Genomic DNA, 144,179 nt, shown 5'->3' with positions numbered 1-144,179 from the left:
GAGCCAGTGAGGAATACAAATAGGGGAAAAGCAGGTTAACTAGTGGTAACGGGAGCCGAAGACTATCATGTTTCAGGTGAAAGCAAATTAGAAGTTGCTCAGCATGCTTGCTTCCAAGAAATGCTGGGAATGGTGGGGTCTGACGTGGGTGAAGTAATGGCACACAAATTCTCTACATCCTGCCTCAGGGCAAAGGCAAGGCAAGATGAAAGGATCTTTTCATCTTACCTTAAAGTGCACAAGACTTGAGGTGGTTTGTTTTGTTTTGATGATGAGTATGATGAGACACATAATGGTATTATAGCAAAGCTCAACACTCCTTCATGACAATTACCTAATAGCACACTACCCTGAGAGCCATCCTGGGGAAACTGCTGCAGACTTACCTGGACTGGTGCAGGGTATGACGCTGCATTAAATGGAAAACTGCAGGTTTTGAGTTGAACGAGAGTTGCCAGGAGAACCAGTGGCCAGCTGGGAGAAGGCAATGGGCTGGGTTGGAGGGGGAGCTGGGATATTTTCCCAATTGCTACTAATTGCTAGGTGTCTATCCTAAAAATGTCTAGAGATCTACCCAGGATAAATCTCCCTGTGTTACTGGTATACCCAGAAAAGAGAGGTGCTTTGCCTTGCAGGTGGGGAGAAGTGAGATAACACTGAGGAAGGTAAGACCTATGCTCACAGGGGAATCCCACATTTCAGCCCTTAAGTCTCAGTAGCCTCTCATTCACTGGGTTTTGCTCTTGGATCCTAGCAGAGGTTGTCAGAATTTGCACTCAAGTATATTTTACTTCTGTCTTTCTTCCCTTCTCACCTCCCATAGAAGTAATTTTAAAAGATTAGACATATTTAATCTGAGAGCCATAGGTTTTAAGGGCATTGGGCTTCAAGGATCCTTTATACAAGAAAATTTTTACTATTGTTTCACATTTGATTCCTACTCTGGAGAACAAATAGCTGTCAGAACAGGGTGCACACCACAGAGGCCATCATCAGCCCATAAGAACTTTAAGTGTGGTGTTTTATAACATGTTGGCAAACGTGATAAGAAAAGCTTTTTTCCTTTCCAGAAATGGGGAAAGCAATCCCAGCATTTCACCCACCAGACTAATAGGACAGCAGAGCAGCCGATCCTGCTGTGTCTGAAAGTTCCTGCCTGGTGTCTTGGCCGCTTGGCATTATCCAGCTCAGCAAGATCCTAAGGCTGGCAGAAACAGTTCTACTTTTCCATAATAGGCAGCATATACAATATATGATTTGTCTCCGCTCTGTTTTGTTCTTTTTCTTTCTTTTTAAATCTAAATGATTAGTCCCCCCGCCCCTGCCTCGCGACAAAGATGATAATTTTCTAGGCGTTAATTAATTCCTGATGCATTTTAAAGAAGACAAAGTTATCTTTAATGGAGAAAATACTCTGAGATTATATAATGGTTCTCAGTTTTTCTTACCTGAAAACACACTTATCCTCTCTGTAGAGAATAGAATTATACAAAGAATAATGATGTTTCTGTGGTAAGAAAAGACTGAAGTGCCAGTTCAACTGATCACTAATGAAACCAAGCCGGTCAAAGGGAAAATTGCCTGTGATGCTGATGGGAGCTGGGGCAGCCAACTACTTGTTTTCTTCAGAGAATGGTGAGAGGCTTACAGAGATCCTTTCTGAGCAATATTATAATAGTCTTAATGTCTGATTTGTGAAATGGCCGAATTTTATAAATCAGCGGATTCAGGCCAGGCCACTGGTTGGTGTTAAAATGTGTTGAAATGGTACAAAAAAATAATTGAAAAGGTTTATTTTAAGTGAAATAAAACATGCACATGCCAATGCATTGCAGTAAGTGGAAATAAAAGCAGGAGAAAAGGAAGGCACCTTTTGGTTTTGCTGGAAATGAAAGTCCTTGTAGCAATCCTGTCTATGTGCTTAGGTTTTGTTGTTTTTTTTTCGTTTGTTTTTTAATTCCTAAAGAGTGAAGGAGCCTTTTAATTAAAAAAAAAAAAAAAAAAAAAAAAGAGAGAGAGAGAGAGAGAGAGAAACACCAGTATGAGTATCCAATAAGAGAAGACTGATTTGGGTTACACAGTTTTGTGGGATAGTGCGCTAGTCTTTGTAGTGCACGCAGAGGAATGAGGCAGAGCACATTTGTGTTCTGGCTCTTCTAAGTCACTGCCTTCTTGCTGTATAGATTTGCTGCAGATCAGCTGTGATTTCTACAACAGCAAAGCTATCAACAACTCAGCTGCAGAAAACACTCTGTCCAGACTTCTGCCATTTAGCATCCAAATGTTAATGGTCAGTTAAAGAAATGAAACAAAAAACAACCCCTCACACTTAGAAGACATTCCTCTCATTGTACCTGCAAGCCTACATCACATCTCCAATATTTTGAATAAACAACTTCCTCTTCCGTGGGTTTGCTAACACACAGTGTAAAACAGCTGCAAGAAATAATAAATATATCCTATTATTTCAGAAATATGAATGCTGAAAAGATAATTCTGTCTTTCGGAGTTTTCACCTTCTGAAAATTATTGGAGAAGTGCAAAGTTATTTTTTTCCTTCCATTAATAATATGGGAGGGAAAAATATCTCTGTTTAGCCAGAAGTGCAATAGCTATCACAAGTGACTGTGTAGACCAGAGTGGTAATACGGATTATAAGAACTCAGTAATACTATTGTATGGCCAAACTATTCCATAATTTACACAGGTTCAAATAAGAGTAGGTAGAACTACTATACCTTCAGCTTGTGGAGGCATTAGCATTGATATCTTGGCCAACTTGAGCCTTGACTGTACCCTTATTTAATTATACGTACCAACGTTTTCTTCTAAAGCGATGTGCTATCATGCATGCATAAATATTTAAGATGACATGTGAAATCTGCCATTCTTTCTGGAAGGCCTATTGTTGTTATAGAAATATTCCTTTTTTTAGAGAGTAGAGACAGCAATTTTCAGTGCCACAGCTTGTTTCTACAAAGCACCTGGCAAGTAAATCCAGAACATTCTTCTCACTGACTACTGAGAACCATACGTTTGCACATACATAGGCTTTTGCTTAACCATACTGTTCACATTTCTGCAAGCTTATTCTGGTTGCAAACCAAATATCACATGTATTATTTGTTTGTTCTTACTAGTAGGTGAAGAGAAGCACTGATGGGTTCAGTTACGCATAGTTACAGGGCAAGTTTGTGAAAAGGTGGGATCAAATTGGGAGACTTTTTCCCTCTCCTACTATGTTTACTTACAAGAAGCTACAGCACGGATATAAAGCTTAAAATCCTCCAGCACGCATACAAATAAGGATTCACATAGGTGATTTTCTGCCTAGACTTAGTCTCAGCTTCTGGCTGTTGTCCTCTGCTGGGCAGCAAGAAAACCCCTCAGCTTGGGTTTAGAGGTGAGAGGGCAGGAAACTGTGCAGGGTCTCAAGCTGGTCATGGAGGTCTTCAATAAGGCAAGGGAGGAATGGGGGGAGAGTGCAGTTCTCTCAGCAACAGCAAAGATGGTTAATTCCTGATCACCCTAAGGCAGAACAGGAGAGAGGCAGAGTCATGGAGACCCTGGGGAGCTGTGGGTCATTCTGATGAGCATCTGGGCATAGGGCAGTGGGACCTAGGTGGGGAGATCTCCCACTTTGTCTCAATCAGTTCTGAGCTCTGCTAAATGCCTTTATCCCACACCAGCTATGCCATGTTTCTGCTTTAACCGCATTATGGTAAGAGCCCTTTCACACCTCCCATCAAAAGATGGGAAGATGCCCAGGAAGATAGTGTTGACCTGATTGAGGGTAGGGAGACTCTTCAAAGGGATCTGAACAGGCAGGACTGCTGGCTGAGACCAGTAGTATGAAGTTTAACAAGGCCAAATGCCGGGTCCTGCACTTGGGCCACAACAACCCTATGCAGTGCTACAGACTGAGGGAAGAGTGGCTAAAAAGCTGCACGGAGGAGAAGGACCTGGGAGTGCTGAGTGATAGCCAACAGAACACAAGCCAGCAGTGTGCCCAGGTGGCCAAGAAGGCCAATGGCATCTTGGCTTGTATCAGAAACGGTGTGGCCAGCAGGTCCAGGGAGGTTATTCTGCCCCTATACTTGGCACTGGTGAGACTGCACCTTGAATGCTGTGTTCAGTTCTGGGCCCCTCGCTACAAGAAGGATGTTGAGGCTCTGGAATGTGTCCAGAGAAGAGCAATGAAGCTGATGAAGGGGCTGGAGAACAAGTCTTACGAGGAGCAGCGGAGAGAGCTGGGGTTGTTTAGCCTTGAGAAGAGGAGGCTGAGGGGAGACCTTATTGCTCTCTACAACTGCCTGAAAGGAGGTTGTGGAGAGGAGGGAGCTGGGCTCTTCTCCCAAGTGTCAGAGGACAGGACAAGGAGGAATGGCCTCAAGCTCCACCAGGGGAGGTTCAGACTGGATATCAGAAAAAAAAATTTCACAGGAAGGGTCATTGGGCACTGGCAGAGGCTGCCGAGCGAGGTGATTGAGTCACCATCCCTGGAGGTGTTTAAAAGACAGGTGGATGAGGTGCTCAGGGACATGGTTTAGTGGTTGATAGGAATGGTTAGACTCGATGGTCCTGGAGGTCTTTTCCAACCTAGTGATTCTATGATTCTACGACTTTATGATTCTATGATAATAGTTGTTTTATACTGACCCTGAATCTCAGCTTCCTGAAGAATAGGGAAGAGCCACTGAATCTAGGATTACTCTGTACCTATTAAGTGAAGAAAAATGACTGATAACTCAAGAAATGTGGTTTGTGTCTTGTATCACGGTATATTGGAGATTAAGTATTAGGAAGATCTTGGTGACAACAGTTGGTACTGCACATAAGATGGTACCCTGCAGAAAGTGCCTATTTTGAAAGGCAATTAAAGGAAGGCTTCAGAGGGATTTGACAGGTCACAGCCTAATGCTTCGGTCATCTTGATGGAAATCTGGCCTTTTGCAGCTGTCACCAGATGAAGGCAGATATGAAAAATGCTTCACAGAAAAGGATCATTTACCTCACGGCTGTGACAGCTCCCAAACACAGTGGTCTACAGTTGAGATTAGGGAGAAGAATTCCAGAAAAGCAGTAGAAGGAAGAGAAGACCTGGGAGATGAAAGTGATGGACTTGGAAAGCTGACAAACTTTAAACCCTTTCTACTTTTAAACTCTTTTCACCTCTTCAGATGCTCCAAACATATACATTACATTGTAAGTGCTAATATAAATTTCAGCTCGCAAGTGTAATCATTTAGGAAAGCATAAAACTGCTAGTGGAGGGACTACCTGGTGCGTAGGTCAGGTCCAAGCGTTCTTAACTTTTTTGTTTGTCCCTACGCTTTCAGGTGTAGGAAACCACTGCAGCAGAGCTCAACATGAGGTCTTAGGGAAATGTAAGGGATTTTTTTACTAAACAAAACTGATTTCACTCGCACCCATTCTTGGCCAGATTTCACCCTCCACACTCATACCCTATTACAATCATGCACAGTGAGATTGATGCATGCGCTCAAGCAGGCTGGCCAAGGACCACTTGAGAGAACAAGAAACAGAGGCTAGCAGCTCCTCTTCAGTGGTGATGGCATACTGGGTTTTGAGAAGCCTTTTTTGCTTGTTAGAAGCCAACAGTTATGGTATCACCCTTTTGCCTCAGAATTTTGCTTACTTGATCCTTCACAAACATTATCAAAATCTGCTGTGTTTTGTCTGTGGTTACATGGTTGGGGTACCTTAAAGGTGCACAAAGAGGAATGGCCCGTACAACATCCTGTAATTTGTTGCCTTCCTCTTGTGGAATCTGCTGTTGATGAACCACCCCAGCTGTGGTTTTATCTGAGCATAGGCTTTCTGGTCTTATAAACACCTTCATTAATGTATCGTTGCTGTCAGTTTGTCCTTGAGTGCTGGCAGAGGCTGCGCTTTTAACCCTTGTTTTGTTGTTTTTGTCTGTGGTTTTCATACACACAATTCCATTAATGCTTTATAGAATCATAGAATGCTTTGGGATGGATAGGAACTTTACAGGTCATTTAGTCCAACACCCCTGCAGGAGCAGGGACATCTTTAACTTCATCAGGTTGCTCAGAGCCCTATCCAACCTGACCTTCAGTGTTTCCAGGGACGGGGTCTCCACTGCCTCCCTGGGCAACCTGTGCCACTGTTTCACCACCCTCATCATATAAAAACTCTTCCTTATATCCAGTCTAAATCTGCCCTCCCTTAGTTTAAAACCGTTACTTGTCATGTCACAACAGGCCTTGCTAAAAAGTCTGTCTCCATCTTTCCTATAAGCCCCCTTTAATTACTGGAAGGCTACTATTTCTTTCAGACTAAACTTATTTCTGTTATAAACACCCTTAAGAGGTAAATTTTGCATGGTTCTGAACATGCTGCACGCATTTGTTTTCTTTACTACTTCCCAATAGATTTTTTAAGAACTCCCTAGGCTTTTTGTAGGTTTTTTGTTAGTTCATTGATTGATTTTTTTTTTCACCTGGTTGAGGATAATCACCTCTGTTTTAAGCAGTGATTGCAGCTGATCTGCAAGTCAAGCATTCAGGCCCGAGTGTGTCCACAAGCCTTTTTTGCAGACTGATGTGAGGTGAGTTTGCTTATGTCCTCAGCTGCAGTGATGAGCCCGAGCTCAAGCTCAGTCTGTCAGTCGGGCTTATTAACTTGGGCACAGCACAACACTGACAAATACTCTGCAGCATTTTGTTGCTTACTCTCTTGCATCTGTGCACACAGCCCTGGGTTGAAATAGCCTTTGAAAACAGCCTTTGTAATAGCCTCAGAATGCAGCTGCTTTTCTTCTAGTAGCAGAGTGTCACAGTCCACTCATAAGCGGATGCGTGATGGTTCTTTTCAGCTATGATCTCGGAGTGCAAAAAGAAAGCAAAGCAATAATTCAACAAGTCAAGGGAGTTAAATTTCAATCCAAACAGGAACTTTATTAATTGTGCCAGTAAAGCGGCTAGCGATAGAAAGAGAGAGAGAATAAGAAAAATGATGGGGAGAAAAGGGAAGGAAAAAGGGGTTTATAGCTACCACCATGGGTCCACAGACGTCTCTGGGAGTCTCGGTCCAGAAGGCACTCCTCTGCCTCTGTCTTCGATCGATGTGATCTCATGGTGGGGAAGATCTTCAAAATTCAGCTGCTCCAGAGCTGTCTTTTATGCTAGTCAATACACCTGGTTCCTCCTTGTGACCTGCCTCTGCTCCACCTCAATCCTGTGGAGATACGCCAATCTCCACCTGCCAGGGCACACATGCAGAGAGAGAAGTGTCTGAGGCATGGTCAGCTTTGCAGGCAGGTCTCCTCCCCTTGTGCATGCGCTCCTCCTGGCAGCGGTGGTCGACTTGGGGTCCCCGATGAAGGCTAGTAGTCATCATCACCTTGAACTTTGGATGAACTTGTCCTGGTGCATGCTCTGTTGGGGTATGGGTCTGTGGTAAGTCCCATAGTTAATTTTCCTGTCTCGCTTCACAATAGCAGTCTTGCTTCATGGATCTTTCACAATAGTAGGGGCTTAGAGACAGGTACAAAGCATTCGTCCTGTACCAGCTTTGGCAGGTACAAAGCATACCAGCTTTGGCCGTTATCGTAAGGCCTATACCTGTGGCTTAGCACCTGATGGGAAATGTTGAGACAGAAATCGATCCTTTGACCGACCCTTACACAGGGTAGTACAAGGTTTGCATTAGGACACCTAAGGTGCTGAATTTTCATGTATTTTCAGCCACCGAGATGTGGTGTTGTTCTTTCTTTGCCTTTGTAACTTCGCTACTGGTGCATGTGAAGGGGGCAGATGAGCTCTACCAGCTGCTTCTGCCCAGGGCTGCTTTGTCCCCTGCCTCTTGCACTTAAGGGACTTGTAGGAGTACAGGGATGCTTGCAGCTCAGAAAAACCTTCGTTATCCTTTCTTATTTGGAGCAAATGACCAATGCCAGTCTTAGGCTGGCTTTTACCTCACTTGAATTCTAAGGACTGGGCCTCTATATTCAGAGTATATTTGACAAAGGACTCCTTAGCAGTGGTGCTGGCTTAAGCAAATACTGCCACATCCTCTGTTGCTCCTGGACCATTTCTGCCTACTCCTTTTTGCCTTTTCTTTTCTCTGCAGTCAGATCAGCTTCCATGTTCAGTCCGTCCCAGTTCTGTGTGGACATATAAGTCAGCCCGCCTTGAGGGGCATTTACAAGAGAGGGATGAGGGATGAGAGCAGGATGCGCCTCCCAACTGACCACTCCAGAGATCAAACAAAAGCAGTGCTGCTAGTGACTGTGCAACCACAGCCTCAGAGGTATGTGGGGTTCAATATGGACACAGAAGCTTTAAAGAAGGCTTAAAAGAAACCAAGAGACATTGGCTAGACAATGTCACACAGCCCTGCGTCTTGGCATCACCCAGTTGCACGACCCCACCTACAAAACCTCTTGTGCTTTCTAGACAGGTCTTCTAAAGCTCATGAGAGCACACTGTCTGTCATTTCCCTGCTCAAAACTGACCAGTTGCATCCAAATTTGAGACATAACTTGAAGACACAGAGATACTGAAGTTCCCAAGTGTGCCCCTCTTTGGGAAAGACTGCGGTCTCCGCTGGCAGTCACTGCTTTTGTTTGATCTGTGGAGTGGTCAGTTGGCAGATGCATCCTACTCAAGCAATCACCACATCTGCGGCTTGGGACCGGCCACAATAGAAACTGCCTTTGACTTAGTACGTGGACACACAGGAAGTGGTTGGAGGTAAGATGTGTACATCCATGGGATGCAGTGATTAGGGGATGTGAGGGGGCCAGGAGAAATAAAAGGCAAAGGGTGAATCACAGGTGACATAAGGGAGGAAGCAGGGGATATTGTGTGATGAGCAGAGAGTAGGGTTGTAGGATACAAGCCATAGAAAACTAAGCTTCCTCAGCTCTGCTTCTCACAAAGCATTGTTTATTTTCCTTAACATCAACTCAGGGAGCTGCAGCTACACAGCCTGTACCTCGTTAAGGCTTATGACTCAGAGGCCCAGCAAAATTGAGATACTTGGTCTTGAAAGTTGCCGAGTTTTGTCTGTGTGCACAAGCACCATTCTAGCTCTTGCAGAATAAAGCTTGTCTTTCTTGCAGTGAGATAGCGGGTCTGGAGCTAAAAAGAAGTTACTGCATTTTCATCTTCCTTAGGAGACTTGCTACGTTAGGACAAAGAGACTGACTTACACGGAAGTGTGGCTACAGATCTACCACTAATACCTATCACAAAGGAAAGGAGTCACGAGATTCCGGCTTTTCTTTGAAGAACACCAATCATGTCAATTTTTTTTCTCATGTTCTTTCCACAGTTTTCCTAGCTATTCAGTTCACATTGCCCTTTTCAACTGATGATTGGGCAAAGCCTATATACTGTGATTTTTTTTTCCTTTGGCTCCTCAGAGATGTGACTAGACACATTCTAAGCCTTGGTGCTTGTATACAAAGGCAATATCCCTTCTCTGTGTTGCTCTTCTTGCTAGGACAGAGAGCAGCAGAGTTGTCTCCTCTGTGCTTAGGGCACTTCTATCTTCAGCAGGGGCTGCTGGATTGGTGTTGCCAAAATTCCTGTTTGCAAGCCCCTCCATGATTTATGCTACGTGCTCTGAGGAGGAACACTCCTCCCGCTCAGTGGCTGTAGGGAAAGCCAGGATAACTGGGGTGCTGATTCCTCTGTCCCCTTTGTTTGTATATCCAGTGATAGCCAGACAAAGGTTGGTTTCCCTTGTCACACCTCTGCTGTGATAGAATATGGTGAAGGTGATATGACCACCTTTATACTGAGAGCAGAAGGGGGGGGGGCGGAGGCAGGGGCGAGGTAGGGCAGAGCAGGAGGATTTGTCACTCCATAGACAGCTATTGTTGCTATCTGGGATGGTCAGCAGTGCTGATGGCCTCTTCTTCATGGTGTCTGCTGGGCTTTGAGAGTAGGGCTGGACTTAGAGGGCTGTCACCATCTCCTACCCCTTTCCTTCTACAGACAACAAAATCGCCCTCAGAGCTGGTGGGAGATGCATTCCTCCTACATAAAAGCCATCAGCCTCTGTCAAGCCTTGTCCAGTTAACTAGTGTACAGTAGTTTCTGAGGGGTGCCTGGGAGTTTTCCTTTGAGGCTGCTTGCTCAGCTGCCAGTTGGGGTGATTTTCCCAATGTGCTGCTGCTCAACCTGTTGCCCAACTGTGTCTGCACTTGAACCACTGGCCTTTCCCCTGCCTTGCTGTGGCCCTGCCTCATACCCCTAGCCTCCCCCTGACACGGTCTCCTTCGTAGCCCTGTGGCTTTGGCTCCTGACTTCTGGCTCACACTGACTCCACTTCTATCCACCAATCACGTGGCATGCACAGACTCTTGGGCTTACTCTGCCTGATTTCTGGTTTGCTTTGTGTCTCATCAAGCTCCTGAACATCCTCCTCACTGTTGACTGCAAAGTTCTGGTCTAGTTATCCTCTTCCTGGTTGGGAAGACCAGTCCAAAGATAATTTTCTAGCCCTAGTTAATTGTTCAATCCATCAAAGGTGAGTATACCTTGAGGGGGAGTGACAGCTAGAGCATGAAATGCAAGAGGAAAGGTTTGTGTACCTTTGGTGCTCGTGTGTAAGCACACAGACGTGAGTCAGACCAAGTGTCTGCCTACTCTGTCTCTAGTTCTGAGCAACAGCAGATAATTAGGGAAAAATATAAGAAATGAGGCATTCACAGATTTTTAACATAGCAAAGAGGGAGGTTCTTTGCAAAGACTGTAAGCATCGTTGTGGGTTGTTACACGGCCTTCACTCAAACATTTCTACTGTTAAAACTTGTTTTCTACTATGAGTTATTTATTCACTATTAGCAGCATAAATTAATGCTGCAGTTTTGAGGAGCAGCGGCCTGCTGAGAGTCAGAGTCAAGTTTTCTGTAGTCTTAAGTTTTCTGCAGGCAATGGGTTGCAAAGAGAGAAATATTACAAGCATATATAACATGATACAGTGCCTGTATCATATCGATAAATACTTACATTTCTTATCGCCTCTGTTGTGTTTTTACAACATCCCGCTCAGTCTTTACAGCCTTTCAGTAATCACTGTCACAGCTTATGAGTCGAGGCTAATAAAGGACAATTTGTGATAGCCTGCACCACCCATAACTCACCACAAAATTAAACTAGACATTTACAGAGTAATCCATTCAATGTTGTAAATAAGTAGAATGTACACATACAATTTATTAAGCTTATTGAACTAACTCATTATAAAAAGAAAAAAGGTAATTAACCTGCCACTGAAATTACTTTAATGAAAAATGACTTTAATGCAAAACAAGCAAAGTGGGGAAATAGGATCTTATTGATTACTGCTGCCGTCCTTGCAGTTTGGCATGAATTCCTAGTTTGTTACTCGAATTTGGGACTGTAACTTATGATAGGTACAACAGAAAGTCATCATAATAGGTAAGCAAAAGGTCAATGCACACAATCTTGACATCCATCAGTTTAACAGCATGTTAGTTTTGGTGCCCTTTGGACTCTTCTGATTTCCACAGCCCTTCAGTTTCTCTCAGCATGAGGATGACCTATGCTACCTTCTTGGGATTTATTTTTATAGACGCAGTGCAAAGACTTTTTTTTTTTTTCCCATTAGCAGTCATGTATGGTTTTCACTCTCAATATCTTTCAACATCTCCTTCTTCACATCACAGTATGGCAGGGGGAGGGGGGTGGTGGTGTTCATTGCCTGGACATCAGAGATAAAACACTAGATGAGCTTGTAGAAAGAGTCCACTGTTTTTAGAAGTCGGTCCATGTGCAGATTAAACAAAACTCAGACTTGCGACCTTTAAGTGTAAGATTAAAAGTCAAGCTAAAGTTTGCTTAGATTTTTGATCAATGTGGATTATGTTGAAATAGTATCTCTGGAAAAATGGACACAGCAACAGTATCATGCCATTGGATTTCTTTACCTTTCCTTCAGCCCCACAAAGTCAGCAGAGAGTTATTAATGACTGCTGTGAAGTCAGGGTTTCGCCTGGGAAATCTATCCAAATCATAAGCTCTCCGCGGTATCCCGTAATACTTAATAAAAATAATGCATCTTAAAACTACTTTACAAAAGAGGAAAAATGTGCAACTGCAGCAAAATGAAAGTAAAAATACTCCCACAAGTGATGACAGTGAAACTTTTCAGATATATTTTTCTTTTTCTCTTGTGTCCATATTTAAAAAGCAAAGCAGGGAAATTCTCTGACGAGCCTCAGATAATAGCTAATTTTAATGCAGAATCCTCCATGTAGATCTGCTGGGTTGTCGACAGTTAAACTCTTATTACCCTCAGAAGAAATATCACAGTAACCCCTATCTAGGCCATCCAAATAAACCCTCACAAGACCATGCATAAGCAACCTTAGGCCAGCAGTGTTGAACAGTAATACGTGACACTGCAATCTAACAACACACTTACATTAATATTATGAAATTATTGTTTGCATTGCAGTAATTCCCAGATACTTCAGTTGAGAGCAGAGCCCCTATAGTGCTGCTCAATTGTAGATTAAAGTTCAGTTGAGGCCCTGGGGAGCGTGCTTTCTAAAGCAAAAAATAGAGTCCCTGCTGGTGTACAGAGGGAAGTTTAATTGATTTCTGCCTGGGTGTGCTGCATAAGCCCAGCTGAGGGCACAGCCCAAAGGAGCTGAGACAGAAGGGGAGTAAACACCAAGGGTTGGGCTGGTCATATGCAGAAGCCATGTGCATTTTTCCCTCCCTCTTTATATGTCACAGTTATGCCATCCCACCTCATCCACTCGTTCCTCTGCGTCTGCTTTGAAGGTCCCTTCTCTAGTTATCCCACACGTGTTTATCAATTAACCTTTCTTTGTCTTCATAAATACACTTAGCTCCCAAAGGCATGCTGTCCTACTGAGGTGTCCTCCAAACGAGACTGTCCCTTACCCACAGTGGGAACCCTCTCCAGTTGTCCCCTTTCCCACCAGAGCTCCTTCCAGCAGGGACTTTATGGCAGCCAGGGCAGGGGTTCCCATATCCATAGGGAAGTATTGCTCTGATCCTAACACCTGTATTACTTCAAGGGCTCAGGACCCATGCTCTGCTCCAAGAGAGCATGGGTTTGGGCCATGAGCAGGGAGGAGCTCTCCCTCATCACCGTGGATTGCTGCAAATTATCTATTAATTGTGATGAATGAAAAGCAAACACCAAGATAGTATTGCTTAGCAAGATCTCACCCTGCGAATCACAGCCTTTCTAATTGAGACAGAATAAGGGAAGCAAAAAGGGAGTTTGACTTCACAGTTTTGTTTTCCTGAATTACAGAGAGCTCAGACACAACGGCTTACACGAGCAGTAACCCCGCTGTTTAAATGACAAGTTAAAGCTCCAGGGTTCAGCAGCCATAGCTGCCTCAAAGTACCACAGTGCTCGATTTTGATTAACAAGAGTTTCACAAATGGAGCTGGTAGAAATGTCTTATTCTCTGTTTTTTCTTTAGCTGCTGATATATAAATGTTGCAAGCTGATTGGTTTCTTACATTCCTAGGAGAGGAGGAAAGACTGGTAAGAAAATGTCCCAAAATATATCAGACTATTCCAGGGCAGAAAATGTTCTTTGGTTTGATACAATGGGTGGAAATGTTCCTTTTCAAAATCTGACTGCTATCACATTTCCGTCTGAATTTGTAACAACTGCATGGTTTTTATCTTCCTAGGTGACACAACATCAACTTCACAACCATCTGAGCAACCTAGCAAAATCCCAGCTACCTTTTTAGCACTGCTGCTTACCTGCTGTGACTCACACGAGAGCTGTTCCACTAGTATTCTTCACAATTATAGCTAAAAATAATTCTCTCTAAAGACACAAAGACATTGTCAGATAGGAAGAGTTTTTTATTAAGGAATGGGAGTTTGTTTTGATTTGTTTCATTTTGGTTGTTTTTTTTTTTTAATTTTAGGAGACTCAGAGAAACGGCTTTTGGTTTTAAACTCAGGGAGGGCAGATTTAGACTGGATATAAGGAAGAATTTTTTTATAATGGAGGTGGTGAAACAGCGGCACAGGTTGCACAGAGAGGTAGTGGTAGTCCCATCCGTGGAAATATTTAAGGTCAGGTTGTGTGGGTCTCTGAGCAACCTGATTTGTTAGAGATGTCCCTGCTCTTGCGGGAGGATTGGACTAGGCGATCCGTAAAGTTCCCTTCCATCCCAAAGCATTCTATGATTCTTTTGTACATTATTTTTCTATCAAGTACAAATCAATGCATTTAATTTGATTTTGAACTTTGCTGCACAATCAATAATGCCTCAAATCTGGAAGCAAATCTCATGGAAAGTGACTTCAATCTGGCATTTCAGATCAGTATTTCTAACACTCAGATGTGAAATCCATTTCCCAAAAAAACAAGAGCAGTTTGCTTTCGACCAAATCCATATTAAGAAGAGGGCTATAAATGCTGTTCGTAAAAGAAAAGGCCGAAGTTTGTTACTGTTCTGAAAAGCTGCAAAATAAGGTGTAGAAATAACTCACGGAGTGCAAAACACGTCTTGGTACTCCAGCAGGATAGTATATTCTTATACGAGATCATATGCTTCATACACCAGTGATGATCACGGGTGTTTGCCCAAACCCTTGGGCTCTAGGCTCTGTGGCAATGTCTTTCTATGTACCTTGGATAGGGAGGGAGAAGAGGGGCAGAAAACTTCTCCTTTTTATAGGATCTCTGTAAATATTTTACAAATTAAGGCAGATCCCAGACACGTTCATACTTTGCATGACCAAGCAAGGCTATTAATGCATCTTATCATGTGACTGCATTATTCACATTATTCACCGCAGGAGGATAGAGATGTACTCACTTATGCTGGGACTGGATTAAGCGACTGCTGTGTCTCTGCTGAAATTTTTCTTCTTTCTCCAAAACATCAATTATCAAGCCTTTAGCCTTCCCTTCACCCTTTGTCTAGCTTCATCTGTTCTCCCATTACTCACACTGTGGTCTATTTAGCCCAGCCTATCTATTTGTGACCAGTGGGAATTTGTGAGCTGTTCTTGGTTAGTGTGAACTACCAGATTTACGTCTATAGATTCGATGATGTGACAGTTTATTTCAACTGCAGAGCTTCCCTTTGTCTTCTGAACGATTTATATTTCTTTTGGTTTAGATATATTTGAGAAAAATATCTGCAGAACGTTGTAATTTCACTGGTGACAATCTGCATAGTCCTGTGTCTTTCTCACACACATTTGTGATATCACAGGGGGCTATATTTAATAAGGATTCCTTAGTAAAGACCTGCCAATATTTTGACAATAATTTCCAACAAAAATTTACTCCTTTAACCTGTAATAGACCCTACTAAGCACTTTGAACTGATGAGTTTGCACAACGAAGGCATTTGCAGATTATGAATCACATGGAGTTTTGATTAGGGTAAGCATCTCTACAACACAATCTGCCTTCCACAAAATCTTGTTAGATCCATGTTTTTTGGGGGAAAATGCACCTAGACCCTCTCCAAACACAGATTTTGTTTTTTCAATTTTAAGCTTGTCGGAAGTAGGAAAGCCACAATAACAATTGCTTTCTAATGAATTGCCAGAAACGGGAAATCCAACATTAGTACAGCTTGGTAATGGTTATCTATCCTCACATTTCAGTTTTTCATGTCACTTTTAGTTTGCATTTACAACTTCAGCTAGTCAATTGAACTTTTTTGTTTGGCAGGTGGAAAAGCCCTCTCTTATTAGATTTCTGTTCCCATGTAGATAGATATTTACAGCCTATGATATAATTATCACTCTCTCCTTATTAAGCTAACCAGGCTGAGCTACTTGAGAAATCCCAAATCTTGTTTATTACCCAGTCATCAAGAGCTGATGTATAGGGAAAGAAAGACATTCTTCTTGTCATATCTTTGGTGTCTTGATTAAATCTGTCCTCAGGCATGATTTTGCGCTAAACCAATGCTTATTTTGTTCTTCTTCTTCCCAGTTAGTTGTTACCATGTTGCCTTCCTAAATGATTGAGTCAGGTTTATTTCCTTTGAGGGCAGGTCCTCCTGCTGCTGCAATAAGGCCACTCTTCCTCCAGTTTCTGTCTAGATACAAGTCTAGTCTACATCAAAACTAAATCCCTCAGTCCACATCACACTTGCTAAATGTGCATTGCTTCCAGAGTCATTGGCTGTCCGTGCTCCTGTCCCTAATTCAGAAATTATTTTCATTCAGTAGCCTCCAAATTCTCCAAAAGTCCTAACATTTCTGAAGGGTCACATGAGGCTGAGATGCTAATGCTGGTGTGCGCTGTTACAACTGGGCGGCCTCTTTAGTTTGTAAGGCTCTCTGATCTGAGTTACACCATGAGGTTCAGTCTCAGTAAAGGAAAAGCACTACTGTGGTGTCTGCGTTTGCCTGGGGCAGGCTGCTGGTTTCCTTTTTCTAGAGCGAACTTCCCACCAAGTATTGCGTATCTTTCTTGAGCAGTTGGATCACTGTTTTGAAAGCAGACTTCACAATTTCATGGTTTCTGTTGAGCAATTGGTGACAATTTTTGATCCAGCATCTCAGCAGTTATTATTTGCTCCCTAAAAATGATTTCTGGCTGTGCAGAATTCTACAGCCCACCTTCCTGCAGCCTCTGGGCCTCTGTTCACCCCCACTGCAAAAAACACCACTTCATTCCCTTGGCTGCCAAGACCTCTTCCTTGCCCTCCTCTCTCCATGATTTATTCCTTTCTGCCTTGAATTCTGGATGACAGCAGTCTTCAGAAAGTTACTTTTGCCCTTCAGTTTAATATTAACTCTATGTTAATTTTAATTTGTGGGTGAATCCAGGAAAGTGGCAAACAAAACTGCCAAACACCGTGTGTATTTACAGTAGATATTTGCATCTATTTCCTGACACATCGCAGAATATAACACCAGCATGCAAAATGCTTCATGTACACAAAATGGAAAATAAAGAAAGGGACAAAAGGACAAGAGGGAAAATGAAGGTATTTTCTTTGGAAAGAGTTGTAATACAGAGCTCGTTGGAACTGCCTCCTGAACTTCCTGCACTGCGCCATGACCGTATGCATGGCAGAGATTACAGCTGTCACTGTGTGGTCCAGCTGCAATATCATGGTCAAATCAGAGCTGCGATTGCATCAGTTTCACTTAATTCCATTTCCTGATTTAGGGGAAGAGAAAACAACATGAACACGACATTTCTTTCCTCTTTCTGACAAGGTGATTACACTGAATTAATCTTTCTTAAGACCTGTTGTAATTGTTTCTGGTTTTCTGCAGTAGATTTGTCTGTGTTTCTGGGTTGTTTCTTTTTTTTTTCTGAGACAGGCTGCCCTGATATTCCTGACTTAATATTATTTCAGACTACTTTGAACATCAGGTTTCATAAAACAACAGCTATAAAATTTAATGCTGTAAAGGGAGTATTTAGGTATATCTATATATTACAATCATAAAGACACGTGATCTTCAGGCAGCAAGCTCAGAAAAGCTTAATTCAAGATTGCAGATATTTCCTCTAATCTCAGTGACTTTTCAAAGCATAACTGAAGCAAAACTCTTCTGTGTCATCCCATGTTGACAGCCAGAAACTCCCTGTACAGGTACAGCACTTGATAGTCCAGCATTGCTGGTGAAGCTTTGGAAACCTATTAACAACCCAAACCCAAGCAACCTAGAGCCTCCTGCCCCCTAATCATGGTCAATGCAAAGGTTCCTATTGCTGTAATAGGTGTTAAATCAAACTCACATGGAGCAAGTTTAGGAAGAAACACCTCCATGCAGATAACCACTGTGTGAAGGTATCTGTATCCTTCCTTCCCAGTAAGCAAGGACCATCTGTATGGACCGGCAACAGGGCCAAGGCTGTGGAGCACTGCAGAGAAGAGTAGGTTCAGTACACTGAACATATTTGAATGAATTTAGGATTGCTTTTCCATTTAACTAGTGAAGTTATCACACTGGGGAGGCTTTGGAGAATTTACTTAAAAGGCAATCAAAGGGCACAGGAGGCATTTTTCAGGCACAGGTATCCCACTATACTTTACAACCAATTAACACCCACTAGAAACTAGGAAGACCACCCCAAGCTTAGAAGCAAGTAAACAAGCACTGAGATGTTGATGTGCATCATCCACTGCTATCACAGCAGGACCCAGGAGTCCTGGGTAATTAAACCCAAGGAGAAATTAAAGAAAGCAGAGTAAATTTCTTTTTAGAGTCTCCAAAGAGTAACTGAAAACAGCCTTTGTTAAATATCTCTTAAATTTAAAGCAAGGCAAATAATCCATACTCATAACAGACTACCCTGGGATCTCTGTGCCTTCTTGTTTCTCTCTCTTGGCAGAATTTGATCTTATTTCATGCCTTTTAATGAGCTGTCTCCCAGTTGGAAATGGCAACTTCTACTGTTTTTAAAAAAAAAAACCCTCATGTTCAGACTGCTTTATGAAAAGCTCTAATCATCAGTACCGACTGGCTCTGTAAAATGCATGGTGGAATATATTGTAAGGAACTACTATCTTGTTAATCTGAAAAAAAAAAAAATGATAGTAACTTTTACCATCTACATTCTTAGTACTTCCAAAACTGAGTTCTAGTACTGGAAAGCTGATCTGTACACCAACAAAAGCTGGAGCAAAAGCAGGTTGACACACAATATTAGGAGAATGACTTTTTGTTTCAAGATCCACAGCAGAAGGATTTGTTTCTCCTTTGTGTTTTATTGCTTCCTAAATAAGTTGGGAGAAGCTGATAGCATCACAGCAGTGAACCTCAAAGGTGCCTTTCAGTGTGCCAGGAGCCATGGCACAGAGCTCAGCATTACTTCAAATTGCTCAGCCAAGTGGAAGGCACAAGAGATAGTAATCGATGGCTCATTTGGACTAGTTTCTCTCTTGCTTAGTCACACCAATTCTCCCCAGACCTGTGATGAAAACGCCACCCCAGCGGGTGGTCTTAAGCATGGCCATGGCTCCCTGCAGCACCCCACAGCAGGTGCACAGGTTGTTGCCATACCTGTGAACCACAGACTTTATTTCTGCGCCCTGGATGGCTCCCTGGGTTTGTTTTACAGCCTGCATGTGAGAGGCTTTCTGGGCTGCCTGCAAGGTGGTTTGTTAATCCTCAGTCTACATATTTTTTCTGTCTCAAATTGGAACTAGGGAGCTGCGAGCCAGGCTAAATGTGCCTGCATATATTGAGATGTGGATGTATGTGCCTGTATCCTACCTTTAGCATTTCAACAGTTAGTGTTTTATAAGTTCTTCTACAAGAAATATTTCCATGTCAAATGTTGTATGAGGAATTAAAAAAAAAAACCCTTTTCGTAGGCAAAAGTTTTTCATGGATTGGAAATTGTGGTACCAAATAATTCTAATTTCAAATCTGTAGTCATTTCAATCATGAGTTAAGGCATAGTTAGATGTTCACTGATTTACATAATCAATCTTAAGCTTTTTTTTTGTACTTCATCATTTTGCCATTTTCATTTGGAGAGTTGATTATTATGGCATTAAAACCATTACAATAGGTTATTTTGCAATTATATATAGTTTTACACGACTTCATACCTTTTCCTTGCAAACAGAATCTGGCTGTACACTTACTAAAATAATTACCTACTATAACATACATTTATCCAAATGTCTGATGTTTGCATTCCCAATGTACTGAGTGATATAACATCAGTAAAAGGAGAAAATAAATTTGAAACTAACTTGTGCCAAGAACAGTTTTTGATAAGGAATGAAACTCGTAGAAAATGTGGGAAGTTGATATTTCATATGTTTGATTTATTTGCAGTAGAAACTTCTCTGGTACCTGTCTGCATTTAAATTATTAAACAAAAAAAAAAAAAAAAAAGAATACTTGATCATTTCCTCTAAGTTAAAAACCTCAGAAGATATTTTTCAGATGTTCTAATCGCTCAAGCAATCAGACTTTTTAACATTTTAAGAATGTGCCAAGACTTTACTCAGCCACCGAGTGAGAAAATCTTTCAGCTACACTTATTCCAGTACTGAATCACAGAATCATGGAATGGTTTAGGTCGGAAAGGACCTTCATTTTGCGGATATTGTCTTTTTATTAAATTCTGTTGAGATGGCAATGTAATAGCAGCAAAGCCAGACCACTCTGCTTCTTCTACTCTTTAAGGGTCATGCAATCAGTGAGACAAGTATGAAAATTCCAGCTCTTGGTATTAATGAAGGCAGCAAATTCCTAAGATGCTTTGCCAGTAACATCTATGTTTTTGGACTTAATTTAGATATGATAACTTTCTCTTCATAGTAGTTTATCAGTAATTAATGTGTTTAAGGTGTTTTATTTGTTACTCTTCCCATCAGTGACAGATGTATTTGATGTAAAAGTGCTTAAGCTTCACATACTTGTAGTTAAAAGAGAATATTTTAATACAAGTAACAATGTCATTGCTTAAATGCACCACAAACCAACAGCATATTATTCTCCCTTGATTCTCCCTTCTTCTCCTCAAAACCTCAATTGAAATTAATTAGTGCACACACTATGCAACTGTCTTTATCATAAGTCTTTGGGCTGGTCTAGACTGATGTCTTTGGTTCATTTGCTGAGGCATCTATGTCTGTTAGCTACTGTCTGTCTCGCTGCCTAACGGTGGCTTTGGTTTGTGGTGAGCCTATCGCACATTGGCTACATGTCCCTCAAGGATCCAGCCAGCACTGGCTGGACCCAGGACAGCTAGTCCCAACCCAGGGACCATCTCCAGTTTCTCACTTACAAGCACTCATTTGAGTCATGCCGAGTGCTGGTAGGTGTTATGTGGTAATGAGTCGTTGGAGTTAATTTCATCTCCCGGCTCTTACTGCATCTACATCTGGCACCAGCGAGTGTCTAGCAGCGCCCAGTGATTACCAGCCACTCACTTCGCACTGCAACATAGGAATCCCACAGTTTGTGATGGGAAGCTTCATGATTATCCAAGCCCACAAAAAATCTGTAAATAGTGGGGCTCTTGATGCTATGCTGCCTACAGAAACACGAGCCACGTCTCATCCCCAAAGCCACTTATCAGGGAATATGCATTATTATTACTGTTATTACTATTGCTGTTGTCAGTGAATCTTGCCCAGGACTGTGTTACAGAAAAAAACCCAAACAAACAGCAAGCAGCAACAGTTTTCCAATAGTCCAGTGCAGTACAGCATCACTGAATCCAAGGCAACATACAAGGCTTCTGTGTCTTTTGTGATGATTGATTTGGTCCCATCATCCTGGAGAGTGTGTGAAATAGTATGCTTGTGTGTATCCTCCCATGAATTATTTCAGAAGCCCAGTTTCTCCTCAGTGGTCTTTGGAGAGACTGAAGCAAGATTCCTGTGTGGGACAGCAAACGTTGTGGTTCAGCTTCTCACTAGTATCTTTCCATTCTTCAAGTGATAATTTGATGAATCTTGACTTATAAGCAGGACTACCCAAAGAAGGTCTCTGTTCTGAGACCATGTGCCTTGTGGGTGTGAAGAGAAGTACTTTTTCTTCTTGCAGTGCCTTTATTGGTCTCTCCTGGCAAATGTCAAACACCACCTCAAAACCTACAACTTCCAGCTTCCCTTCTGGAGTGTTGACACACAGAGATCTTCTGGAAGATCTCTGACTATCCACTCATCCTTTTGATTATGCTCATTCTGTTATGTAGAGCTGTTTCCTGGGATGGTTTGAGCTGCACTCCTGTTCTCTCTGCCTATCCTGTATATCTCATAGTGATTCACATGGTGTTACTAATGAAGTCAACTCTTAGGCATAATACTATTCTACTCTTAACTTCTTGTCTGCATGCTGCTTTGGATTCACTTGGCTTGAGCTCTGAAATGTTAACTACATCTTTACCATCAGATTAGCTACAGCGAGTATATTAGAACCAAGTTATCTGGATGTATTTTTTCTGCCCCAACAAGGTTATTTAGGACTAGTTCCTCAATTTCAGTCCATAGTTTACAATGAGAAGTGCTTCTTCCATAAATTTAATTACTGACATATAAATGATTTCACAGAGGTATAAGTCTTACTGTGAAATCAGTCCATTCTTGCGCTTGGATTAGTAGATATACTATGTCTAACCAGAAAATGTTTGCATTGAGGAGTGCTTTCTAATGTAGATTCCAGATTATCAGTCCCACACTTATTTTGCCATAACATTGTCTTCATTCTCAGTGTATACATGGGAGCAAGCAAAATGAGAAGAGTCTTTTGCAGCCCCAGTGTTCGTACTGAAACCTGTGAAGCACCTGTTGTCTATTTTCTTTGCAGCAAGTTTTCTTACTTGGATATTTCATGAATGTGCTTTACACTTACCAGCACTTCATGAATCTCCAGTTCTTTTAAATGCAGGGGTTTTTTTCCATCTGACAGCAGAGACAGTCTGCTTCGTATGATGATCTACTTGGATCTGCCTCAGAGACTCCCTATGAGTAATTGCTGCTTTTCTCTTCTGACACAAATGCATCCAAACATTTCTTCCCAACTGCAGATATGCTAAAGCACTGCTGATGACACCAAATCTGCCATACCTTACTCCCATTTCCATTTCTGGCAAATCCAGGCGGAACTGGTATTTCTCAGGACATGTGGTTCATGAATGTAGATTTTGAAGCAATGATATATCAGCCATGGGATTTCAAGGGCTGTGTGAATTATAAAAGCCTTTCATGCTCACAGGGGAGGGGGAGAGGGATGTCCACTGGCTCCTCCCCTCTCCTCTCCTCCCCTTCTCTCCCCTCCCCTCCCCTTCAGAAATGTGATAAGGACATTGGAATCTGCAAAGATGTGGACTCTAAACTGCACCATTCATCAGCATTATGTAAACCAGAGCATCAGTAACAGATGTACAGACCAAACAGATACTGTGACATTCAATTCTCATTTTGATGATGCCTTGGGAAAATTACTCATGTGGAAAGATTAACACATACAAAAAGACTGCAAAACCATGCAAATAAGCCTATCTAACAGAAATGTTGCCAGAACCTTGCATATTACTTCCCACCTGGGTTTGGGGACTTATCTGATTCCCTTACCCTACAACATTAATCGATGGCACAAATAAGGGTCTGCTTTTTCTCTTGGGTATATTGTTGTAATGCCAGTCTGTATCCGCTAGCACCACCAACCCACACCTGAAAAACCAAGTGAGAAGTCAGGTCGAAAGATCAGTGATTGTATGTGATGATGACAGATAACATTGGACAATCTTCTCTGGCTTCATTCATACTTTAATAAATCAATGGAGATACACGTTACGATAGATACAGCAGTAGCACTAAATCTTTGTCATTTTAAAACCATAATTATTGAGTTTCAGGCTGGCAAAGACACTGATTACTCCAGAAAAGAATTTTAAAGTATATCAAAACCATAGTGGGAAAGCATGTAACAGCAGCTTACTGAACTACAAATGCTTCCAAAATCAGGAAAAAGCAACCTCTTCTACACAGAGATAGGAAATCAAGTTTTCATCTATAATGGGGATCCAGCAGATTGCAGTATTTTATCTTTTTTTTACATTTTGCATGTTTATACATAACAGGGCAGCCTGCTGACAGCTCTGGCTAAACCCAGCAGCAATGGCTTAGCTCTGAGTAAGTAGGTTTTTGCTGGAGCAGTGTATGAAAGCGGTATATTGGTTGGTCAAAATTCAGTTCTAAGTATGGAGGCACCGCCTGCGGAGCACCATTAAAAACATAACAAAATTTAATGGTACACGAGTGCCACTGGAGACAGAAAGCAAGGTACTGCAACTGATGAAGAAGGTCTCCTAATGCAGTCCTGAAACCAAGGAATCTCATTTGCATTCACATTTCTGTACCCATCCACCATTCTGGCAATGCAAAGGAAAATCAATTAACTGAGCTTCCAAAATTGCTTTAAAGATTAAAATAACATCAAATCCATTTCCTATGGAAATTATCAGAAAAATCAGAATCAAGAATCCCCACTTAACCTGGCTCTGTCTCCTTGATCCCATTTGTTAACTGGGATTTTCATTACCCTATCCTTTTCCTTTGTACAGATGCAGTCTATAGATCAGCCAGACCAGTCTTTTTCACACATGGTCTATGCATGATTCATAAGCTGTCAAAAGGTGGTTGATGGAACAGGCCACCAAAACCCAGTATCAAACATACATGCATCTTTCCACGCATGCAAGCAAGAAAATAAGCAAGTTCCTGAAATGAAACCTAGTAAAGAGATACTCAAAGCTGAACCTAAGGTTTTATCTTTGTAAATGAAAACCAGCGTGGGTACATTAAAAGAAAAGACCCTTTAATCTTATCTGAGATGGTTACATAGTCCTTGGACTGCATATAGGAGCAATGGGCTAAGCAATCTCCAGGGTCCTTTCCAGACCCATGCTTCTGCAGCCACATACAACATGTGCTGTGTTCATTTCACCCAACACTCGACATCTACAGTACAGATATTTATACTTTGCCTGTGTTATCAGTGGGAAACAGGCTGTTCCAGGAGAACAAGTCTTGCTCAGGCTTTTGGGGTTGAACATATACTGCTAAGAGAGGTTAAATCAAAGTCGTGTTTATCCAGCATTTCCTCAGAGTCAATTACATATATGACTGTGATCCTGCTTTCCTTCTATGGAAAAACTCCCAGTAAAGTTACTGGGTATTTTTTTCCTTAAGAAGATATAGAAGACAGAGCCCTTAAACTACATGGAAAAAAGTACAATTTCAGTCTAAGTCAAGAGGGTTTGATTCAGGACTGAGTACCTTGTGAGAAATACAGAACTAAAATTCACCTGAGGACATCCGAAGATAACAAATGCAATTTCAAGAGAAAGTATAGGCATCTATTGTATCATGTACTTGTATTGTGTGAGGTTTTGTTGTTTGCTGAGCAGCATGACCTATTTCCCAGCATTGTGTGATTTTTGTATTGCAAGACTTTTCGGTAAAGAAGTAGAATTAATATTCCAGTGGAAAAGATACAAATCTAATTTTCCTTAATTCTGCCCAATAAAGTAGTATAAAGTCGCATTTCTTTTTATTTATTTATTTATTTAAACATCATAATCCTTTTGAAAGATATGTTTGTGCAAAGCATATGCACACCCTTATCTGTTGCTGGCATTATGTAGTTTCATTAATGTTTTATTCAAAAATGTACAAGGCATCAAGAAAATCCTAATTAAATTACACTTGGATTTAACAGGATTTCAAGCCCATCTTCCACCAAAAGGCAGTTAAGTACTTAGGCATCTAAACCGCACAAAGGGAATTTAAGCACCTGCCACCTCACTCTGTTGCCTAAGTTTTCTGCTTAAATTTTGCTGAGCTGACTGAAGTTTTTTCAATCGTGCACATGGAGATGAAAATCTAGGGATGCCACCTCTAGCTAAAAGCATCTGGCATCCCTAAAACAGGAATTCCTGTGCCCCAGCCTCATAACCCTCTCTATCAGATGTTGTCAGTTAATTCCTAATGGAGACCAACACCGTATCTGAGAGAAGACAGGAGAAAAAAAATCAAGCTGTAATGGAGACATCTGGAAGGGAACTTTATACAAACTCAACAGCTTCTGAAAAGCTGGCCCCTTAAAGTATGCACAGTTAGGCACCCCAAAAGCACAGTCCCTTCTGAAATACTTGCTAAATATTTATTTTTAGGTTGTGGCTTCTTTATTTCTCATCATATTTCTTCTAATACACTGGAAATACTCATAATTATGATGATGGGAGTTTTTCTAATGGTCATATAACTCAAAAGTGACCAAATGAAAGCTGACTACACTTTTCCAGAGGAAAAAGAAATGTTCTATGAACTATTTCAGCACTAACAGTAATTAATTTCCAAGTAATTCTTAAAAAGTTGTGTTCGTAGTACCAGTTTGCGTTCATTTGTCAAAATCAACAGCACAGCACTATTGAGCACAAAGCAAAGCTGAGAATACTGCAGAAATGACGATGAAGGAAATGCTGAACATTTGGTAAGCAAAGACGATGTTCAGTTAGGTTGGACTTAAAAGTATTAACCTCTTCGCAAGATGAATTATGGCTTTACGCACCTTTGGATCACATGCACATTTATGCATTGTGTCTGTGTGTGGGTTTTTTTAAGACCTCAAATTAGTTAGGAATTTGTGCTTATAGTTAACATAGGATGTGTCAGCTCTAGAGAATAAGTGTGGTTGCTAAATCATGCTTTCGCTTATGTATGTGCCCAATGCTGTGTATCTACACTTGTAGGTCAAGTATCCTTGACCTTTCAGCAGCTGAAATACGAGTGCTCATGCAGTACCTGCTGTACAAAACCGCAAACAGTCGCCTGGATTCTGCTCAGTGCAGAAATTAATCAGAGCTTCACTGCAGCTCATGGAAAGTCACAATGAACTGCATTTGGACCGAAGTGTTGGACATGACTCAGACACAGCTCAGTACTGAAAACTAACGAATAAATGTTCTCCGGTGATTTCTAACTAACAGTTTAAGAAACCACAATTAGACCAGGGGACATGGGACAGCAGGTGCTATAGCTACAAAAGGGACATATTTCAAAGCCTAGAACTGAACCCTCTATTAATGTTAAAAAGAAAGTATCTTCACGTGGTGAGAAATCTGCTTCTCCCAATTACATTGCCATTCTCAGAAAAATAGACAAGTGAAGATCAATGTAAGAGACCTTCTTTCTAGCAGACTCTGCAAACCTGTAATAGCTGCTTTCCTGATGCTCTTAAGTAGATTTCAACCACTTTGATATGTTAAGTGGCTTTTTTGCTCAACAGTAAAGGCTAATAGTGCTCTATTTGAAATCTTGCTTTGTGCACATATCAAACATTGCTTCTGTGCAGCAGCTCCTTTTAAGCCTGGGGATGATAATGGATGCATTATGAGGACAACTGCTCCCAGTTACACTACAGAGGTACTGGTCAGCACTTCACAGAGCTCTCTTGCCAGCTGTGAAAGAGAAGATGCTAGTTGCCAATTCAGATGTCAGAACACAGCTGATCAGGAAGCTGGAAATCAAGTTTCTTGGCAAACTTTATAGGTGCTACCTTTGGGGATTTTTTTTCATGCTGTTTCTGTAGTCACCATTTTTATTCCCAAACTTTAAATGCATTTCTTTTCTTTCTCTTCTTCTTCTGTATCTGCTTCATGCTAAAATACCCCATAAATGCATCATTCTGTCAGATTTATGTTTTGATAATCTGATGTTTTTTAGGCACAACGCTGCCAGTGGACACCATAAGCACATAAGCACTGCAAAGTAGGACTGACAGTATATACAAAAATAGGGAATATACATTTTGCTATAGTTAAAATTCAGGCAGACCAGAAACAGGTCAGGCAAGTTTAAGTGTCTTCTTGTTAGTGACACAATCTGAAAAATCTTCCGACTGAAGAAATTATCTCATGCTCTGGTTTTGCAATCAAACCATCATAAGCTACTTGTATTAGAGCATCTCCTTGAATGAGCTATTTCTTACTTGGAAACAGACTTGTGAGGTACACTAAGAATTCGCACAAAGAATAAATAGAAGCTGTACTCTATGGGAATCCTTCTGCAAGCCCAGAAGTTGCAGAGAAATAAGCTGCAAATACCTGTGTACTACCACTGTGGGAAATGAAGACAAACAGGAGGCTCAGTGCTGGGACCCTTGGTGGAATGCTAAATTGCCTTTGTCCTGTCTTAGTTCTGAGCTACCTGAGGGACCGAAATCACCTTCAACACTCTCCAGGAAGCCAAAGAGGCTGCTGTAATATATGACAGCCTACTATAAAGCTACACCAGCACAGGAGATAGGCCAAAGATTTTGTGATTGGCCAAGTCAGCATGGGCTGAGCAGCATTAGATAAGGCTGATTTAACTGCCAGTAAGAGGCTGTGCTAGACGAGAGATAAGAAAAAGCAGCATATGCACCCTATCTAATGGAAGAATCTCTGCCTCATACTAGAACTTGTGTACAACTGGAAACCAGTAGTGAGTTCTGCGATGATGGTAAAAGCACAGCAATTAATGGATTTAATGGCACTTAAGTAAGCACATAACATAAATATTTAGGCATTACTTGTGTACTTTTCTAAAATAGGTTGAGTTATGATGTTCTGAATGCCACATACCGCCAGTGAAAGGGGGGAGCATTTGGAAATGAAATAACTGTTAAAACCACTTAATTTTACAGGTCTCCCATAACTGCTGAGGGTAGCAGTTGCTTTGCTGTGATGGTCCAGTGAGCACTATGACCACTGTCTTCCATTTTACTACCTACCACTTGTCTCCCTAAAATCTGTGCTGTGGAACCAAATAAAAGGAACTTACTTTCAGAGGTAAGGAACATATGCAATCTTGAACAAAGAGCCTTAGATGCTGCAAGCACTCACCATCTTGAAAAGTAAACCCAATTATGTAGCGGCACCAGTCAGGTGTTTGAAGGAGAATGCTAGGTACTGATATTTGAAAATGTCATTACAGTTTTAAAGTTTGGGTTGGTTTTTTTTTTTTTTTTTTTAATAAAGATTGGTAACATCTAAGCTTTGACACTTCCTCATACTGCACCCAAGAAAGGAGAGGAAGATCTCCCTACTCCTACTCATCATCACCCAGGAAAGCCTCTCTGTGTAGAATTTCTCTAGCCAGGACAGGCACTGCTGCTTGCATGTGGTCCTGTCCCACTGTGAGGAGAACGAGTAAGATTCCAAACCAAAATGTCATCTTTCAAGACTTATTCTGAAAATCAGATCAACTGTGTTTTCCCTTTGATATGTTCTGAGATGCTTCTTTATGGTACGTGTAGGACCACGAAGATATCATCACTTTGTGGCACTACGTTTGTTTGAAATCAGATAACCAAGGTGAGATCCTGCTCCTTTCATGAACAGCTTCCACCAGGACCAATCCTTGGCATGGCATCTGATTTAGAATCATAGAATGTCCAGTGTTGAAAGGGACGCACAGGGAGCATTGAGTCCAACTCCTGTCCCTGCACAGGACAACCTCAGCATTCATACTGTGTGTCTGAGGGCATTGTACAAATGCTTCTTGAATATTGCCAGGCTTGGTACCATGACTACTTCCCTGAAGAACTGTTCCAGTGCTCCACCATCCTCTGGGTAAAGAACCTTTTCCTAATACCCAACCTAAGCTTTACCTGGCACATCTTCCTGCTATTCCCTCGGGTCCTGTCATTGGTTGCTACAGAGAAGAGATAAGCATTGGTTCCTTCTTCCCTTGTGTGGAAGTAGTAAAGTGCGATGAGGCCTCCCCTTAGTCTCCTCTGGGGGTCACAGACCAAGTGACTTCAGCCACTCCTCATACGGCTTCCCCTCTGCAACCTTCATCCCTGCATTCAGAACACCATTTTTTCCTTCCTTCAGACTCAGGATTCCATCTTTATTTATTCAGACAGTTACATGTTAGTTCTCTGCCTTACTGGGAATTTCCCGTATTGATTCCTCATGGTGTCATCTTTGCATTTGTTCCATGCAGATCCCTGTGTGTGCACTCCACAGCTCCCTTCACACCTCCTCAGGCAGGCGGGAGGTCATAGAATTATAGCGTGGTTTGGGTTGAAAGGAACCTCAAAGATCATCCAGTTCAAACCCCACTGCCAGGGGCAGGGACACCTTCCAGAACATCAGGTTGCTCTGAGCCTCATTCAACCTGGCCTTGAACACCTCCAGGGATGGGGCAGCCACAACTTCCCTGGGCAACCTGTGCCAGTGCTTCACCACTCTCATGGTGAAGAAATTCCTCCTTATGTCTAATCCAAATATTCCCAGTCCAATTTAAGGCCACTGCCCCTCATCCTATCACCACAAGCCTTTGTAAACAGTCGTTCCCCCCCAGCTTTCCTGTAGCCCCTTTCAGTTACTGGAATGTGGCTATAAGAGCCTTCGGAGCCTTCTTTTCTTCAGGATGAAGAAGGAGCCTTCTTTTCTTCAGGATGAACAACCCCAACTCTCTCAGCCCGTCCTCATATGGAAGGTGCTCCAGCCCTCTGATCATCTTTGTAGCCTTCCTGTGGATCCGTTCCAACAGCTCCATACCCTTCTTATGCTGAGGATTCCAGAACTGGGCACAGTACTCCAGAGGAGGTCTCACAAGAGAGGAATAGAGGGGCAGAATCCTCTCCCTCGCCCTGCTGCCCATGCTTCTTTTGACGCAGCCTAGGACACGGATCGTTTCTGGGCTGTGGACGCACACAGCTCATACGATCACAGAGCGGGTTGGGTTGAAAACGACTCTAAACCCCACGCGTTCACCCCCTGCGCCGGGCAGCCTCCCCCGGCCCAGCGATGCTCCCGGGCGGGAGGGGCCTCGCCCCCCGCTCGGCTGTGCCCGCCTCGCCCGCCCCCAGCGGCGCGGAGGGACGGAGCCGGCGCCGCACAGGAAGTAGCGGCTGCGGGGGGCGGCGGGGCTGCCGCACTCCATGAGCCAGGCTCCCGCAGCCGCCCGCCCCGCTCGCCCCTTCCCCGCCTCCCGGGGGGGCAGCGCCAGGCGGAGGCGGCCGCAGGACGCGCCGGTCCTTCCCGAGGAGGAGGAGGAGGAGGTGGTGGAGGCGGCTGCAGGTCGGAGGATGCGAGGCGCGGATGCTGGGGTGCCGCGGGAGGGGGGAGGGGAGAGGGGAGACGTGTTCCCCCCCCGTGCCGTGCGGGTCCCCTCGGTGTTCCCGGTGCTCCCTGGAGCCCCTCCGGGCAGAGCCGAGCGCCCCCCGCGCTGCGGCGGCGGAGCTGGAGCTGGGGCGGGCGCAGCCCTTTGTGTGCGGGCGGGGGGCGCGGGGAAGGGCACAATGGTCCTGCCGCTCCGCTGGGTGGGGGCGAGGGGGGCCCTGCGCGGGGCGGGGGGGGGACGTGGGTGCTCCTGCCCGTGGGAGGGGAGGAAGAGGATGTGTATGCTCCTGCCTCTATAGCGGAGGAGGGGGGGCATGGGCGACGTGGATGATGCTCCTGCCCCGGAGGGGGGACGAGGACGTGGGTGCTCCTGTACCGGGGAGGGCCGAGGGGCTGGCGACGACGTGGATCCCCCGTCCTGTGGGAGGGGGAAGAGAACGTGGGTGCCGCTGCCCATGGGGAGGAACTCGGGTGTCTGAAGGCAATGTAGATGCCCCAGTCGACGGTGGGAAGGAGGATGTCGATGCCCCTGCCCATGGCGGGGGGAGGGGAAGAGGATGCAGATGCCCCTTCGCATGGGGCATGAGAGGACATGGATGCCCCTGCCCTGGGTGGGGAATGAGGATGTGGATGCCCATGGTGGGGGAAGAGGACGTGGATGCCCCTGCCCTTGAGGGAGGGGGGAAGACAACGTGGATACCCCTGACCGGGAGAATAGAATCATAGAACCTTAGAATCGCTAGGTTGGAAAAGACCTTTGAGATCATGACGCCCAACAATACCTGCCCACTGCTAAATCATATCGCTCCTGGGATACCCCTGCCAGGGGGATGTGGATGCCCCCGCTCTGAGGGAGGTGGGTAGAATCAGAATAACTAGGTTGCAAAAGACCTTTGGGGTCATTGAGTCCAACTGTACCTGTCCACCACTAAACTATATTCATGGAATCACTAGATTGGAAAAGACCTCCAGGATCATCAAGCCCAACCATTCCTATAAACCACTAAACCATGTCCCTGAGCATCCCTCCCGGGATGCCCCTCCCCAGGAGTGCAGAGTGAAGTAGGCGCAGGCTGGCGGCTGGGGGGTATGGCAGCTGGGCTCAGCGCCGAGTGTGAGGGGAAGAATGGCTGGGAAGCGAGAGAGCAGTTTAAAACAAAAAGAATTGGAAGGGAAGCGCATTATCTGAAGAGCCATGCTGTACCTGGGTGCACGGCTTGCGAGTGCAAAATGGAGAAGAGCAAACCCTATTGATCTGAAAGCGGCAGCCACATAGGATGCTGTTGTGCTTGGATGTTCAGATGATGCTGGTGGATGTAATAAGCTGCAAACTGAACGTGGAGACATATGAATCAATAAGCACACTGATTATAGCTTTTAATACACTCTGCTCTGTTGTGTTGAGGCCAAGTGTTATGTTGCCACTCTTATGTATTCTTCCCCTGTGATATTTTTTCCTCTTTTAATCTTCGTCTTCCCTCTTTGGTTAGGCAGAAAGCAGGTGTGGCACAAGAAAGGAGAGTGGCAGAGTTTGCAGTAATCTTGTTGCTCTTTCTTCAAAGCAATCATAATCTCCTTAGCTCATCGTGTTATCAGACTCAGTAATTTCAAGTCCAAAGTAAACTCTGTGGCCTTTCCCCCACTCCTACTCTAAGGAAAATAGGCTGGTGTCCAAGATCGCATGTTTGCCATCAGTGAGTTGCTGAGACGTACAAGCGTGGAGTTGAAGCACTAAGTTCTCCACTTGTCTTGACAGCATTTGTTTCACAGTGACGCTCTTCACTTGAGGCTATTTGCTTGAACTACAGGTCGTTTGGGTAAAGTTAAACACAATCACAGATAGATATGTGTATTTTTTTTTCCTAGTTTGATTCTACAAGTGGTAAAACCGATAGGATTTCCATTCATTTTTCTTTCAAGACTTCAGCTGTATGCGAGATGAAGTTAAACAGAGTTGTTGTAACCTGCAGTGAACTTGCTTTGCTGCAGTGTGTGTTGGGCTGTTACAGAGCCCCTCACACTGTAAGCAGTTCTGGTCCTTGTATTTTAAACATAAGCATTCTAGTCTTTCCTGTGACTTTAACAGCAGCCTTCACTTTTGGCACCCTTCTGTACTCCAGTTTTCTTCCCCTTCATATCTTTTGTTATGGAACCTTTGTGATTAAAACTACGTGTATTACATTCAGTACTTTAGTCAGCCTTTTTTAAGGGCAATCTTATATACTCTAAGGAATTCTCATTATCTCTTTCTCTCTTAATTCCCTCCTTCACCTCTCCACCCCTATACACACACTTAATTGGAGAAAGCAGGATAGAGACTGTTGGTCTCCAAATATAGCTTGAATTCAACAAACACAGGAAAGATACCTGACCAGATTGTCCCTGCCGAGCACAATTATAATGGCAGGACCACTTATCAAAACTTGGTACTGCAGTTTAACAATACGCTGCAGATAGCTCAGTCCAGAGTGTGCAGGTTGTACCTGACAAGGGTGGAAATCAGAATGGGCTTCAGTTGAGGTAATGTTGGAGAGATATGAGGATGCTATTTCCTCTTCCCAGTGTGATTTCTTTTATCTCTGAAGAGATGCATTAACTAACAAACAGGACAAAATTCCACTTGAATTGCAGGGAGCTTTACTAGCACAAAGTGTATGTTCTTTTCCCAGCCAGAGCCAAAGCTTTCTGCCCTGTGTTAATCTTCTTACAAAATGAAACTATTGCACAGTCCCGTGCTAGCTTCTTTTTTTTTTTTTTTCACTTTCTGCTTGTTTGCAGAAAGATGCATTGTTTCCAAATCCTAAATGGTGTTTTGTTTATTTACAAAGCTGTTGTGAAATAATTGGATTTGAAGCTTACATTTTGTGGGGGACTGGTATGAATAAAGTATTGCTGTTAACTGTAATTAGTTCACCTATATTAAATTTATGAAGGCCATAAATTATGGGAGACTGCTTCTACACTTTATGCAAATACAAAAAAACACAAGAATGTAATTCTCGAAAGGAATGGCCAAGATACTGACGAAGATAATTATCATCTGTAATGGCTAAAAATGTTTGCTTTCTCAATGTTAGGGTTTTTTTTTAAAGTGTTAGGTGCATGCGTATTAGTCTGTAGTCAGTGCCTGAACAAAGAACAGGTGACTAGGCAATTGGTACCTTGAGTATTACAAGACAAAGAACAAAAGAAAAGACAAAAAGCAAAGGAAACACAAACTGTTGTTGTATCTTGGACTGTTCCACTGCCTTCTTGTGCTGAACTCCTAGTAATCAGATTTTCTGTCTGCACTTGCATTTCAGGCTAATACCAGGGAGCTCTTGCTGTGGGTATCTCCTCGTAAGTAATTGATACCATCTTTTTAGGTAAACCTAAAAGGAAGGGAACAAAGAGGCATCAGGAGATGTTATCCAAATTTCTTATTTGTTTGAGGTATTAGCCAACATATAATGAGACAAGGAAGCACTAATCTTGAGGGGGAGGCTTAATCTTAAGGGGGCCTGCAGGAAAGCTGGAGAGAAGCTCTTTATGAAGGCGTGCAGTGATAGGGCAAGGGGTAATGGTTTGAAGCTGAAAGAGGGGAGATTTAGATTAGACATTAGGAAGACATTTTTTCCTGTGAGAGTGGTGAGGCACTGGCCCGTGTTGCCCAGAGAAGTCATGGATGTCCCATCCTGAAAGTGTTCAGGGCCTAGTTGGATGGGGCTCTGAGCAACTTGATGTAGCGTGAGGTGTCCCTGCCCATGGCAGGGGAGTTGGAACTGGATGATCTTTAAGGTCCCTTCCAACCCAAACTATTCTGTGGTTCTATGCTTGATGAAGATATTCTTAAACATGTAATGTGAAAATCAATTTGCCATCTGATGCATGATCATGTCGGCATTCCAAGAGTGAGTCAGCACCTAAGTTGGGAACTGATTATTGCCAGGATGCAGGCATGTATAGGTAAAGTCAGGATAATCTAGGAAGTTTTTAATTCACTAGTGCATCACACCAGTTATCTCTGTTTCCTCTTTTGGTTTGTTAATTGCGGAAGTCCAGATTTCAAATGATTACAAAGGAAACAGACCCTTGCATATTTTTTTTATGCTTGTGAAATTAGTGAATGCTTACAATTTATCTGTAAAATCTCCTTGTGTCTGGACTCATTTAGGAATGTGTAATACATTACGATGAGGAGAAGCTGGGCACCTAACAGCTATTAGGCACAATTCATAGCAAAAATGGAAGAAATGCTTGCTTCATTTGTAAAGACCTAAGGGGAGACCTTATTGCTTTCTACAGCTACCTGAAAGGAGGCTGAAGAAAGGTGGGTGGTGGCCTCTTCTGCCAAGTGACAGGGGACAGGCCGAGGGAGAATGGCCTCAAGCTATGCCGAGGAGTTTCAGACTGGATATCAGAAAAAAATTTTTCACAGAAAGAGTCATGAGGCACTGGCAGAGGCTGCACAGGGAGGGGATTGAGTCACCGTCCCTGGAGGTATTTAGAAGACGCGTAGATGTGGTGCTCAGGGACATGATTTAGTGGCAGATAGGAATAGTTGGACTCTATGATCCAAGAGGTCTTTTCCAACCTGGTGATTCTATGACCAATCTATGAGTGCTGCCTTTGTATCCAGTCTTTCACAATGACACCACTTTCTGCTGTGTCTTTATCTATAGCTGTCTAACCTTGCATGGGATAAACAGCATAACTGTGTGGTTTAGTAAGACGGGATCTTCTTCTTTGGAAGACGGAGGCTTGGGTTCTTGTCCATGTCCAACTGAGTATTCAATGTTGTAGAAAGGAACTGAGAGCCACAGGGACTCTTCTTCTGTCTGTAAAACCATGCAAAACCCAAACAGTTTTAGTAGGAGAGGGCAGTTACTGACTGTACTAGGGTACACTGGTGCATTACCAAGGAAGTGCTGGGTGAAAGTTATGATACCTTCCAGGGAAAAGACAAGGAAAGCTGTATTGGAACAATGTACGGCTCAAACTTCATGAGGATGCTGCCCACCAGAATGATGGACAAAATGTCCAATCAGTCTCACCTTTCTGTTTCGTGCCGGTTTAATGAGAGGGTTGGTATAATCTTGGCACCCTGAACCTTCCCGTTAAGTTGATCATCTCTACTTAACACAAACCTGAGGAAAGCTGGGATTGATGCTGTGTCTCCTTGTTGAGTATTGCTGAATGAGCTCAAATGCTCATGTTGCTTTATCTTTTTTTTTGTTTGGTTGGTTTTTTGGTTGGTTTTTTTGGTTTTGTTTTCCACCACTCCTCTTTGCTATTCTTGAGTATGCAACTTCCTTCATGTATTTTGTAGGGAGAGCAGACATAATTTTGAGCTGCTGCTTCCCCTAGGAATCAAGGAACTTGGCACCTAGGCTCTGTGAAGCTTGCTACTGCAATGCTGCATTTTTTTCTGTACCCATAGGTGCCAGTTCCTTGGTACAGAGCTTTGATGAAATGAAGAAGAGAAGAAACTTCCTATTGCATCTTGAGTGCGGAATGAAAGCCAGAGTACTGACTAGACCTAATACTGTTGTTTATCTTGCATTCGTATCAATAGCGTGGAGTTTGCTTTCCAAACAAAAGATGTGATCCGTGCCCCAAAGAGTTGAAACATCGTTTGAAGCTCTGTGTAGTGGAACTGGTAGTTCTCTCAGCCAGATTGTTCTTCACCCTGGGTACAGCCTTGTTGCCTAATTGTGGTTACTGCTGTAGTTTGAGAATGCTCATCCTTGAAGTAGGTGTAGATCTCCATATATTTTTTGAGAATGAAAGGGCCTGTAGGTTCTTTAAGCATTTGGAATGAAATGGTAGAAGTTTTGCTTACAAAAGAGGTGGATCCAAGTGTACGGCAGAACTTGAAGAATCCAACACCTCCTGTGTATTTTGCTTTTTCACAGAAAAAGAATTATTTAAAACCTTTACAGTGTTTCTGCATTAGTGTTGAGCTCAGACTAAGTGTTGCGACATTGGCCTCTTTGTAGCACCCTTTCTCCATGCAGACAGACTTTGTCATTTGCTGTAAAGGAAATGGGATTTTGGTGAAATTTTTATTTGCCTTCCCCTTTCCTGTTGTTGTGTTGTGTTAACATTACTTAGGTAATTATAGTATATGTGTGTGTTAGGAGCCCTGACAGCCTCTACTGAGTTATTTGTCAAAAATGCAATGTTTCCCTTCATTAAGAAGGACTAGAAACAACACCTGAATCTATTAATTAAGTAGTCAAAGTTGATACATATTTAGGATGTATTAATGAGTAAACTAAAATACATTCCTGACTAAACTGCTGCCCAGAGTAAATGGACTTCTGTGAGGCTTTTTTTTTGTGGAGAAAAATAATATAACAGTGCTGCAACTGTATGGTCGTGCAAAATTCACAGGAGATCTTTCCAAATTCTATGGTAGTCAGAACAATAGCCTCTATTTCTTCTTCAAAGCTCTTCAGAGATGTTAAATAATGCTTGTGACAACCCTGTGAAGTGAGTATTGTAGTAATTTTTTATGGATGGCAAGACAATTAATCGGCATTGTCTCCAGCTGGACTGCAAAAGTGCGATTTTCAATGTGTCTGTGGCTTGGCCAAAACTTGCAGTTGTGTGAGCAAGGGGTGAGTATATCTTTGTGCCTCTTCTAGCTGTGCCTGTGCTGACAGAATCTTTTTGCAGACGCATGCTGACAACCACTGCAGGTGCATACATCAGGGTGGATCCTGTGATGTCCTCATAAAGGATGAATCTAGCTTTTCTAAATTACTCTGCCCATCATCACTTCTTGGTGGAGAGATGTGCAGAGCTGTTGGCTGTGCTGGTGTTTGTGAAGTTTGTGTGTGAAAGCCGAGTTGCTCAGACTCACTTTGGAGCACAAGTTTGCTCATTTGTGACATGAGGTCCTGGTGGGACTCTTCCCACTGGGCACTTGCCAGGCTAGGCTCCTAACTCCCTTTGATCCAAAAAGGCTGCAGATCCAGGTGTTTTCTCTGCTACGTGAACACCAGTGATATCTGTAAACTGAAGGAGGTCTGGATACGTAGAATCCGAGTTCTCATTTGGGTCAGACCAGCATCACAGCTTTTCTACACAGGCTGGCTTTAGTTTCTGAGGTACGTGTGTCTTCTCTTTCACCAGCTCTGCCTGCTGCCCTCCCAGGAGGTGTAAAAGCCACAGCAGATGGCTTGAGGAGGCAGGGTCTGTAATTACTGTTGCAGGATTTGCCTAAGCTCGACTGTACAAAGAGTGCTTTTTTTTTCTCCCTGGAGATTCAAAGTTGTTACTTCTTCAAATGCAGATTTGGTCTTCTCGGGGGAACATGATGGTGTAGAAATATGTGCATCGTGCTGGTTCAAAACTAGCCTCTCTTTCCTCTTACAATAATTCATATGAATTATGGGCCATGAGGATGATCAGCAGGCTGGAGCACCTCTGCTATGAGGACAGGCTGAGAGAGTTGGGGTTGTTCAGCCTGGAGAAGAGAAGGCTCCCAGGGAGACCTTATAGCAACCTTCCAGTACCTGAAGGGGCTACAGGAAAGCTGGAGAGGGACTTTTTACAGGGGCATGGAGTGATAGGATGAGGGGGAATGTCTTTAAATTGGAAGGCGGAAGATTTAGGTTAGACATTAGGAAGAAATTGTTCACAATGAGGGTGGTGAGGCATTGGCACAGGTTGCCCAGGGAAGCTGTGACTGCCCCATTCCTGGAGGTGTTCAAGGACAGGTTGGATGTGTGGCTCAGAGCAACCTGATATACTGGAAGGTGTCCCTGCCCATGGCAGGGGTGTTGGAACTGGATGATCTTTAAAGTCCCTTCAGACCCAAACCATTCTAGGATTCTGTGATTCTATGATGGTTTAGCGATACCAGTTTTCAGCCTTCTCCCACTGGATCTGCTTTCAGGTTCTTGCTAGTGAGACAGGCTAGACTGCTTATCGGCCCAGATTTTCATGATGGCTGACACACTGGTAAATAACACAGCTATAATAAATTTATTTGATAAAAGTAGATTTTTAAACCCATTAGCCTGACTGTTAGCATTCAATCAGGTTTCAGCGAGAATGATGTTCCTCCTCCCAGCTGAGCAAAGATGTTTGGCTGTATGGTTGATGCATGCATCTTTAATGCCTGGTGCAAGTGTTAATCTCCCAGTTGCGGTTGTGATTGGTTCAATGTTATGCTGTACAGGATCTTCTTTTCTGTGAAACCCCTTTGCTCCAGATGTCTTCCTGAAGTCTTGGGCTGCCTACCAGCGTCTCTGAGCTGAAATGCTCCTCTTGCATCCATCTGGTTCCTGTGGCCCTTGGGTTATTTGCCATATAGCCACCCTCTGCTTTAAGGCTCAGTTGTGAGAGGGCTGAAACCAATGGGAAGTAAAAGTTTTTATTTCTTGACTGCAGTGAAGATGTTGAGACCCAAACCACCTAGGCCTGCTGAGGAGTGTTGGTTTTCCTTCTGGTGATCACCGTGGAGGATGATGCCTCTGGTTCCTCAGGCAGTTTCGTGGGATTGCTCACAGTACAGAGGGTTGGAGCCACTTTTCTCCTAGGGAGCATGAGGCTCTTGCCTCTATTGAAGGATTTTTTAATTTTTTTTTTTTTAAATTCACTTTACCTGCAAAGTACTTTTGGCTAAAACTATAAGTAGCAGTGGGAATTTGTGCCGGATAACAGATCCCTACTGAGTCCTCCTCCTATTTCTCACGAAATACTCTCATCATTGGGATCCTGAGATTGAGGTGGCTCTTGGTATTTCATGTTGTGAGGTTTTTATCTTGCCAAATAAATCTTGCTTTCCTGCCCACTCCACAATCAGCTTTCCATCAAAGGACAGAGTGCTATGCCTTTTATTAGTCTCTATTCACAACTAGCTGTTCTGAAACTTACAAATATTTTTCACATTGAGTTTGAGTGTGCCATTGCTCTTATACATAGAAAGGACGACTTTGGAAAATAGATGTTTCATATATAGCTAGTGCTGTGGCAAGGAAGTTCTTGAGAAGAGAGATCATGCAAACAGAGATGGCTTAATCTGCAACATGATGTACTTTGAGTAATTTAATTTGCTTTTTGTCCTTTCAAGTTGAATTTGTTTTGACGGAGGAAACTGAACTGGCTAACTTTCTGTAGTGGTATGAGAACTGTTGCTGCCAAATGCTGCTGGATTCCTTTTGAGGTTTTTTTCCCGAATACTCACCAGAGAACACTTAGCAAGTCCCCTCCCTTTGCCTGCTCTGAAAGGACTGAGTTTGCATTCATTTTTTAACCACCTTATAGCAGCATGTCTTAAGCTGAACTCTAAAGGCAGTGGCACTACTTCTGCCCTGAGCAGTACCTTGACTGCAAATTGTTAGGTACTGGGAGATTAGGCAGCTGCGGGGGTTGTAGCATACTTGCCTTGGTCCTTGGCTCTTCCCTGGCCTTTGTTTAGTGGCCACTGCCGGCCATGTGTTGTGAGACTGGGTGGACCTTGGCTTGACCTGGTTACAGAGCTGCTTGTTTGCCTGGGTCCTGCTCAGCTCTGGAAAAGACATTCAGCCTTCCATTTGAAATTAAAACTTTGGTTAAAAATGATGTTGCTTCTCTATTCTTGTTGCAGCTGTACCCTATGGTTGTGAACTGAGGACCATAACTTTATTCATGGCAGAGGTTTGGAATAGTCTTAGAATGAAGATGTGTCTGTTAAATGTGTATGCTTATGCTATTAGAATATGCTGCTAGCAGCTGTGCCTGTACAACAGCCCTCTTTATGGTCTTTTTTTCTTTAATTTATGAGTTGGTACCAAAAGCTTATCAATAAGGAAGGAAGCTTTACTGGCTGAAGGGTTTTGGTTTAGTCTAACTTGCATTGTAGGATTTTTACAGTGTACTCCGGTATGTTGCTGGAGTAATAGTACTTCAATATACATTGACTTTTCAGTAGGAATATTATGCTGGAGAAAGCACAGAAGTGGTGATGATAGAGAGAATTTTATGTAGTAGTTTGGAAAGTACGATCTGCAGCTTTCTAGGATCCAAAGGTATTGTTAGCTTTACTGGACAAAAAAAAGGCTGAGGAGGCTGAAAGGGAGACCTTATTGCTCTCTACAACTACCTAAAAAGAGGTTGCAGACAAATGGATGTTGGTCTCGTCTCCCAAGTGATGGGTGACAGGGCAAGAGGGAATGGCCTTAAGCCGCATCAGGGGAAGTTTGGGTTGGACATTAGGAAAAATTTCTTCACAGAACAGGTTTTCAAACACTGGAAGAGGCTGCCCAGGGAAGTGGTTGAGTCCCCATCCCTGGCGGTGTTTAAAAGATGAGGTGTTTCGGGACATGGTTTAGTAGTAGACAGGTACGGTTGGAGTTGATGATCTCTAAGGTCTTTTCCAACCTAATGATTCTATGGTTCTATTCCATGATTCTATGAAGCTTCCTTACTTTACTGCATACCTGATGAACTGGTGTTCACAGCATCATCTTGGTTATATTTCACAATAAACACAGATAGACAGTGTTCAACATCACTGAGATAACAGGACCTGCTCTGTGCAACCCCCTATGAGCCATATCTCGTTCAGGTGATGTGCCTGTGCCTTTCTCTACAGCAAAAGAGAGCAGTATAATCCTTTCGGGTTTTTTTTTCGCTTGTGTTGTTTCTTTTCCTGTCAGTTTTTTAATGTCCTAAACCTTCAACATTTTCTACAAGCACAGTGACCTCAGCATTTGTCAAGCACACATAGGATAGGTCTGTTTTGAAGGTTGAACCTTTGGTTTTCTTTCGAAGCGTTAGGGATGGAAAGGCAGTACTCTGCATCCATCTGTGCTAATTCTTCCAACATCAATTGAAAAACTGTCTTGATGGATCACAAAGGAAGCTGTGAACTACCAGGAAGAGTTACCTATGGATAACTTGGCTTGCTGGGCCTGCGAAAGGCAGGCGATATGAGTTTGTATGAGGGAAGCAGACAGAAGTTTTACTACACTTGCTGTTTCATCAGAAATTAGCACTGGTTGTGCTTCGTGCTCGCTGCTGCGAAGAGGACATAATTGGGTTTATAATGGCAGAGTGAAGACTTCCTTCAGTGAAGGAACATCCAAAAAGAGTGTGGGTTTTAGGTTGGTTTAACAAGCATTTTCTTAGTTGTTTTATTGAAATAAAACTGCTTAAAATAAATTTCTACTTATTGAAATAAAACTAGAAAGCTTTTTAAATTGAATATTTGAGCAAGTTGAAAGCACACATTTTACTGTCTCTTTTATTTGTGCTGATATGTCATTTAGCATAATCATTTTTTAATGTCCTTTTTAACAGGATGGTGCTCTCATCCTCTTGGCCCTCTTCCTTCAAGAAAAAGCTTATTTAATTTGTTTGGAGAGAAATGTCTACTGTATCTCTACTCTATGACAAGGAGGCATGTGGGAGGGGTGGGCTTGGTGAAAAAATTGCTGCCTTTTAAAGTGGTGAGTTCAGGCCAAAAACCTCTAAGGATGCTCTGAAGCATACTGTGCCATTTGTAAGCTCCCTTTCTGAACCTCATGAATTCAATTCTAAATCTGAAATCTTGCAGCATTATGTGGATGTTTTGGTTTTACTAGGTGACCTAAAATAACCAATTTACAGCTTCCCCCCCCAGCAGGCCTTGCCTTTACTCGTTGATTGGCATAAACTTTACCGAGATCTGGGTCCCTAATGAGGGAATGGATCCATATTCTTGTGTGTTCAGGTTCCTGCCCAGTCCAGCGTGGGGAGTAGTGAAATAGTGGAGTTCTCCTGGCTCGGAGAATTTTGTCACAGGGCAGAAGAAACTGGTTGCTCGTCTGCTGTCTAGTTGGCTTCTGGCTCCTCCCCAGTGCAACAGGAATATCATCAATGAAAAAAGATTGGCAGCATCTTTTCTAGTGGGATTGCAATTTAGTCTGGATGGGAGGAGTCTGTTGGTACTCTTAATTCCTCTCCTTGAATAAGGTCAACCACAACAGCCTCAGTTTTGGTGATATCATTGCCTACATTAATTTGTGTCTCTGAACGTAACGCTTGAGTCTTTTCGTTAATGCTATTCATTAACACAGATAGGTTGGCAAAACATCTAAGGGAAAAGAAGGCCCTAGGCTTGCTTCTATTCTTACCAAATGCTTAGTTTGATAGTAACCAAAACCTTCCACTTAGCAGTTTGCAAATTAGAATGTGAGTCAGTCTTATGTGGTTGCAAAAAAAACCCAAACCAATCCAAACCCTCCCATTCTCTCTGACCCAAAAGAAAAAAAAAAACAAAACCAAGCACACTAGAAAGGGATGCATACATGTTCCTATGAAATAATTCTTCGTATGAGCTGGACAGTGGCATACAACTGAAGACACTGCCTTGTAAGGAAAACTTTTTCTCAAAGACAAAGCTGTAAGGAAAATTCAGTCAAAAAGTTCACAGGGAGGTCTAGAAAACCTTACCAAGAGGAAGGTTTGCAGGGTGAAGATTGTTCTGTGTAGTGAACATCTGAAGGCCTGCTGCAGAGAAGGGAGTGACCTGCTCTCTGTGTTTGCTATAGAGAGGACAAGAAGTTATGGATTTAAGATGCAGAAGGGAGAGCTGGAAAGCTTTGGAAAAAGCTTTTGATTGCCAGACAGGAGTTGTGAAATCTCTGTTACTGGAAAGAACTCGAAAAGATCTTGGCAGATGCTTATGGGGAGGGTTGGGGTTGAGAGCTTCTGCACTGGGGACTGGAATGCTGGGTCCCTGGTGGGAAATAAACCTTTATTAGTTGTGGGCATAGGGCAGGGAAGAGCAGAAGAATGTAAGCACTGGCCTTCCCTGCTCATCCCTTATGTTGCTGTGCAAAAAACGACAGGGGGTGAGGAATGAGGGGGAGAAATTAGTGGTTATGATGAAGTTAAGGGTGATGGAGAAGCTTATCTGGCAAAGGCTGGGGACAGCTGGGTTTGGTGACCTCTTGAAATCCCTTTCAGCTGCACACATTATAATTTTCTTTTGGTAGAGATGCACACTCCAAATCTACTCCACTCTAGGAATCTCACAGGTGAATTCCAGCACAGAGCAATGCTGATCAATCTGTATCAGAGTGAATGACCCTGGGAAGAAAACTGTTTTTTTCGGTTTTCTGACAGGGAGTTCTTTTAATTGGTGGCGGCTTCATATCTTCCTGTAAGTGTGGAAACTGTTCCCTTGCAGGTCATGTGTGTTCCATGCAGAAGGTAGAGCAAAGCCTTAAAGATATTGACCTTACAGATCAGCCTCAAAACTGGAGCTTGAACCCAGCTACTGTAAAGACCGTGGTGCTCATTTCCTTTGGTTTGGTATTTTTCAGCCATTCAGCTCTCAGTGAGTTTTTGTGGCACAGAATTAATTCCTTACGACCAGCCAAAATGCCTTGGAGTCCCCCTGGCCAGAAGCACTAACTACCAGCAGCACGTGGAGGGCACTAAACAAAAGCTGAAAAGCTTGGTAAACCTCATTGAGAAGCTAGCTGGTATACACCCACAGAATTTAAATGCAAGCACTGGTTCTCTGTACAACACTGTACTGCTTGCCTTTTTGGTATTACAGCCGTTGCACCGATCTCAGGGGTGCTGAAGTAGTTTTGCAGAATGATAAGCAGTGAATTGAAATCTGAGTCAAGTTTCTGGCTTCCTGTACTGGCAAACGCTTTGCTAGCAAGTATTAGAGACGAAATACCAGAAAATTTATGGACTGTGGTGGTCTGTCACTCCATACGAACAGAAAAGAAATGCCATTCAACTTCCTGAAATGCTTTCTTTTATATGTGATATGCCTAAAATTGTTTGGCAGTGCATATGGTCTTTGCATGTTGGTAAAGCACAGGTGATCTAGGATGCTCCACACAAAGAACTTCTTGTTCTTTGAGTTCTCTTCCCAGCAATTGCCAGTGCCTAACCTTGCCAGTGCAGAGCTGTTGTCAACTGTGTCTGAAAAACTCATCAAAATTGTGTGTATCTTTAATGTAAATGAGACAGCTTGTCTCCTTGTGACCACAAGGAACTTCAATCTTCCTGTCGCTGACTGTGGAGCGTGTGTCTAGGTAGGAGAGACAGAAGTAAGATAAATTGAGCCTCTATTGAATGACTCAATAGCTGTTGGGGGAATTTGTAATGCGTTTCTTTGTAAAATGCCATATGCTCTTTTGAGAGGGGAGCCCTGCTGTGTTCTGCCTGAATTCCAAACAGACGTTAAAATGGGATTCTGTACTTGGAAGCATTTTGGATTGTTTGGTAGATGGACCCCATGTCTTGGAAGACTGTCTTTTGCAGATAACATAGTATTTGGAGCTCACAAATCTAGTGTAATCTGGTGGAATTACACCTGTAAGAGAGGGTATAAAGCCAGAACACATACCTTCGCTGTATGTGTTTGCTCTGACTAGCCAGCAAGTCCCTATTAGCTGTGTGCTTCTGAGGCTGAGAATAATTGTTAGGCAAATTAAAAACCGACTGCACCGGTACCAGTACTCTCTGCAGGGGTGTCTGTCTGCCCGACAGTGGCTGTGTTTAGCACGTTCTAGTGATGGCAAGCACATACAACTGAGTTACAAAGTGGGGATTTTTGTTTCCCCCCACTGAGTTTTTTTTTTTGCTCGAAACTTTGTCTTGCAAGTCTTCTCTAGAAGAGGGTGGATCTTCTCAAACAGGTGAATTTGTGCATTTCCAGTTTATCTTGATCTCTTGGTGTAATTTTCTCTTGCTCACTTCCACCTCCTCTTGCTCTTTTCATCCCACTTACTGTGGGTTTTGTCAGGGCACTTTTTAAAGCGTTTGATTCAGTTGCTAAATTACAGCAATGAGCAGGTAAGTTGAATACTGCATTGCCTGATAGATGAAGTAATTGTACTTTTTCTTTCTGTATTAATTTTTGTACTTCCAGTGTAATAAGATCAGGTTTTCTGTATTATACCTCTAGCCATTCTTCTTCTGTACTAGAGCTACTAGGGGGTGGGAGGGGAAGGAGGAGGAGCATGAAGGGAATGAAAAGAACCTTTAACTGTTTCTGGGTTTTCTTGGATTTACATTTATGTAAACGTATCTGCCTCTGGTGAAGGCTGTGGTTCTTTCTCTCTTGAGTCCATTGTGTGTTAGCCAGCAGATTTGAATATAACAGTTACCCAAAATCCACATTTGGGCAGATGCTGCCATTATTTCAGTGATGAGTTAAGCCAGTAGGTTTTTGGAACGGGTCTTGGCTGAAACAGAGTATTGGGAGGGAGGTGCTGGAGGTACTGTGGAAGTTCATTAATTCAACCCATCACTTTGAGACTTCCCATTACCTGCCTTGCTCTGAATTCCTACATTGTGTCTCTCCTGGCTTACTCCTTCCCAGGATGTGTCTTTCACATCTTGAATTTGCTGCTTGTCATATTTCTTTATTTCCTCCACCATTAAACTGTTGGGTTGTTTCTGCTTCTTCCTCCGTCTTGTACCCATCTTTCTGCTGCTTTATCAGAGGATGAGAGGCTAGGACTGCTCTCTGAGGGACTCACACAGGCATTTAAGAGCTGCTCCTGAATTTTTCTATTTTTTTAGGATGGCAGCGTCACTCTTCTTTTTCTTGAGAGTCCTGGTTTCCTGCTTCATGTCTGGATGCAATCCTATCTTACGTAGAGATTCTACTTTAAGACGTGTTCAGATGTTAACTTAGCACAGACAGCCTTGCAGTTGCTGTGATGGAAGTGGTAGTTTCTGCGTGCGGAGGGAGCTGTGTAAGCTTGCTGAAGACCCTGGTTATATTGACCAGTTCTTGACTGCAGTCCTCTCAGTTGTTGGAGAGGTTATTTTGGGAAGAAGAATGTAAATGTACCAAAAATCAAACTTCTGCCAAGACTGACTTATTTTGTATGGTATGTTTTGATTGCTGGGCACCTGTTACAATAGAAGTTGGAAGAATTAGTGTTCAGATTAATTTTTACTAGTGGTCTTTCCTGTTGGCAAGGACTGGCTTTCCTGGCATGGTTTCATGTAGGTTTCTGAACACTAATTTCCATTTTGTATTAAAAGTACTTTTGACTGTCAAACAGAAATGTTTCGGCAGAGTAATAAAAGCCCAAAGGGGAACAAAACCCTTTCCCTTTTAGCCTAGTGGGTTTTTTTTCTGTAGATCAGCTGTGGCTGTTTTGTCTTGAACTATTTCATTCCTAGAATTAATTTTATTTTAAAGTCCTGCCAGTGAGCAGAGTAAATTTAAAACCTTACTTGTGTAAGATAGAGTGGAATACTTGGAGTCTTAACCCATGCTTAGGTCACCTTTTTTCGTGGTGTCATGGTGGTTCCCATCAGTAATCATGGTGGCCTTGAAGAACAGAGTAGCAGCTCTGTACAGGTAGAAAACACTTTCTGAATCAGTTAATGTCCTTGATGCCTAAAAGCTTTTTTTTTTTTTTTTTTTTTTTTTTTTAGTACATAATGTATACTTTTCCGTATTGGAGCCTGATTCTGCTCTTTTTTTTAATAAAAAGAGACAATGTCTTGATCTCTCACAAAGCAATAAGTGCTAAATAATGTTGTAAATCCCTTGATTGTTGTGAAAGCCTAGTGCTTTCATGCTGCTATCTTCTATTTGCATTCCTTGCAGCTCAGTTTTTAGCGATTCTCTTGTGATCACTATTTTCAACGGTTTCTTAAGTTGTTTGTCAGACCAATACCATGCAAAGTATTCCAGATTTACTGGAATTTAAATTCAGATTTACTCTGAGAAAGCAACTTTCTTTCCTGCACACTGAAATTTGGAAGGGGGGTAGCATGGAGGGACTGGGATGATTCTAAATCTGGTTGTAATCTTCTCTCCTTTAAATAAATGCTGTGAAGACTAGTGGAGTGACTCGGGTATCTGAGCGTCTAATGTCACTTTAGGCACTCTGGGGTATTTCTCCTGGCCTGGAGCCACTGCTTTCAAAGGATATAGGTTTCCCAGTGGTCTGGTGTCACGTCTGCCAGTCCCACGTGGATGCTGTGGATATATCTTGGAAACAGGCTGTGTTTAGAAACCTAGATCTCTTCCATAAGTGTTGGTAAGAATTTCAAGGAACAGGTTTTTTTTTTTTCTGCCTATTAATCTAGAAGCCTTTGTAACTGATAGCTCTTTCCTCAAACCTCAGTCATCTTTCCACCTCCCTGTCTCTGTTTGTCTGTGTGTGTTTAAAGCCAAAACCTTTAATTGCCAATAAGCAAATACACACGTTGGTGTGTGAATTCAGTTTGAGATTGATTCTTGTGAAGATTGATTTCATTGCTGTAAGGCTCTTATTACACTGAAATCAACATCTCTGAGTAATCTATAAGAAAGGGATGTTCCATGGGTTCAACATTGCAAATATTAAGATATGTAAGTGTATCAATAGTGTGCCTTCAAAGATATATACTTAGGGGATTGCAAGTGCTGTAAACGTTAATAGTTTCATTATTGACAAGATCAAGATATTTATTATGCATTAAATAATTTTTAAGCAGCTGAGCAAAGTAGTGTCTGATCATTTGCTTTCTTCCCTGTTCCTGGCCACAGTGTCATATTTGTTTTAATGCCTCTGCTATGATGAAGGCAAAATGAGTCCGATAGTGAATAAATTGATATGGTAAGATTTATTCTTTTTCCCTAATTTATCACTGTATTTTTAGTGCAGTACTTCCAAACTAATAAATGCATTGGAACAGTATGTGATAGCTTTGTAATAAATCTGATGTTCTAAAGAAACAAGAAAACATCTGTGGAGGTTTCCAGCTTTGGAAAAATATTTGTGGAAAGTCATTCCCCAGTGAAAAGTACTGTCTATGCTTTTCAATCCTCTCTTGCTCATCAAAACACTCAAACATGTCATAGAATCACTTGGTTGGAAAAGACCTTGGAGATCATCAACTTCAACCGTACCTGTCCACTACTAAGCCATATCCTTAAGCACTTCATCTACCTGTCTTTTAAATCCCTCCAGCGATAGGGACTCAACCACTTCCCTGGGCAGCCTCTGCCAGTGCCTGATGACCCTTTTGGTGAAGAAATTTTTCCTGATGTGTACTCTGAACCTCTCCTGGTGCAACTTGAGGCCATTCCCTCTCATCCTGTCACTTGGGAGAAGAGACCAACACCCACCTCACTACAACCTCCTTTCAGGTAGTTGTAGAGAGAGATTAGGTCTCCCTTTAGCCTCCTTTTCCCTAGGCTAAATAACCCCAGTTCCCTCAGCCGCTCGTCATAAGACTTGTTGCCAGCCCCTTTCCAGCTTCATTGCCCTTCTCTGGATGTGCTTCAGCACCTAAATGTCCTTCTTGTAGTGAGGGGCCCAAAACTGAACACAGTATTTGAGGTGTTTAAGTCCTCTTGATTTCAAGATTGCGATCATGTCCTGAATGAAGCCGCTTTGTTATTATTATCACCATCATCATCATTCAGAATAAGTATTTTGGACATTGATAAAGGTGTTATAGTTGCAACACCACCATAGAATAGAACATATGACAACCATCTTGAGCTGTGGGAAGAATGATTAGTGCGTATATTAAAAGAAAGCTCAGTAGTTACATCAGTGGTGCAAATTGGGTAAGATTCATGGAGTCTCTGAATGTTGATGACCTTGGTATCTGAAATGAAGGTGGCGCAAGCTACTTTGGAATGAAGCATTTAGTTTTAGTGAAAACTTCTTGTATGTAGGTACTTAATAAATTGTCAATGAAGATACAGTTGTTTATTGTTTTGAGTAGGCATCTAATGTTTTAAATGCAATGAAAGGAGGGAAGGGTTTTTTTTTTAAGTGTATATTCAATTTATGTCAATTTTTACCATGTCCAAGAGAAAGACAGGAGCATAGTTTGCTGTTGTTAAGAACCAAGCTATAGGCAGAGCACTACACCTAAAAATAAATAATTAGAAACCTTCCCTCTAGATCAGTTGCTCATGCCCATCTGTCGTAACCAGCACTTCAAATGATGTTTAATCCAAGTTATTGCATTGCTGAAAAGCAAACATCCTTTCCTTTGGAGTGTATCAAACTCAGATTGCAGTTTTCAGATTATGTTAACCTTGTGCTTATTTTTACCTATTTTTCTTTCTCTAAAAGTCAGCCAGTAGTTTGCATATGGGTCAAAATGTATTCTTTTTGCGACTGTGGACATTGAAAAGCAAAAAGTCTCACTTAGGACAGTATGGTATAAATAAAATGAGGAAATAATACTGTAACTTTTGCTTTCTGAGTTGTTCAAATTGTATTTGAAGATTGTAATCAAATGCTGTTTTGTGGCACAACAGAGCACTTGCTGTGGGACTGAGTATGTTTGTTGGGGGTGGCTGTAGTTTGGGTTGGAGGCTGGCAGCAGAGCCTGTGACACTGTGGTTGGGGCTGAGCAGCGGGGCAGGACATCAGACTGAAAAGCCAAGTCTGGCACCTGGTGAAATGTACTCGTGAGAAATCATAACCGTTCCCTGTGACCATAAATAGCACTCATAAAGAAAAATCTGTTCATCCTGACGTGTGCCAGTCAGTAAAACTTGAGAAATACTGTCATAGACTTCAACAAATTCACTTTCTTGCGTATGTGCACTGCTGGGGCTGGCCTCAGAGATCCAGAGGGCAATTGTGTGTTTGCTTTCCCTGTGCACTTTACCCTGATTATGTGACTTTGCCGAACAGTATTTATATTTTAAGCAACATGAGATTGCGGCTGGATCTCTGAAGGATGCAAGTGGTAGTGTGCATGTAAGAGTCGGTATGTACTTGCTGTTCATCTCTGGACGTGCTCCACACGAGCATGCTCTGGTGCCAGACGTCCTAGCAGTGCCTTCCTAATCTCTTGACATCCTAGCGGTGTGTAAATATGGTGATAGCAGGGTGCGCAAACACACAAGCATCCGACCGGCTGTGTCTTGTGCTGATGATACTGTGGGGTGGTCCTTCTGCAAAAGACCCCTGGATTAAGGAGAACCCATGAATGTGGAGTTGGACGTGCCTTCGGGCCAGTGAGCCCTACGCCTCATGAGGTGTAGATCAAGCCAGGGAGGCTGTTCTGGCTCCCTGTGCATGAAGGCCCTGGTCCCATCTGGACAGTGTGTGGTTCCTCTGCTCCTGGAGGAGCAGTCCCTGGGGTGGGTCATCCAGCAGCCCTTCTCCTGGACCTCTCTGCAGGTGCCAAGCCTGTCTGCCTAGCAGCTGCAGGTCTTTGGTGCTATGGGGTTATCTCTTATGTAGAAAGAGCAGTGCAACCTTATTTTTCGGTTTGTTAAAAGTGGGTTGCGAGTTGACATTTTAAGGTGATGATTGTACTGGGGGGCAAGGTGAAGCTGTGTACTCGTAAAAGAAAAGGTAAAATGCCCCTAAATATCTCCTGTGAGATGTGTATGAGATCTTAATCCATATACTGCCAAATGCAAATGATGATCTGTCAATGTGGAATTTTATTTTCCATGTGCCAGGAAATATTTTAACCTTTAATTATTAAATTTGTGTAATTGTTTTATGGATTTCATATTCCTGACACAACAATCCTTTTCTAAACCTCATCCACTTAGGAGAAGTTGTCTTTAAGTATGAATTTCTGTTTGCCATGAGGATAGCAGGAAGACAGCTTTTGCCTCTCATGATATGTGGAAATAAAAAAATATGATGGATTTAGAGAGACATCTCACTTTTTTTTTTTTTAATTAATCTTTTAGTATCTTAGTGGGGTACAAACAGGCTCTACTGTTTCATTTTAGCCTGTTGTGGCCTGTGGGGAAATGAAAATGAGAGGAAACTTAACCCTATGCTTAGGCTGACAACGATGTGTGAAAGAGGCTTGACTCTGTTTCATGGAACTTGAGGACAGTCTTACTTCAGGACCCAGATCCATCAAACTGAAATAAAAATAAAAGTCTAGTTTCTTGGGATTTGACTATCATTCCTCTTTTTCTTTTGCCCTTCTTCATGTTTAGGAATTTTAAACTGAGAAAGAAAAGAAGACAAAAATTTAAAACTGGGTTATTTGGACAATATTAGTTTCTTACAGTCAAACGCGTTTTCTTTTTTCTTTGATTTTAAAAATGTAACAGTCATGCAGTGAAATTAATTTGAAAAGCAATAGGTAGATTAAAAAGGAATACTCTTTTTAACATAAGTAATGGAGCTCCCAGGAGCAGAGTGGCTGGAAGCAGGGAGAAGTGCAGTAAATCTCTTTACACTGTGCTGTTTAACCCTTAAAAGCCTTTCTGCATGGGGCATTGGGGCATGAGTAAACTGCCAGCTGTCTTTAGTGTTGGGGAAGAGTTACACCCCTTTCTCTTAGTCATTCTGGAGTTGTTCCAGTATATCTATACCTTAGCAAGGGCTTTTCTCTGCCTCTCCTCCTGGTACCACCAGACTAACACTGCTTGGGACCACTTGATGAGGTGTGGGGGTCACTGAGGTGATCCTGAGTAGTATTGCATGAGTTGCAAATAGTCAGTTTGGGACAGGAGGAAAGACAGGAGAAACAAGCCGTTGAATGGAGGAGAAGAACTGTGTGGGATGTATGATGCCCTCCCTCACTCTGTTTTTGCTTTCTTAATACTTTTGGGAGGCTTATATGCCCTCAGAGTTTGAGGTTTTGCCCCCAACTTTTTATGTACATGTATGGTGCTGTGTGTATTTCCTGCCCTTTTTGCTGATGGTAATGCTTAGTTGTAGAAAGTGTAAGTTTTTCTGCAGATTTATCCCCCTAGAAGTTTCTGTTTGCATGTGTTGCTGGATGTGGTCTTTAGAGCAAAACCAGAAATAAACTCAGATGTGATGAGAGAATTGATCCCTCTGTCCACCTCTCCTAGCATGTTTGATCCCACACCTTGCAGAGGTGAGAGAAGCCTGCTGTGCTGCCCTAAATAAACTTTCTTGTTGCCTTCAAAGAGGCTGATTGCTTTCATTGATAGAGCTGTAAGGGAGACAAACCAGCATGCTTTCAAGCCTCTGTGGCTGACGAATTGGTCAGCACATTTTGATCTTTTTCCTTATCTAGTTGCCGCCTTAGCTACTCACAGTATAAATTTCAGGTCTTTACACTGTTATGTGGCTAATCCTTTTAATTTGATCCTGTAGTTATTGCTTGAACAAGCTGACGGAGTCCAGCTTAGTAGTCCCTTGCTTACTGGGCTTTTGTGTATCGGTACCTGGTGTCCTGGTGTCTCCTTTCTTCTGCATAGATCACAACGCCTGCACACATCTGATCCCCCATAGAACTGGTGTCCAGGTAAGGTTTCGCTTCTGTACCTTGTCACAGAGCTTGAAACAACACAGTAAATGAACAACACCTGTATTGATTAAGGCAGAGTGCAGGGAATACAGTAGCTTCGAAAAAAGCATCTGCTTCCACGTTTCATTCAGGGGATCACTAAGCATAAGAATTTGTCATCTGGAAGAATCAGACTGTGTGACTGGGCACATGTTTTAGGCTCTAGGTTTTACTGTTTGCACAACACAAGGCCAGTCAGAGTACCACACAGCAAACTGGACCTGGGTGCTCTGCTACAGGGAGCTTTGCACTTGTAAAACTTGCACTTGAAATAGTGATCTGAGGAAACACAGTAGTCATCTTTTCCCTCATGGCCTCTCCTTGCCCCCTCTCCAGTCCCAGTCTGCTGCACAGAATTGTTTTCTCCCGTTCTGTTCCATTTCTTTCCTTTCTTTCTCCCGTTCTGTTTCTTTCGTTCCTCCCATGCATCTTCAATTAAAAAAAAAAAAAAGATTATTATGTATATCCTTTCACTTTCTCTTTTTTTTTTTTTAGACTGCTCTTACTCATTCTACTTCATTATCAACATGCTTTCTTTGTTTTCTTCTGTATATTTTACTGTACTTTCTCTTAATTCCTTTTCTGCTCCCTTTTCATTCTCCAACCCCTTTACAAGCCAACCTCTTGGGTTCTTGGGTCACAAGTCAAAGGTAGAGGCCATAGGAATTATCCCAGGGTTAACCTGCATTTCATAAATCTGCACTCAAACTATAACTTGCCTCCAAGGAAAACTTCCAGACTTGATTTAAAAATGGTTAGTCATGTAGGACTATCCTGGCCCTTGGTAGGTTGTTCCAGTGGCTGGTGACCTGAATTTTTTTAGTTTCATCCAGAATCTAATGGCGCTTGCTTACCAAGCTTTAGTCTCAGCAGCTGAGGTTTAATCTGCCATAAAACTTGCTTCCATGTGAAGGCTTTGGCTGTGAGGAAGTTTGTGGGTTTGTTTTAAACCTGAAAAAGCTGTCCTTATTGAGTTTTGTGCTGAAAACGTTTTCTGGTGTGAAAATCTTCCAAGCACACTTTTCAGTCTGTGAACATAATCCTTGAACTACCAAAGGCAGAACTGGACATGGTGATGTGGATGTGTGATGGCTCCTTCTACTGTTTTGTATCAACCCCTCACTACAGCAAAGCCCTGTTTCTTTCTCCTGTTCCTTCCCATGCTTCCTGACCACCACCCTGCATTTCAATAACTTTGTTGGCTCTCATTTCTTCACCTGTCTCTCCTATAGATTTTCCTTTACCTGTTCTGCTTCGCCTCACTGAAGGACTGTCCCAGCTGCTGCTGCTGTGCATATTTTCCTCTTTCCCATTTCCCCGGGACATAATTTTAATACCTCTTGGGTAGAGGGTCTGACTGTTTTGAAAGCTGTTGAGCAAATACTGGAAGACTGTTAATATGGTTCTATGGCTTGCTTTGGAGGAAGCAATGATCTCAAGTCGCGAGGCTCACCAGGTTCAGGAATGAGCTGTGTACATAGTGCCCTGCCTTTGTTTTCAGTGGCTCAGCATTTGGCATGTAAAAAAAGCTATCTCATTGCTTTTCCAAGTACCTGTCAAAGCTTTTGTGGGCAAAGTAGTCCTTTTGGTAACCTGGAATTTTCAGTGGCTCAGCATTTGGCGTGTAAAAAAAAAGCTATCTCATTGCTTTTCCAAGTACCTGTCAAAGCTTTTGTGGGCAAAGTAGTCCTTTTGGTAACCTGGAAGAAAAACAATAGGAAAAAAACCCCAAAAACCATCAGGGCTCAAACACAGGACTCTAGTATTATTAAAATCTTGATAGACAGGAGGATTGCAATAGTTCTTACAACAATAAGGCCCCATTTGCTTTAATGTCTTATAATTTGCAGGGCTTGAAGGAAGTCTCGGTAGCTGTTGATGTCTCGATTCATAAAGTAGCACTGGAAGATATTTGAGGACAGCAAACTTCAGTTTGACAGTCGGACTAAGCCTGTTCTGGGTAAAACTGTCATTTGCCTTGGAAAGGTCATTCATGTATTCAAATAACAGCATGCAGGAACAGAAAACTCTTTAAGAGCAGATGTCCAGAGATGCAACAGAAGATATCTGCTTGTATCTTATTATACTTGTCGTCACGGAAGTCTGGTGAACTAGTGTCCAGTTGCCAGCAGGAGAAAGAGTTAGAGTGAACAATAAATAAGAGGCCCACAGGGAGCAGCCAAGGCATCATCTTTCACACAGCCTGAAAGCTCTTTTCTGCTGTGTGGAAAAAGAACAAATAAGTAAAACTTTAGTATGCCACCGATGGGGCACATGTGAAGCATTGGGAAAAAATTAAAAGATCAGGTTACTTATAGTTCTTGCTGAAGTTGGATCCTTATCTCTATACTGACAGAATTGAGAACAGGTTTTATTTACTTTTCAAAGAAATTAGAGGATCAGCCAGTCTAGCATAGGAATACAAACCCACTTTTGTTCCTCGAAGTCTAAAATTGCTTGATGGAACAGATTGTATTGTGTGAAAAACTCTTGGAGCATATGTACATTTGCAGTTGTAATTTTTCGTTACATGGTTGGTTGCCTTTGCACAGAGAATGCAACAGTCCTGGAGGTGAGCGGTTACCTGTCACTGAAAAAGTTGCTGGGGAGGAATAGTCCAGCGGCAAACTGGCATTTGGTTGAGAAAAAACGTGAAATGAAATTTTGTTCCATAATATTTCTCTGTCCCATTAAGACAGGTCGGAAATGGAGGTCATCAAGGCCGAAGGTAGCTTGTACCTTTCATTATGGGTCTACTTTAACTTATTTGCGACTTAGCTGGAAAGAGGCAAGATGATGCTGATCAAATTTTTGTAATTGAAAAATGCCAGTTAGAGAACAGTACTTATCTATCAGTTCTCCTCTTACAGCCAGGAGTACTTGGGAACTTTATCTTGTGTGATGAGTGAAGAATTTGGCTTGTGCAGGTTTGAGGTAGATTTTCAATGAAATACCAATGATATATTTTAGATAAAGGCTTGTTGCATATAAATACTCCTGTGCAGACCTGTATTTTAATAAAATTTGTTGTGAAAGTGTAATAATCCATAACACGTCCACGTCTTGGGTTTGATCACGCTATTTGAATCAACACCTTGCATGGCAGCTTGATTTTGCAAGATTAGCAAGTTGTGGCCTCTTCACTTACCTGCTGTTTGATCTTTGTGTTCTGGGATTCACTTTGTGGTGTAGTGTTGGAAGCTTTTCAAGGATGCCAGTTTTTTTGCAAGTGTGAACTAGGACACCAGTTTCTGTGATTCTTCTACCTTCTCCATTTCCATTTTTGAGTTGCTATCAGACAGCAAGGTGGAACTGGTGTCACGATCCTGAGAATCACTAAGACATCTAAACTGCAGCTCACATTTATGTAGTTGCACAGCCTGGTATCTTAGGCTGTTCAGCTGCTGTGGTTGCTCGGCTGATCCAGGTGGAGGAAGAAATTGGAACTGCTGCTTTTGGATGCCCTTACCTCCAGCAGCCTTTCCTGGAGATGTTTTTGCATATGGAAATAAGCATGGCCTGATCAGGAGAGAGAGAGAGCTGTGCCGGATAAGGGCAGCTGCCAGTAGTAGCACAGCCTCCACATGCTGAAGGTCGGCTTGACAGGGCTGGTTCTGGTCCAGGGAAGCTCTGTGTGGGAGCACACAGATGAGACAGTTCCCCTCTGCCTGGCTCTCTATGCAGCCTTTACTGCCTGGGAAATTGATGTGTGTCACTGTTCCTGATCCATTGCTTCCCAGTGCAGTATCTACTTTTGATACAAATTGCTGCTTAGCAGTATGTTGAAGGGCATTAGTGCAGCAGTGTTGCCAAGAGTGTCTTGGGGTCACTGATAAAGCCTTTAGTCTTGAGCCTTTCCTTTTGCAACCAGGCTTCCTGGTGTGTCGATAGAGAACTGCCCTTAATCTTTCTGGAAATTCACTAACTAGCAAAGGCCTGTGATGTCAGGATCCTTAAACTTATTCTAGCGTCTTTGTCAACAAGAGCTAGTTTGGCAGAAGGATGTTTTCCCTATACTTGTTCTAGGCAATGGCTTGCTTGCCATTCCCCTGCCTTCGCTGTTTTTCTGAGGTGGATGGCAGCTGGCAGGTTATACGGAGAGTGTTCATGGCAAGGCTTGGTGCTGCAGTCTTGAGGGCTGATTTCCAGGTGCTTGAGCTTGTCTGTGAGTGGAGTGGGAAAGGTGGAAGTGTTGTTTAGCAGAAGAGGTGCAGTAACCTCGGCAACACACTGAAGAGGCGGTAGGACTGCTCCTGCAAGTTGCAGCAAGTCCATTGGATGGAACAGTGGCTTTGTCTGGGGCTTTGCACTCTTGTTTTAGTCTGAAGTCTTTTTACGGTTTCTATAAAATCATTTTCTAGGAAACAGTTGAGATTTATTTTGTGTTTAATTTTATGAAGGATTTCTGAGTGAAGTTAACAGCGCAGACCTTAAGCCAGCGGACCTCAAGTTGCTGCAAAAACTGTCATCAAACTAGCAGGGGTTTCATGATATGGATGTAGATATGTCATAAGCTTATCACTTTTGGATGCATATTGCTGCTACTATACTTGAAAGGACTGCACTGATACGGATTCCCCTTAATCTTTGCCATGTGATAAAGAATGTTTTATGTATGCTTATTCTTTATGTGCTGTAGGTTGTGCTTGGCGGGGAATGATGATTTTGACCAGAACACTGCACCAAAATATTTCCTACATGATGGGCTGCTCCTGCACCAAATTCAGCAGCTGTTTCCTTATATTGCTGTCTTCTGCACCGTTGTCCTCTGCCAATTCTCTCTTCTCTCTTGAAGGAGAATGCACAGTGGTGAGCTGATTCATCAGGTCACCGATTAGCTGTAATCAAATTGGTCCTTTCTCCAGGCTTCACAGTCTTGTCTAAACATGAACATGAGTGGATGTTACTAAGTTATTAGTGTACAGCCATAGTCAGGATTTATCCTCTGTTTCTGAGGGTCCTGTTATCCCATTTGGAGATGGAGCCATTTCTGTCCCCTTTTGCAGGCACATGCCACGTTTGCTTAGTGTGTTCCCTACATTGAGTTTTTTTTGCTTCTTTTTGTCCATGCCCCACAATTTGGCACTGTTGTCCACTACTCAAAATCCTAGAAGCAAAGTGAGCTGCCCGATAAAGCAGAAAAATTCCTTTTGTTCTGCAGCTGTTTCTTCTCTCTTTGAGAAGCAAAAAAAAGAGGTCCACTGAAGGATTTACATCTAGGTGGTGATAATGTGAGTGTGTGTGAGGTCTGGTATCTCTCAGATTTCTGTGGCTGGTGAATGCTCATGGTTGGGAGGATAGGTCAGCATGCATTCCTAGTGCAGGAGTTGGGAAAGCACAGAAATAAAACAAGGAATTACTGAAAAAGTATTTCAGTCTCTAGAAGTAATGACAAAGATGTGGGTTTTTTCCTCTCGTTGGTTGAAATGTTGCTCCTCACCTCCCTAAGCTTTGGAGAGCCTTTATAATCTTCTTATGTCAAGGTAAGCCTTGGTGTGAGGAAATGTTCCTTCCATCCCTTTATCTCCTTTGTGTAGGATCTAAGTATCTATCTAGAATCATGGAAGATGGGAGGGGCCAGGGCAGTAGACATCTTATGTGCATGTCTGTTGAAAAGTCCTTGTGTGAGAGGCTGGTGATGGTTCATGGCAAAGAGGAGAGGGGTCACGTTCAGGAGGCAGCGGTTTGATCAACAAAGCACTCGGTGGTGTTACTTGCTGGAGTGTTCTGACTGCTGCAGGATGGAAGAAGACACTTCTGTAGGAAGCATCCAAAAAATTATCATAAGGACTAGAGCCTTTGTCATCCACCCTGCTTAGCTGTTGACTTGCTACCTGACCTGTTTTGGACCAAGCTCGGCCGTCTGGCCTCTAGCAGCATTGGACTAACTGTAGAGTAGTGCTCCAAGTAGCAGTGGCTGCATTGTCTGGGCAGCTTGTATCCCAGAATGGAGTCCTACCCTTGCCTTAAACTCTTTGGCTTGTGAATCAGCACTAAGTCCACTGCAGAAGAAATAGGTTTCTACAGCCATTTCCCTTGAGCCTGTGGGATTCAGATCCTGACAAACTGATTAATACTAGCTCTGTGTTTGATAACCTCTGGGTTTTTATGTCATGTTTGGAGGAGTAGATGGGGAGGATACCCGTGTGAAATGTTCAGACTCGGGATATTGCTCAAACTGGAAATCAAAGGACTGTATGGTATGCTTTTCTGTCCTTATCAGTTGTTCAAAAGTCCCTGTTTTTTCTAGTAGCTGTGGTAATTATAACTACAATAACAAAGGCACATATTGGAGGGAAGATTGAAAAGGTACCTATCCATCAGGTACCTGAAGCAGATGTTATTAGGACAAACAATAAAACTGTACTGCAGTATGGCACAAAATACTTATAATGTTTTTTAGCAGAAGCTGTCTGTTCCCTGCAGTACCAGTGCTGGACTTTGGCCAGGATTTTGGAGCTGCTCTCGCTGGATTTTGCTCTATGGGGTCATGGCTGGCCACAGTTGCATTAACTGCTTGTGCAGCGCAGTTGGAGCAGGCGAGGAGATCAGATTTCAGTTTTATGTTATTTGAATTTGAGTTAGTCTGCTCCCTAGACTCACTGTTCTCCCTGTGCATGTGCTGCAGACCTCTCTGAAGGAAAGCTGTCTCACTCACCTCTGCTCTTTGGAGTGTTGCTTCCAGAAGTGTCAAATTATCTTCTTCCTTGTTTCACAAGGATGATGCTAGCATGTCATTGCGCTTTTAGCTGTGCTGTGTGAGCCTCTTGTGGGAACAAACCTTATTTCTCTTCCTGCTTGCTTGACTGACCTATGCAACCTGCTGCCTGGATCCCCTCTTGGCTCTTGAAATTAGTGATGTCAGGGGAGCTGTGTGTTTTTCACCATCAACTAACTGCTCCAGGAGCACACCCAGAAGACTAGACTCTCCTTTCTGGATGTCTTGTTGCTTGAGGAAGAAGGCTCGAGTAAGAACTTTCTCTGAAGTTTTGCAGCTGCTTTTTCTCTACCTTTGATGGAGAATCTTGGTCTGGTAGGATGCTTTTTCTCTTGAGACATGAAAGGACCAGCGGTGGGCACAGACCTTTTGTATGTGAAGAGGCACAGTCAAGGCCTTCTGCCACCAGACAGTACAGCATCTCTGCTGTCACTGAATGACATTTTAGCAGCCCACACCTTGTGCAAAAGAGTCATCTGTAAAGTCTCACGACCCTTGGTTTCTACCACTAGTGGTGAGCTGATGTGGGGTGAGCAATTCAGGTTTGGATGTAGATATGATCAAGGTTTCCAAGGCTATCTTCCAAACTCTTCACCTGCATTTAGTGGGAGATATCAACAAGATAGCATGGGGTTTTGCCCTCTGTGGGCCCCCAGGCAGTGTGAGCACTATTGATTCTAGCCTAGTGTCTGGCCCAGGACCACCGTTAGGTAAAGAGTAGGGGCAGCCATTTGGCAGTCTTGCCAGCTTTGGACCACGGAAGGGTATTTTCGGGCGGTGAACTCATATCTTACCTTACTGAGGTGAAACATGCTGCCCAGTTCTGCCTGCACAAAAGGTGAGCCGTGAGTATTTTCAGTGCCATTTGAATCAGAGGAGATTGCTGTGGACATTGTGGACATTGAGGAAGTAGGTAAAGCTTTTCTAAGGCTGTAATATTATCTTCCCCCGTCTACTTCAAAAAGCTGGAGCACCCAGCATCACAGTCATCTAGGACACTTATCACAGAGTAAAACCGTCATGATCAGTGACTGGGAGCAGACAGAGTGGAATGGGGGAATGAAACCACATGCCATGACTTATTAGTGTGTGAACATGACTGTGCTGAACAAAAAGCAAGAGGTTCCTGGTGCTACTCTGGATCTGCTGAACCTGCCCTCCCCATGTTTGCATGCCTGTGCATAACGTTTGTGCATTCTGTTTCTGATAGCACTGAAATCAGTCATCCCTTTTTGTTCCTTTTGATTAGTATTGGCAGCATCCTTGTGTCCAAGTCTGCGCCTGGGACTGCTGTTGCAGTCCTTTGAGGAGACCTCATCTGACAGAGAGGTTTGCCATTCAGAGGAAGGGGAGCAGGCTTGAGGAGCAGTGTATCTCTGTTTTGCTGGGGTGCGGAAGGGGAAGGGAAGTTTGATAAGATCTGTGTTAGCTGCTGCCACCTCAAAGGAAGAGACTGTGGGAAGACAGTGGGTTTTTGGAATGAGGATACAGTTGTCCCATATTCCAAGTGTGCCTTTTGGGGGACTACACCAGGATTATTTTTATTACATTAACTAGGAGGGCAGAGACCTCCAGAAGTCCTGTCAGTCATTACTATATGGAGCTTCTTGTTACGCTGTCTTCTTGGCTTAACTTAAATGCTTTGGTAGAAGGTCTGTGGCTCGGGGAGGGGGGCGGAGGGAATTGTCAGCTGTCACTGGGGCTGACAGCCTTCCCCTTGCTCCTACGCTGCTGTACCCACTGACATCTATGATAATGAATTTGAGACTCTGGATGGAGATGAAGGACTTTGCAGGAGCTGCCACCTTGCCAGCTTCTCTGGCATTGAGCCGGATGAAAACACTTTATTGGGCCTGCCGTGAGTCCCTGTCCCAGCACAGGGTCTCCATTCTTTCTTTTCTCATCCTTGCCTCTTAAGTATCCCCTCAGACTAGAGGTGCTACAGTGGATTGGCCTCCTACTGCACCCGTGCCTGCAGAAATTTTGGGACAAGATGCCTGGATTTGGTGAATGGAGGCTATCTTTGCCTCTGAGATCTCCTTTACGTCAGAGAACCTTATGGAGGAGAGAAACAAACTGGTCCTTTCTGTATAGATATATGCAGGACTCCGAGTAGCTTCCCCAGGTTTGTATCATAGTATAGTTAGGGTTGGAAGGCACCTTAAAGATCATCTAGTTCCAACCCCAGGGTGATCTTTAAGGTCCCTTCCAACCCTAACTATACTATGATACTATGATAACTATACTATGATACTATGATATGATAGGTAAATACAGATTTCTGCAGCATAGTGGGAGCAGCAGCAGAAGGTGGAAGTCAGTATAAACTGATAGACCCATTTTTGCTCCTTCTGTAAGGGACTGGTGAAGCTGAGCTGTGAAGTGGATATCCTGCCTTGCATGGTAATTGCCTCTTCACTACGGACGGTGGTACTGCAGCAAACTGTTCTGTGACTGCTCAAATTTGCAGAGAAACATGGAGAGCGCAGGAGGAAGGGGAGAGACAGAGAGCCAAAAGGAAGAAAAGGGTCATCCCCCAAATGTTGATCCTTTAGGGTTTGGGTTTTTTTGCTGGCCTGCACTGAAGGGAAAGCTAGTTGGGAGTGTTTGGTGCATCCCATCAGTAACTGTTGGGAATCTGCTCTATCCCACACAAGAGCCAGCCTAAGGGGTGACCTGGGCTCATGTGCTTTGGCGATGTGCCACTATACTGGGGAAGAAGGGAACCATAATCGGGGCCTTTGTGGGCTGTGTTAGCAGAATATGCTGTGTGCAGGTGAGCTTGGTTGGCAGGACTGAGCAAGGCTCTTGTAGAGGGCAAAGAGTGGAGACGTGCTTTCTAGCTTAGCTGCTTGCAACAGTATGAGCAACAGCAATCTTCTGCCCTTGTGGAATTGCTTTTAAAGGCGTGACAGCCTTCCCAGTCAGACTGCTGATGTTTGGCTCTCTGCAGACCCAAGATTAGCGTGCTGTGATTCAGCTTGAAGGCTCATATGCACACATCCTTCTTCCCTAGCAACAGGTCTAGAAAACCAGTGCACTTGCATGGATTGCAAATGGAGGTGTTAATGCAGGAGGTTGCTCATGTTGGCCATGGGGTAGAATGGATGAAGAGAAGTGTCCATTCCCTGAATACTGATGTTTCCTCACAGGAGTTATGTGCAGGGTCTGGGAATAGGAAGGATAGAGACTGTGCTCTCTTACAGCGTCTCCTATGTGATGACCCTGGTCCCAGCTTGTGTCACCGGGGGGGGAGTTGAGTGACACTCCAAGTGGATCTTCTGATTTGGTTTCATCCAAAGGGAATCTGGCATGCACACACCAAAATCATTCTGCAGTCTATGTCACAGAAGCAATAGGGTATTCTGTTCAAAAGCAGACCAGTGGATTGATGTGCTATTATAGATAAATTGAGTCTGTGGCTTCCCTGGTGCCTTGGGTGCTGGCTGAGGGTAGGGCACAGCGGTGTTCTTGCTGGACTTCCCTTGTTGCTTTTTCTAGCTTTTGTTAGTAGAGGCAGGTGCAGGAGGACTTGTTGCAGTGCTAATGCCTCTGAAAGAAGCTATTTTTGTAGCCCAAATGTGCTCTTGATTGCAGCATGGCTGTTCTAGGAGTGACCTCCCAAGTTGTTTGTTTGGATGCGTCCTTGTGAGTCTTGTGTTTGTGGCCCATGTTAAGGAACCAGCTCATATCTGCAGCATGTCTGCATGGGTCTGCTCAGAGAAGCACATCCAGCAGCTGGAGGGCTGAGAAGTGAATGCAAGCAGCGATGTGTCTGCAGTTACAAATGAGTTATACCTAGCTGCGTGTTGGCGTATATGTGCACAGGATATATGTGGTCAGTTTGAGACCAGAATACTAACAAAAGCCACAAAACAGCTCAATTTGAGCATTAAAAATGTAGAGAAGGTTGGACGGGGCTTTGAGCAACCTGATCTAGTGGAAGATGTCCTTGCCCATGGCAGGGGGTTTGGAACTGGATGATCTTCAAGGTCCCTTCTGACCCAAACCATATGACTCTATGAAGATTGCCAGAGGCAAAACCCAGTTCATTCGCAGTGCATGTTTCTGGACAAACTTTTCTTGACATCCTTATTCTGGAATTAAATCCGTTTTGAAAAAAGGGATTATCCAATTCACAAAAGGTAGACAAATTGTCTAAAAAAAATTGTCATGTGAGCTGAGTGGCTTTTAATCCAGGAAATATGAATGAAATGAATATACTGTCCTTTCTCCCACAGAATTACTTCTTTAAAGCCAACCCTAACCTTGTTTTGGTTAGAGTATGTGAGTTTTGTTTGTTTTTAATAAACAGAGTATTTGCAGCATTTGATATCTGTCTTTCTAAGATTTTGGATGTTTTTGTTAGCGTGCTTTGGAGCATTTTACAATGAGAAATACTTTGTAGTAGGAGAGGAGCTGACAACAGTGAATTTCCTTTTTTTTTTTTGTGAATTTTTTGTGGCTTCAAGGAGAAGATTCTTGAATTCAAGCTAACTATTTCCTTGTCTTTAGTTTTCTATTAAAGACTAAAATGAAACCACAGCTGGGTGGGAAACATTTAAATCAGTAAAAATGTAGTTCAGGACTTGGCAGGACAGTTAGGTGGGTTTGTTCAGTTGAAAGCCTTCAGAGCGGCTTGTTTTAAAATTGTGTAATATTGACCCAAAGTCTTGCTGCTTTCCATAATGCAATAGCCATGTAGGGCAAGGTCTTCAAAGACAAATATACAAGGGTCAGTCTGAGATTGAGGTAATTGAAGCACATATTTTTTAAAAAATCCGTTCTTGCACCTTGAGGCAAGTCGCAGACTCCAGTGATTTGTATTGTGGGAAAATAATAACCTGCCACTGACCAAGCTTATTCGTGTGATACAGAAGTGTATGCCAAGATGTTTCTGGTATAGTTTGGTACTCTGGAGTGCCTCAACTGGTGGTTTACTCTGAGGTCAGTGTCAATTTGTAGGTAATACCAGTTGGAAAAATACTTGGAGGCTATGGCTTAGTGATGAGACGTGTCAGTCTTGTAGATAGGAAATATCTGGAAGGAAGACAGAGTCCTTCAAGGTCAGAAGAGGGAGAATTTTGAAGTTTATGTACAAGAGGTATTTTACCACTATCTACCCCCACACTCCCCCTTTTCTATTTGGATGCGTATGTTATCTAGTATAACTCAAAAATCTAAAAGAGTTGTGGGTAGGTAACAGGTATCTTTCTAGAGCAGGAAATTCTATTATTGTTTGCTTCAAAATACAAGATAACTTCCAGGTTTTGTGGATGTGAAAACTTGTATTAAACTACTTTACTTTTCTCTTTATTGTTTTAAAGAAAATTTACTACAACTAAGAGAAGCTTCCTTGACATAGGTTTTTTTTCTGTCTACCTGACATACCTCTTCCTACACAAAACCCCCACAGCTTGGATAATCTGTATCCTGTCTTTGAAAATAGATCTTCAGAGGTACAAGATTGTTAGGGCAGGGTAAACACATTGGAGGTAATGAGGCGGGTGTCTTCAGGGCAAGAAGATGACAGCTATAAGGAAGAGATAAGTAGTCTTTTATTGCCTGAATGTTTGTATGACCTGAGGTGTTTGTGTTGCTGCTGACTTGAGGTTTTGTTGAGATATGGTGATATGGAAACATTATTCTGTGTACACTCCTAAACCTTAGACTTGTATGGTTAGTTAAATGGATGGTTTGATGTACTTGTTGCAGTACTCATGTAGCTGAGATTTATAAAGCAGACTTTCTAGTAGGATATATTTTCTGGTTATGCTTCATCAGAGATCATGCTTTTTTTAGATAGACATAAAGGAACAAATATAGAACTACTTGGGTACTAAAAATATCCACTTGCATTGACGTCTAACTTTTTTTTTCTTTAAAAGAGACCTTTTGGATATTTAGCAAGATGCTTCATATCTGCTCAGAATCATTTTGGCTGCAGTGATTTTGAGGGAGAGACAAGTCAGCTGATCTTAAAAAATACTTATCGTGGTTTGATTTAAGAGGGCACTGTGCAAATAGAGCAGATGCCAAGGAAGAGACTTGGTGTGGGTAATGGCATGAGAAGTTGGTTTAATTGCTGCAGCTGTAGAAGCAATTTCAAAGATTTGCAATCTCAGAGATTAGACGACTGCTCAGCTCTTGCATCTATGGGGAAAAATATACTAAATACCTCAATCAAACGCTAAGATATATAATAGATCTCACTGAAAAGATGGTCTCTTTATAGGAGCACTGCTTGCACTGAATGTCTTCAGTTACAGTCTACAATATAGTAATTCTGGCATCCTTTTAGGCATGACGTGACTGAATGAATAATCTTCCCAAAAATCTCTAATCTTGGTAGTGGAGCATGGTAATGGTTTACTTGAAATGGATTTTGAAGTAATTCTCAATTTGCAGATCATCTGCTGTGAACACGATTCCTTGTGCACAGCTCGCCACTTCATTACATTCTGGATAGTTCTTTTGGATCCATGGTGTGAGAATGAACTCGTGAATCAGATAACATGTTTAAATCAGTTTAAGATCAGACAATTACTTCTGTGCCTTGCCGTGCAGAACTTTAAAAACTGTTAATTCAGTGCCACACTCCCTTATTTACAAACTGTGCATGCCTTTCAGTACCTGGAAGGTTTGAGACCAGCCCAAGCAAGTGCATGCTACCCACAATCTGGTGCTGTCAAAAATGGATTATATGATGTATTGGGAGGAAGGGGTCAAGTCTTTTTGGCATCTCACAGGTTGTGTGGCATCAGGCAGCTGCTAGTTTAAGGCAGTGAGAGCTGACCGTTCCTGCAGCTGTGCGCTTAGGGCCGTGACCGCACGCTCCCTCCCAGCCATAGTGTCCCCTTTTCTACTAATAAACCAGGACCGCATCATATTGCTTTCCCAGTGGCGCTGTCGTGGCTGCTTTTCCCTTTGAACATAATAACAGGTCAGGTGTAAATCACCGTTTAGACATAAAAATAGCTGGCACCTGCTTCAGTCACGCTGGCCAGGGGTGAGCTGGGGCCCTGCTGCTGCCTGTGCCAGCCCCGGGCATACCTTTCCCATCGCATGTAATTTGACTATGAGCCAACCACTTTATTCCTTAAATATGACAGGCTAAGCAAGCCTCTTTGAGCTCTCCCTGCCAAGGAGCCTGGCTGCATGGCAGTGATCTCTTGAGCTGGGACACCTCTCAAGTTTGCTCCTTGAGGCAGAAAGACCTTTCACTCCCAACAGATCTTAGGTAAGCGACCGATATGTTACATAACCTTGTATTATGGTAACTTTGATTTTGTACGTTGGGAGTTTTGAATCATTGCTGAAATGATTGTGCCATACAGTAATGGAGTGAACCTTGCCATCAAAATTTAAGTTGTACTTTTACAACATCATATTAGAACCACTTTTGCTAATACCTTTGATATTGGTTCTTCAAGTGATCCCAATCACACATTTGCAACAGCTGGTGTGAGCAAAAGCAGTCTGGTGAGGTTTTCTCTGAATATTACAGGTGGAACCACCCCAGCTGTGGGGAGGAGCGTGGACAACCCCTTGGCAGAGTCGTTGGCTGGACTCCTACAAAAGTAATGAAACACCCATGCTGTGTCACCCTTTGACCGCAAGCGTTTTCTGTCTCCTCAGCTGCATGCTCTTCTGTTTTACTTGATTTTTTTCCTCTGCTTTTAATCTCTAACATAGCAATTTACTCTCTTGCTGTGTTTGACCAAGACCAAGCTAGGACAATGTAAAGATAATGCATCCTTTTAGGAATTACATTGTTATTTTAAATTACAGTTAGCTCAAGCTTCACCAGGCTTCTGGAAATCTATTATTTGTGTATATTTCTGATTAATTAAAAAGGTTATTAAGATGGTACTAAAAAACTTTCCTTGTGTAAACAAGGGGAGAAAAAGACAGTTCAGAGGTCCAGTGCACAAGTTCTCCTGGAGAAGGTAAGCTAGGCCTTCTCTGCCTTGGCTGTTAGCTCTGTTGAAGATTGTATTTTTATTATTTATTATTAGCTGCTATTCCTTGGAAAGGCATTTGCAGAGCTATAATATGACTTTGCATAGCTTTAATTTTTTTGAGATCCCGAAGAACTGACACATCCAAAATTATCACCTTGTTCATTGCAAAATGGCTTCACCCATAACAGAAAAATATTTTTTTCATGGGGATATAGGTGTATTTTAACTGTCCTTTCCGTGTTCATGCTACTGCATAAGGTATGATAGCAAATGCGGCTAGTTTTGCCGTTGTCTGTTCGTTTCTTGCCTGCAGCACTTTAGAATTTCAAAGCTTTCTTTAAAAGGCTTTTACTTCATGGAGAATGCTAAGGTTTTGGGGCAGGTGCAGATATGAAGCATCTTGCTAAATATCCAATTTAATTATTTCAAATGCTTTATTATACACTTTATTTCCAAAATGATACTCTCGTTAAGTTCTTGACTAGGTTGGCTTCTAAATCCTTTTAATTTCACTTAGTTTTGAATAATAAATAGTGAATGAACAAAAATATATGTAGTTTGTTTAGTAAGGGCAGGTAAAATAACTGCTGAGGAGGATCATTCCTCAGCTACAAATTGCTGCCATGCAGGTTTGTGCCCAGTGGTAGGATATGGACATCTCCTGGGGTTTGCTGGTGCTACTGCTGATAGCAGTAGGTGCTTTGCAAACAACTTGGAAGCATGAAGGGTATCTGGCATCAAGGCAAAGGATGAGGTGGACAACAGTGAGGCAAATGAGGGACAATATTGGAGAATATTTTCAGCCAAGCCTGACTCATGATCCCGGTGGCAGTTTCTTGCTAAAAGGGACTTTATGTGGACAGAGAAGGGGCGTGTATGTGTGTGAACTCAAGGAGATGACCTGAGCCTGGCATGCTGGGTACACACAGGAGTTTTAATTCTGGTGGTACTAACACTTCATATACACATTTTGGTTTTTAGAACCTTATGAATTCACGGCCTTGTAGAAGAAAGGTATTTCTGCTAAACATGGGCTGCATTCTCAAATCTCATGAGGTAACTAATTCCTATTAGCTTTATCATTGAAATCATAAGAAAATGATTGATTTGGAGTACCTCGAAAGTCTGCTTGTGGAAGATCAGAGCATTAAAGTTAATGATCAATTGCTTCTCATTAGTGGATAATTATGAAGAATAGTGCTTGAGGGTTTTTTTTTTCCCCCTCGCTGAAGGCCATTTAAAGATCTACAATTCTAAAAGTTATCTATAAATCTGTTGTACGCCAAAGATGACATCAGAGCATCAGGAGAAAAGGTTGTGCAGCATCAGCTGTGTAATAGAGGCTTTTCCCCCAAAGCGCTGTGTGGAGACCCTCGGTCACAGGGGGTTTGGCAGGACACAAAATGAGAGCAGTGGAGTAGCATCACAGTGAAAGGAACGTGCTGTGATAAAGGTGAGCCAGAGGAAATCAGCAGAGGGTGTTTGCAGCTCTTTTGGATAATTTTTGTTAACACTTGAACAGTCAAAGGATGAGGGAAATTGGGAAACTGAGCTTATCCCTTACTCTGCAGATCATTCCTGTGTATGTTTTCTATACTCACTACATAGCATCTCTCTCTCTAGCATTTAGGTGCTGAATTCAGCGCCCAACTATCCTTGTTTCTGTGAAGGCAGTTCTTTATGTAGCTCTGTGTTAGGCAGAACTAAGTTTTTTTTCCTGCAACTGGTATATTCTAAGTAAAAGAATATTCCAGTGTTTAAAAGAAAAAAAATATTCACTGGAATTACTCTGAACATAAATGATACTGACATTATCAACTCATTTTATTTGACTGCCATTCCTCCATCAACGTCGGGAGATTATCATATGGAAGGTAGTCTTTAGGGAATGGACTGAGTTGTGGGTCAAGCAGACAATCAGGAGAATCAAATATATTAATGCATCCTGTGGTGAGGAAAAGAACTGACCAGAAAATGGATTCAGTAGTTTTAAGTTTTTTTTTTAACAAAAGGAATGAACTGTTCCCATTGTATGATGATGCTGAAAACAAGAGTTGTATGTGTTTGCTTTTGAGTCTTGTATGTTATAAATGTTGACATGCTGAGAATATCTTAAAGCTGTGGTATCAAGGTGGCTAATGGAAATGTGGTTTTGAAGGTTACAATAATGAGTTCAGTCCAAGGTACTATGCGAGAGTGAAACTGCATAAGTGTTTAAATGTGTGCACATGCATTTATATTCAATTGGGAGACTTTTTTGAAATGGAAAAATATGCGTGTGCTAAATGTGACTCCTAATGTACTGCCTAAATCTATTTGTTCAATCTTACCAGACATCTGAAAAGCAACTTGATACTACTTGCAGTTTCCAGTTCATTTATATACATATATATATATATATATTTCTTTTCTTATTTTTTTTGAAGTGGGGAAGATAAGGATCCTAAATGGGATGAGCTTCTCTCTCTTTAGGCCTCAAGTACGTCTTGTGCAGGCGCCAGTATAGTAACAGTGTCAGACCAAAACTTGGTTTCAAATCCTCTTCTCTTTCATAACAGTGCCATGTTACAGTACGGAACCAGAAATTACTTCCCTACAAGTACCAGTGCTTCATTGTGGGAGCTCTGACCTCAATTTTACTAAAATGCCTGCATGAGAGATGCTATACACAGGCAGTGAAAAGGCAAAGATCCCTTTGATGTGCCATGAAGGCAGTATTTAAGAATTGCTTCAAGACTAGAGAACGTGCGTATTCCAAGGAGCAGCTTGACTCAAGTGACACCATTTGTGGAACTGTGGCATGCTGTGTTGCATTGGTTATACAGATCTTTCTTGTGGGATAGTGGAAAGTACAGTTTAATACTGTTGGTAGCTTGCTAAGCTTTTATAGTGCATGCTTTTTATTTGCATAGTTACGTGTGAGGATTTTAATATAAACAAAATGGCTAGCATCATTACTATAAATTAGGAGGATTTTGCATCTTAGATATGAGGGAGATTACAATAACTATTTAATTTGCCCTGTAAATCAGCTCCCCCGCCCCAAATAACTCTCACACAAAGTACCACCTCCCCCCACCAGTGCTAAGAACCCAACCAGCTGCTTTTGGTGATAGTTTTGTAGATCTTTCGAGAAGCGTTTAGATAGGACAACTACAAAAAGGGTTGGATCTGTAGAAAGCAGCTGTTCTAATGTCTTTCTCATAACAAGGGCCACTTTAAGCACTAATGTTTATTGTCACCAAAAGTTTCTCCCAGAATTTTGCTCCAACCTGAATTTTACTCCAGTTTTAAGCCGGTTGATATGTGTTTGTTCTGGTGCCATCAGCTTCTTTGATCAAGTGTTTTATTTCCCTTTCTAGTGGTTATCTTTACTGTCTTACAGGGTATGCAATTGCTCCCTGTAAATCCCCCTGCAACCCTTTGGTGTGCATACTGGTCTCCATGCATGATGTCAGTGCTGGAAATCCTCCTTCAATGTCCAGTGTTTCCAGTGCCTCCATTCTGAACATGGGCAGCTCCTCTTATGTGGTATTCCAGATGGGCTTTTAGCAGTGCCCTCCTGTGTACTTCCCTGTACTTCCAATCTCCCTTGGAAACATTTCTCTGGATACATCCCAGGATTGCATGTGCATTTTTCACAGCTGCATCTCAGTGGTGACTCAGTCACTTTGTGCTAGGATGGGCGAGCACATCAAGGTCTTTCTTCTCCAGGCACTGATCAGTGTCTAGCTGGGCCTTGTTTATTTTCTATACCTGATTGTGCATTGTATATAAATTACCTTCATCCAACTCTCATGGCTCCAGCCTTTAAGGCCATGGTGCCTGTGGTATAACAACTCAATATACCTTCATGTTCAAATTGTTTCCGAACGTTGTTGTCAGCTGCCATAGCGACTATTTTGTATGCTAGCCTTTAATCATTTAAAAGTTAAGCAAAAGACTGGTTGTTGAGTTCTGTGCAGTGTTTTCATTAGTAAATTCCAGGGCATCTGCAGCTTTTTCTTCCCATGCTGTCTGTCACCATCTCTTTTGGGCAGGGTCTTTACTGCTGTCACAGTTCCTCCATTTCCAACATTGCACATTTCATGTAATTCCACATGGAAAAGTATTAAATAATGTTTGAAAATCGAGATAGCCAAGACTTACTTACATTCATTTTGAGTAAACTCTCTTTAGCAAACCTATTGTGTCCTAATCTCTCTGCAGTTTAATGTCCTTATTCTTCTTTGTCAGTCTCTGCTGAAATCTTATGTGTTGTTGATGAGTTCTGTACACTTTCTTCTATGCAGCAAGACAAGCTGGTCATAAAAGTACTGGCATTAATGTCTTTAATTGAATCTACATGTTCCGCATTTAAAGAGGTAGTTCTCTATTGGTTTCAATATACTATATTGACTATATTAAATATACTATACTGACTTTTGAGTGTCGTGTAATTGTTTCTGGTGTTTTTGTTGGATGGTTTTGAAGATACAGAGTTGCAAAAAGCAGTGTATGTTTTTAAAATGCTTGCCTGATCCTCTGTTTTTCTTCTTTGTAATGGCAACAGTGGAAGATCATACCCTTTGTTCCAAAAAACAGGAGATAGGTTTTGACATAAAACTGGCCTTGGGCAAGATGCCAGCCCAGATGGACTGGCAGCTAGCGATGCCATTAACTATATACAGACCTAAACCTGAGCAAGATGGGTAGTAAGTAGCCAGCTGAATGGCTAACTGGCAGTTACTAGTATGGTTTGATTTCAACAACATGCTTAGACGCATTTGTCTAAAGTAGGCTGGAATTGAGCAGTTTTTGAGTGGCATGATATCCGGGGGAAAATATATACAGTATGAACCTACATGCATGGTCTTTATTTCTGTTCCTCTGATAATACTGTCACAGAAGCCTTTGTTATGTGTCTGAATGATTCAGTACTGGTTACCTCCTGAGGGAAGTAGCTGCTGGGCATCCTAATAGATGCATACATTTTCCAGTAGACCTTCCATCTTCATTAAAATAAGTTGTGAATGAAGTGGTTTGTGTGAAAAGGTCATTTTTTTTGTTTTTAACAGCACTAAACTTTGCTAAAGATAGTGGTTGGTAACGGAAATGATTTATATTAGCTTTGTGATACATTTGACAGATATTTGGAGAATATTTTTTCTTGAGTTTTTTATTTTTAAGGAAAAACAGGTTTGCAGTCTGGTAAATCTGATTTTCATTGCAGGTTTTCTTTTTCTGAAGTTTGGTTTGTAGATTTCTGCACAAAACTTTTGTAGTGTAAGGCTTGTGGAATTAGATAACACCCTTTAAACAAGCCCCATCTGAGTAAAGTATGTCTCTAATTACTGAGACGAAATTATGTGGAAAGTGAGCTTGTGTCTGAAGTAAATCTCCAGTTCAGTAATCTAAAATTAAATAATGATTAACTTAATTGCTTCAGGATCATAAATATGGCCTTTAATGAAATATAGGGATTAAGTGTGTTTTGAGAATGGATAATTGCTTCTTTGTTTTCAGTAACTTCTATGGAGACAAGGTTTGTAGGTAAAAGAAATACCTTTTGTTATGCTGATTAGTAAAGCTAGGAAAAGTAGGCTAGGTCTTGAGTATGCAAGCCCTTTCTCTGTTCTGAATAGAAGCTGCAATTTCACTGCTAAAATAAGCTGAGAACACTTACCTTTAATTTCATAGATATGTGCCAGTTAGACCCTCTGAGAGCAATAGTAGTTGGTACCTATGAACATTCTGAAGTATACATACATGGGAAGAAGGATTAAGTAGTTTTTGGGTTTTTTTTTTTTCCTCAAAAGATGGGTAGTTTTAATAATAGGAGTTTGAGTTGAAGAATTTGTGACCTGGGTTAGCAGCTGTATGTTGTTTCCATTGTATTTTGCTTCTTAACAAAGTACTTTAACCTTCATTCATTGAAGAATGTCTTTTTTGCTTATAGGCAAATGAGAAAGCAAATCTCTTGAAACATAAACAGTGGTACTTCCCTGGAGGGAGGAGATGGGAATTCTCCTGGTGCTGTGAGTGTTGCCAGGTGTCAGAAGTGGTCCCCAGTGGTGGTGGTAAGAAATAAATCTTCCCTCACATTTCTGTATTTGTGTTTTGTCTGTAGCAATAGGATGCTTTTAGAAAAAAAATGGGAGTGCAGATCCTGTTCTTTTCCTAGAGCTGCATGAATCGCTGCAAGAGGCATCAAAAGTCTCCCACTCTTACGAATTTTAATTTAAGGATGAAACCAGTGCTTCAGCTTGTTGCTTGCTGCAGTGTTAGCCTCTGCTTTCTTGGGTATGCTGTATCTATTGGCACTCATTGCAGCAAAGACTTGGCTACAAATAAACCTCCAGAGGACTCTAGAAATACTTAACTATCACCTGCCCATTTAAATACAGAAGGGGAACTGTGACCTTAGAGTGCATTGAGGACCGCCTTTACAGAGTTCTTAGAAATCTCTTGAATGCTGACTCTGGGGTGAATTTAGGCTGCTGTTAATTCAAACATCCATAATTTTTTTTCTAGTAACCAGATATGTAATTGTTAAGTGATGGCAGCAAGATTCCTTTTTTGCCCTTTCTTGTAGTCTCTCCCACAAACGGTGACAGAGAGACTGTCACCGCTGTCAAAAAGAAAGCTGATGAGACTTCACTGACACAGCAATAGGACAGTGTTTTTCCAGGACAAGATCTTAAGAACACGAGGGTGGTTAGTGTCAGATGTTGATATTTTAATGATGATCTCTGTTACTCTGCCCCTTCATGAGCTACTAGTAGCTTTTTTGATAGGAAAGTAGTTTATTCTTGGTGATTTTGCGAAGACCCAGTGTTGCTTTAGTATTCTGTAACCTTTTGAGGCCTATTATAGGACAAGTAGTCTGCCAAAAAACTTTTCAGTTCTGTGAGATATTTCTCAAAACTCTGATTCACAGGGCAGTACATACTGGTTCTCCCACTGTCTGTGCAAAGTTGCGTCCATTTTGAACATGTACATTTTCCTACTATAGAGGAAGTTCAAGCTTTATCCCAGATTATATTTGGTGGGGAAATAACTGCTTTCTACAGGGCCCAAATATTCTTGCATCATATCCCAGCCCCCCACCCAAAAAACCCCTAAGTGGTGTAGCTGAATCTGGTTAGTCCTGAGCATCTACAGCTTTGGTGGGTGGAAGGAGACCCAGGAGGGGTTGATCCATGGAACTGGCCTTGTTTATAGCGTCATCATGAACAGCTATTTTCAAAGCCAGTTCTGCAAAATGCTTTTGCCTAGGCTCATTGCCATTGGTGTTAGAGCAATGCCCAGAAATACATGAAAGCCTGTTTTCTCTCTGTTCTGTAGCAGATTTTTCAGCTTATATGGCTGCAATTTTTGCTTTTCTTCTTTGTGTGTGTGGCCTAAAAAGGCCATCAATGTGAGTGGTTCTGAGAAGCTAAAATATACTTGAGGAGCAGGACTGTATGAATTGTGCACAGCTCTTGCATTGTCAAGCTCTGCTTCTGTTTGGAGAAGAGAGAATATGGGCTTCTCATACCCCGCCCTGCAAGCAGTGAAGCATGATGCCTGTACAACTCGTGTCTAGGTGTCTCATCTTGGGACGCTAGAACGTGCAAGGAGGAATAATCTGGAAATGAAATGTTCTGAATGAAGGGAATGACCATGCTGGAAACTGCATGGGTTGAATAATTCCATGAATAACTCTTTCAACCTTCAGTTTCTTGATTGTTCAGATAAATCCTGCGCAGGTCGACACATTTTAATATGGATCAGAGAAATTGTGCTGAGAGGTTTTCAGCGTCCCAGTGGATGCTTCTTTCATGAAACAAATCTCCATTTCACTTGCCAACGCACAACTGGTATGAACAGGGACACGGTCAGGGGGGTGAGGAACTGAATTACAGGGAGGCCAAATTATAGCATTTGCCATAGCAGCCATCTCCTCCTGTTGGGTTTTACGCATAGGCAGAGACCCTGTGCGTGTCATCTGCTGCTGTTGTATTCATTGTGTGTGTCTTCATGGGGGGATTTCTTTTTCTCAGATTTGCCAGTGTTATAGTTTGTAACAGATGTTGGAAGACTCAGTTTGCATATAAACTTCACCGGGTGCCACAGAGAGAGGAGAAGAGAAAAAAAAACCTTTGCAAAGCACTTGTGGACATAAAGATTCCGCAGGCCAGACAAAAAAAGCAGCTCACAAAAGCAGTCACGGCAGTTACAATTTCAAGAGTTTTCTGTAGTTCAAACAAGGAGAAATGTAAAGGACATTGGAAAAACAGTTACATTTTTCTCATTCATATTTAATTTGCCAATGTGGAGGCTATGGTAATGGACTGTTACCAGAGATATGATCCTTGCTGTTAGTCTGGTGCAGTGTGGTTTTTAAGTGAAGAGTCCATTTTGCAATGTTCTCTCCTAACTCTTTTTAATAGATAGTGCACTGATTTGGGACACTATGGAAATTAGAAAGGACTAGTTTTACTTGAGAATGTCTGGTAGCTTTAGGTTTGTTACAGCATGGAGTGCTCTTCTGCAAGGTGGAAAGTGTTGCACTGAACCGTTTCAGGACAGAGTGAATATTGCTTCCAAGTCCTACACTTCAATATGTCGCCTCTAACTGCCGCATATAGAAGATGGGCACCTGAAGATCAGCTGTCCTTGTGATTTCTAATTGCAAGAAGTGAGCGTAAGTAACTGAAGGGGGTCTACAGGAAAGCTGGAGAGGGACTTTTTACAAAGGCATGTAGTGATAAGATGGGGGGGAATGGCTTTAAATTGGAAGGGGGGAAATTTATATCAGTCATTAGAAAGAAATTCTTCATGATGAGGGTGGTGGAGCACTGAAACAGGTTGCCCAGGGAGGTTATGGATGCCCCATCCCTGGAAGTGTTCAAGGCCAGGTTGGACGGGGCTCTGAGCAACCTGATCTAGTGGAAGGTGTCCCTGCCCATGGCATGGGAGTTGGAACTAGATAATCCTTAAGGTTCCTTGTGACCCAAAGCTTTCTGTGATTCTGTGATAACAGCTGTGTTTTGTGAAGTACTTGATCCTCTCTGTCTTTGAAAACGTTCAGACTGTGTCCCAATAAGCTTTGCTTTCCAGAAAGCTAAGGGAAAGAGGAGACTTGTCAGATGGTGCTGGCTACACATGTGCCTGGGACCATGTGCTGTTCGGCCCTTTCAGGGTGGCCACTGCTCTGGGCCAGCACAGGGACCACTTCCAGCTAGGGGGATCAGCTGGTCGAAATCAAGGACCAAGGACCTATACATTGGATCTCCATGGGATGTTTGTTTTGATAAGAGAAAATAATCTAAACTGAAAGTGCTTTATAAGAAGCTGTAGTGGCATTTACTTTTTTATAGTTGTTTTAAAAATGTCAGCGTTGCCATGGGAGCAATTGTTCTCACATGTTTTTCTTAAGTTGTGAAGGCCATGCATTCGGGACCTTCGACAATATTATTGAAAGCAGCAGAAAGTACATATGGGAGTACAAATGCTGTTGCAATGTCTGTTTTGAGACGATTTTATTATAACTCAGCAGTAAGGCCAGTTTTATATCAAGGGTTCACTTGTCCTATCTCTGCACCTGTCTCCCTCTTAGGAGAGTGTCCCTTTCCGCTTTGGTTGTGGTGTTAAAGTTCAGTGGGGCAAGTAGCCTGATGCACAAAAGTGGCTTTGCCTGAGCCCAAGCAGTTGGAGATTGCACTACCGAAGATGTTTGTGATTGAAAATGGAAACAAAGAACACCCCTCTAAAAAAACAGAACAAGCTTTGCTCCTGCCACAATATAAGGAAATGAACAGAGAAAAGGAAGCTCGGTGCAGTGTGAGCTGGTGATGCAGCTACTGGGCTGTTGTGGCAGCGGCTGGTGCTGTGCTGTGGCAGAGAATGGGTCTGCATGGCAGAGCTGGGCAGCTGAACAGCAGCTGACCGTGAGCATGGCCTGCTTACCTGTACCTTGGGGTATCATGGAATCATAGAATAGTTTGGGTTGGAAGGGACTTTAAAGATCATCTAATTCCATCCCCCTGCCATGAGCAGGGACACATCCCACTAGATGAGGCTGCCCAAGGCCGCATCCAGCCTCGCCTTAAACATGCGCAGGGGTGGGGCATCTACAACTTCCCTGGGCAACCTGTGCCAGTGTCTCACCACCCTCATGGTGAAGAAATTCTTCCTTATGTCTAGTCTAAATCTGCCCTTCTCCAGTCTATAGCCATTCCTCCTCCTCCTATCATCACAAACCTTTGTAAAAAGTCCCTCCCCAGTTTTCTTGTAGCCCGCCTTCAGGTACTGGAAGGTCTCTATAAAGTGTCCTTGGAGCCTTCTCTTCTCCAGGCTGAACAGCCCCAACTCTCTCAGCCTGTCCTTGTATGGGAGGTGCTCCAGCCCGCTGATCAGCTTTGTAGCCCTCCTCTGGACCTGTTCCAACAGCTCTGTATCCTTCTTATGTTGAAGATTCCAGAACTCAACACAGTACTCCAGATGAGACCTCACAAGAGAGGAATAGAGGGGCGGAATCACCTCCCTCACCCTGCTGGCCACGCTTCTTTTGATGCAGCCCAGGATATGGTTGGCCTTCTGCGCTGCAAGTGCACTTTGCCGGCTCATGTCGAGCTTCTCATCGACCAGCACCCCAAGTCCTTCTCTGCAGGGCTGCGCTCAATCACATCATCCCCCATTCTATATTGAAACCAGGGATTGCCCTGACCCAGGTGTAGGACCTTCCACTTGACCTTGTTGAACCTCATGGCTGCAGTGGCTCGTTTTCCAGGTCCCTTTTGGACAATAGGTGTCAGGGCAGGTATTCCTTGTTCTTGCTTCGTGAGCTTTTGCTTTGTTCAGTAAGAAATCGTTTGAGTACTTTGGATCTGTATTGCAAGACAGGAGAAAAAGCCCTAGTCATCTTGTGTGTTTTTTTCGTGAAGGTATAGAAGTGCTTCTTGTTACTGGCTTCTGTGCCCCAGAAGGAAATAATCTTCACTGTTTATAACACTGGGCCAGGGTCATGCCACCATATCTAGTAACATGAACTTACAGCCCAGTCGCAGGTGCTGCTGTATTAAGGCTCTTTGACCTTCCTATTGTGACAAGACAGGGAGTAATGGTTTTAAACTAAGGGAGGGTAGATTTATACTGGATATAAGGAAGAATTTTTTTACAGTGAGAGTGGCGAAACACAGAAAACATTCAAGATCAGGTCAAATGGGTCTCTGAGCAACCTGATCTAGTTAAAGATGTTAAGTCCCTGCTCTTACTGGGGGGTTGGACTAGATGATCTGTAAATGTCCCTTCCAACCTAAAGCATTCTGTGCCTACCACTACCCTACCCCTCAGCTTTACTAGGTTAACTGTTCCCTAAGCGAGTCCGCAGAAATGATCTATTTCACAGAAAATAGTAAATATTAATATTGTAAATAATAATTTAAAAAACAATAATACCATTTAGCTTAACATATATCTTGTTGGTACAGACCTGCAATGAGTAATAACTGTAAAAGCAGTTATACAAGCAAACTTTAGGACATGCTGACCTTAAGCATCAGTTAAGAGTGAGTCTCTTAACAGTGCCTGGGAGTTGGGACTTGGGAGCAGTAAGTCAAACCAGGCATAGGATAAGCTCCCAGTTTCCTGGGAGTAATGAGCTTAGTTACAGAAAAATACTTTTTATTAATGCAGTGAAGTTTCAGTTAATACAGGCATTTTCAAAATCTGGCTTATTATGGTAAAGGTAAAAGGAATTTGAATAGTATGAATCAAAAGAAGTAATTCACCTTTAACAGGCTAGAAATTTGCGGACCCAAGAAGCAGTTATATATTGCAGAGTAAATAGCATGAAGGTTCTTGTTTTATGTCATGATTGGAGAAATAGTGTTTCTTTTAGATTTGTTTTGGTAATTAGACCAGTCTGCTTGTGTAGTTTTAAACGCTTTTAAATTTTAAGTGAAGCTAGCCTGGTTTGCTGGATTCATTGTCTATAAAGAGATTCTATATTAACACATTGTGTTGAACTGTAGGCAATTTTTAATATGCTTGAATATCTGTTTTTTTGGCGTATAGTTGCGGATGAGCTAAGGGTTATTCTGGCAGATAAAAATGAATCATGAGAGCATAAGTACTCCTTCTCAAACCATTGCTCTGCTTGACTGAGGAGCTTTGGAAGAGTAGCGCCAAGCCAGCAGTGGCAACATCCAGAATTTGAGTATGGCACACAAGAGTCTTTTAAATATGGATCTTTGGTACAATAAACACCTGTTTCTTAATAAGCTTCTAATTTTTCCAATTATGGGGAGCAATTTTTGACTTGGTAGTTGAACTGTTCTGAAATCATAGTGTCATAGAATTGGCAGGGACATCTTCCAAATGCTGCAAGCTCCAAGAGAAATAGGTGCCCACTTTTATACTAGTAATTTCATTTTGTGTTTCTTTCAGTGCTTTATAACTGTGCCAGATATCAGAAAACAACCTCTGCTCCAGTGATCTTGTGCTTCTCAGACAGAAGTAGAAACAATACAGTGGAATGTTTGGAGATATGGAAGCTTCCACACAGGCATCTGCCCCCCTGGCTTGGTTTAGGTCACAGAAATATCCCACAGGCAGTACTGTGGCACCTGTAGCACTGAGAAAGTACACAGAGCATCAGAATTAATTTAATGTCCTTTTGTCTACATCCAGTCACGGCTAGTTTACATGAGATGTTGATAAAAAGAGCAGAGAGCATCTGTGAAGGCACCTGTGCTTTTGCTATCAGTTGTGGAGCAGCCCTCATGCAAACTAGCTTCTGAATTTTGCTGGGTTAAGGCAAGCGTGTGTTTGTACTGGGCTAGTCATTTCAAGGATCTCTGCAGCCTTCAGTAAGGGGATATTTAGGTCAACTCTCTCAAACATTGCATTACGAGGCTACTGTTCAGAAGAAGCTGAACAAGCTTTTTTTTTTTTTTTCTTGTTTGGAGTGGAGTTTTTTCCCATTTACACTGAAAGATTGTGTGGTGTGTGGCTGCTGCCAGTGTTGGTATTCAGGCCAGAAGGGGCTGATGGGATCTTGTCTGAAAACACGAAACAGAAAACTGTCCAGCATGTATTTCTTTTTGCTATTGGTTTGCTTGATAGCCTGCCTTGTCTTTTTACAGTGATACCTGCTTTTATTTATATGCAAAAAGAGATCTGATCACAAGGATAATTATGAATTCAGACTGATAACAGCCTTGAGAAACATTTGCCAGTGAAATCATCTGGAAGAAGTATATCCATTGTGTTTGAGTAGGAGTACGTGGCTAATAGCAGCCAAGGTGACAGGAAAGAAAAGTTGGATCAAGGAAGAAGGGGAGCAATGTGGGCCGCTGCCCTGCGATATAGCTCTACTTTTTTTGCTTTCTTACCCTTTGGGCTGCATACAGCACTGCACCAAGCAGTATTGCACTGAATGTCCTCCCCTTGCTCCTCCGCAGGATCAAGCTCCCAGATGCAGTTCAGGCTGCCATTCAGTTTACATGAACCAACTGAGGAACTGCTTGGGTTATGTACCTGTTGGTTTTCCAAGCCACACTTTTCACCTGTTATTTCTTCCTGACTGCAAAACAATGGGGTTTGGTATTAAGCTGCCTCCGTGACAGTCAGCAGAACACCTGCCACTTCTGGTTTTAGTGTTTCTACTTCTCTCTCCCAACCCAGCCCCTTGCACCTCCCCTACCCCTCACCCTGCGATGGAGATCTTCAGAAGCCAGATACTTCAGAACGGTGGCTTTCATCTGCCCTCCTCACAGCCTCCACCTCCTTCCCAGATTGAACTCCAGGAAATTTGCTGGTGGGAGCATAGACTTTCCGACAAAGAAATGTCTGGAGGGAGGTATCTTTGTCCATGTGGCAAATTTCAGTCTAGTGACAGTTGGCTGGTTGGTCTTTCTCACCTGTCAAAGTTCCATCCAGAAGGCTGGGGACCACAAAGTTACAAATGGATGGCATATATTCAGCTTCTCTTTTAGAGCAGCCTTTTTCCATTGCCAGTAAGGTGTGAGCAGGTAGCAGTTTGAAGGTATGTTTGTATGGTGAAATAATGGAAAGGCTGTTCTGGGGGAGTTTCTGTATTTAGGGTGTAGAAGCAACAGGTGTAAACTTTCCTGTTGTCCCTGCTTGGTTTTACAGTTGTGATTCTCAGTGTATGGATAGCATCTGGGGCCTTCACTTTACTGTGTTATTCTTTTCTTTATTTAATTGTGGTAATAATAAGAAATAATTATATTTATTTAAGCTCTTCCAACCTGGCAATTCAGATAGTCATCAGCAAACATTAGAGTAGAAGTATGAAGCGTAAGTGAGGGAAGCTGGTGTGCCAAGTCTTGCTACTCCTGGCCTGCTTTCAGGACAAGGTAGGAGGGAGATTTGGTAGATTTGGTACTGGACAGCCCCAAGAGCCTGTGTACTCCTGCTAGTTCGCTTATACCAGTGGTGATTTGTTACTGTGGATACAATCATAGAATAAACCTTATTGCTCCTCTTTTGCAGAAGGTAGTGTTTTTTACCTAAAACTTAAAGCAGCTCAGCAATTCTCAAAAGACAGACTTTCAATTTCTTCCCAATTAGTATTCAGTACTTCAGAGAAACACTTTGAACTTTGGTAGGGACTTGAAAGCATGCACACCGTGTTTGCTGAGACCTCATTTAGCAGCAGTCAGAAGTGTCTCCTTGTTCAGTTGCAGCGCATTTGCCTGTTGACAGATACCTCCTGGTTGGCTCTCGTTGTTTCTTATCTTTGAGAGTTGATTATTTTCTTTTTTTGCATAATTTTCCATCTAGAAGGCAAAGTATGTAATTCTTTTTATAACACTTCTCTCAGATGATTGCTGATGAGACTTTTTTGTTTATCCTTTCTTTTGCATCACTGTTTTAATGGTTAAGGAATCTGTGCCACAAAGCATTTTCCAGCTTCATGCAATCTTATTTAGAAGGAGATGGTTCCTAGGTTTCACAGCTTGGTGTATGGATGCATTTATGTGCCCGAAATTTCTTGTGTAGTTTATTTTTTTCTTAATACAATGAATGAATTCCCACCTGCCTGAAAATTCAATCATTTGAAGTGAAGACAAGCATTCTAAGTGGTCTCATAGATGAGTAGACACCACTACTGAGGTTTTTCTTAATCATCGGAGACTAAGATTGGCAAGATTTATATAATTACATAACACTGATCTATTTTATACAATACGAGAGGCCTATTACTCAAATAATTTTGTACTAATAAGCGTTCTGTTAGATAAATCCTTTTCTGTTTGTTATGTAAGGGCTGGTATTATAGAATCACTGTTTGAATACCAGCTCTATAATTTTAGAATTGCTTTTATAATAGAAATACCAAGTAAGCCTTGTTCCAAATATAGGCAATTATTGCAATATCGTAATTAATTTTTTTTCCAAATGATGCCTCTTGATAATTGCTATTTTGGTTTTGGTTTTTATTTACAAAATCTCAAGAGTGACCAGTGCCCATTTATATTCCATTATATGCGTTTTCTGTAATGAATATTGTGCACTGGAAAAGTATTGATCAGCTGTTCTGGAAAGTGATGGAGGAGCTTCACCTATGAAAATATTTCAAGTGCTAGCTCACAGACTCCTGTATGTCTGGAACCTTCCTGTCATCTTTGAACTACACGTGTGTTTATCTCTCAGGTTTTGGGGTTTATTTTAGTGTAATTTAATATAACTTCATTTCTGTGATTGGGAGCAGAAGCAGTGTGAGCAGTCGCAAATTAGATTGGCGAACACAATTGGTAAAAATTCATTTGGTGCCTTCAGAAACTGATTATTCTCAAGGAAGAAATTTATTGGCAAGCTATCTCTTTTACTGACAGAGATGTAGAGAGTTGTAAGAATTTTATTTGTGTAGTCACTTGAGAAATGTGGTTGAGCTATAGATGAGGTTGGAAAAGATTTTACAATAGACCTGCACTTTCTGCAAGGTGTAAGAGGGCAGGAGGACCTATTGACTCAGTGCATAGACAGCACTCAAAATTTTCATTTACTTCATGAATGCTGTGATGCTTCTGTCCTGGTTGAGAAGTTAGTTTCCACTGGACCCTTCTCACCACACTTTACGTAGTATGTTTTATTTATTTTATGTGTGCTTTTAAACTCAGAGGCAGCTGCTTCTTTTCGTTTTTCTACCCGGCTCCACTGAACTTCGTACTAGATAAAATCTTCTATTTGCCTGTTATTTTTAAATTCACTGCCTTTTTTCCTTTTTGGCCAAGTAGTTCCTGATATTGTCTGTTTCTTTGATTGTAAAAACTTTCTATTTATTGTTTCTTAAGTGGTTTTGTGCTGTTCCTTTCCACTTCATTAGAATCTCCTACAATCACTGTGGCTTTACTCACAGGGCAGCCAAAGGTTTAGGAGGAGCTAACAGCATGCTGTAGCTTTGTGTAGCGCTGCTGCTGAAGTGTGGTCAAAAAATGGGAGCATCGGGGGCTGTGAGAACCACTTTGATTATTCTTTGGCATTTAAGTTAGATTTTGTTTGGATTTTGTTTCTTCAATTTTTTTAGAGGCCTGACTCTTACTAGGTGAGGATCAGTTCTGCCAGTGAAAACTATATCTGCATGAAGGGCTGTGTTGGTTTAATGGTAGCTCCATGGGAATCACTTATTTTCAGTCCGACTGTTGTGTCCCTGTGCGGATGTGGCCTCAAGTCTGTCTTTATCTGGACTGTCCAGATTAGGGTGCGGAACCGCCAGACAAGCGCCTGAGCCTTAATCACACCAGCAGGACTATGTTCTCGCTGCCTGGCTGGGTTGTAGCCACTGCTGTCTTGTTTCTTTCTTCTCTAGGCTCTGGTATCTCCTTTTTGTTAACCAGCCACTGGAGTGTGCCTGCTGTGGCTTGGGCCTCCCTAAAGACCTGCATTTGGAGCAGGGAGCAGAGAGAGAAAATACCATCATCTTTAGTTGGCTAGAGCTCTCCTCTGAGACCTGCAGAGGGAGGATAAGGGCAGTGGAGTCCCAAGTTCCCTGCTAAGCAAAGCATGCAGGAGCTTGCTTCGTGGCTGTAAATTCCCTTTCTTTAGTCTGTGTGGTTCAAAGATGTCCATCCCTTCATGCTGCGAAAGTGAGCAGTCCTCGTGCCCTGCAAGGACTGCCCTCTGGATGCATACCAAACCCTTTCTCTGCTGTGATGTTCTCTCAAGCCATGTGTTTGCTCTTCATGGAGAGAGACAGGTTTTTGTGGAGTGGGTGGTTCCTTTGTGTTAAAATCTAGGTTTTTGTTAAAATCCTTTGTCAGCTTTTAGAGAAGAAAAAAAAAAGAAGTGTTAAGCAGCAGTGCTGAACAGACGTACCTCACCATGCAAGCGAATCCATTTGATTGTAGCCTGGTAATTTGCTGTAAGAAGATTACTGGATTAGAGCAGAAGCTTGGTTTGTCAGCAACACCACCTGACAGTAATATTTATTGAGATGTATTACCTATTTTAAATATTAGTCCGCTTGTGCCCCAATCATACCTATGTTCTTAAGGTAAGCGGGGCTTCATTAATTCAGTGTTTTTATGAAGCCATGTAAAGGAGAGGGCACCTACCTCCTTTTTCCTGCTGTTGAGCAGGCAGTTTTAGGAGCTGCAGCACTTCCAGATTTACCTCAATGTGCTTTTGTCATCATAATCCCTCCTTCATGTCAAGACTGATTTGCTTCCTTAGCCAGGACTTGCATCGTGCGTTTTTGCCGTTCCATTTCTCCTGCTCTTTTTTTTCATTTTATCAATAACAAGTTGGGAAGATGTTGGTAAACCAGTCAGGTATATGCTTGCTAGCTGGAATCTGTACAACGCTCATTGCCCTGGCTTTAGCCTATTATTTGTATTGGTAAGTTGGATTTTGCGCTGTGTCTGCGTTCGTGGCTTGTCCTTTAAAATGCTTTCTTGGGGTGGGCTGGAGGGTAGTGGTCCTTTTGAAATGCTCTTGAAGGCTGATGTACTTACTGGCATGTGGTCAGGGGTTAGATAACTTTCCTTATTCATGTTGGTGCCGTCTTAGTTGTCACGGGACTCAGTTTTGCCGTTGTTTGAGTGTTTGTATGTTTTTATTTGACTGTGAGTGTCATGGCTGAGGGTGCCGTAGGAGGCATTGGGTGAAATGGCGATTGCGTCTTCCAGTTTATTGAGAGCGCTTTGTTTCAACTTCTTTCACTCTTATTTCATGCTTTTGCTTAGTGTTCACATGGCTGTTTGTCTTTGCATGCAACTTGAAAATTAGGCTGTGATAGGCTCGTGATTGATGTGTCTGTGCCTCTGTAGTGTTTTAGGGTGTTTGTGGGACACCTGTGTCTTCAGCAGTTATAAAGAAATGTTTCAAGCAGGTGCAAGTTGGTTCCTTGCCATAGTTGGTTCCTCCATCCCTGCCCAGGAGCTCAGCAGGTTGCTTCCCTTTGGGGATGAGCTGGGACCTGGGAAGGTGGTGGCATGGAGCAGCGGGGACAGGAGCCTGAGCGTACTTGGGTTTTTTTTCTGTACATGGGGCAAAGGGTATGCGTGGGCTTTGGGAAAAGTAAAGGCAGTGCAGGGCTGCCCTAGGTGCCAGGGCTGGCTTCATTTCTACATGTGTCTACATATGCCCAAGACTTTTAGCCAAAAGAAATCTGGGAACTATATAATGTTGTGTCTGAAGCAAACAGCAACTTTTGGAAGCCTGGGTGCGATCTGTTGACTAGTCTTAGTGAAGAAAATTGTGTTGCTTCAGCTGTAAAAGGAAAAGCCTGCTGGAGTTGTAGTTAATATGGCTACAACTGGAAAACTTTCCAAAGGGTATGATGTTGCTGAGAACAAGTCTGCAGAGTAATGTGTGGATTCTTTTGTTTATTTGTTTTATAAAGCAATGAAGAGACAAATAAATGAAAATCTGTGGGGTGATCATCTTGGCTTTGTTTTTGCCAAGTACTTCTTCCACGCAATTACGCTTGTGCTATTTACAAGCCTACAATCCTCAGTGTGAGTACGCACACACTTCTAATATTAATGAGTTTATTTATGTTTAAGCTTTACAGTGAATCTCTGCAGATATGTAAGCTTTCAGCTATACAGGGTGGCAGCTCAAACTAAAACATGCGTGATTACTAGTCTCTTTAGTCCTCAAAACATTCAAGAAAATGGAGAATATGTAAGCAACTTATGTTAAAAAACAGAAATGTGAGCTTAAGGATGTTGACAGCTGTCCTGCTAAATCTTTTTTTTTGCCAAGGAAAGTACATATGGTAGGTGTATACATGAACATGGTGTAGTTTTTAATTAATTATGCATGGATTGGCATAATAATTTGTGTCATATGTAGGTGTAGCATGTAAATCTCTCTTGTTATTCTCCCCTATTCTCCCCCCCCCATTTTGCTCACTCTTAGAATTCTTGACTTGAATCCAGGTCAAATCTGGTTTGTAGGAAAGATTACAATTCTGCACACAGCAGGAATTAACTGGTATTAGGTCAGGTTCTCTTCAACAGCTTCAAGGTTCAGGAGAAAATTAATGACATCATCTATTTGTTTGTGAAAAGAAAGCTCATTCAAACCTCTCTGATTGGATATGGATAAGACATAATGTGAGTACCTTGAAGTGCTTTTTTGGCTTTGTTTGGGTTTTTTTAACTCTTTAATATGATGCTTGAAGAAACTTGATTTTGATAAATATTTTAGTTTATTAATTTTTTAACATGTCTGCTCTGTAGAAAGGAACCAGAAAGACAGTTTTTTTATTTTATGATGATTATTCTAAATGTGTTAATTTGGCTGTTGCAATTCCCTTACAATAGCCTTAGACAGAGCTGGGTGATTAAGATCAGAGATCACCAGTTCAGCAGGGAATCAACTTTGCATATTGAGAGATTAACCCATTTTTTTTTTCGCTTTAATTCCATCTGTGATCTTTTGCTTCTCCTGGATTGGAGCACCCTTATTAGCTTGCTGAACAGGATGTATTTTGGTCACATCAGGGCTAGATTTAGTTTGTACTCTCTAAGGATTTTAAGGAATCGAAGGGTCTGGGTTCCTCTGGGATTTGTGTGGCTCCTTGCAGGGCTGAAGCTGGTTCCCTTGGTACTAGTCTGATGCAAGAACACCACCAACCTCGAAAAGGACCTAGGAAGTCCGTCATTCCGCCTCTACCCACAGGCACTTGATCCCCAGTGGCTGATTTGGATGCCCTTAGCAAACAAATGATGTCAGACTGTGATATGAAAGAGATGTGACTTAACACTCTGAAATTTGGAAGATAAAATGAGACCGACCCATCATTTTGATGCTACCAAAGAGATTAGGAGTAGCAAACCAAATACTCTAAGTAATATTTAAACTTGCATCTGTCTTAAGAGGGATGAACTTGCTTTAAATCAAATCTTGGATTTGCAGAGGTGATAGAGGAAAAAAATTAATCTCTGTCTGAGTTACCTGATAGTTACCTGATGTTTATACTGCAGCTGTGGTGTGATTAGTTTTAAAGGAGGGGAGAAATGCTTGTGAGAGTAGCCATGACAACATAAAGCTCAATGCAGGCTTCAAAAACCGCCTGGGAGATGAAGTGAAAAGTGGAAACTCAAGGCAGTTGGGACTTATTGTTGCTCGAAGTACATTGCCTACCTTTCTGTAGAGCTTCCTTGTTGGCATTTCAAGGAGTAAAGAGGTCTCAAAGTTTTCCTCTGGTCAAATGAGGTCTCAGTGTCCTTTTTCCTATGGAGGTTGTAATTGAGGACTTCTAATTTTACAAGCATTCATTATAAGCATTAAAAAAATATAGAAGAATGTAGTTGGATAGGACCTCAGGAGTGTGACGAGTTTGAGACAGCTTTCAGCAGGGCGTATTTCACAGATAGATTGGGTTGGTCAGGACTTTGTCCAGCTGGGTTTTGAAAATGTCCAAGGATAGAGTTTCCTCAGCCTCTCTGGGCAACTTTTTACAATGCTGAACTACAGTACCTGTGTTGTTAATACAACTAGCAGTACCATTTTTTAATGTCTGGGAAGAGAGAAAGGAAGCCTCGATGAGAAGCGAGCTTTTCTGTTAGTTCCTTTCAGAAGAAGGTCTGCTGTTGGTTAGAAGGTTTTGATCTTGCAGATGATTTTGTTTGGGATCTTTGTGCTGGACCCTTGTGAGCTGCCTCTAGGGGACTGCGTGCCCTGGCAGAACTTGGGCCCCTAATACAGAGAGTATGTCTGTGTTGTCTTGCATGTGCCCAGCGTGGTAACTGCAGGGTGGATCCAGTACTGTTTCCGATTGTACCGGCTGTGTTCAGGTAGTGCAAGCAGATAGAGGGTGAACAGGCAAGAGAAGCTGTGACAGTGGTTGGGCTTTCTGATTTGATGTCCCAAGAAGACTTCATACTGAGGCCAATAATCATATCTAAAATTTTGGGAACTGAGATGCCTTCCTATTAGTCCATGTCCAAAGGTGAGCAATAGGTCATGTTTTCCCAAGGCTGCTTTGTGGGAGAGGCCAGTTCAGAGGTTTGCTTTGCATAGTGAAGTTTGATGGCCTTGAAACCGAAGTAAACCTGGAAGCAGCCCATGGGTTTTCTTTGGTGGCCCTTTTGCCTGGAAAAGAGAGAATCGGACCATATGCAGGTGTCCATGATTTGGCCTTGTCTATGTGATGAGCTGATCTCTCATCCCGTGTTAGGAGTCTGCCGGGACAATAGATGCTGTCAGTGTCTGGAGTTGGTCTCTTTCTCCCTCTTGTCTGGTAGTCTGAAATATATGTTTATTAATTATTGTCGAAAGATCATTCCCCCCACATCACTGTCATGTGTATTCTGCTTGCTGTTGCATAGTCCAGTTTATTTGTAAAACTCAAAATTCTGCCTTCAGCTTCTGGATGTCTAGCAACGATCACAAAGTGCTCACAAGAACTGTCATCCAGGGAAAGACTGAGGAGACAATTGGCTGTGTATATGGGGGTGCTAAGATGATAAAAATGAATACTGTCAGAATTTAGATACCAGGAAAGCATTAACACAGAGGACAGGGAGAACCTTTGCAGGGAAAACTAAGTAGAAATGGTAGTAGGAAATGAAATGCCATTTAAAAAAATGTTGTTCTTTGAAAATAATGACCCTTGTTCAAAATTTTTCTTCAGTAGAAAACACAACTGAAGAAGTGACTTGAAATGACAGAAGGTTGATGGGAACTTGGGTTCTTGGGAGATTACTGTAAAAATAAAACTCAGGCTATTGGAATACTCGTTTATATTTTCCTTCAGGACTAGCATCAAATGCACTTCACTAAATAAACCATATTTCTACTTGGTACACATATTGCTGTGGGGAGAGGAGAATTAAAAACGAAATCTTTATTGTTCTCAAGAGATCAATAATAGAAGCTATACTGCTGAAAATAGATATTTATGTAGAGAAAAGACTAGATATGTCAGGGATATTTTAAGTTTACTATCCCTCTGTGTCTGAGAGACTTGGTTTGACCAGCGGTTGCTTTGCTGGTCCACTGGGAGCAGATGTAATGGGAAGAGACTGATGCATGGAGCAGAGCCGAAGAGAGCTGCACTGGTGTGATGCATGTGTGGATGTGACTTCTTTCCTTCCTGTGCCTAGCAAGTTAGGAAACATAGAGTTCTTACTGGCAATTAGTGAGCTCCTTCTGCCTGACTAAATCCAAGTGTTGTAGTGATGACGTTAACTACGTCTCTCTGATGTGGTAGTATGGTCGTATCTAGCTAGCAAAATGTTGTCAGAACATCAGACTGTCATTTTACTCTGTGGATTCAGCAAGCAGGGGGAAAGATAAAGTAATGAGGATTTCTCCTGATTTATAAATACTGCAGTTGCATGTAGTGAGAGAAGGTAAAGAAGATGCTAAATATACTGACATGGAGGTGGGGAGGGGTGGATGGATGGATGGATGGATGGATGGATGGATGGATGGAAGACTTGTTCATGTTGTGAGTTCAAATGTACGGGTTGCAGGGGGAAGCATGGTAATGTCTGGTCCCCTGTGCTGCTTTTTTTCTGTACTCCTGCCTTAGTCTTTCAGCTCTTCAGCTATCTGCATTTCAAGGCTGAAATCTTCCCCTTCCTCTTAGTGACCTGAGCACTTTCTCATTGAGTTGGGGCATCCTTCCTGCCCTTGGCTCCATAGGAATGTGGGGAGCTTTGTGTTCTCCCTGTGCAGTCCTTGGACTGAACTTACCGGTGACCTCAGTAGTGGCCGTCCCATGTTTCAGGTTTTCTGTTTTGCAGTTGTATGGCTCATTTTGGAAATGTCCCTCCATTCAGGGGAATGACTCTAAGGGACAACTGGGAACCGTGCACTTTTGTCACCGAGGAAACCTTACACTGAACTGGAAACAGGCAATGTTTTCCAAAAGATGCCTTTTTATACAATATTAAACTTGTACTTCTTTAGACCCTTTGCTGTTCTCTTCAGAGTGCCAGATTACTGGTGTTATGAAGTTTGTTTGGGCTATCTAGAACAAAATTCCTAATTTTTTAAAGTCACTGTGGCTATTTACTTTGTTATTTGCCCCTTTGACTAGCTATTATCTGGGTAGTGCTCTGGCCACTCGCAGTCAGCAAACCTCCCTCTTCAGTGAGGCTGGAGGCACTCTGAAATTGTTAGCAACCGGAGTTGTGCAGTTCAGAGCAGGTGACTCAAGAAAGGATGCTCCAGCAAATGTTCTGTAAAATTGTAAATCAATGCATTGAAATACAGAAATACTAAAGCTTCTCACTGAAAAAGTAATATTTTTACCTGCATTTTTTAAAAGAAACAGAACTTTTTATAACCTCATAGGAAAAGAATTTCTTCCTAATATCTAATCTCGGTCTCCCCTCTTTCAGCTTAAAACTATTGTCCCTTGTCCTATCCCTGCATTCCCTGATAAAGAGCCCCCCCCGAGCTTTCCAGATGTTAATTTCAAGTTAGAAGGTAGGACTCAAGGCAATGACAAACTATCTGTGTTACTCTTTAAATATTTGTTAGTGTTTTCCCTGTAGCCTTCATTCATTGCTTAAAAAGTGCTGCTACCGGTACCTAGATCAAATTCTGTTTTATGGTACCAGTTGTAGTTGTAGTAGTTCCAGATATTTGTAGTCATAAAAATGCATTTTCACCCGTGCAGGGAAGCTATCTTAATAGCTTCAAAGAGAATGAAAAGCTTCGAAGGGATATTGAATTACCCTGAAAATCTACTCTGGCTGTATTCTTCTCACTAAAGAGAGTAGAAAGAGCCAGAACGTGTTCAGTTTAAGAACAGCAGTCTGCTGTAAGGGAAAAAAACGAGACATAAGTACCAAGGAAAGTCTGGCCCCATTTAAAATTCAGAGACCTCATTTTCTCCCACCTGTTTTTTATTTGGAGATTGCAAGAGGCTCTTTCCTTTTTTCAACTCCCCGTCTGGTTTTCAATTTTGAATGAACTAGTTGAAATGAAGAAAATGGTCTCGGTACACCTGCTACCTCTATCAAAACCAGAAGTAATTAAGGCAAAGGTCTTTCTTCGCAAGAGGAATTGAAAATGCTTACATTTGAGGGGAAAATGTCAGTATCAGCATTTGCTCTGTAGGAAAAGCTGAAAATAATAGAGCTGATAGATGCAGAATGTGATTTCCTGGTGGTTATCTTGACTTGACCTCCAGTCAGGTGGAGCAGAAGTCCTGAGCTCTTCAAAATTATAGAAGTGCCACTTTTTTTCAGCTATATTGAGAACTCACTGAGAGAACTTATGGCTTCAGCTGTTTCTGTGGTTAATTATGCATTTGTAATAGATTATATAGTAGGTTTTGGTCTTAGTCCTTGCCTTGGTTTGCCCCAGCTCTGCTTGATTGGCAGCTAAAACACAAGCAGTTGAGCTCCCAGTTCCTTCTCCCTCACACCCCAGGGAAGAGGAAGTGGGAAAAGAAGGAGAGACTTGTGAGATGGAAACTAAAACAGCTTTAATGAAACAATGATAATAAAAATAAGAAAAATACTACTAACGAGAAAATCATAAAATATGTAAAAATACATACAAATTGCCCACCCCTGTCTTCGATGGCTGTGTCACCACAGGTGCTGCTGAGCAGGCATGGGGAAAGATCCCGGGCTGGACAGTGGCAGGAGGGAGCTGGTCTCAGGAACCAGACTTCAGAAATACGTGGATCCAGGACCACGGCAAAAGGACTTTGGCTACTGAAGAAGAGAGTGTGACCATTGTGTCCCCTCGATTTTACACTGAGTATGAGATATATGGCATGAAGTACTCCATTGGTCAGTTTGGGGTCACCTGGCCTGTCTGTCCCTCCCTGTACCTGGGTTTCTTTTTTGCCTCTTTGACTTATGGTGTCCAGCACCACAAGGATGGCCTTGGTTTCTATAGGAATAAGTATAGGCAATGGCCTTTCCTAATACCAGTGCCCCATGTTATCACTTCTAGAGAGAAACAGTCTGAAAAGCATGCAGTTAGCTTTCAGAAAATGAAGTTACTTGGATTGTGATGTAGCTGAAGTCAGAAAATTGATTAGCTCAAACAAAAACATTCTTCCATAGTTTTAAGGAACTGCAATGTGCTTAGTTTTTTAAAATGTTGGGCCCCTCGCTGTAAGAAGGATGTTGAGGTCCTGAAGCGTGTCCAGAGAAGAGCAACGAAGCTGGTGAAGGGGCTGGAGAACAAATCTTACGAGGAGTGGCTGAGGGAACTGGGGTTGTTTAGCCTGGAGAAGAGGAGGCTGAGGGGAGACCTCATTGCTGTCTACAACTACCTGAAAGGAGGTTGTGAAGAGGAGGGAGCTGGCCTCTTCTCCCAGGTGACAGAGGACAGGACAAAGGGAATGGCCTCGAGCTGCACCGGGGTTCAGACTGGACATTAGGAAAAATTTATTCAAAGAAAGGGTCCTCAGGCACTGGCAGAGGCTGCCCAGGGAGGGGGTTGAGTCACCATCCCTGGAGGTATTTAAAACACAGGTAGATGAGGTACTTAAAGATGTGGTTTATTGGCAGATAGGTACGATTGGCCTCGATGATCCTGGAGGTCTTTTCCAACCTGATGATTCTATGATTTCCTGATTCTTCTAAGTTGAACTGAAAATCCTGGCTTGTATTTCTGCCTCACAATATGTACGTATGTTGTTACTTTGGCCCACCTTCATATTAACTGAAGGGGGAGTTTGTAGGGCTGAGGCTGGGGCAGCGTGGCGGCAAGGCAGGCTCCTGCGCATCAGCCCTTGCTCTCCGAGACCCTCCTGGCCTGTCACAGCCACGAGAGCTGTGTCAGCACCTGGGCTGTGTGGTGCAACAGTGGCCTCCCAATATTCAAGGTGTTTTCACAGCAGTAACAGTAACCTGCAGAAAGAGCAAGAGTAGGAGAAAACAAGGATCTATCACAGACGGATTTTCTGTAGGCTTTGTGAAAGTTAAATGCAAGGCAAGAAACGACACCAAGCCAGTTAAAGATCACAGAATCACAAGGTTGGAAAGGACCTATTGGATCATCGAGTCCAACCATTCGTAACACTCCCTAAACCATGTCCCTAAGCACTTCATCCACCCGTTCCTTAAACACCTCCAGGGAAGGTGACTCGACCACCTCCCTGGGCAGCCTGTTCCAGTGCCCAATGACTTTTACTGTGAAGAATTTTTTTCTGATATCCAACCTGAACCTCCCCTGATGGAGCTTCAGGCCATTCCCTCTTGTCCTGTCCTCTGTCACTTGGGAGAAGAGGCCAGCTCCCTCCTCTCCACAACCTCCTTTCAGGTAGTTGTAGAGAGTAATAAGGTCTCCCCTCAGCCTCCTCTTCTCCAGGCTAAACAACCCCAGCTCTCTCAGCCGCTCCTCATAAGACTTGTTCTCCAGCCCCCTCACCAGCTTTGTTGCTCTTCTCTGGACACGCTCCAGAGCCTCAACATCCTTCTTGTGGTGAGGGGTCCAGAACTGAACACAGTATTCAAGGTGCGGTCTCACCAGTGCTGAGTACAGAGGGAGAATAACCTCCCTGGACCTGCTGGTGACCCCATTTCTGATACAAGCCAAACAAAAAGATAGAACAGAACAGAATGTTTCAGTTGGATGGGACCTACAATGATCACCTAGTCCAACTGTCTGACCAATTCAGGGCTGACTAAAAGTTAGGAAGGGCATTGTCCTAATGCCTCTTGAACACTGACAGGCTTGGGGCATCAATCACATTTCTAGGAATTAGGAAGAATTACTTTTTGTCTGTCTTTTTTGGAAAAAGTATATATGAACTGTTCATTTTAACCTTCCTGTTACTCAGTATTTGGTAGACTATGTCTTGGCTCAACAGGAAGAATTCAACTGGCATCAGTTAATTTTGTGGAAAGCGAAGAATCTTGGTATCTTGCCACACTGACTGAAAAAAGGATGCATGCTTCTGTCAAAGTGCAAATATTATCACAGACCTGTGGGATCACAAATATTCTGTAGCGATTGCATAGCTGTGTAAACTCAGTGGGACTCAATAAATAATGAGCTGATTTGAGAAGAACATAGGGTATTACCACCCCAGCCTTTTGACATTGTAAACTGTGGTTTCCCCTTCCCACCCTTTCTTTGATTATAACGCTAATTTGCTGCAGACCATTTTTTTTCGAAATACTAGCCTAACTAATAGGTTAAAATGAAATTCTATCAGGCTAACCATTGCTATCCTGGAAATTGCTGATATGTCCTGTGCACGATTTTTTTATATATATATAAAATTATAGAAGGTTTTTTATATATTTATATGTATGTATATTGTTTTTTCTCTAATTTGTGTTTACATCTATATATAAGCAAAGTGATTTTTCAAAACCATGTTTATGTGGAATTTTGCCCTACTCTACTGAGACTGGTAGCTGAGAAGTGTTGTTTGGGAGTGTCAGTATGGTACTAACCCACCAAATCTACAAGACCTCCAGAGCATCCACAGCATGAGCGCTAAACTTAGCTAAAAGAGGTCATTGTCTCCACCCCCACCTCTTTCCAGGGAGCAGCATGTTGCTTTTTGCCACCCTGTGCAGAGGTCCTCTGTCATGGGACCCAGCCACAGGTATGTGTGTTTTCAGCCACTTAATCTTGCTGCTGCCTAATGGAGAGGTATTTTATATCAATTATTTTCTGTGTGAGAAGGAGGGCTCTTGGCTCCTCCTGAGGCTTAAAGGTGGTGATAGTGGTATTAGAGCAGATCTCTGGACAATTGTAGACTGTTTCTCCTCTGTCCTCCCCCCACTTTAGCCAGTGGAGAGCCAGAAACCTTAAAACTATGTCAATGTGGCACTACACACAGACTGATAAGTCACAGCTTCGTCAGAGAGCATGAGTGACACAAGCAGATAATCAACAGGTGACTGTAAGGACGTGCTTTACCTCTGCAACATCCTGAAATTGAACTTTGCTGTTAAGGAAAAGCTTTCCTATGCCTGTGTTATAACTTTGAGAGTAAGACAGAAGCATGTAGATACTGTGCTTGTTAGAGGTATGTTGGCTTAATTTTCATGATTAGCATTCAAAACTGCTTATATGTCTTGTGATGCTGGTGGCAGTTTTATTCATTGCAAGTGCAATGGTGAAACGATGTGTGAGCTGCTGCCAGGCTATGCAGAGCTGTTGACTCTCACAAGTATTTGCTCCCTTGTATACAGGGGTGGAGAGATACACAAGTGTTTACCAAAGGTGTCACTGAAGTCCTTTCTTAGGTATCACTGATGAGTGACCTGGCTGGGAAAAGAAAGGCAGCATTTAGCACCAAGAGCATCCCAGTACTGTTTGACAGGCATTACAGGATTACCCATCATCTGCTGCACTTGAAATTGGGCGGGAATCCCTGCTGTTGCACTTGGGAGTGAAATTGCAGAAAGCACTTAGCAAGACAAAAGTATTTGGCTCTGGTATAGTGGACCTGTTGGAGTGTGCTGAGTTGTCCAAGAGCTTCTCCTAGGCTGCTTTTGCTCTCAAAACCTGTGCAAGTGGGAAGCTTGACAGCGTTCTTCAGAATTTGGGGTTGACTTACAAACTGAATACCAGATGGGCAGGAGATGCCTGTAGTGCTGTGCACAATGGTTGAATGGCATAAATCTGCTGTGGCACGCAGTGGGAATCTTGCACAGGTCTGGGAAGTTGCTGGGGTGTGTAACACAAAAAGCAGAGTATAGTGTGAGGGAAAGAATAGGGAACTGAGAAGCTAGCAAAGATTAGCACCCTGCTTCTCCCTTTATGGGGGCAGGAGCTTCGGGGTTTTATCTAAAGTGGCATTGGAGGGTGAATAGCTGCCTTGAAACAAACAGAAAGGTCGAGGGGAAGTTTGAGAGCTCCCGGGAGAAGAAGCAAGGCTGGCAGAAGGGGTTTGACAGCCGTTTCTGAGTCACATTTAATTGTCTGTCTGGAGGCATGAGGAATTTGCAAAGCAGGATAATTGTTCCTATTTATTTCTTAAAATATACGGAATGCAACAGTGTTCTAGCTCATGTGTTTCAGCGTAAAATGTCTTGTTGTGGGCTGGTATTTTCCCCTCTTCTTATCCTTTTTTAAGTTGCAGTCTTGCTTATCTTCTCCTCCTCCATGTAAGAGCTAGGGAGATCTGTTCCTTCTGTGTCTTGCCACGCTGACAGGCTGCTGGGAGCACAGCTCCTTCTTGCCCTGGGTCGATAGCTAACATCTCCGTGCATGACTGCGTTGGGGAGGTAGTGTTTGGGTGGTTAACTTCTGTAGCGCTGCGAAGAGCAGCAAACACACAGCTCTGTGTAGCCCCCAGGAAGTGCAGTCAGCTCTGAGGAGGAGTGTGGGACCCCTGTTTGCACTCCTGGGTTCCTGGCACCCTTTAATGGGGAAGCGGGTACATTACAACGCAGATGTTAATTACAGAATCACAGAATGGGTTGGGTCGGAAGGGACCTTAAAGATCATCGAGTTCCAACCCCCTTGCTTTGGACAGGGACGCTTCCCACTTGATCAGGTTGCTCAAAGCTTCATCCAATCTGGCCTTGAACACCTCCAAGGATGGGGCATCCATGACTTCTCTGGGCAACCTCTGCCAGTGCCTCACTACCCTCACAGGAAAAAAATTTCTTCCCAATAGATAAACTAAATCTCCCCTCTTTCAGCTTAGACCTATTCTCCCTCATCCTGTCACTGCACTCCCTTGTAGAGCCCCTCCCCAGCTTTCCTGTAGGCCCCCTTTTAAGTACTGGAGCCACCTTTAAGTCCTGCAGTTTAACTTGTGTTTTAACTTAGCTCTGCTGCAGTAAGGCTTATTGAAGTGCAGTTTCTTTTTGGTTCAGCAGACCAGAATTGTAAAGCTCTAATTTTTTGCCCCTAACTGTTGGATTTCCCCTTTCCATTAACGATGAAACCAAAAGTAATATGTGTCTTCCTGCATTTGGTTTTCAAAATGAGGCTAATTGTATGCCATGTAGAACAAGGTAAGTTATGGGGTTTTGTTGTTTTTTTTTGTTTATTTTCTCTTGATAACAAGCAGGTCAAAGAAAGAACTTGAGTTCAAATGCTTGTACTTGGGTAAATGTTTGTAATCACTAATATTCATTTTAGGACAAGATTTATTAAGACTGCATTCTACAAGGACTCTCCCAAGTTTCTGTAAATATACATATACCTACAAAACCCTTCTGTGTCTATGAGAAATAAGGCAGACTTGCAGAACTTGCAAATTACTAGCTAATCTAAATTTAAGATGCAATTAAGATTTTCTAATCATAATTTTAGGAAAAATTATCTTTGTGTGTTTTCTATTCTGAAGCAAAAGTGTTAGACTGCAGACCAAACAACAAATGATGTGGGTCTATACAGGGGAGAAATGGCACCCAAACATCTACAAGCTGTTGCAAATTACATACCATAATAGAAACTGCTCTAAGTATTAAACCAAGAGGCAGTATTTGTCTTCCTGAAATAAAAACAAGGTGCACGCATGTGCAACCAGGCTCACCAGGAAGCTCAACTGAGAATCCTGCATTGCTTTGCAAGTACAGTGATGGCGTTTTGTGGAAAAACGGATGGCAACCTACTTCAGTGATGCTCAGCCATGATATGGACATTGCCTGGGCTGGTTTTACTGAGTGAACGCATGACAGAATCTGTCTGATTTCCTTGTTGGGAACAGCAAGTCCTTATGAAAACACCGTTACCCTCTTCATTCATAGAGGTACTTGCAGTGAGGGATCAAGCTGTGTTTCCTTGTCTTGGTGGCCTGGCAGCCAGCGGCTTTCTAAGCAAGTCGGGATTAATTTTGGTCACCAATTCATTTATTTAAATAGAGGCAGAGTTAGCCATGTATGCTGAGGAGAAATGGAATTTGTGCACACTTGTGCTCCTTTGGTTTGTATGTACTGAGTACGATAAAAGGAAATGGTTGAAATTAGATTTGGAAAACAGCCATTTGAATATTTTTTTTTGTGTTTTCAGCTGTAATATTGTAGCAACAAGTTAGAAAAATAGTTTTCATCTCTAGCAGAGGCATAAGCGCAGTACTCTCCACAGCTAGCGAGGAGACTTACTCATGTCAGTGACCCATCGTTTAGAACAAGGAAGAGGGAAAGCTGTCCCTCATATGCAGTGCTATGTAGTATCAGGAGCTGTGTAATCCCCTTCTGTTTCCATCAAATTGTTTGAATGAGGGTTTTTTGCTTTGTTTACATATTCGGTGGTCTTCAAGCTACAAAATACAATTTAAACAACTTGTTATCTTGATTTATCTTTTTTTAGAGCAACCCATATCACGTTAGGAAGCTGACCTAGATTTTAAAAGTGAGAAGGAGCACTGCGGCTGATGTCCTGCTAGGGTGTGGACCTCTTATGGATGCCCTTCATAGTGCAGTGGGGGGCTGTGTTGCTGTGGCAGAAGATGCCCCGAGTACATAAAGGCCTCCCCGCAGTCGGACTGTGCCTTAGTGTAGCATTAGTGGAGTGAAGGGATGACTTTCTGTGGTCTCTTTCCAATGAGGCTTGCTGGTATATGGAAAGTATTCATCTATGCATTTTATTTTGTAACTTATTATTTCCTAAAGTTTAATTGGTAAACTTAGTTTTTTATTAATAAAGATTTGTAGAGTGGAGGAGGCATGAATTAGTGTTTTTGTTGCGGTTGTGTGCTCCTCATGTAGTTGTTATTATTCTGAGTGACCATCACATAGTGCCTGGAGTTAATGCCTACACTTTGCCTGTGGCGGGAGAAAATGAAGTGACTACTTTAGGACCTTTCATTCTGTGTGCCTGTTAAAGGATGATAAATGTCAGAGCAGTGTGCACAGCTTTTTTTTGGTTGTTTGGGGTTTTTTTTAACCTTGAGGTATTTGCATCTCATTACGATGACGAGTCAAGCAAAAGGCTTTCTGGTTGATGGAAATAGACTAATCTCATGAAAAATCTCTACAGATACTGAGTCAAACTTATTGACGCTAGTGCAAGTTTCTTTGAAACTTGTAGGTCAAGACCAAAATAATGACTATATTTCAGATAGATAGTGGTGACAGTCTTTTACTCTGGACCTTTTCTATAAACTGGCTGTGGTGGTGTTTCAGTGCCAAGACTGACAATATTTCAAGGAATAACTTTACATCCAATTTCATGGTGGTAATATTTTTTTCTTTTTGAGATCATATTCCTAGATCTCACAACTCAAACAAATTTGCATCTTTGGGATCTAGGTTTGGCTAAAGGTCTCTTTCCATGAAGTTGAATTTTAAAAAATCACGACAAACAGGATTTTTAATCAACTCTGAATCAGCCTTGCATTTCATGAGGTATGTGCAGGGAAATTAGACCTATATTGTGTGAAAAACTAAGTTAATCTTCTTGTCATGCTTAGATTTGAAAGTCTAGGTCTGTAGTAGACAGTTCGTAATGCTATGTGGGATGTGATTGAATAGTTGTCTATTTTTACAGCATATCTGGAGAGTCCTTAGTACAGACTGTTCAAATGGATACCAGAACTGTTGTTCTACCTTATTTCCTTTTATTTGCTTATTAGCTGTACTGACTCACTGCTGTTGATCTTAGCTATGTTTTCTGGCCTACTTAGACAGCTGTGGTTGCCCTTGGTTCTTCTAAAACCATACTTCTAAAATATAACAGGCCTGAGTGGAGATGGCTTTTAGTGGTGCCATGTGAAAGTAGGCAGGAGCCTTAGTATGCTTTTTTGAAGTCTTGGATTGGTTCATTAGCCCTCGTTAAATTCTCTGTGTGTTGGTTTTGTATGGCTTCTGCATCATGTGGGTTCAGGTCCCAAATTCCTCATCCCAGAAAGAGATGTGATAGGGTGCAAGAAGTAGAAGACCATTAATTACCTACTTCCTGAATATTGTCCTTCATCAAGGGTATTTGCTATGAATATATCATTACATTTCTGAAAACTAGATAGTCACTGCGTTTTTATCTTTTCTAGCTAAAAGTATTGTATATTCTGCAAGGAAAAATTAATTCTTAAATGTGACTGAGGTAATTACTTCTAAGCATTGAATGCAACTTGTAAGATGATCCAATGTAAGAAGGCTGCAACTCATAAGAAGGTCTAATGCAAAAGAAAAAAGACTAACCCTATAACTCGGGGACCAAGAGTGGGAGAGGAGAAAAAAAGAGGTGGTTGTAGAACATGATCTAACCTGTCACAGTGACACAAGGCTCAGCTTAGTTGTTTCACTTGGTGCAAGTGGACACATGTTTAAATATACACATATTTTTACCCTCGGTCAGAAAATGTTGGTGTGTGCCAGCCCACAATGCTTTGTGTGTAAAGCAGTTTTTAGCTAATAACATCATCGCTGAGCTTGAGCACCCAGTCTGTTCACCACACCTGGCTCACTGTGATTTCTTCTTCTTCCCAAAGATCAATTTGGTGCTCAAAAGAACCCGTTTTTTTGTTGGTAGAAGATATGAAAGCAAAAACGATGGAGATCCTCAACAGCCTTTCAGAAAATAATCTGCAGAATTGCTTTGAACTTTGGTAGGATCGTAGGCTGCTGTGTGCAACTCAGAAGGAACTCTTGAAGGTGATTGTAGCTGATTTTCTTAATTTGTTAAATAAAGGGAGTTACAGGCACGGTCGTGGGTTTTTTTGTGTCAGACCTTGTAGATTTGTGTGGTATGTCCCATGAATGTCCAGGGAAATAATCTGCTGCCCCTGTGGAAGTGTAGTACTTTTGAGGAATGCTAGGACAACCAGACTGAGACCTGTACTTTTATTTAGCCACCAAATGTGTATGTATAGGCAGTGGCATCAAAACCTTCCCTTCATATCTGTGCCTTAACTGTTAGGTAGCTTGTGATTTTAGCAGCTGCTTTTAAAAGAGAAGTGGCCGGAGTCGAGTCATCTGAGAAATGTGGAGAGTAGAAAACATACTGAGAGAAGAGGCATTTTCTTCAGCTCCTGGCTGCTGCTCTTTATACCTGTCCTCCACATATATACTAAGCAGCTCATGGAACAGATAATTATTACTCTGAATAAAATAGTTTTTAATTTTCTTTGTGTGCTTTTGATGATCAGAATTTTTATAGTAGTCTGAAAAATGCTGAGGAAACTCTTGATGAGATATGGCCAACAAAATTCCTTTCGTACTGCTACTGATTTGCAACATTATTTGCCTTTCTTCCTAGACAGGGCTTGCCAAGTTTGTGCAGACATCAAGGAAGCTTACAAAGCTCAGTCTGAAAAAGTGTTTTAAAATATGATGGTAAAAGATAGAATTCAGTATAGTAAGGGTTTCACTGAATTCCTCAACTAGAAAATATGAGGAAGGCAAAATACTAGAATTCAAGGTGTAGACAATGCGTTCAGAGCAAAAGATGCCTGTCATTGGTTTCATAAGTGGAGATATATATGGAATTGTGGAGTGGAAGCAGCTGGAAAATGGCAACAGTGTGCTCATAAAAACTGAAGGCAAAAGGCTAGAGAAGTAAGTACTGGCTGCTGCAGTGTTTGTTGTTGTCTAACACATTAATAATAACTGGGTTAGAATATTAGAATCAGTGGACCGATTTCTAATTTCATGCTCATGTTGATGCAAACTGTATGAACTTCAGGGGAATTGTACACACATGACAGTCATAAATTAATTAAAACTTGAAGTTTGAACTGGAAATGCTATAGTACAGGGTGATTAATGGCTTAATTTTTAATTTTGAGTTCATAAATAACTAAGTTTCATGAAATGGCTGTAATGTGTTTAATGCATGTTCTGCATCTGTGGTTTTCTAACCTGGTTTCTTAATGAAATGAGGCTGATGCAATCACACTATCTCTGCCATTTTCCCTTCTGTTGGCTTTTGAACTTGGTGGCACATTTCAGTGACACTTAACAGAGAGATAGAAGTCTCAAAGCAGTTTATTCATTAGGACTTCTGTGAATATAGAAAGCTGGGTAAAGGGAAAAGGTTGTTCCTTCTACTGAGAGGTATGCAGTAGATTTTGGGTGCTAGAGAATCCATGTGAACATGGAGGCTCAAGGTACGACTCTTTACCCAAGAAAGCTGTAGGACATCGAACTTCTTGCCCTTTAATTGAGAAGTGTATGAATAAGGGAGGAAGCCCAGAAGAGTGCAGAACATTTAAGAACTTTTTCATCGGAGAAGGTAGAGATCAGTTCTATGGGGGGGGCATTCTCTGATCATAAAGTCAAACAATCCTACAAGGTAAGGCATCAAAAGGCAGTGACAGTGTGCCACTTCATTTGAGCTGGGTTTTGTACTAGTGGTGTCTCACAGCATGGCTGTGAAAAGCAGGCACTTGGTGAAGATATGAAAGCAGGGAGAGTACTAAGGTTGTTTGCTGTTCTCAGTGTGGCTGCACAGGAGGAACTGGAGGTTTTGGGGTGAAAGGTCCATGTTGTGAAGTTACAAGGTGCTTTAGGAAGAAAAGGAGGGAAAAGGGATTTTTCCAGCAGGTCTTTGTATATTCACATGATATGGGTATATTTTAAAGAAATTAAAAATTAATAGTACCAAGACTTGCTGTCTTAAGCTAGGGCGGACGTTTATTTGCTTCCTAGACACTTTGCTTAGCTGATCTTAATAGATGCGTCAGATGCAGAAGCATTGCTTCTTCTTGTTCCAGCAAATTCTGATTCCCACATCCTCTTCCCAGCCTGACTACGAGATTCAACAAAAGAGGTGCTGACCGCCTTTTGCCTATTTGCCTGTCCTTGAATTGCCTGGCTATCCTATGTGGGTAGGAATGCAGAATAATAAAGAATTCCTGGGTTAAGATTAACTTCTAATTGTCTTAAAAGTCAAATACAATTAAGTGAGGGGTTGGCAAAAGGGATGCTGGCAGGTTCTATATCCATCATTGAAACTGGAAGGATCAGACAAAATGACTAACCTACTTTTCAGTTGATCTCCGTCTGTTTGGAGAGGAAGTGCAAGTGAACCAGCTATGCCTTAACGGAGCAATTGGGCAGATGCTGTCCTTGAGAGGTGCTGGAGATGAACCAGCTATGCTTTGGCTCCTGTTTTCTTTGACCTGTAGCAATACTGGTAAGACTTGTAGTCCTCGGATGCCCAAGGTGGCAGCAAGCCCAGGTGCCGGCACATGAGACGGCTGTGCTGTGTTGTTTGCCAGAGCTGTGCAGCTCTGGAGTCCACCAGAGTGAGATGGTGCCCAGCTTGTGGGGCACAGCACTGGTGCATGAGTGATAAATCCTGTTTTCCCGTGTGTACCAAAGCTGGAGAAGCAACACACTGCAATGTTTCCAGCTTTCTGTCTGGTAAAAATGAATGTGTTCTCCTGGTTCTCTAATTTGGCAATGTCCTTAATGTAAGGGACAAATACTGGAGTGCTCTATGCTGTGCTCAAAGCAAAGAGGCTGTGGAAGTGCAGCCAAACCATTTTATTTGAAGATAATACTTGACGTTTCTATTCTTCCTCATGCCTTTTGGATGCACTTTGGGCCTTCCTCCGGAAGGGTCCAAGCTGTGCACTGATAGGCAGTAAGGACTTGGTTGAGGAGTGTGATAGACGCAGATATCAGCAAAGCTGCCTGCACATGGCTGTATGGAAGGCAAATAGGAATTCAAGACATAGTTGTTTGAGGATAGAGAAATGGAAAAAGTTCTTTTCTGGTTTGTTTCAACTGTTTTCTGAGAGAGACCAGATGAAGTTTATGACTCTGATCTTGGAAGTAAAGAACTTGCTGTTTAATGTTTGGTTGTACTTAATACAGTGACTATTATTCTTGGAGCTACTGAAAAACACCTGAAAGACAACACATGTTTATAAAAGGAAGGTCCTGGCTGATGAACTTAATTTCCTTCTCTGACAAGGTTACCCACCTAGCTGACCAAGGAAAACCAGTTGATGTAATCTTTCTGGATTTCAGTGAGGCCTTGGATACTGTCTCTCACAGTATTCTCCTAAACAAAATGTCCAGCATCCAGCTGGATCAACACATGATGCAGTGGGGGAACAATTGGCTGATGGGTTGGGCTCAAAGGGCCATAGTGAATGGGTTTACATTGGGCTGGTGATGAATCAATAGTAGAGTTCCACAGAGTTCCATCTTAGGACCAGTACTCTTCAATATCTTCACAAATGATCTGGATGCAGGACTTGAGGGTTTACTAACCAATTTCAGTGGTGACCCGAAACTGAGGGGAGCTGTTGACACTCTTGAGGGCAAAGAGTCGACAAGAGGGATCTGGACAAATTAGAGAGCTGGGCAGTTGCCAACCACGGGAAGTTTAGCGAGGACAAGTGTCTAGTTTTGCACCTGGGACACAGCAACCCTGGATACACATACAGACTGGGGAGTGAGAGGCAGGAGAGCAGCCCTGCAGAAAGGGTTCTGGGGCTTCTGGTCAACGGCAAGTTGAACATGAGGCAGTAGTGTGCCCTGGCAGCCAAGGAGGCCAACCGTGTCCTGGGTGCCTCAAGCATGGCATTGCTAGCTGGTTGAGGGAGGTGATCGTCCCACTCTGCTCCACACTGGTGTGGCCCCACCTTGAGTACTGGTGCAGTTTTGGGCACCACAGTATTAAAAGAATATCAAGCTTTTGGAGAGTGTCCAGAGGAGGCCACAAAGCCTGCGAAGGGTCTAGAGGGGGATTCGTATGAGCAACAGCTGAAGTCACTTGGTCTTTTTAGCCTGGGTAAGAGGAGACTGAGTGGGGGACCTCATAGCACTTCGCTGTTTCCTCACAAGGGAAGAAGGAGGAGCTGATCTCTTCTCTCTGGTGACCAATGATAGGACCAGAGGGAATGGCAGGAAGATGTGCCGGCGGGGGGGGTCAGGTTGGATATTAGGAAAAGGTTCTTCACTCAGAGGATGATGGAGCACTGGAACAGTTCCCCAGGAAAGCAGTCACGGCACCAAGTCTGATGGTATTCAAGAAGCATTTGGACAATGCACTTAGACATGTGGTGTAAATTTTGAGGTTGTCCTATGCAGGGATAGGAGTTGGGCTTGGTGATCCTTGTGGGTCTCTTCCAACTGCGGTCATTCTATGATTCTCTAACTTCAAGAAAGTGCCAGTGGAAAAAATAAATGAACCCATTGCTGTGTTAGGGAGTCAAACGCTGAATACCATGATGTTGTGGTTTAGCCCCAGCTGACAACAATGCACCATGTGGCCACTCGCTCTCTTCTCTCCCACCTTAGTGGAATGGGGAGGAGAATAAAAAAGAAAGGGTAAAACTTGTGGGATGGGATAAAGACAGTTTAGCACAGCAAAGGAAGAGAAAAATAATGATAACAACAATAACAGTAAAAGAATATACAGTGAATGGTGAATATACAGTGAATGGTATACAGCAGAACTGCTTACTGCCTGGAAAGCCACTGCCTGCCTCACTCCCAAGGAGTAATTCCTCCTGCAGCCAGCTCTTCTAGTTAAATACTGAGCATAGTGTCATATACTGTCAAATATCCCTTTGACCAGTTGGGTTGGCTGTCCTGGCTGTGTCCCCTCCCAACTTCTTGTGCATGTACTGCCTTACTTTTTGTAAAAATTAATCGGAAGTCCCTTCAAGAGGATTAGAAGTAAGATAAGCCCTTCTGTTCTGTCTGAGAAACTTCCTGCTGGAAACCAGAGCAGAAATTTTAATGGAAAACCCCTAGTGTTTATGACTGTTTTTCCTTGCAACTAATGTACCCGTATCTCTAGGGTTGAGATAGGTTTTCCATCCCACTTACTTGCATCCTCTCCCTGGTCACGTGGGTAAAACCACAGGGTGGCTCGTGGTGTGTTCCCTCTATATCCTTTCTCTTGAGCAGAAAATTGTTTGCTCCCAAAAGCTGAGATACTGGTCTGTACAGGTGGGGAACTGGGCATACTATGAGTTGCTGGACCTTCAAGGACAGTTTTTCCACTGCCAAGATGCAGGCCTATAGGAAGAAAGAGAAAGTGATCAAGCAGCTCGCTCGGAGATGTAGATCAAGTGATTGTCGGTAGTTCTGCCTCTTTCTTCTGTCTTCATTATGACCCTGGTTCGCTGTCATCCCTCACTAAGTGAACTGATTTTTTTTTGTGTATTTCTTTTTCTGTATAGGAGCAATTGGTACCAGCACAGGTTGGTTCTCTGGTTCAGCTGCAGTGCCTGTTGCTGGGCTTGAGGTAGCTGCAGTTCTTGTCGTGAAGATTGGGCTAGCCACTGTGCCTGCCAGTCTTTCTTCCCTCTTGTCCGCCCTTGTTTAATGTCAAGCAGTATTTAGCTAGTCAGGGCCTAGCACCGTGCAGTAAGTTATTCCTCCTTGGAATAGCCACAGCATTTTCCTTTCAAATAGTCTACCACTTCATCAGGGTCTTATAGTTGTTTGGGAGTGACGTTCCAAACCATTGGAGGTGAGGAGTTTTCCAGATACCTGCACGTATTCTCCCACAGGCCATGCCACCCAAACGGCGTGGCCAGCAGGACCCGGGAGATGATTCTGCACCAGCACTGGTGAAAACGCAGCTTGAATACTGTGTTCAGTTTTGGCCCCCTTGCTGTAAGAAGGACATTGAGGTACCGGAGTGTGTCCAGAGAAGAGCAATGAAACTGGTGAAGGGGCTGGAGAAGAAGTCTTATGAGGAGCGGCTGAGGGAACTGGGGTTGTTTAGCCTGAAGGAGGCTGAGGGGAGACCTTATTGCTCTCTACAGCTATCTGAAAGGAGGTTGTGGAGAGGTGGGTGTTGGTCTCTTCTCCCAAGTGATAGGTGATGGGATGAGAGAGAATGGCCTCAAGCTGCTCCAGGGTAAGTTTACATTGGACATCAGGAAAAATTTCTTCAAAGAAAGGATTTTCAAGCACTGTCAGAGGCTGCCCAGGGAGGCAGTTGAATCACCATCCCTGGAGGTGTTTATAAAAAGCGGGTAGATGAGGTGCTTGGGGACATGATTTAGTAGAAGACGGGTACAGTTGGAGTTGATGATCTCTAAGGTCTTTTCCAATCTAATGATTTTATGATTCTGTGACTGTGCAGCCTCAAGGCAGATTTCTGGCTGATGTTCTTTAAAACAAACAAAAAAAATGCAATCATAAACAAGACTTGAACGTTCAGGAGATGTAGCAAGCAATAAGACCATGCTGGCTTGTGCTTCCCAAGGATGTTCAGACATTTCAAGAGCTGTTGTAGCCAGCCCGAGGAAGAATGGAGAGGTGAAAGAGCAGGGGGAATTATTCCCCCATCTTCCCTGTAGATTGGATGAGATTATTAATAAATCCAAAGTGAAATTATTAATACTAGGAAGAATGTTTACTAGGAAGAAAATTAACTCTGTCCCAGCCAAAATCGGCCCACATGGCTACCTTTCATACATGTGAACGCTGGTGTAGTGTTTTGGCTGTATGAGACACCTATACCCTGCAAACACTGCGCGAGGGGAGAGGGAGAACTGCCCCGTTTGTTTCTTTTTAAATACAAGTCTCTGCTTCCCAACAGCTGTTCTTAAAATAATTTATTAGTGAAAGAAGTATTTCTTCCATTCTTAAAGGAAAACACTAAGAGAATTTAGGTTATTTATCATAAGCTTCAGTACTGGCTGCTTCAGCTTGCTTTGCTTTCTGTGGTAGGCACAATAGTGGCTCTGTTGAAAAGACTTCCTTTTTCCTCTGCAATGTGGTTCTGAAGTGGGAAGATTACTAATGATGCAAATAGTTTTTAAATTGTGTGAAAGCTAGACACTCTGTACCTTGGAAGGCATTTCCTTTTTTACATCAGACGGTAGAAAACAAGTTTTCACAAATAAAACTGCTCTTGAGTTTTATAAATAGCACCAGATTTTAAGCAGGTGGGAAACAAAAATGATTTGATTCCTCACAGCTGGCATACACTTTATTTTTGGGCATCAGGAACTTCTGCATCACCTTTGGATTCTTGACTTATCAGAAGTATTTGTTACCATCTACTGGTTGTTCTGGTCATTTGCAACACTAGCAAAGACAAAGCGTATTTGGCTGTGGCAGGAGATTAGGGTCATGCTTTTATTTTTCGAGTAAAGTGTTGAAACTGTGGCTTGACATCCTGGTTGGCCTGCATGTAGGGCTTCTAATACTCAACAGGCCAAAAAGATAAGTGCCAAATCAAGCGTTTGGAATAAACTCAATCTGGAGGCTTGTTAAATACATTTTGTTGGGTTAACTTTGTCCTGGCATGATTTGTATTGGGTCAGACTTGACTGTCTTAAGTTACTATGACTTTCTGCTGCTTCATACATCACCCATCTTCCTGCACCTGGTGTAAATACGGCACGTGCTCCAGGTTAAGTGCTTTGTCTACTTCAGTGGAATCAAGATTCTGTGCCAAAGCTCTTTCTTGATCAGGTTTGTGCTGCTACGTAGCCTATGTTTTTTCCTTTATTTTACATTTTCACACACACACACTAACTGGTATATTCAATCATGGAACCGTGTCTTGGCAAAGTGAAAAGTTACTAGACTTGCTCCAGCATGGTTTTTGGATGTGAAAATACCAAATTGCTATACCTTAGTTTTCGCCAGACTGTTTCTCTCTGTGACCAGCAATATTCACTGCAGGATGAAGAACCTGCTCCCCAGATGGACTGCTATACTAGTCAGAGCAAGTGCACTATGAAGTCTGTGTAGCCACTGGTAGCCCTCGTTCCATGCTTGTTTGGAGAATTGTGTACAGAGCAATGGCTTTGAAAGCAGGCCAGGAAAGCATTGGTTCATTAACACAGCTCCAGCGTCTCCCCATGCCACATATTGGGTGCAGGCGGCTGAGGTTCCTGTTGCAGTTTAGGGACAGCAACCCCTGTAGGGACAGCAGTCATGGTCTAGCTTGTTTACTGATCAGGGCTCGACTGCTTCACTGTGAGTGCAGGGCTCTATGTTCCTCCCAGCATTAAGTCTAATTACATGGCCCCTGTTTAGAGAGAGTTGTGAGATTCATCTTCGGCAACCAATAAGCTTCTTAGTGGGCTGTAAATTGCAAATAATGATTCCTTCCTGGTTTTGGAAGTGATGTGCACCATCAACAGTTTGTTCAGTGAAGACCTGAATGAGGCAGGCTTGGAGAGCAGAGTGTTCATTGGATTGGCTGAATTTATGTGGACTGTTTCAGGGCTCTCGTTTTGCCCTTCCTTAGGGCTTGTAAATCCAGTCTCCATTTGATTATTTTCTTTCTCTTTCAGGACAATTATTCTGAGTGACGGCCCTTGCAAGCGCTTCTGAGTGGTTATCATGGGCTTCATTGCCTTTCTGAAGACCCAGTTCATAGTTCACCTCCTCATTGGGTTTGTCTTTGTTGTGAGTGGACTGATCATTAACTTCATTCAACTATGCACACTAGTCCTCTGGCCCATAAACAAGCAGTTTTATCGCCGAGTAAATTGTCGCCTTGCCTATTCGCTTTGGAGCCGTGAGTATGCTTGAGGGGGACGTGAGGGCTGGGGAGGACAGTGGTATTTTTTCTCTTTTTGTTAATTCAGTAGAAGATATATATACGTGTATATGTATATGCACAGAGACATATAAGAGAGACAGAAGTGATGCATTAGAGTCTTTCAGAGCAGTTCAAAGCAGCCGTCTTTTCTGAAATATTGGGAAAACATACGAAAATCAAGTGACTGCTACATATTGTCACTATGTTATTTAGATGAAGTGGGAAGTAAAACTCCTTTCCACCCCCTACCCTATCTCCACTGGTAGGAAATTGCCAATTCCATCTCAATACTTCATCCTGTATTGGAAGCAAAGCTAAATGATGGGGAAGGGGGAATTCACAGAGACTGCTTTAGGTATTGAGCGTATACATGCAATATTGACTGCTTAGGGAGCTGAGTCTACTGTGTGGTCTGAAAAGAAAAGATGTCAGCCTTAAAGTATCTGGTATAGGTGCCTTTATAGCTGAACTGTGTGACAGCTCAGAGTCATCTTACACCCTACAGTGTTAATCTGTGATGCCAGTGTCTGCTTTTCTGAGCAATTTGTCACTCTGTTGTTCTTCTGCCCATGAGATGGCTCTACAGTGAGTGCAGCTGCTTTGCTGTACTCTTTCAGACCTCTGTAAAACTTACTCCCTGTGGATGGCTTTTTTTTCATCCTCATACGGCCTAACAGGGGATTAGATTTCCAAAATGAATGTTTAGAAGGCTGCTTAGTCCAATGTCACCTCCTGTTTCAGCAGTGAATCATCTCATTTGTTTCCATTCTCCATCCTCTCCCAGTACGCATGGCCACTTACCTTAGTGCTCTGCTCAGCATCCAACTCCCACTTTGGGTAAATGAGTCACTGAAATTAGTACTTAAGCTTCAGTTGAGTGGTCCACTGACAGGCACTCACATTTCTTAAATCATCTATGTGAAGTACTACCAACAAAGCTCTCCAAAGTGTCTCATTCGTTTTCTTTTTAACTTTGTTGGGCTTATATTTCCTGTGATTTTTTTGTCCTACCTACTGAGAATGTTGTCCGATAAGCACAGGAGAAAGGAACTGAAATATAGTGCGACAGGCAAATTGTCAGGAGAAAAGGTACTGGAAGGATTTATAGATAGAAACTTCAAAATTGGCTTGGTTGGAAGGGAGTGGGGGGTTATGGGAATTTTTTTTTTTTTTGCTTGCTTCTAAGGATTTCTTAATGTGCTTTTAATAATCTAGAATCTGATCTCATCCTGAAAACTATTGTTGCATTAATAGTGTGGCTTTTCCAAGGATATGAGCTGCTTGTGCTTTTAAGGCTTACAGATACAGACTCTTGATTTCTGCAAGTTAACATCATGCATGGAAAAGATCACATTTTAAATGCTGTTATTTCCAGTGTATACAAGATATAAGATAACCGATCCTAGTGCTCAAAAAGCCTTGGAGAAGCTGAGTAGATAATTGTATTGTATCTAGGATAACCCCTTGTGTATAGCCTATTATGAATTAAATGACTGAGAAATTAAAGTATGAAAATTAATGTAAATGTTACATGGGATTGCAGAGTGCTGATGGGCTGTAATGGAAGAGCTGACACAATATGCATTTTACTTGTGATTTATAGTGAATTAAGTAAGCTGTGTAAATGCAGCGGTTCAAGTGTTGCCATTCATAATGAAATATATCTCATTATGTGGAAGCCTTTTGGCAATGAACCTGTAGGTTAGTGTTCTGTTCCGGATGCTACGTTTTGATCGCTTACTCCGAGCTGTTTAGTTTTAGGCTGAGGGTGTTCATGTCAGAGCTGTCAGTAACAGAAGCTGCTTTGGCCATCTGGCAGAAGATTGGAGTGCAGGGGTAGAATCACAGCTGATGGTGTATCTCGCTCTGTACTCTAGCCCACTGAAAATCAGGCTCTGTTCTCACTATATCTCTTCTCAAGTACATAAAGCAGAGCTTCAGAAGGAGCGGGAGATAGGCTCTATCTAATATTCATGTCAGACATCTAGGGAAAAAAGGTCTGTGAGGCTCTGGCCTCAAGATAAACTCTTTGCAGCACATGTAATTTGTGACAGGTAGTCTGTACTTCAAGCTCTCATACATCAGCTCCTTTCCGGCCTTTGGAGAGCACGTGGTTTAGTCCTGTTGCAAAAATAATCTCTCAAATGGTAGTACTTTAAACTGAGAGGTGTGCTATGCTTGTTTGCTTCGTTTCTGGGTGGCTCGCAGGGCTGAAAACCAGCCTGTTTTCTTGTGGGGGAACCCCAGCTGCAGGAGGGGCTCTGTGGTAGTGAGGTGTTCCTTGTCCTCTGTAGGAGATATCCCAAACAGCGCAAGTGTTCTCGTTCCTTTGCTATGGCATCGACAGGATTGGTGCCACACAAAATAACTGTAACCCACATGCCAAACAAAAAAAGAAAATGAGTCTGCTCCTGGTTATAATTACATCATTTATCAGTACACTTGTAAAGGACAATCTGTTTCCTCGTATTTATTCTCTGCCTCATCAACCCTCCTTTCTCAGTATGAACTCTGGCAAATCTCTCAGCAAAGCCTCCTCTGCTATTTTAGAGTAGATAGTACAAGAAATTCTCTGCAGAAAATAATCCACACCTGCCTCTGTGTATTTTTTTCTGATTTTGAAGAGGAAATACACCCATTTTATTTTATTTTCAATAAGAAAATGCAGCAACTGTAGCAAGTTCTGGAGATATTCCTCCTCAATATATAGACAGCAATGGAGAGGAAAGATTGCTAAGAGTACCACACTGTTGTTTGGTACCACTATTCCATTCTTCTGGTCACCTGCCTGGAAGAGCATAGCTCTCAACTGAGGACACTCTTGCTCTCCTCTTTTCCCTTTTACTGAGCCAAGATAATTAGAGCCAGGAAGGTTCGTGATCACATCATTTGCAAAGGAGACAAAGCTGGAAGGCAGTGATGGAACCCTCTAGCTGGTATGAACTATTATTCCATCTTTCCTCTGCTGTATTTCCAGTTGACCAGGGTTATGCTGTCTCGATCAGCAAGTTGCAAAACTTTGTCATGCCTCCACATGAGTGAGTCTTAAAAATTGTATAGGGGAATAACCTGGTGGATAAGTGGTCACAGAGGAAATATCAGTGAAAAAAATAGTGCTAGAGAAGCAGTAGAAGAAGAAGAAGCTTCATTTGAGCAGGACTGGTTTTCCCTATCATTCTCCTAAATACTGTGTTTGTCTTCTCTCTGATGTGGTGCAAAATTTGACCCACTTTTATTTAGCCATATGGATAGATTACCCTGTCGTGATCCCACTGATGAGAAGCCCTTGTGCAGGAAGGTGCGGCTCCATTTTGCAAAGCCACAGCTCCTCAACAGAAAGCGGTGGAACCTGGTGTAGACAACCAAGGGCGAACCTTCCAGTTTTGATTCTGCACATTTGTCATAGTAATGTCAGAAGAGTTGGACTTCTTACCTGCCATATTTATGCAATCAGATTTTGATTGCATTGATATCTCATTGAAATTAGAAAATATCAATGATTACATCTTGCATGGAAGCAAATATCAATGATTACAACTTGCATTCTCCTACTGGGAAAAATGAACTATTTCCATCCTGTGTTGCCCCATGATACAGGCAATGCCTTCCATCTGCCTGGTTGTACCAAAGTGAGAGAAACAGGCTAACCACTGCAACTACATTCAGTGCGTGCTGACTTTAAGTGGAAGGGTTTTTTTAAGATGAAAAACAGGGGAGGTGGAAAATAAGAGGGGTGAGTAATGAAGGAAGTGTTAAAGGTGGAGTAAGAGAGATGAAGAAGCTAGAGAAAACATTGAAAAGCTAGAGGAAACAGAGGACAAAGGGCTCATTCTTTCTTTTGTAGGAAAAGACAGACACAGTTTACCATTCCTGTGTATTTTGATAAGTTATCTTGATTTTCTGGTGCTTCTGACACTGAGTTGATGACCTTAGAGTCATTAGAATAGATTAAAATCTACTGTAGATGATCTATGGCACTGTATTCTTTTAAAAGCCCTTTATTGGTCTCTTTACCTCAATAAAGCTTGTTACATGTTGAGTAAAAGCATAAGGCTGCTTCTATGCATAATTTGTATTCTACCTGGGAGAAACTGTGCTCAGTGGAGTAATCAATGGCTTGGCTGTCTGTTTTCAGGCACGAAGTTCTGGGGTTTTTTGCCATCATGAAATTTTGCATTCATAATATAATGTCTGAACTCATCACTCTTAAAATCTTGTTAAATTATCCATAATGCATACATCCAGTATCCTAAATCCTGCTTCAGGATGGTGATGTTATTTGGTGTACGCCCATCTAAGCTCTCATTTCATCTCTCCTGGGTTGGATTGAAAGGGTGACAGTGGTGTTTGGAGCTGGAAGAGGCACTGAATGGGGTTGGAGATGAAATGCTAAATGCTTTCTGGAAGTGGCAACGCTAACTCCTCTCTCTGCCTTCATCATGTCTGTCAGAGTTGGTAATGCTGCTGGAGTGGTGGTCAGGCACAGAGTGCACCTTGTTCTCCGACGAGGCTACAGTGAACACGTTTGGGAAAGAGCACGTCATCATCATCTTGAACCACAACTTTGAAATTGACTTCTTGTGCGGCTGGACTATGACAGAACGCTTTGGAGTGCTAGGGGTACGTGGGGCCATGAGCTTTACCTTCATCTGGAGGACTACAGGTCTATTTAAAACCCATGCACGAATGGTTTGCATTTGAGTTTCAAGATATATCATCATCTTAACTTAAATCTCTTTGTTTGATCTCATTGTACGAATCACCAAGTGACGTTTTTGTATTGTTATTTTTGTTTTTCTCTAAGAGTTCCAAAGTTCTTGCTAAAAGAGAGCTACTGTATGTGCCCCTAATTGGTTGGACGTGGTACTTCCTTGAGATTGTTTTCTGCAAAAGGAAATGGGAAGAAGACAGAGATACGGTTATTGAAGGATTAAAACGTTTGGCGGATTATCCTGAGTATATGTGGGTAAGTGCTGAGTTCCTTCCCTAGTATTGACTTCTAGAAGTGAAGCGGTGACTGATATGTGGTACTGTAGCTTTATATCAGGAGAAGGTCTGCTCACTACTTTCTTCGAGCGTTGTCAAAGAAAAGTGTCCTCTGTTTCAGGAGGTCTCTTTGGGATATGCTGTTATAGGTGCTGCTCTGTTTGCGTATTGGTAGTGGAAGTCATGTGGAGAACAACTCAAGAGCTTACAGAGGTGATCAGAATTTATCAATAAGGCTTGTGTAATACTTGTTAAGTGTGTCTGAACTTCTTTGTTACCTTTTAAAAAACACTAACAGCCCATATTTTACTCCTGAATCTATATAATCTTAAGCTACGGTTTTTGAAGTAGGCTAAAAGGACACATAAAAAAAAGTCTTTTCTGGAGAAGTGAGAGAATTGGGGGGGGGGAGAAGGGGTGCACAGGCCATGGTCTTTGATGGGCAGTTCTTGTTAGTGTGTTCATTGATCTGTGAAATAACAGGTTTCCCAAAAAGTCTCTATGAGAACATACGGCAAGCTTACATTTGCTTTTGCAGTTATGCTTTTCCTTTGTATTTTGACATTATTTGAAGTCGAGGGTGAAACATCTACGTTTCCTTGTGTGCAGTGTTGTTAGATTTTACTGTAGCAACACAATGGTTTAATCAACCTATTAACGTTTTAGCTCTGAATGCAGTTTTTTCGTAAATTTATTGGTTTACTTTTATAGCAGATCATGTATTGTACAGTTATTTGGCTCATAAAACATTTTAAGAGTCTTCGTGCATTCTAAGCCATTTTTTCAGTATTATCCACTACAGCTCGTTAAAATGAATAGTGAAATAGCATTAACTTTTGAATGGTGAATGCATCAATCTTGATTTTCTATCATTACAAAGGTATAAAAAATAAGAATCTGGAGAATGTATTTTAAACTACTTCATTGCTTGAATATTGGTATGAACTACATTTAATATATCCTCCTGATTAATGCTTGGTAAAAAAAAAGAAAAAAAAACCCCTACCAGTTAAAATATCTCAAAGACTGTACTTTATTTGCAAATCTATACATTTAAATGATTGTGTGATTGAGAACTGAGGACTGACTGGTCTCTAGGGAAAACGACCAGAAAATATAAATGCAAACCGTAGTTAACATTGATTGTTTAAATCAAGACTTCCTGCTCGGTAATTTAAATCATGATTAAAATTACTTGAGTAAATCAATTTCCTAATTCTTGTGCATTCCAAATGCCATGATGAGGGCTGTTTGCGCAACCTTCCTTCATGAGGTCTTTCTCCTACGTGCACTCCAGCGCAGTCTGTACCTCGCTTGCGTGCTTGGTCCAGAAAGGTCACTTGTGCTGTGGCGTAGAAGAGAGTGAGTATTTGGTATAGAGGAAAGAGCTTGCATTGCAGACGAGGGCTGAGAATGTGGTGTTACACTGTCCTTACCACTGGTGGTGGTGATTGGTCAGATTTTCCTAATGAATGTGCCCTCAAGGGCCAGATGAAGATTGTGGGACCGGCTCCCATTCTCTTACTGCATTCTGGCAAGTCTAACTCTATGGCTTTGCAGTTTTAACATTGATTTAACTTCTGTGGTACACGCTATGTGGATACACGTAGTCAAGCAACCAGAATATTAACAAATAGCAGATGTACAGTGATGCATTCGACAAATCTTCTTTTTAAATTGCAGCGTTACAGCATTGTGTGGTACTGCTGTTCGAGTGTAGTAGCAACCTGCTCTTCTCCTACTCCACTGCTTGCTGGGAATGCAGCGGTTTGCGCACTAAAACACAGCAATGCTTTCTATTGCTGGTGCAATGGGAATGATGTCCATCTTTTAAAAAGGCCAAGGATAAACAGAAATTCATCCTAGGGGCCCTCACAAGGGCTTTGGTTGTCTGCTTTTTGTATTGTTTCTAGTCTCTCTCAACTAAAGCAGAGGCAATATAGAGGCAGAAGACATATCAATGTTTTGTGCTGCTTGAAGTCAGTATGGGAGGATTCCCAACATAAGAAGGATATGGAACTGTTCAAACAGGTACAGAGGAGGTCTACAAAGCTGGAGCACCTGTGCTGTGAGGACAGGCTTGAGAGAGTTGGGGTTGTTCAGCCTGGAGAAAAGAAGAATCTGGGGAGACCTTGTAGCGACCTTCCAGTAACTGAAGGGGCTACAAGAAGACTGAGGAGGGACGTTTTACAAAGGCATGGAGTGATAGGACAAGGGGAAATGGCTTTAAATTAGAAGGGGGAAGATTTAAACTAGACATTAGGAAGGATTTCTTCACCATGGGAGTGGTGAGGCACTGGCACAGGTTGTCCAGAGAAGCTGTGGCTGCCCTATCCCTGGAGGTGTTCAAGGCCAGGTTGGATGGGGCCTTGGGCAGCCTGGTCTGGTGGGAGGTGTCCCTGCCCGTGGCAGGGGGGTTGGAATTGGTGATCTTTAAAATCTTATCCAGCCCAAACTATTCTATGATTCTGTGATTTAAGTCTTTAATAGTTACTTAGGATACAACAGTCAGATTGGTGCTTTACAAGATGAACAAGGTAAAGGTTTTAGAGAAAGGCACCATTTTTTATGAACAAAACTGATACAAATGAAAAAAAAAATCAGAAAAGCTTTCAGACAAACAAGTCTGTCTTCAGATGAGTAGTTCTGGTTGTACAGTACAAATTTTGAATGAGGTAGCTAGTGATCAATATTTTTTTTCCCCCTAAAGTGATCATGTACTGGTATTTGGATTGCTTTTTTCTGAGCTGGACGTTAGTCCATTACCAGCCAGCCAAAGCCTTCAGGGATTTTTAAGTAAGTGTTTCAGTTATGACCATTTAGACTTCTTGTTGCCTTAAATTTCTTAACACTGTTGTTAAAATTAAATATAATGGTAAATGAGTTGTGAGGTGATGCTTTTGCCTAACACTTGATGGTCAAATGAGACAATTGAAGTGTGTGTGCCTGCGCATGCACAATGCATATATGTTTGTTTTACACAAATTTTCTGTATTCTGTTTGGTTTCTTTTGATCTCAAGATGTCCTTGGTTTTGCCTTTTGTCTCATTGTACTAGTTTCTCCTGTACTGTGAAGGAACTCGTTTTACAGAGACCAAGCATCGTATCAGTATGGAGGTAGCTGAATCCAAGGGGTTGCCTAAACTGAAATACCACCTGTTGCCCAGAACCAAAGGTTTCACCACTGCTGTCCAGTGTCTCAGGGGAACAGGTACTGGCAAGCTGCTACTTGTTCTTTGTATTAAATTGGAATGTGTTGTGTATTATACTCTGTGTAGCGCGGTGTCATGTACTCTATTATTTATTATGTCCATAACAATTTGTGAGTTGGCAGTAATAAGCATTCAGTACATCAGCCGTTAATTTGTGCCACATAACTCTTGGATACCAGTCTTAAAAAATAATAAACCTTTTGTTTATGTCCTTGTTGCTTAGTTCATCAAGTTGTCCTGTGTTTTGACAACACACATGCTGCCTAGATGGGAATGTGAAGTGGCTGATACTGATAAATACAACGTGTAAAGGCAAAGTAGTGAACACCTCTGCTACCTGACATCATTTAATGCAAGGCTTACAGAAGGCCCTGTTGCTGTCTGATGCAAGGATGCTGGCAACGTGGTTGCTGGAATTGCTGATATAACAGCCATATTTTCTTTTTTATAACAGTTTCAGCAGTGTATGATGTAACACTAAATTTCAGAGGAAACAAGAACCCGTCTTTATTAGGAATTCTTTATGGAAAGAAATATGAAGCAGATATGTGTGTAAGGTGAGCATATGATGATGGAGGTGAGCCCTAAGATGCATGCTTTGGCATGTTGAAGTGTATTCAGATTTTACAGGGTAATGTCCTCTGGTTGTAGCCCCTTTTTCCTTGTCCTTAAAGCTTCTCTGCAGGCTACAAAGACCTCCTCATTTCTCCCCTGCTTTAGTTTGCTTTCATGTGTGAGATACGGTGGTATCATCCAGCAAGAGACCACTGGGCAGACTTTTTAAGCCCGAGTGTGACCCTGTTGTCATTACTGGTTTCCCCAAGTTTTGTGCAGCGAGGGCAGTAGTCCACATTTTCCCTTTTTCTGCTGTGAAACGAAACCCAACTGTTCTGTTCCCTTCCCAGTCCTCTGTGAGCATGCATGTAGTATAAATATGTCCAATATGAGTAGTCTGTTGTGGTAAATGGTGTAAAGTTCCTTATGTGCCAGCCAGTTTCTCTCACATGGTTTGATTAGCAGGTAAGAATTTAAATAATGCTGAAATTCAGACATTGTATGAATGTGGTGGTATATTCCTAACATTCCTCCTTACTCTTTTGCCTGAAAGAGTAACTAGTAACACCTAACTGTATGCAGCGCATACATTCATGCATGTGTGCGTGCGCGCGCACACACACACACACACACACTCTCTTTCTTGCTTTCTCCTTGTTGCCTTCTGCTTTAAAGGCTTCCTTGTGATCATAAAAACTATTAACCCTTACCTTCTAAATATCTTTTTCCTTTCGTATTTGGACCTGACAAACAACCTGGTTGTTCTTTTGACACTTCACTTCTGCTTCTCTGGGGACTTCATCCACACTTTAGAAAACATTGTCATGTTCTGGTGGTGAGGTTTGTGTCTGATTTTTAAAAGAAGAACAAAAAAACCCAACAAACCCACCAGCCTTGCTACTTCCCCCCCACCTTTCTGGCCTTGGGCCTGTGCATTGCAGATGCATGGCTCTGTACATTGTCCTTCTAATGAAGGCAGAAGTGTCTTTCCGGAGCCTCCAATGATGAAAGACTTTGTAGGGAATCACACAGATTATCTGTTATGTTCAGGCATAGCTGCAACGGTTTTGTGAAAGAAATGCTATTCCAGGGGAGACAGAGTGCTGCAGCCCTAATGGGGGAGGGATACGTGTTCCAGTTCTGTTCTCAGATACTGCAACTTCCACAGCATTTTAGTCTTTCAATTTGAAAGAACGCTGTGGAGCTGATGGAGTCACTCATTTGCAAGGGGTTTCGTTTGGACTATTTCCACTTGCCAGGCATATTCCTGATGAGGAAAGCGAGCAGACAGTTTACTAGCTTGCAAAACAGTTGGTCAGATGGTTGTCACCTGTAGTTCCATACTGATGCCAGATGCATGTAGCGTGCCTAGCTAGATCTGGGGTATACATGCATGGATGTACATCTGTATAATGATACACTGAAGAGCGGCTGCATTCTGTGGAATATCTGTGGCTTGCTGATGGAGACGCAAGTTGTTTTTTTAGCTGTCGGTGAGGTAGGGAGAGAAAAGAAAAGAAATGTAGCTTTCTATAGTTGTTAGAAGAGGTTTGCGTTCATAAAATTCTGTTGGCGATGATGTTGCCAGGTATAATTGTACCCTATTAAAGGACTAATTACTATGTGCAGATAATTATGATTTAAAATATGTTTGTGGACTGAATTGATATTCTCAAGGTGATTTTCTGCAGTTGAAGCTTTGTTTTGGAGAGGAAGCTATGAGAATAAGGAAACCTATTTTTACAGTGGTTTTACTGAAAATTAAATGTATCCTTAATGTATCAGCAGACTTGGCTTAGCTCAGAGAAAGGAAATACGTGAGCTCTTGTTCTTGGTATATGCGTATGCAGTTACCTGTGCAGAGGTAAGAAGCTTAGCTCTCTGCAAAGGATCCAGTCTTTCTCCTTACTGGCTCCAGAGAAAAAATGGGTTAGATGACCAAATGTTATTGCTGTGAGTACCCTCTAGTGGTGATAGCTGTGACAACTTCGTACCAGATAGGTTTCAGGAAATTACTTTTTACTGAGCTTTTATTAAGCATTATTTATATTAATTACTTATATTAATTGAGCTAATGAAAGTAAATCTGTAAAATCTGATGTTAAATTTGTTTATGGGATGCAAAGGTTATTAGAAATATATTAGAATATATTCCCTCTGCTGCTGCAGGCTCGAAGGCTTTATTTCGCACCGTGGAAATATTTTCCTTGATCGAACAGCAACAAATAAGTTGTATCTGGGATCAGTGTATCTAGAGCCCTCCCAGAGTTCGGCCTTCTGTTCTTACTGCCCTGTTGTAAGAGGGCCTCGATACAGTCCAAGTGTTGCCCAAATGCCATCAAGCTGAGGGTTAGGTCTGTGCCTGCCCTCTACAAGCCAAGCAACTTCTTTCTGAATCGATCCAGAACTGAGATATGTGCCACTAAGGAAGGACACAATACATTTGTGAACTCGTTAGTGGCATATCTTGGAAAATGAAAGAATGCAGGAAAATGATTGGCTCTTTACCACTAGAAAGAGGCTTTTAAAAAGTGCCCATTCTCAGTGAGTTCACTTCAGTAGCTGGAGGGGCGCATAATTTTTGCATGTGCCCAGAACTGCGTGCCTCACTCTGTAGGGCTGGAGAGAGAATTGCAGTTGCTGTAGAAGATGTTTTCCTTAGAGTTGGTACGAAGTGAGTTTTTAACCACCCCTCCCATTCCTTCCAAAGTGGGGTTTTCACTAAAAAAAAAATAACAAACAGTTACCCTTGGGTTTGCCACTTGTTTCTCTTTTCCCTGCTCTGGGTGCCCAGTCTGAACTCACTGGGAATCAACCAGTGGCAGTTCAGTGAAGAAGGAACAGTTTTTGAATGGGAAATGCTTGTTGTACTGGTGTGCTCTGAAATCAGTAGGAGCTTGTACGGTTTCTTTTGTCTTGGGAATCTGAGTTTTAGGTGAAGGATTGGGTGTTAAATTTAAGTCCTAGTTCTCTGCATTTAAGACCTCTGCCATCAGTGACAGTATTACCTGTAGCTTATGCCCTTTATTGAGAGGAAGATCTTCCCTAGTAGAGATCTAAAGTCAAATATCTGGATTTTCCCTTAATTATTTCTTTTTTTTTTTTTTTTGATCTCTCTACTAAACTAGGAGATTTCCTCTGGAAGACATCCCTCAAGATGAAAAGGAAGCTGCAAACTGGCTTCATAAGCTTTACCAGGAAAAGGTAAACAGCTTTGCTTTCTTTGTCTTTGGGGATTTTGAGGGGAGTAGTGTATTGAGTAATGCACACTCTCTGTCACTGAATGGAGAGAAGAAGTGGAAATATTATGTATAATTTGGCAGCCATCCTTCAAACTTCTTGAAGGAACAGTACAGAAAAGCCTCTTAGCTGCAGAGAGCTGGCCAGTGAATAGGTCTCAAATTGCCGGGAAACACAGTGGGATTCAGAGATGTGCCTGACATGCAGAAGACTAATAGCAATCCACTGTCTTTTTATATTCTTTAGCTCTTGAGTCTCTATCATACAATTCTAAAAGCACCATTTTCCATGTGGGTGTTTCAAGCCACTCAAGAGGAGTAATAACTGTATGTCGGGGACAGCCAGTGCTGGCTCGCAGCTGCAATGGTCCTTTGCTTTCATGTTTCTTCCACTGTTATTTTCCTTATGCCTCCTGGTAATACCTCTGCAGTGGTGTGTGACATGGTACAGACAGTCCCTAGGATTTGCTGCCAGGGACTGATAGAGCACATTGCCAGCATATCTTGAAGCAGCTCAAAGCTCTTCCTCATGTTATTTTTTTTTCTTTTTTTACCTTAGATGGTTAATTTCTTGACCACAGATTTAACAGCTCTGTGGGAAGGAGGAGAGAATGTAATTAATGTTGTCCAGCGCAAACGGGTGGGTTGTTGAACTTGAAAGGAAGAATTTCTTCACGAGAGTGGTGAGGCACTGGCACAGGTTGCCCAGGGAAGCTGTGGCTGCGCCATCCCTGGAGGTGTTCAAGGCCAGGTTGGATGGGGCTCTGAGCAGCCTGATCTAGTGGGAGGTGTCCCTGCCTATGGCAGGGGGGTTGGAACTGGATAATCTTTAGGGTCCCTTCCGACCCAAACTATTCTGTGATTCTATGATTCTATGAAATGTGTACCTTGATTTTTGTATTACTTATCTTTGTGGAAAAACAGAGGAGTATATAAACTTTAACTATCTTTGGCTTTCTTCTGCTATGAGGACCTGTGCTGCAACATTTCCAAACTTGCACTTAGCCTGTAGGTAGGAAACAGATTGTTCTGAGTTTCATTTTATTCATTTTAACCTAATTTGTTTGAATACCTAAGCTCTAACTAAATTAAGGGGAGAGGAGTTATCTTACAAAGAGCAGTAGCTATCATCATCTTCTCCATCTCCCATTAGCAGGTGCATCGAACTCATGGGTCAGTTAGCATAAGACACGATTTCAGAGCTTAAAAAGAAAATAATCAGGGATCCTTGAATTCCACCTCCTGCTATCTGGGACTTGCCATCATGTAATTTACTTGTGAAAAGGCTCTTAGATGCAGGAATTCCTTCTGAGTTGCTGGCTGGAGGAGCAGACGTTAAGGTATATGTTACAGGGACGGTTTTTCTATGTTTGGCTCCTGTTTTGTCGAGCAGTAAATGCAGAGCTAAGCAGATGCAACGCAGAGCATTCACTCAGCTTGGCACCATTCCTTGGGCAAAACCCTCTGCTCTGCTTGCAGCTAAAGGCCTTGGTGTTCCTTGCTGACCTTGGCTGTGCCTTTGTTCAGCTTTGGTGCGAGGTGTTGCTGGGGAGTTATTACTTATATGCGGGTATTTTATATGTTGATCTTATGGTGGTAGCCATGCGTTGTAACTGGAATCCTTGAAGTGCACTTCCTATGCAGGGGGTGTGTCTTCTAAAGACTGTTTGTTGGCAAGGAATGCCTTGTGCTTCTCAGCCCTTTATAAGGGAAGCTAAAAGAAGAACAGCTTTAGTGGGAAAAATAAGAAGTAGCCAAACTTGAGCTGTCCTAATGGCTAGGAAACCTTGCAAAACATTCTTAGGAACTGAGGAAAGACTGGACAAACTGTGGGCACTCTGCTTATTTGAGTGATGTGTTTCATGACTGTGTCTCTCAGCAGGCTCAGCTCAGGATGCAGCTGCTCTGTTGAAGTCTTGGGGTTATGGCTAGCACAGTGCTGTCTCTTCTGGTGCGCTTTGCCTTCCTTTTCTGGCTGTATATACAGCGTTTTTCTGCTGTGCTTTGCTAAATATTACTGACCTTTCTGGAAGTAAAAATGGGAAGAAAAAGCATCCAGCAAAGAGACAGGTAGTGTCTTAATGGCCACTGGCCTGGCGCTGCCTTAAATTCCTAAGCAATTAACAGAAGAGATGAAGGTATTTGGTAGTGCAGATATGGTTTCAGTTTGTGATGGTTGCCAAGATTGCCTTGGAAGGACTAATACGGTTGCCTCAGCCATCAACAGACATGCTGGAATAAATGACATCAGATGGAAGTGGATGCTGTGTACTCTTGGTGGATATTTACAACAGATACCGTCATTGACTTTGTCCTGGAGTTGACTAGTCTTGACTTGCTTGGTGCAAACATTGTGAACATTTTCTTCTACCTTCTTTCTCCTAGGATGCTTTGCAAGAGATGTATAATCAGGAAGGCATATTTCCTGGCCAGCAGTTTAAACCTCCTAGGAGACCGTGGACTCTCCTAAACTTTCTTTTTTGGGCCACAGTTCTCCTCTCTCCTCTCTTCACATTTGGCTTTGGAGTTTTTGCAAGTGGATCGCCTCTCCTTATCCTTGCATTCCTGGGACTTGTTGGAGCAGGTAAAAAAAAAAAAACAGAGAAGCTGCTAAGCCCAAAGTGGCATGTAACAGGATCCATTACCTCCAATAAGTTCTGTGTATTAACTAATATGAATGGAGCTTGCAGAAGGGTCTCTGTAATCTTCATTTTGTATAGCGCTTTGATTATTTCAAAAGGATTAATTCAGGCAGGCTTGCCTTCATATCTTATGTAGAAATTAAAAAACCCTAGCAATCAATAACAAGTGAGTCTCACAGCCCATTATTATGGTGCCTGAAGGAGAAAATGCTTTTACTGCACACCTTGCCTGTGAATTAAAAAATAAAAAAACAACAAACCAAAAACCACAAAACCAACCAAACAAAAAATTATCAAACCCCCACCCCTCAACCAAAAAAACCTAAAAGAAACCCTTCCACACCCCCAGAAAGTAAATTAAATTAAAAAAAAGCAAACACCACATAACCCACAAACCCAAAAAGCAGATGGCGGTGGGGAGAGCGATATGCTTCAGTGTTCATGCTACCTGTCCTGCTAATAAACATAGAAGCATTAATTATATTTTTAAATCTGGATTGTCCTCCTCTTTTAGTGATATCTGACTTGTGATCCATGTGCAGCCTCATACAATGCACTGTGTTCGTCTGTAGTCACTACTTTCTTCAGGGCTGGGTTAACTCGCCTCAGTTCTGCTTGTATGTTTACGTGTCGCATCCTAAATCTTTGAACTGATCTTAATATGCCTCCCATTTCTCTGTTATGTTTTAAAGCTTCCTTTGGAGTTCGTAGACTGATAGGAGTAACTGAAATAGAAAAAGGCTCCAGCTATGGCAACCAAGAATTCAAGAAAAAGGAATAACTGACAGCTGCAGTCCAGCACACGTAACCAGACTTTGGTATCCAATTAACTTCAGTTAAAAACCAACAACAAACACTTAGAAACTATCTTTTTCTTAATAACTGATGACTAATATTAATGAATAAAACTTGAGCCAAGAATGAAGAAGTTGGAGGCATCAACTGAAGAGAACACATCAACTTTCTGCCTGTTTAAGGGTTACTGTAGTCAAACTGTGGGAGAAAATCTGGAGTGGGGTGGAAGAAGGAACTAATTTTTGCTTTGTTGGGGAACATGGGGGAGAAAAGAGGGCACTGGCCATGGCCATGTGCATCTTCAGATGACTGAATACACTGGTTTCTGTCAAGAGCACTACACTCACTTTTACAACAGGAGCCACTGAATGTTTCCTATTGCTAAAGCCAACATAATGCTTGTTGATTTCCAACTTTTTTTATTAATGAACGTGGAAAAAACAACCCTTCTTAAATTAATTGACAGGTTCTTTGGGTTAGAGTCATTTTGCAAAGGCTATTTGTCATGACTACAGATGAAATCCTGTTTGTATGTTACATTGATACTTGTTATTTTCAGGCAACAACTTAGAACTTCTGTAATGCAAGGGAACAGATAGTGGGAGTTTGGAAGCAGTGTGTTACTGGTCAGCACATACCATAGAACAGATCCACTAGTATTAAAACAGTATAAAATTATCATTGTATCTCCTGCTAACTGCTCAAGGCTGTTTAATTTCAAAATATTACTTCAGTCTTGAGTGTTGTTTCCCCTGTTTCACATCAAGTGTGAAAATCTTGAATCTGTTGGGCTTGTTTTGGTTTCTGAATTAATGCTGACTGTGGGACTTGGAGTTGTGCAAAGAAGGAAATTTATTCAATTGTCCTGACGTTTCCTCCTTTTATTTCTGTTCACGTCTCTCACCACTGAAGTCCAGTTCAGCCAACCTCTCTCAGTAAACTGGGAGGCAGCAGCAGAAACCAGCACAATAGTCTTGAAAATGTCTTCTTTTACAAGAATTTGAAAAGGAGACTTTAGTAGCTGTCAGATTTCAAATGCTGGCATCTCTTGAACTTCTAATGAAGGTTTCGACATTGATTCAGACGGGGCCAGGATCTTACCCTGTGTGCTGTAATGATAGGGTGTGCTGCACTTTCTACTTGGTCATGCTTTAGATGTTAATGTGAAGTATTAATGCAAGGTGAGCTGTGCTGTTAAGCATTAGAAAGATTATGGGGTCTCTTCAGGGATTTTAAATAGTTTTAGTTTTGTTTGTTGACCTTTGGGGTTTCTTTCACTGAAAATTCAAGATCAGAACAGTGGTTGTATCTGTCTCTAACTTTTTTTTTCTTTATTTACAAACGCACATTCTGAAGCTTTTGTAGATTTCTGCTGGAGAATTATTTGCAAACAGATGGGATCTACCTATATGTTCAAGTCTGAAGGACACAATTGCGCTGCTACACTCAGAAGTTGAACTGTGTTGCAGATCTACAGCTGAGGGCAGAAGCTGACCTTCGAGGTCTGTGTTTTTAACCCAGCTGCCACTAGAATATTTATTTCACTTTGTAAAGAGGTGATCTGATCAATGCACTGGTCACTATTTTCATCTTTGCTCCAGTAACCAAGATAAGAGAGTAATAATTTACCTTCTTTTCATATTTACTCTTAACTACTGGAATGTAACTTTTTTTCCCTACACGGTTTTCTGTTTTCAAACACTGGAAGAGCAATTTTGTAACTTAGGGAAATATTTTACTTGGGGTCATTAATCACTCTTCTGTCATGCACTTGATTTTTATTCGTGGTCTTTTCAAGGATTTGAAGGGTGACCTACATTGTCTGTCTCCTGTTAGACACATCCTTGCTGATTCATTGTACCCATAGCTCCAGTGTTAGTATGTCATCTTTGTCCCCTCAATAAATCTTCCATAAGATAGGAGATATTAAACTGTTGTTAATGTTAGTAGAATTTGGAATATGCTTTGGGAACTGAGGAGAACAGAGCCTAATCATCACTCTGGATGTTTTTGTACTCTGTCTTTAAATATGGTTATACTTGCAAATACTGATAAAGGCAACTCTCTGACTTTTCCCATGTTTTTAACTGGAGGACTAAAAGCAGTGGGCTTTTCTTTATTCTTTTTTTTTCCTTAAGTAATTCAGTAATGGGTTTAATTCTTGCTTCTTAGAAGGGTATTACAAATGCTGTATACTTGCTTCCTGAAGATGATACTGAGTATATATAAATTGCACTGGCTCAATAGAGTGAGGCTTGCAAAGCAGGCTGACCACTGACTATGTTTTATACTTATTTCAAGCAGTATCTTAGCAGGCATGACAAGAATTTCACAAAATAAATCCCCTTTTAATGCTGAGAAAAGGGGAGATGCTTAAAGGAGAAGGGAATTAATAGCCTTTCTCTTTACGGGATCCTTTTCTCCTCTTAGTGCATGTAACTCCCTATTAGGAATCATGGGATTAGTGCATGTACATCAAGGGGAGAATAGTCACTTTATATTTTCTTACCATAACTTATTAATCATGCATTCTTTTTGAAAATATAATAAATACATCATCAGTTACTTAAGTTTTGCTCTTCTAAACGGACATATCAGCAACCATTTGGAAAACTGAAATATACAGCAATGCACACAACACTACAAAACCAACATAAATCTCTTCGTTTTGAATTTTATCTCCTCAAATAGGGTTTTTTATACACACGCACGCACACATGTACACAGAGTCTGTATAAATAAAAATGATTGGAAATAGCTGAAGTTAATGTCACTAATGAAGATATTAGCCAGTGGCTTGGATTGAAAAAGTGAGCACAGATTTTATATTTTATTTTCTTCTGGTTTAATAGAACATAGCTTGTATATTTGACTACCAAGCCCTTTAAGAGCAATAATAAACAAAAATATATCACGTTTTTCGTCTTTTGCTTTTCAACCATGTTAGATTTAATAAACTTAAAGCTATAGGAGCTTTTTCTATCTCCACCTTTCAAAACTTTAATTTATTGCTTGATTGTTTAGACTAAATTTCATGTTCTCCAGTATAGACTTGCAAGCTGACTGCCACAGATTTCAGCTTTGACTCTGAAGATGAATGGTTCTCGGACTAACATGGACAGATGGTATGCTTTTGACCCTGGCAGCACTTGTCATTCTCATGAAGAACGATGATGCTGCTCTCAAAGTGGGATTTGCAGTTCCAAGGTAGAATCACATTGACCTACATCTAAGAACCTGGTGAGAGAGTTTGGAGACTGCTAGCATTATGCCATGTCTCAGTTAGGAAAGCACAACAAGCTGATGCTGAAGGAGGACCAGATAACTGGTATGGGTCTTGGCTCAGCAGGGATTAGTTCTCAGTTGCCCATTGTGGGCTGAAAGTGCTCTTGCGGTTGACTTTGCATTACTGAGCAAAATGTCTGTCGCCAGCACAAAGAGCGTGGGCAACATTCCTTTGTTCTATTTCAACTTATCTTGAAGGGCTCTACACTTAAATGCTGACCAATGAATACGACTACTACCTTTGTCCTAATTGCTTAGTATTCACAGAAAAAATGAGTTGTGTCTGCTCATTTCCACGTGATACCACTTGTCTCCACCTACTTCTGTATATTTGCTTGCCTGTATCTTCTGCAGCTGGTTCAGTTACAACCTCTTAGCTGGAACTTGGAGCTTTCTGGTTGAAGCAATCCTAAGGAAATTCTCACGCAGCTGTGGTTTGTCTTCCTGCATTTTGGTGCTGTTTGGCATGCTTGGTAGGTCTGAAGTGGCATAGTTGGGTTAAGTGATAATGCAACTTTTGCTGCTTCACAGCAGAACTTTATTAGAGAAGAGGAGTCGTTTCGAGGCGTGCTCACATAGGCAACCACTACCTGGTAACAGATCCTGCTGGCATTGATGAAGCCAGTAAAAGAGAAAATTGGGACAAGGTCTTCACTAACAATTGGTGTAACTAACGAGCAGGCATTACTGTATGTCTGATAATTGCTAAGGATACCATTTTTGACAGGGACTACCCCAAAATCTGTATTTTATTAAAGAAATTTGAGGTTGGAGGCTTTTAATAATGTTCAGTTTGCACTATGCGGAGAGTTTCAGCTTGAAGACGGATAACATTCACAATTTTTGGCATCTTGGAGAAATGTGGACTAAGTAAGTTTAAGGTCAAGATTGGACAGACCTACCCAAGTTTGTTTCATTCAGATGCTTGAGGCCAATGCAGACAATAGTGAAAAATACATTCGTAGTTTGAAAATTGGATGCATCTCCTGGATGCCTGTGCATTTATGTCACTTGGTGTGAAGTTTCTGGTTCACAGCAGATGATTACTATGCATTCTGGTTTACATCTGTGGAAAGAAGTGCATCCCTGTCGTGGTAATACTCACTTTGTATTTTGACCCAGTTTGTTACAGCTACTCTTTTCAATGGTTCTGAACTTTTTGATCCATAATGCGCTGCTCCAGAGCTGGCAGTGCTAATTGAAGCCGGGATTTGAAGCAGGCAGCAATTGTGCTCTGAGCTGCAAGATGTATTGCTGCAGTGAGAGGGAGCACTGCAAGGTGCATCGCTGGAAGGAGGAGGGACAGCAACAGATCCAGCCAAATTCTTGCCCTGAGAAGGTGGAACAATTGCCAGGAGCTTTGCAAACCAGAGATAAGTGTGTATGTGGGCAGGCTAACTCTGACTCCAATACAAATGTGAAACTTCCTTATGACAATTTAGAGGGTAACCCTTGCCATGTTCACTGGATGGGTGTCGGAATTTGTCAATAAGGTCTTGTTACGAACAACAAGTCTTCTTCTGCCACACTTCTCTTTATTTATCTTGAAGATGAGTTTATGATTGTCTTGGCAATCTCTGCATCAAGGTCTTTGCAGATTGTTGGCTGTGGTTTATTTACCTGCTATGGTTTCAAGGGAAAATTTTCTGGAAGTCAGTATTATAGGCCTGTGCCATGTTTGGTACCCACCAGAAAATACCATGAAATTATTTCATCCTTTGTAATTGGGAAGACAGTGGATTGGCTCCTCTTAGCCAAACAAGTATTTCTCTTGTCTTCACCCTCTCTGGGTTTGTGGAAAGCTGTCCGTATGTCTTAAATGTTATTACTGTAGTTACAAGCCACTCTTCAGTTTTTGAAACTGTGAAGAAAGTTTGTTTGTGCACTTTCACTTTTGAAAGCAGTTGAGTGTTGCTGATTGTCTACTTCTAAAAAGCTTTACATGAGCAGAAGCAGCAATTTTTCTTTTTAAGAGGAAATGTATTTTTAAAATAGACACTTTAGGAGGAACTGGAATATGATAGTGCTTTTAAAATCTAAATTAGAAGCTTTCTTTAGTATGGGGGCTATCACTACCAATTTGCAGCTTAGACAAGTTTTATGTCTCCTTTTTAAATTTTGGCCAAGGTGTATTTGATTTACTAGTCCTACTAAAATCAAATTTGCGAAGGGAGGAAGAGTGGGCAGCAGAGGCTAATAAGGAATGAATTTTTTCTTTCCCAAGGCATGAACTGCTTCTGTAGACCTCCTTTATTATGTGCATGTGCATCTGTGCAGAGAGCCAAGCTGTGCCCCTTTGTATTCTTTTGCTTCAGCTTTGTCGGAGCTGTACCTTGTGACAACTGAATGCTACTTTGCCTGGACGCCAGGCAGCCACTGTTGGCTGGTGCGTCACGCACTCCTAAAGATCACCAGCAAGTACCGTAGCTTTAATGAAAACCACCTCCCTGAGAAAACTCGCTGTCCTTAACCGAACTGATTTGTTACAGACTTGTCATTTGGAGGGAAGTGTAAGTACTGGATGATCATTATTAGCCAAATCTATCAAGTAATAAAACTATATACAGGGTACACATTTACTGTGCATGTGTATATATTTTTTGTACATTTTTACAGTTATTTCCTACACTTGATTTTATGAGAGATGTGTCTGAATCTGGTTAAAAATGAGAGGCTATTAAGACAACCCAACCCTGTCACCTGCTGTAGTTTCTACTACCCAAACAAATACACAGATTTACAGTGCTATGCAAATATTACTTTCTAAGTTGTCTCTTAAATTTTGCTTAAGTAGTTCACGCTGTTTTTACTGGGCTTTCAGAAAGATGAACACAAAAGACTCATCTTGTAAAATAAAATAGCTTTGGCTGTGTGAAAGTATTCGATACTAGAATCTCATTCACGCTTTCAGTTTCTTATTTTGATTATGTGGTAATATGCTGGCGTATAGAGTTTTTAATTGTACTTGAATGAAAAAGGGTGACCGCCCAGCATCTGTTTTTCTGCAGTGTTACTGAGTAAGCAGTTGATAATGTAACTAGGAGATCTGCATCCTTTTCCTACTTGCTACTCTGGTTTTGTAACTAAACATGCACTACTAAGGGCTATTTTCTTTTTGTTTTGGTTGGTTTTATTTCCATTTATGCATTTTGGTCGCAGTCCTGCAACCTGATCCTCGTGAGGACCATGTGGCTGCAACAATAATCTGGGTGGATCATTATGTGGAGGCTGGCAGCTGGGGAGTGAAGAACAAGCTTAACCCTATGGCCATTCCCTGCCCTAAGCCAGTACTTGAGAAGTGGGAAGGGACTGTGCATCACTGTAGCATTTATAGAAACAGCATATGAAGTTTTAACAGTTCGTCCAAATGACCAGGATGGAGGAGAGGGATGTTCCTTTCCTGAAGAATCCTCCAAAATAAACCCAAAGCTGTATGATCTGAGAAGTTAAGACTCCAGTGGGGTAAGCTGGCTGTATGGTTAGAAGATGTAGATTAAATTTTTTTTTCAAATCTGTCATCTTTCAAGTTTCTGTTTTTCACTGGAAGATAAAGACCTGCCCTCTTCCTTGGTTGTGCATCACATCATACATTCCTACTGGAAAGCAAACCAAGACCCACTGGAAGATCACCTGGCATTTCTTCTCCTGTTCCCATATTTTTATCAGAAGGGTGCCCAACAGAAGTGTATCTCTAATTTCTGTCTCAAATTTATCTCTGGCCTGCTTCTTGGTTCCCTCTGGCCTGCTTCTTGGTTCCCTAAGACATAAGCTATTCTTCAGGCTATTTATGCCTCTAGCAAATGACAGGCCTGTGGTAAGATTGTGTTCTCTCATCTTGCTAGTCTACAAATGCTGAGTTCTTGGTTTCTTCTGTCAGTTTTCCCTTCCTCAGTCCCTTGCTCCTTTGAATATTCCAGGTTGTACTGAGCTGCCTTAAAATGACAGATCAGTTGCACCATGTGTCACTATACAGGCAGAGCTTTGCGTGGAGAGGATGGGCTCTAACAGTACACAAGCAGAAATGTCTTTTTTGTTCCTTTTCTGCTTAGCATAAACACAGCTTTTCTTATCTCTGTGCCTCCACTGAATCTCCACAGACCCCTAGTTCATTTTTAAAGGCCAGTGATTTTGATCTGGAATTTTTAATGTTTTGTTCCAGGGCTATTTTTTTTCAGCTTTAAGGTGGAAAATATGGGTTGGATTTTTTTATCCCTAGTACATGCATACAGAAGCCAAGCCATGAAAAGTAAAGCACTGGCTGATGGCAGCTGTGTTCCTTAATGCCTGTTGCCATGTGCTACAGAAGAGACATTACTGTTATTAATTATTGTCCTCAGAGGTACCTGTCTTCCCTCTACCTGCCCTTCAGCAAGTCTTCTTTGCTGAGCTGCTTCCTCTTGCTGAACCAGCCTGTGTCAAGACGTCACATGTACTGGAGAAGGAGAAGCAGTTGTGTGTACGGACAAGGGTAGGTTAATTGGACAGCATGTCACCACAGCGTTTGATGGGCAGCACTGCGTTAGGTAGTTGTGGAAATGGAAGAAACAATGTGCTACTTGGATATGCTACTTGCACAGGGAAAGTTTTTAGGTGGTTTGTTACTGTATTAAGCAGTTCACATCTCAGTGACCTTTAGGTTGTGGGAACCTCTTACACATCCTCTCTTTAAATTTCAGGGCTAACAGGAAGTTGACTGTGGAGGCACTTTTTGGGTGTGGCTCTAGATTCCTTAAACGCACTTATTCCACGCTTTTTCTTCCAATATTGCATTAATATATTCAGGAAAACAGCTTGGAATTCTATAAAAGCAATGCTGTGTCCTCAACACCAGACACAATCAGCTGATTCATTTGCAGAAAGTTAGCATATCAGATGTGTTACGCTCCTGACTGTGGTTTTGGTGGGCAGAAGGTTTTCTGGGTGGAGGAACAGGTGAATGCACTTTCTAGATACTTCTAAATCTGGAATCTGTTCCTGATTCCAGACTTTGATTCCTTGACAGACTGAGTGCATCTATGAAACAAAACTTTATGCAATTATAACAGATTTTTATAGGTAGATATAAGCTTAATAACTGGGGTATGGGTTAATTAAATACTCCTCTGGATTTTGCCACCCTATGGATTCACATCCATGAACCTACTATTTTATACGTGTGTGTCAGAGTCCAATACTCTCACTGCCTTCTTTTAGATATCCCACATGTGGAGGGTGTGATATTTAATATCACCTTTACTTATTTGAAGATAGTTGTTGTTATATGGGATTTCTGATTTAGCAGCATGATACAAGTTATACTGAAACCCAAACACAACACAAAATGGAAGTTACACTCAGCAAAGTGCAGCAGTTGCAGTACACAGTTCAAGCACGATGCCAAAGGGATCTCCATCACCAGCCTCCATAATATGCTCACCATCAAGACGCTGGGCACCCCCAGTCACCCGTAAGGAATAGATGGGTTGAAGCCAGCTCGCACCCATTGCTGTCTTTGAAATTCTTTTGTTATTTAGTTTTTTCACTCCGGGTGGGGCTGAGCTATAGATTCATGACCCTTGTGCTGCCAAACTCAGGGAGATGTTTACACCAGCAGCTGACCACTCAATTGTTATTAGCTGTTTATCTAAAGCAAAGGCCACCCTCGGTCCCTTTTGTGTTGAGCTAAAGTCAGCTTGCTTTGCAGCAGCTGAGGTCAGTCAAAACCTCCAGTATTCCCTTGGCTTCACAGGTGCAGGACCCTTGCCCGTCTCCACTGAGCCTTCCCTTCTAGGGGTTCATTGGTCAGTCACAATAATATATATGATACATGACATGATATCAATACATTGTACAATAGATAGAGTCAAGGTCCTTGAATGTGTCCAGAGAAGAGCAACAAAGCTGGTGAAAGGGCTGGAAGGACTCTCCTATGAGAAGCATCTAAGGGCTTTAGGCTTGTCTAGTTTATAGAAAAGGAAGCCGAAAGGCAACCCCGTAGTCTTCACATCTTCCTGGGGAGGAGAAGTGGAGAGGGCAGTGCTGATCTCTTCTCCTTGGTATCCAGTGACAGGACACACGGGGACAGTTCAAAGCTGCAGCAGGGGAGGTTTAGACTGGATATTAGGAAGCATGTCTTTATCAAGAGCCTGGGTCAAACACTGTAACAGGCTCCCTATAGAGGTGGTCGTGCCCCAGGCCTGTCAGTGTTTCAGAGGCATTTAGACAATGCCCTTAATAACAGGCTTTAACTTTCGGTCAGGCAGTTGAATAGGTGGTCATTGTAGGTCCTTTCCAACTAAACTATTCTATTCTGTAGATGTATCCCCTATAATACTAACATCATTATGTTCCTACTGTGATAAAGGTGTGTGCCAAATGGGCAGGATTGTGGTGAGCTGGCTGGAGCTGTGACATCTAAGGTGGTGTGTTTGGAGCAGGCATTCCTGCTCACTGCTGAGAAGACAAAGCACTTTGCTTCCCAAGACATTTGCTAGAAAGCAGATGCCACTTTTCCATCTGTGATAAATGCCTCTGCTTACAGCCTCATAATTGGCATGCTATAATGAGCAGGGACTGATTGCAAAGAATGTAGTACAGAGCACAGTTGACTCTGAATACAGGTTGTTTTTCTTTTCTTCATTTTGACTTGTGATGTGAACTGTCTCTGTTTTTCACCTTGCTGATGTAGGGTGACATTGGCAAAGGCCAAATTCAGCAGGGGCCTAGTTGTCTTGTGACATCTCTCTTATTTACTTGCCCAATGAATTTATAAGCAGCTACATGCTCGTAGTTGTTCCATTTATGAGGAAAATCAGTAGAACAGAGAAACTAGACATGGCTTAAGAATCTCCTCCCACCTTGCCTGCAATGAAGTACAAACTCTGCAAGTATTTTCAGGAAAATGCTATTTCTGGTATTTTTTCCATCAGCTCAAAGCTCCTTGTCAAAGGCAGGAAAGTGCTACAGCTTCGGGGGTTTTTTCCCATCTTTTAATTCAGCTGTAGCAAAGTTATATAGTCAATACTTGCCTACAGGAAAAATTTGCCTACAGGAAACCTGGAGAGGGCTATTCATAAAGGCTTGTGGAGATAGGACCAGGGGGAATGGGTATAAACTGGAGAGGGGCAGATTTAGACTGGACGTTAGGAAGAATTTCTTCACTATGAGAGTGGTGAGACACTGGAACAGGTTGCCCAGGAAGCTGTGGCTGCCCCATCCCTGGAGGTGTTCAAGGCCAGGTTGGATGGGGCCTTGGGCAGCCTGATTAAGTGGGATGTCCCTGCCCATGACAGGGGGTTTGGAACTAGATGACTTTTAAGGTCCCTTCCAACCCTAACTATACTATGATACTGGGGCTGGAAGCTGCACCTTTTAATTATAGACTTCTACCATGCAGATACACTGGAGTGTGCTGCTTCTTCCCATCCACAGAGAGAAGGCTCTCATGGCAGTGATTTGGGGTCTCCCTTGGCATTTGTTTTTCCCCCCTTACCCTGGGGAAGTGTTGGCCCCTTCATGGTGGTTTCCAGAAAGGAGGACAGTGCTGCATCTTATTCCATCTAGTCAAAGCTCTCCAGTTTATAATCCAGCCAGGCAGGACTCAAGGAGCAGAATATTGGTCCTGCAGCTTTTTTGGCTGCCAAACATTTCCATTTATGTGGTGACATTTAAGATGATGAGTTTATTTGACAGAAAACCTGTTCAGACCATTGAAGTGACTGGGTAGAGCCTTATTGTCTCCTTAGCAATTAGCAGGCAGAAAACAGCCTTGTACAGCTGATACACTTATTCTTACCTCTTTGTAGGCAAGAGAGGACAGTGGATGGAGGACTGCAGACCTAATGACCACCCTCTTCTGCCTCTTCTTCAAAGCTGGTTTGAAGGTTGCATAAGTGGAGTCCGCTGGTGTCACAGAACTGAGCTGATCTCCTGTGGCTTCCTGAGGGAAAATCGTTCCCATTGCAGTTGCTCCTCTCTTCACACAGCCTCTGCGAGTGTCGTGTTTGAGCAAGTGAGGCCAACTTGTTTTACGCACAAGTGGGCTGTCTTCTATCTGTAAGGCGTTACTTTAAGCAGCTGCACAAAAAATGAGGCATAAGGAAAATGCAATCAATGCCGAATGGGTGGACTAAGCTCTCCTTGTTTCTTAAGTCTTTTTCCCCATTTTACTGCTTTCTTCCTCCCATGTTAGACCCAGCACATAATCACATAATTTACAAAGCTTTATTCCAAATCTCTGGTATTTCAAAGGACTATATTAACTTTTTTTTTCTTTTTATAAAAAGTTAAAGGTTTTCAGTCCAGAGCATTTATTCAGGTTAGAGCAGCAGAATTCACCTCTTCTGCAGTGCAGAGGGATGGGGAAGCATTGCTTGCTGTCTCTGCCAGCAGGTAGGTTCACAGCAAGATTCACTAATTGAACATGATAAAAGACTTTGCCTGGCAAATCCCATGTTTCTTATCTGATTAATGTTAATTGCGTACTAAAAGACTGAAAAGACCTTCTCCAAAATCTGAGAAATGCTTCCATGAAAGGGTTTTTGAATATTTTGCAGCTGTGAGGTACAGAGAAGACACAACCATGTGCTGCAGAGTGAAACCCTGTATTTTTGGAGAGGGAAACTTGCTCAGTTAGTCCTCTGTCAGATGGGAACAAACAAATCCCGTCCCACCCACCCCTGGCCCAGAACTGCAGCAAGAAGGGAAACTTGCAAACTTGTTATTTCCTGAGACTATGCACTTTTCTGCTGGCAGGACAAGAAGGCAGCTGGCCTGTCTAAATTAAGTACTGCACATAATGGAACATAAATTACTTCTGTTAACTCCAATGCGATAACGTAGTTACGGAAAACAAATTGCACTGAAGCAATATTTTCTTTTTTTTCTTACTCTCAGAGGGATCTCTCAGTGGAGCAACCTCTGGAGCTAATATTAGATCTGGGAATTTCACAGGCACTAATAGGATTAGGCACATGACTTCCTTCTCAGTCTCATGGGAGTCATGTTTAAGGCCCTTGGGCTTCTCTAAGATTTCAGTATGGATTCAAAAGTAGCATGCAAACCATCAATACATGCAGATTTTCCTCTCTGGCTGTCCCCCAGGCAAGGAGACATTTGGTGATCCACCCAACAGAAGGGCAAATGGCCTTTCCAAGGAAGAACATTTGCTGTGCAACCTGGGACAAAACAGTACTTGCGCCCACTCAACATGTAAAACAAACCAAAGTATCCTTACTTTGTATAATATCTCTGCCAAATAGAGTCCACATGCAAGAGGAAATCTGTTCTCATTTACCAACAACTCATTTGAGGTGGGTTTACAAGCTTAGTCTTACTCAGCTTCAGTTGGTGCATAAGGCAAGGTTCACAGTGCCTTTCTGTCTTCAGTCACAGCTGAAGAAAAATAACAGCATGGTAGAAGTAGTGAACACTTGATTGCAGTGCTACTGGAGGACTCCGGATATAAATTGCATCATCCATTATAAATATTTGCTGGTTTATTATTTGGGGGGCAGCAGTGGTCAGAACAAGAACTGATGAGAGATCTCATTGTCCTATCTTGTCCATCAGTGATAACTTTTTAGTAGACTTACTAAGAGATTTACTAAGAGCACCACTGACTAATAGGATCGAACCCTGAAATAGAAATCTGTGGTGGAAAAAGCCTGTGCTGCCTGGATGTCCTTGAGATCTCAAAACTTATATTACTATTGTGTCTCTGGTTGCTTAATCATCCCTATCAGTAGAATGACATATACACTTAATTTAAGAGGTGGCAACTGTCAGTATAATCGTCTGTGAGGGGGTACTGTTATCATGGTAATTGGGATATGGGGCCTTTTCTTCAAAAGTGAAGGCTGGTGCTGACACATCACCTTACCATTTGATGGTGCTGTAAGAAAATGTTCTCACTTAATGGCAGTCACTCCTGTGAATGCTTCAGCTACCAGAAACCACATTCCATCCCTGCTCCTGAGCATGAAAACATCTGATGTCTTCATAACTATGTTATAGTGCACACTTAAAAGCTGCCCCTTCTCAGTTCTACTGATCTAGAGTAGGAAAAAAATGACTCTAAAGTAGAGGATTCTTACCTGAATATTTACTTTTACGTTTATCATGATGGCTTTCTGTGCCTCTTCCTCAGACTTCATTATTCTTGTAGTACTCCCATTTTGCCACTCAGGGAGGACCTGCTTAAGGTAAGCTTGCAAGGGAATCTAATTTCTAATTAATACTGCATTTTAATTTAATAACTAAAAGCTTTTGACATGCTGATCTTGAAATGAGCTTTCCCTTGACGAATTCAGAGATGAGAGTTTAAATAATGGTGTAACTTACATTAAGATTGCCTCCTTCCCTCTTCCAATCAGTTTTTAATTACATCTTGGATGTGTGAGCTGTTCCCCAGGCTGGTGCGATGGCCAAAGAGGGATCCTTATTGCCTGTAGAAAATCAAATTATAAATGTTATGGTCTAACTCTTACCAAATTCACCCATACTCTTCAGAAGCTAGTCCTAAGCAGGTGGATAATGAAGTAACAACTCACAACTACTCTGCTATGGTATGTTTGTGCAAAAAAACATAATTAGTTGGTAAATGTTTATTTTATTAATGTTTTCTTTAACATGTTTTCTAAAGTCACTTATAGAAATGACCACACATTTATGTTTTTAAGAGTGTATTAAGTGAAAATGAATAGTCTTGTGATTATACACTGGAGGTGTAAAATCCTGGATGTGTAAGCTATCTCCTACCATTTCATGGAAACCCCAGAACTGTTCATCTGCCTCGCAGGCTCTGTTTTTCATAATGGTAATGTCAAAGTATTGTTTTATGAGTATCTCTGGTATAATATGACTCTAAGCCGTATCACAAAAACCAACTCAACCTGTTTAAATAGCTGGTTGTTGGAAAACGAGAAATTTGGCACAGTTTAACTGATACTATTTTTTGCCTCCATTGAAAAGCTCTGTGAAGAAGAATCTTCAAGAAGAATCTGCAAAGAAGAATCATCAAGACCCTCCATGCAATTGAAAGTTGGCATAATGATGATCTAAATGATTTAGATATATCACTGGGTGTGACTGGGATGAAGTTAACCTTCATAGCAGCTCATGTAGCACTATGTTCTGCATTTCTGGCTAAAAAAGCATTGCTAACACTCTAAAGTGTTTAGCTGTTACTGAACAGAGCTTGCACAGCATCAAGGATTTATCTTTTTGCCACTCTTCTCCTCCAGCAAGTAGGTTGGGGTGGGCAAGAGACTGGAAGGGAATACAGTCGGGACAGCTGACCCCAAATAGCCAGAGAGCTTTTCCATACCATAATATACTGACTCCTTGAGGTATAGACTCCTTGAATTCTTCCTTTGGGATAAGGTTTCCCAATACTTAAAATACTGTAACATCACACTCAGCAGTAAAAACTAGGGTGAAGGAAGAGGAGAGATTTTTGGCTTCCCAGGTGGCTGCCATTCAGACTGCCCTGGGCATCAGTGTCCTTCTGGGAGGTGGCAAGTGATTTCCTTGGCTTGTTTTTTTTTTTTTTTTTTTTGTCTCTTTCCCTTACCTATTAAACTGCCTTTATCTCAACATATGTGTTTTCTCACTTCTGTTCCTGTTTTCTCCTCCTGTCCCACTGGGGGTTGAGGAGTAAGTGAGGGGTTGTGTGGCTGCTGGCTAGGGTCATCCCACCACGTGGAACAGGAGTGTAGTTAGATGCAGGGAATAAAGATATGCTTTTTCTTGAAAAATCTTTCTTTGGAGGTCATCAAATGGGAGTGATGGGATACGTGGATTAGAGGCAACAAGGAATTTTACATTCATGACTGTTACTACTAGCAAATCCCAGGATCTACCGTGATACTGCCAGGCCTCTGTTATCTTAATGGCTATCAGGCAGTCAAAACTGGGGAGAGAGAATCAAGTTACGCTGTGGACACCGCTGATTTTGTCTTTGTCCTGAACACAACCTAGTGCAGGAATTTTATTTTCCTCCCATCACACCCTTGCCTGCTGGGTATCATTTCCCTTCCTCAATACCACTCCCTTTCTGTTTGTCTTCTCTTCTCTCTCTGTCTCCTCAAAATAGAGTGATTGATATAACCTTCAAACACAGCAGGAAGATTTTCAAAAGTGGATTTCTGCCTGTAACGGGCTTTTCATCAAAACATAAGGTAATTGGGGATACAATTTAACTGCTTTCCTTCCTTCTTCCTGCTTCTTAACTATTTGAAAGAATTTGAACACGAGGTGTCCCAGTAGGGACCTGAAGACTGACATCATATTTTAGGATTTAGTATTATAACAATGAGCCAGGGTTTAATTAACCTTCTAGCCCTTAGGGAGACCTGAGAGAGAGAATCCAGTTCCTCACAAAAACACTGCTTCTCTCGCAGTTATTGAGCTCATTAATCTCTCTGATGCTGTACTTAGGACTACAGCTATATTTTATTTCGGTCAAGTTAAAGTGCTAAATGTTTTATAGACATAATGAAATTCCTCGTCCTGCCTTGCAGAAGATATCAGTCAAACAAACCAGTAACAAAAGAACTGAAGGAAAAAGAAGGAAATGGAAATTCAGGAGCAGAAAAAGGTGTGGGACGTGTTGATTTCCCATTTGCCTGACACCTGTGCCATGTGGGTTTGTGCTTCAAAACATATGGAATGTGACAGAAGGCGATAATGAGAAATTTAACCCTTCAATTGTTTACATTAGCCACTGTACAATATACATGAATGGCGCATCTGAAACCAGTTTCTTTCTCTGGAACAACCATAACATTTCAAGTCAGACTTCATTCTTCCTCCAAGGGAGAGAGTTCCCAAAAGCCACAGAAACTGCTCATGAAACAAGTCTAACCTGAAACGAGCCATTTGACATGATTCATGTTATAGTGATGGCACTGCCTGATTGCAGTGACAATTGGGTGTCTAAATGTCTAAGCAATCAATGAGAAGAAACATAACAACAGAATATTAATAACTGCAAATGTGCAAAATTTTGATGGGAGAAAAGTTTAAATTCTCTACAATTCTTTATAAATCCTATTGAAGAGAGAAGTCATGAAACAAGGAGAAAGTGACCTGGCTGCAAGATCAGAGTGCATATACAAAGTAAAGGTAGGAAGAATAAACACCAGCTATTGTTATTGAAACAGTTAACCCACTGAAGTATAAAAAAAGTTATGAGGAGCAGTGTCTCCGCTTTCAAAAGTAAGGAGTGAATTTGTGCACCTTGTTTTGGGACAAAGAGAGAGTCCACTTTTTCCCAAGGTTATTTTTCCTGCTAGCATGTTCTCATGCACCCAGAGCCCTGTTCCTACAAACAGGAGTTGGTGGTGCGTGCTATGGTCCATTCAGCCAGCACACCTCAGCTGCCTTTGCACAGAAACCAGACTGTGGAGTATGGACAAAAGGAAGGGCCAGCGTGCATTTCTGTCCACACCAATCTGAAACTCAAGGGAAGCAGAACCTGGAAACCAGAAAACTCTTCTTGGTCTGGTAACATATATGCAGTCTTTTAATCCAGTCATACAGATGCCTCCTAGATTAATCTGCTCCTTTATACAGCATCTCAAAGCCAAGATCCATCCCTGTGGTGACCTACTTGGGCATTGAGCCTATTGCTATAATAGAGATGATACTGCTGATGCTTAGGAGAAGCATTTGCATAGGCTCTGACTGGCTATAAAGTACCTCAAGTTCAGCTCCTCCTCTCTTACCAATTCATCGTTTAAAATGCAGGTATAATTCTGCTCTGCTAATGTGACAAGGGAAAAGTGTCAAGCACCTGACAGCAAACAAACTGAAATGATGAAGAGAATTTGCTAACTGCTTTGCTAAGGAGAATGTTTTTTATAAGTTGATGTAATTTTATCTTGCCAAGCACGTAAGGTTGGAAAATTGGAAAGAAATGTAGCACCGTTACAGCTGTGGATACAAAATTAATGTTCACTTAAGTCGTATGATTTTCAGTAAGACAAAGAGTATTTTAGACATTGTCAGTGTAAAGGAAAATTCTAATTGCAATTCAAAATATCTCTTTTTTTCCCGTTTCCAACATTTTCCCCCAAAGGAAAATGTCATCCATTCATTTCAAAATGCAAGGTAAAAGCACAATATTGCTATGTCCCAATTCCAAATGCTTTATTTTTTCTCTGTATGGTTTGCTAAAAATGACCTACTTTTTTTCATTACAGACCAGTCAATTTCAGCTCCCAGTCAAATTAATTTTCAAGTATTTTTGGCAATTAAATACCCCAGAACACAGTGAAAAGTTTTTTTCCTTAGTCTTCTAGATCTCCTTGCCTATGTTAATGTCTCTCTTTTTTTCCCTCTCTTTTTTGTGGTGGTGGCAGGCAAGTTGCAGAAGAAAGATGGTGTGGAAATAACAGACAAACACAGATGTATTTATTCACTTACTACAAAAACAGCTAGCAAGGTGAGAACAAGGACTGTGTAGGGTTTTCTTTTTTAATAGAAATAGCTATACTGCAACTATAAAAACCTAGAGAGAGGAGAGTGAATGTATATGAAATTCTGTGGTGATTAAAACTTTAATCCAAATCAACTATTGACCTTAGTTCTAAGCTCTGAGAAAAGGGGATGAGTACTTTACACTAAGGGGAGATTGCTGGAAGAGATTCCTGCTTATTTGACTTGAGTTTGCCTGTTTTCCTACCTATGTTGTTTAAGACTGCACAGGATGGACTATTTGACAGATGCATGAAATGTGTTACTTTGAGGCTTCCTGGAAGTATTTGCCACATACTTAATACTTACAGTGTAAAATATATAACATTTTATTGTGCTATATAAGATTCTTAAAAGTTTTTGCCTTGTAAAGAATTTTGTAGGAAACAATTCTCAACCAAAGTGAGACAGAAGTTCTGTGCAAATACTGATGAAATATTCAAAGAATTGTTAACAACCATTAATCCACAAAGCAAACCAGTTGAGATAAAACTAGGAATATCCATCTGCAGTATGGGATGAAACATGCTACTAGGGTGCTGTAATTATTTTTGAAATGTGATTCTAAGCCCAGGAAATAGGGTTACAGTTTTGTTGAAAAGAAAATTCTAAACAAGTTGACTTCTGCAAATACTTGAACACAACACCCAGCGCACTTCAACACAATTGTCACTGTGCTATAAACAGTTATGATTAATATACAATTATTTATAGTCCTACCTTACATTTGGTGTTACATGTGTATGCAGTATTTTTT

The 144,179-nt window shown here is 42.1% G+C and overlaps 1 protein-coding gene across 3 annotated transcripts; it reads left to right on the top strand.

The window, feature by feature from the left end:
• Window positions 1-30,372: 30,372 nt before the first annotated feature.
• Window positions 30,373-126,545, top strand: AGPAT3 (1-acylglycerol-3-phosphate O-acyltransferase 3). Of its 3 annotated transcripts, XM_054066439.1 has the most exons (10): window positions 30,373-30,562; window positions 73,428-73,548; window positions 110,001-110,227; window positions 114,702-114,871; window positions 115,056-115,217; window positions 118,295-118,448; window positions 118,904-119,006; window positions 122,133-122,208; window positions 124,629-124,827; window positions 125,578-126,545. In XM_054066439.1, exons 3-10 carry the CDS (start codon window positions 110,050-110,052, stop codon window positions 125,664-125,666), a joined length of 1,131 nt encoding a protein of 376 aa, XP_053922414.1. In that variant the 5' UTR covers window positions 30,373-30,562; window positions 73,428-73,548; window positions 110,001-110,049; the 3' UTR covers window positions 125,667-126,545. The 3 variants fall into 3 exon arrangements, with proteins under 3 accessions (XP_053922414.1, XP_053922419.1, XP_009559189.1); XM_054066444.1 differs by lacking the exon at window positions 73,428-73,548; XM_009560894.2 differs by lacking the exons at window positions 30,373-30,562; window positions 73,428-73,548 and adding an exon at window positions 85,146-85,321.
• The last annotated feature ends 17,634 nt before the right edge of the window (window positions 126,546-144,179 follow it).

This window comes from Cuculus canorus, chromosome 1, assembly GCF_017976375.1.
Source record: "Cuculus canorus isolate bCucCan1 chromosome 1, bCucCan1.pri, whole genome shotgun sequence".
Lineage (NCBI taxonomy): Eukaryota > Metazoa > Chordata > Aves > Cuculiformes > Cuculidae > Cuculus > Cuculus canorus.
The sequence above is the reverse complement of the archived record's forward strand: the minus strand, read 5'-3'. Positions and strand labels throughout refer to the sequence as shown.

Excerpts from the sequence above, each read along its gene's own strand:
- AGPAT3 (XM_054066444.1), top strand. The coding sequence starts at position 110,050 with ATGGGCTTCATTGCCTTTCTGAAGACCCAGTTCATAGTTCACCTCCTC. Across the intron at positions 115,218-118,294 it reads ATTATCCTGAGTATATGTGG|TTTCTCCTGTACTGTGAAGG; the intron begins GTAAGTGCTGAG and ends TCATTGTACTAG. Across the intron at positions 124,828-125,577 it reads CCTGGGACTTGTTGGAGCAG|CTTCCTTTGGAGTTCGTAGA; the intron begins GTAAAAAAAAAA and ends TATGTTTTAAAG.